The 144,179-nt window shown below is 39.5% G+C and overlaps 1 protein-coding gene across 12 annotated transcripts; it reads right to left on the bottom strand.

The window, feature by feature from the left end:
* Positions 1 to 30,381: 30,381 nt before the first annotated feature.
* Csnk1g3 (casein kinase 1 gamma 3) lies at positions 30,382 to 112,296 on the bottom strand. 12 transcript variants are annotated; one of them, XM_021150495.3, is made up of 14 exons: positions 111,761 to 112,296; positions 87,538 to 87,961; positions 80,660 to 80,700; positions 76,771 to 76,840; positions 67,527 to 67,675; positions 65,609 to 65,843; positions 54,519 to 54,604; positions 54,330 to 54,414; positions 52,310 to 52,458; positions 50,487 to 50,582; positions 47,068 to 47,163; positions 35,774 to 35,880; positions 35,252 to 35,275; positions 30,382 to 30,767 (listed from the first exon to the last, which is right to left on the bottom strand). In XM_021150495.3, the coding sequence occupies exons 2-14, from the start codon at positions 87,713 to 87,715 to the stop codon at positions 30,713 to 30,715; spliced, it is 1,371 nt and encodes a 456-aa protein (XP_021006154.1). In that variant the 5' UTR covers positions 87,716 to 87,961; positions 111,761 to 112,296; the 3' UTR covers positions 30,382 to 30,712. The 12 variants fall into 12 exon arrangements, with proteins under 12 accessions (XP_021006154.1, XP_029327665.1, XP_021006155.1 ...); XM_029471805.2 differs by having other exon boundaries at positions 47,074 to 47,163; XM_021150496.3 differs by having other exon boundaries at positions 52,310 to 52,455.
* Positions 112,297 to 144,179: the final 31,883 nt, after the last annotated feature.

Here is a 144,179-nt window from a genome sequence, read left to right as displayed (position 1 = left end):
GCCCGTCACGCATCCAGCCATGCAGCCTGGGTCAGATCAAAGTGAACATTGTCATGGAAAAGTGTCAGAACAGAGTGGAAGTGAATGTGGTTCTAAAACTCTGCTAAAGAAAGTCCCTGTATGACACCTCTTTGAGAAGTCAAACAGGAAAAACCAAAGAACTCATAAGTTTTAAAATAAATGACTCCAGCCTGGGCTGGGGATGTGGTCCAGTCAATAGAGTGCTTACCTAGCATGTATGAGCCCTGAGTTTGCTACCCAACATGAAGCCAGGCATGGCCGTGCACACCTGTCACCCTAGTGTGGAGGAAGTGAAGGCAGGGAGACCACAAGTTCAGGGTCATCCTTGCTTGCATAGCTCAGTTTGAGGCCTGCCTGGAATATAAAGGCTACAGTCTCAAAGTTAGATGAAAATTAAACAAAGTGGCTAAAGGTGAGAAGCAATTGAAATATGTTTTTAAAGAGAAATAACTATGAAAACCAAATAGAAATGGGTATGTCCTATAGTAGACAGAAACACACACACTCCAACAGAAAAAATACAGAAGACTGTGACACAAACAAAGAGGGAAGAGCACACTAGCCTGGCGCCCACAAAATCATATTTCTTAAGTAAAATGGACTTTCAAACGTATAACTCTGCTGAAACAAAAGTTTCAGTGAGATAAAATGAGACTCAGGAAAGACCAGAAAATGCAGGTAAACAAAGCGCTCTCTGATTCACACTGTAACTTATACACAGCAAAGTTAGAGTCCAGGCAGTCCAAGGAAACAAAGCCATGTCTGAAAACACACACACACACACACACACACACACAAACACAATTAAAATATTAGAAAAAAAATTCTGTTTTGCTGTCAAAGGAAATGCAACCTGTGTGTCACCAACATTCCCAATTAAGAAACAGAAACAATATGTACCAGTGAGTAGTACTCAGAGGGTTAAATGAGTTCCGCTGATTTATAAAAATGATAGTTTAAAATTAAATAAAGTGAATAAAATTTGGTGAACCTATTCATGAGCTCCTGAAACTACTTGTAATTAAGCTTTAATACATAAATGTAGTCACTATAACATATCCACTAAAGTGAGCCTCTCAGGCTTGGGGCAAGGGCTTAAGACAAGTTTTAAAATGATAGACAACTAAGAAGAGCTGCTCTCTTGGCTTCTTCTAGTAAAAGCACTGCACAATCATTGACAGTGCTGCGAATCATGTCTCAGACATACTGTAAGATAAGGCAGGTATTCATTCTACAGGGTATATGAAGAAAAGCCCACTTTTAAATGGTTCACATGGGCTCGAACACTGAGCCTTGTCCGGGCATCCATGCTCAGTAAAGATCCAAGCCCTTTCCAGGTTTCCAGCTTGGTTTATTTTCCAAGGATTTGTTAACTCCAAGCCTGAGAAGGTCTTCCAATTCGTGGCCGATACTGGATATCTTGCTAACATGTAAGAACATGGACTCAGAACTAAGTTGACTGTTATAAACAAAGCAATGTGACACCTAGGTCTCATCTCTAAATTGTCTCTTCTCCTTCGTGATCCTACTCTGTTGAAATGTCCCCTTAGCACAAACGCCCTGTGCTCATTATTACCGTAGACCAACTCACAAGTAGCTGTGGTTATCTGTGCAAGACCTGCACAAGATCAAACTACTCAAAATTCCCACACAGTCGAAGGAGGGGCTTTCTCCTCCTTCATGGCCTCACACCTACTGGAGAATCTACTGGAGATGGACAGATGTTAAGGGAAAGAGAGCTAGGGATGTGGCCACTGGTAGGTGCTCATGTCTCAGAGAATACACACACACACACACACACACATGCACACACAAACATTTGCATATAGGTTTTATTAACTTGACCCAAAGTTTTATTAATAACAAAAATAAAACACAATAAAAAGAGCACATGAAGCTTGGAGGGAGACTGGGTGGGGACCACTTGGTGGGGAGACAGTAGATGGATGTGATCAATACATAATGCATAAGTGTTCTGGAGAATAAAAAAAAATATTCTTTAAAAAAATAAAAAACAATCTTCCCAAGGATTTTAGTGTGTCATTATTCTGCTCAGGTTTTGCCACAACAGGCCTGCTGCGCACATTTAAGTGAAGCTGGGAGACATTAATTGCAGTTAATAAATAAATCCTATGCAAGAATATGACAGAATTCTACATTCAAAACCAACTACTAAGACTTGCTCTTGACTTACTAAGAGGAATAGCAATACAATTCTGTTGTGTATCATTGTCCTCAATGAGACAGCAAAGGGAATGTAAGGCTCTGGAAGTAAATGAAACTTAGGAGTCCGTGGAAGCTTTCTGAAGCTTACAAGATGTGTAAGCAGAAGGGCATAGGCAGTAGCAACAGCGGGGAGAAGAGTCTCTGACCAGCCAAGCTCCCTACAGCTCTGCAAGAAGCTCCAAGGATGCAGCCGCCTCCACCCGTGCTCTATGGTGATGCTTGCCTTTGAATTAGCAGTGTTCCTTTAAACAACTCCTCACACACACTGTAAGATCACTCAACTCATTGCCTGCCAAGTTGCACCTTTGTGGAACCATTACTTTGGTCTGTTGATGGTATCCCATCTGGAGTGAGATGCATTTGTTCATGTCCCCAAGAAGTCACATAAGTGCCAACAGCTCGACATTCCCATTAGATCTCTCTCTCTCTCTCTTTTATCCAGCAGCCTCATTTATGTCCAATGGCACAAACATGTTAGGGGCAATTAGAAGTCAAAGACAAAACATAGCAGTACCACAAATAACGCTGCCCTCCTGACTTTATATCTGGTACTTAACTGGATCATGGTTCAAACAGGGTCACATAGTGAGCTCTGCAAGCTATCAATTTTCATTTATATGAAAGTGTGATTAAATTTAAAGAACATGATCTAGAATTAATTGGGATTTTATCCAGGTGGGACCCATTGCACTAGCTAGTTTTTCTTTTTTGGTAACTTCATGCAAGCCAATAAATAAACAATTGCACCATGGCAATTAGCTTCACTTCCTGCCTCTAGGTTCCTGCTGTAGGTTCTTGTCCTGACTTCCCTCAGTGATGGAGTGAGATTTAAGAGTTGTAAAATGAAATAAGCACTTTTCTCCTCTAGTTGCTTCTGGCCATGGAGTTTTATCCTGGCAGGAAAAAACAAAAAACTAACCAAGACTCCTGTGGTCCTAAGTACCTTTTAAAAGAACGAGTTAAGAATCCAGAGGGAGGAAAGGCTAACGTGATCAGAGGCATGCTAGCCATAATGGAGTGACACACTCCAAAAAGTCACGGTCTTCCAGATGCTGAAGAAAGGAAGGGACACATTTGCCCCCAAACCTCCTACAATAGAAACCAGCCCCCAACCTCAAGGACGGTAGACATGAAACTCACTTCAGACTTCTGACCCATAGTAATCAGGAACAATAAATCCATGACATTAGCTACAAGTCTTATAACTGTTAGAGCAGCAACATGCAACAATTACTGAAAATCTACTACATATCTCTCCTTATCCAGAATGCTTGCTAATATCATTAGACTTTTTTTGTTTGGTTGGTTGGTTGGTTGGTTTTGGTTTGTTTTTACAGCAGCCAGAGAATTAAACTTGTCTAACACTGGCTGACCTTTACCTTCCTTCTCAGATTTTTAGAATCTAAGCCTTCTAGGCCAGAAAAAGAATAAACTGTTAGGGTCCAAGAATTATTGAAGGAAGACCCCAAAGCAAAGGGCAAAGTGTGTTTGTTCTGCAGAAATTACCAACAAGCCAGGGTCAACCATTCATTGACATGGTGACCCCAGACAAAGATACACAGGCCTTTTTTATAGGGAACTAGGAAATTTTAGCTAGGGTTAGATAATCTCCAACTTCATTGGTGGGTGCTGGGGATGTTACATGGGTCATCTCTGATTGGCTCATGCTCAGGTGGTCAGTGGGCTGCATTCCTGTGTCACAGGAAGTTTAGCCACAGGATGAGATACTCAGACCATAGAAGGCTATTCTTTGGATGGAGGATTTTATGGTCTTGTTAACTCCTCTGGCTAGGTATCCCAGGAGTAGTCAACTCCAGACTTACGTCAGGGTTGTCACTGACTAAAGCCCCATTGTCAGTGACTCTCTCTGAGGAGCCCAGTAAGTTTCCTGATGAGTGGGAAATTTTTATTCCTAAAATTTCTAGACCTTCAAAACAACAAATAAAAACAACGCTGTGAATAACCTTAGTAAAAGCATGGTGCACATATCATGTTCCAAGAACTTACACACACGACGAAGTCAAATTCTCTTTATGGGCCTAAAGAACAGGTAATAGTTTCCTAATCTTTTGCAAAATTATACACAGGCCTGGAGTTGGGCAAGTTTCCCTCCTCAGACTGTAGGTCCTCCTAAAAGCTTCTTCCACATTCTGCTACAAGAAAAATGCCTCCTGTGAAGTCAGTTCCAAGTATCCGGTGATGTATTTATAAAGTAATAAGCTTTTGTTTGTTTTCTATTTTAAGTTAACCTAAGCATCGCATAATATCCTTGGAGTTTAAGGAAAAACATACCATTGCTAAGAAATACATTATATATGTGTATATATATATATACACATATATATATATATATATATATATAGAGAGAGAGAGAGAGAGAGAGAGACAACCTATCTTGTTGGTGATGGTTTAGTCATTCATTTCAGCTTCAGGAAAGAGGAATTCAGCCACTTATCACAGTCCTACAGAAGTCCTCCACATTTCTGCTGAATCAAGCATGAAATAACACTGCATGTTGCACCAAAGCCTGCCACCTCAGCTACCGTGCGTCCCTAACGATTAAGACGAGACGAGAACTGGCCTACCTGAAAGTCAACCTTTACCTTAAGGATTCCATTTTACCCTAAGCGCTTACATTGGCGTTACTGCTTAGCACATACTCTTCCTGGGGATCCTCCCCTAACAATTTCTAACTGTATTTAAGCATGCAGAGCACTGGGTTAACTGCGAGTCAAAAAGATGCAGTAGTGTTAGCCAGGCAAGAACATGTCCTGTTATGTCAGAACTGCGAAGGCCAGAGCAGTTTCATGCAGAGAAATGAGATGTTGTGTATCTTGAGCCCACCCACGTCATGTAAACGTGCTCCCAGCGGCTGGTGTTGGCACCTCCCTCCGAGTGTCATTTTGCTGTTTTCAGCCTGCCCTTCCTACCCTCTCACCCGTGCCTTTTTAACTAAGTAGCATTATTTCCCCTGTTCTACAACCTACAGAATTTTGTAACATGTACAGCCACTTAAATTTTAACTCAAAAGCAGTCTCTCTAAAACCAGTAAGAAGGTCACATTCATAAAGTGGTTATGCCAGGCTGTGGTGGTGCATGCCTTTAAATCCCAGCACACAAGAGGCAGAGGCAGGTGATTCTCTGTGAGTTCGAGGCCAACCTGGTCTACAGAGTGAGTTCCAGGACAGCCAGGGCGCTAAATGCACAACCCCTGTCTTGAAACAACAACAACAGCAACAACAACAACAGCAACAATAACAACAGAGGTTATGCATGCTTCTTTAACCAGGAAATTAATCTCTTATGAAATAACTTGTTTTGAGACATCAGATGAGGGTTGTTCATTGAACTTCTTTTCAGCTTTTTTGAGAATTCCAAGTCCAGTTAGTCCTGCCCCTCTGTGTATACGTGTGGGCCAGCGACTGGAGCACACTAGATTTACTATTAGGAACATTGACAAAAACAAAACAAAACAAACAAAATATCACAATAATTCTCTTTCCCCAAGCAGCTATCAAGTGCCAAAGAGTCCTCACTGAGAGGTGGGGCCCTGAGAGCACCACTTACATCAACGCTGGGAATTTGGAAGCTTGATCTTGGGGTCCACAGAGAGGAAAACCCTGCAGCAGGGCAAGCTGCAGCAAAGTTGCCCATCTCAAAGGCAGCTGGGAAACAGAGAGAAAGGCTCTGGGGCAAAGAGACTTTCCAGGCACATCCCAAATGATCTAATCCCCAGCTAGCCCTTACCTCCTAGTCCCCATCACCTCCCGACAACGCCATCACATTATTTAAAAACATTAAAAGATTGGTCTATTCATTATGTCCAGTTCCCTCAATATACTCTTGCTACCCACAAGTCTCATAACCAAGGCCCCAAAACATGAACTGTCAGTATCTATCTCAAACTTTAACAATAAAAGCACAACAACACAAGCACGTAAGTTAAAATTATGAGACTATATGATTATAATGATATTAATTTCCACATAACTCATTCCATCCAACGTGATCACAGGAAAATCATGTTGGTTAAACTCAAAGCAAAATTGACTTGTAAGAATTGCGTCAAAAAGAGATGTGATTCATACTTGTAATCCCAGCACTCAGGAGGCAACAAACAAACAAGCAAAACAAACAAATGAACGACGAAGAATATTCAAATTCCAGGCCAGCCAGGGTTACAGAGCAAGACCCTGTCTCAAAAAGCGAAACCAAGGAAACAACCTCACAAACCTGAGTGGACTAAGTGGATATCAAAACATATTCTAAAGCTAATTAAATATGCTGACTAAGTAAATTTTATAAACACAATGAAATCCAGTATGCATGTGTGTATATATATATATATATATATATATATATATATAATAACAATGAAGTTTCAGTTAAACACACACACATATTATACATAGACACACACACACATATATATATATACACACATATATATATATATTTTTTTTTTTTGAGACAGAGTCTTAACCATGTAGTTCTGTTCACCTGGAACTCATGATGTAGACCAGGCTGTCCTCAAACTTGGAGATCTGCCTCATTATGTCACCTGAGTGCTGGAATGGTCAGGCTACCATTCCTGGACCAATCAAATATTTTATAACTTGTACCAAGACTGGTTATAATTTCTGTGGTAAGTCATATATATATACACATATGTACATACATATGTGTGTGTGTGAGAGAGAGAGAGAGAGATGTGATAAAAACATGTTTTGAAGCAGTGCACAGAGCTTCTTTACTCAAGATGAACTTCTGAGGAAACGAGGTGCCATCTGGATGGGAAGGGATCAGCTTGGATCCTGACCTCAGGCTTAGCAAAATTAATCCTAAACAGAGCGATAGTTTTAGAAAGCTGTAAATACGTATTGTCTTTAATCCAGCTGTTCTAATTTTAAAAACTTTTCTCAATTGATATGCTTGCTAGTGATATATGTTAGTACAGAACAATATAGAGACTGTTTTAATTAGAAGGCAAAGTAGCTAACAGAATATCCAATATATTTGCACTTGTGTGGGGACACAAGGCTATAAGATGCGTGTATACGAATACAGTTTTCACACCATAGTACATTTCTAGGGAGAAGCCAGTTAACGGTTACCTCCAGCGAGGAAGAACTATTAGATAACTGCATATCCGACATCACAAACCCCATCTCATTGCACAGTTGTGTATACTACTTAGATTTCTCTTGTTGGCATTTATTGCTCTTTTAACTAATACAGAGACACCTGGAAGACCCGGTCATAATGGCTGAAGGAAATAGGCACTGAATTGTACTTTCTGGGTCCTTGGGATTACAGTAGGTTTTTTTATTTTTTTGGTGGGGGTGGGGGGCTCAAGACAGGGTTTCTCCGTGTAGATTTGGCTGTCCTGCCACTCGATTTGTAAACCAAGCTGGTCTTAAACTTACAGAGCTTTGTCTCCCGAGTGCTGGAGTTAAAGCTATGAGCCACTACTGCTTGGCTATTACAAGCAATCTTGATGTAAGTTATAGAATATTTGATTGGTCCAGAAATGGTGGCACACACCTTTAATCCCAGCACTCAGGAGGCAAAGTCAGGCAGATCTCTGAGGTCTGAGGCCAGCAGGTCCATGCCATCAAGTCCAGGCCAGCAGAGCTACATGACTAAGACACTCTATCTGAAAACAACACATAAACTGTTTGGTTAAGTCAAACCTCAGTCGTGAAAGCGCATGATCTGAGTGTTAGTCACTGCAGCCATATAGCATCTATTCATAGGTCGCTTGTAATTACTGACCTAACAATGTGCATATTGGGTTGTGAGTATAGAAGCATTATCTTTCTTATTTACATTTAAAAATAGATATGTCTTAGGAAAACTATAGAGCATTAGCAATTTTGGTCCCCATTAGTTGAGAGCACAATTAAAACAATGGAGAATAGTGTTGTCTGAGACCCTAAATATAGGAGTTCATAATCAAGATAATTCTTTGGTGGTCAAGTTTTTAAATATAAAAGAAATTTCCCATCCACTATGTTCATATTATATTGAAATAGGTGTCCAACTTATAAAAAAAAAACTTTCTTTGTATATACCTTGTTAAGCCTTTAAGTTTCAGCGTTACAAAAATGAACCCTAAATTATAATTTCATATGTTTAATTTAAGCCAAAAAACAGTATAGTTCACAGTATAGCCCACATGAGAACGACATGGTCATTCAGTCATGTGTGAGTGAGCCAGATATTATGGAGTCTGGAGGCATTTTATAACAAAAGACAACAGAACATTTTTAGGGCAGATGAAGATGGTTTGTTGCATGAAGCAAAATATAAAGAAAGAAGTTCTGGGTATCTTTGCAATTCAGATATGATATATATATATAAAATCTCAAAGGTTAAGAACCTATCACTTTCTTATGATCTTCTGAAAACAGCAGCTGCAGCCTTCAGGCGTGATTCCAGTCATAGACGGGAAATCAATAGAAAATCTGCACGGGCTTCAATAAGTGGTGCCAGATTTGCTATGTATTCTAGTCTAACAACACCCACCTCCTTCTGAGCTCTCTCCCTCAGTAGTGATGCAAAATCATGTCTCCAGCTTAACGGGTTTCTAGCAATCAATCTTTTCCTTTGCATCACAAAGTCAAATTCTATCTGATCCCAATATATACTAAAAATCATTCTTTTTCTTTAGCCTTCTACAATAAAACAAGTCAACAAATACTAGTTTATTGAGCTCAGCAGCCCTATACTCAGCTCTGAGTTACAAGTGTATTTTTGGGGACTTGTTTTACTGTTAAATTTTGGTAGCACACATAAAAATGCCTTTAATTATGACATTTGTCTTTTCTCTCCCTTCCTTATACCTTTCATCATTCCATCCTCTCTTAAAAACTCTTTCCTATTTCCTCTCTGGGGGGTGGGGGGAGAAGAGCACTTCACATATACAAAAAACAGTTTACGTTTGTCTTTATGAATCTGGCTTGTTTTATTTAATTAACTCAAGCCTCATCCATTTTCCTACAAACGTAATTTCATTTTTCTTTACAACTGAATAAAACTCCATTGTGTATACATTTTGCATTTATTTCACATTTTTTATCCATTCATCTGCTGATGGTTCTTTTCCTTAGCTTTAGTGAACAATGAAGCAGAACGTATGGATGTGCAAGTGACTCCCTGCCATAGGGACTTAGAGCTTCTTGGGTGTGTATCCAGGATTGGTTTGATAGCACGTGGTAACTGTATTTTCTATTGTGTGTGTGGTCTTTGTTTTGTTTTTGTGTTTTGATGAACTTCTACACTGATTTCCATAGGAGATGCAAGAGTTTACATTCCAATGGTAATACCTATGGATTCCTCTTCCCGCATATCCTAACCAGCATGTTTTCATCTTTATGACTTATTTTTAATTATGTGCATCCGTGTGGGTATCTGCATGTGAGGGCAGGTGCCTGTGGAGGCCAAAAGCATCAGGTCTCCCTGAAACTAGAGTCATGGGTAGTTGGAGAGACTTTGGATATGGGGGCTAGGAAGTGAACTCAGGTCATTTGCAAGAACAGCAGGTACTCTTAACTACTGAGCCGGCTCTCCAGATTTGTCATTGGTTTTCTTGATGCCATCTGTTCTGAATGAGATGATATCTCAAATCAATTAATTGGTCTAAGGTATTTTAAATATTGTATGTATGGCTGTTTTGCCTGAATGTATGCTTGTGTACCACACCTGGTACACATCAGATCTTTTAGACTAGAGTAACCATTGTGTGCCAATATGTGGGTGCCAGAAGTGGAACCTGGGCTGTCAGGGAGAGCATCCAGTTCTCTTAAGGCTGAGCCATCTCCCAAGTTTCTCAAAGCGCTTTTAATCTACATTTTTCTGATAGTTAAGGATGTTGACTACTTTTGTGAGCAATCATTGGGTACATTTGTTTTCCTCTGAGAACTATCTACTCAGTTTATTAGCCTATTTTCAAACAAATAATTAGGGAGTAAATGTGATCCACCTATATTATATATGAAGAGTGTGTGTGTGTGTGTGTGTGTGTGTGTGTGTGTGTGTGTATGTATGTGTGAAAGTTTCAAAGAATAAAAAATAGTTACTGATTGTTTGGGTTCCCTCCCATCATGAAGCACTTATTTGCATATGCACAATTGCTAACGAAGCTTATGAGAGGTGTGGTCTTGTCCTGTGGGTAGGGCTCCAATCTCTTGTCACCATGGCAACCTGCCTTTCCATTTGTTTGAGGCTTCTGTCCTTATTTACCTACTTTTGTTCTGTTTGCTTGCTTGCTTGCTTGTTGTTGTTGGGTTGTTTGCTTGTTTGTTTGTTGGCTTGTCTTTCTGCTTCTCTGTACTTATCAGTTGTCTTATCTCTCCCTTTTGGGATTTCTCAAGTTCTTCCTATGATTGTTTTCTTACTTTTCTTCTGACGCTTCCTCACCAGGTCACAGGGAGACGGTTGCTGGCCCTACAGCTTATGAAGCTGTGGCCCCAGACAGTCTGAATCTCTCAAAGGCCTATGATGGGAAAACACTAGAGAAACTCCCTCTCTGCCTGTTCATTGAGTCTTTCTAAGCATTTCAGACTCTTGCTGGAAAATTCTTGCTGCAACAGCCATCAGAAAAAAAAAAAAAAAAAAAAAAGCACTGACATTTTACTGAAAATTTTTCAGTAAATTTTGATCCAAAATGTGGCAAACTTGTAATGTCTCAGTGTCTGTCTACACTTCACTGCTAGGGTTTATTCGGCCATATCAAAAGCAGAACTCAGGGATCCCACTTTCAAATAGAACAACTTAAATTAGGTGGCAGTTACAATGACTTCCTTTCATAACTTCACAAAGCTTATTTGCCTTATGACCATCCCCTAACAACCAAAGTAAAAAGTGTCACATCTTGCTGCCATGTAATTTTGTTAGAAACATTATTTAAATACATTTTTAAGAATAAAATGAATGTTACATTTTTGTTACATTTCAAAGAGCCTATCAAACTTTAAAAGCCTCCCTCTCTGTTTCTGTTTCTGCCCCCCCCCCCCGTGTGTGTGTGTGGGGGTGTATTAGTGTTTGTATGTGTAGGGGAGTTTACATGCTCACGTGTACATACAGAGACCAGGGGTTGGCTGACATTGGGTGTCTTCCTCAATGGCTCTCTACCTTATATTTTGAGTCAGGGTCTCTCCATTGGACCCAGAGTTTCCATTTTACCTGCCGTAGCTAACAAGCACACCTCAGAGATGCTCTGTCTCCTCCTCTGAGTACCAGAATTATAGACAGATGACAGGCCTGGCATTTACTTTGGTGCTGGGGAGTTGAACTTAAGTGTTCACACTTCATTAACAAGTGCATTACCCACTGAGATATCTTTCCAGACCCTCTATAAAGACTTTTAAAAGTCACTATTTATGCAAATGAAAAGAGTTACTGTGCTCTCAGGTCTACCTGCTGTATCCAAGCTTCACCTCTATGAAGGCCAATGGAAATTATTCAGAACCACAGTATTTCAGATTTCTGGCATTTTCTGTATACAAGTGTAGATAGTGAGAGAGAGTAAGAATTCATGAACTAGCCAGCTCTAGTAGAGTTTTGGCATTACAAAATACTTGTCCTGGTTTCTTGGTGGTGTTAAGATAAGGTATTGTTTATATGATGAAGTGGAGATGCCACAACAAAACAAAATTTAAACAATTTATGTCCACCAATTCAACTCTATAGAGGACACTACAATATAATGAAAACAAGCAATTAAAAAACTCCCAACTTAAAAAAAATTAAAATTAAAGAGCCTAGGATTCAGCATAGAATTCTACCAGACCTTCAAAAAAGAGCTAATGTCAAGACTCTTCATATTATACTTTAAAATAGAAAGTAAAAGAACATTTCAAATTCTTTTTACAAAATCCCAATTACTCTGATACAAAAGCTACACAAAGACTAACCAAATAAATAAACGCATAGATCAATATCCTTTATGAATACACACACACACACTCACTCACACACACACTCACACACACACACACATTCTCAATAAAATACTTGTAAACTAAATTCAAGAGCATATCAAGACCATCCACCATTTATCAAGTTTGAATCCAGAGGTGCAGAAATGGTTCTACATATATAAATCAATAAACATAATCAACTACATCCACAGATGAAAGAACACACACGTGACCATCTCATTAGATGCATAAAAAAAACCTTTGACAAAATACAACATCCCTTTATTATAAAGCCTTTCCTGGAAAGGCTAGAGATATAAGGAACATATCTCAAGATAAAAACAGGCTATCTGCAGCAGACATGCAGACAACATTATTTTAAGTGGAAAGAAATCCAAGGCATTTCTACTAAAATCAGAAACAAAGCAAGGATGTCTGCTCTCTCTATCCCTGTTCAATATAGTGTTTAAAGTCTTACCTAGAGCAATAACACAACTGAAGGAGATCAAGAGGATAAGAATAGAAAACAAAAGTCAAAGTATCTTCACTTGCTGATGATATGACTTTGATATATAAGAGACCTTTAAGGGTCTACCAGGCAACTTGTACAACTGATACTTTCAGTAAAGTAGCAGGATATAAAATTAATATACACACAAAAAAAATCATTAGCTTTCTTATATACAAATGACAAACATACTCTAAGAAATCAGGAAAAAATACTTTTCACAATATCATTCAAAAATATCTTAGGATAACTCTAGCCATATAAGCATTAAGAGTTTGAAGAAATTGAGGAAGACATCAGCAGATAGAAAGGATCACTCATGCTCACAGATCAGTAGTATTAATATTGTGAAAATGGCCATCCTGTCAAAAGTAATCTATAGATTACTATCTTCTATCAAAATTGCAACAAAAACTCCTCATAGAAATTGAAAAAATGGTCTGGCGAGATGGCTCAGTGGGTAAGAGCACTGACTGCTCTTCCAAAGGTCCTGAGTTCAAATCCCAGAAACCACATGGTGGCTCACAACCATCTGTAATGGGATCTGATGCCCTCTTTTGGTGTCTGAAGACAGCTACAGTGTACTTATGTATAATGATAAATAAATCTTTGGGCCGGAGGAAGCAGGGCTGACCAGAGCGAGCAGGTGCTAAAATTCAATTCCCAACAACCACATGTGCTACATCCACTCCAGTAGTGACATGTGTGGCAGGACTAGAAAACTGGATGCAGTCCTGAGGCGAAAAGTTCACGGAAACTTAGTCTCCTGGAACCATGGCATCCTGTATAACGAATGCTTCAATCTTGTCCTTGCAAATGGATCTGTGTGCTTCCTTTCAGTATTGTTTTATCATAGGTGCCTCCAAGCAATGACTTGCCAAATACCAAAGCAAAATTGAACTTTGCTTCCCAGTCTTCACCAATGCCCTAGGTAGTCCTTGAGCAGACCATGGGCTTGGTATTCAGTAAGAATGTTGCCTATTCAGTGACATTCAGAATTGCCTCTAGTATTGTAAGAGAGATAGTGAAAGAAATCAGACATTACTATCTACTACATAGAGTTAGAAATCTCGGGCTGGTGAGATGGCTCAGTGGGTAAGAGCACCCGACTGCTCTACCAAAGGTCCAGAGTTCAAATCCCAGCAACCACATGGTGGCTAACAACCATCCGTAATGAGATCTGGCGCCCTCTTCTGGAGTGTCTGAAGACAGCTACAGTGTACTTACATATAATAAATAAATAAACCTTTAAAAAAAAAATCTCAGGGCAAGCTTAGCAACGTAAGTTTAGAATTCTTATTATAGTTATGTATGGCAGACTACATTACTCATTAGTAGAAAAGTCCCCCACACTCTCACTCAGAATAAAAGCAAATTCACTCCCATATACAGGAATTTACAATGGCTTAGGAAGTAGATCAGGCGGTGGTTTGAGGGGGAACTAGAATATTGCATTATTCATGAGAAGGTTAGCTACAGTGGAACTCCCTAATTAGAACCATGACTTGGGTGTGAAAACCCTTGCCCCGGGAGTGTAAAGACCTCACACCTGGATTCTAAGACTATAGCTGACCTTAGATAGAGCTGACTTTGTCTCAGTTGTTTTATTGCCCAGTTCCTGCCAGTCTTTATGTTTGCATTCCTCTGTTCTGTGTAAGAGTCATTAGCATCCGGTAACCTCATTGTACCTTGCCGATGTGTCACCTAACTTCCCTATTTTCTTCTGCATAAAAAGTTTGATGCTCAATTTGACAAATTACATTCAGATACAGCACACTCCCTTGTGTCCGTGTCTGTCTGTCACCCCTTTCTCGCCAACTCTTTGCCCACCTGTCAGGGACCCTGAGTTCTCCCGCGGATTGAGGGGGGCCCGACTGAGGCCAGTCCGCAGCACACATGAAGGCTCACAACCACCTGTACAGTTACAGTGCACTCACATACATTAAATAAATAAATAAATCTAAAAAAGAAAAGAAAAGAAAAAAAGAAATCAGAGTGAAGATTCCTCAAAAAGGTGAAAGTAGACCTATTACAAGACTCATCTTAGCCAAAACTTATAAATAGTCCAGGCGTCCATCAACTGTTGAATGGATAACGAAAATGTGGTACATTTATATGATGGGGTTATTATTCAGCTGCTAGGAAAAGTGAAATTATGAAATTTGGAAGTAAATGTATAGGAAGTAACCAACCACTTTTTAAAAATTGGATTTAAGGCAGCATCCATGAGGTGGATCTCAAACCTGACACATAAATGAGGGCAAGAACCTGAGATTAGATAAGTCATGGACCCTGGGGGAAAACCTATTACTATTATTTGGCTAAATTAGCATAGCAAAAAGAATTACTCCCAATGCCGTGTTGTTATATCCTAGATTAGTACACCCTTCAACCTTCACCAGGAAAGCTGCTTACAGTAGATGGCAATGAACAGAGACCCACAACAGAACAGTATGCTAAGCACGAGACTTTGGAGCTCGAATTCCTAAATGGGATGTCTATTACACTCCTCCCCTCAGGGCTCACGCAAAAGAGGAAGTAGAAACATTCTAAGAGCCAGAAGTGATGGACGGCTTCAAGGGAATAGTGTTCTCAAGACACATGGCTAAGTACATAAGAACTACAGCGATTGTGACAGCATGCACAAGGCCTTCACAAGGTCAAACCAGAGAGAAGTGGGTGGAAATTCCTGCCCTAGGCAACAATCTATTTTTAATTGATAGCTTCTGAGATGGGGAAACAAAATTATCTTTCTTCAATGGAGTGACAAACCTATAAGTAAAATGGGGGACATCATTAACGAACAGAAAACACATACCTTACACAGACCCCAGCAAAACAAAACAACCCCCCCCCAAACCAAAAAGCCCTGGACCACACAGCTTCATGGCCAGATTCTATAAGTGTCTCAAAAAGATTTAATACCAACTTTCTCAAATTATTTCAAAACAAATCATGCTTACTAACTCATTTTGAGGTCAGTGTTATTCTGATAACAAAGCCAGATGAAAAGGCCACAAATAAAACAGAAATTAATATCTTTTATGAATACAAGTATACCAACAAAACACTTTCAATCTAACCCCCAACAACAGATTTAAAAGATTCTGCGTCAAAATGGGTACAATACGAAATCAATAGAATAGACTATTTTAACAGATAAAGAAAAACTATGTAATGATCTCAAAATGAGGCATTTAACAAAACTAGCACTCATAATTAAAATAAAACGCACGCATAACCAACTACAAACACAAGGACACTTTCACAACCGACATACTTTTTGCAAAGAAACTGAGCTGAGCTCTTCCCACTGAGATATAAAACAAGACTAAGTCGTAGGCTCTCAGTATTATTCTGCATTATCCTGGGCATTCTCATGAAGACAGATTGGCAAAAACAAACAACAGCAGCAAAAAAATTAAAGAGAAATGAAATTCAATTGTAAAGAAGCAAAACTATTCCTTCTTCACCCTAATAATAGAGAGAGAGAACAATCCTAGAGAATGCACACACTGTTAGAGCAATTGAAATGCTCAGCAAAGCTTCAGGATACTCAGTTCCCAGCACCTGTCGTAGGTAGCTCAGAGCTACGTGGTAACTCCAGCACCAGGAGATTCAACGCCCTCTTCTGGCCTCTGTGGGCGCCTGCACCCTGGTGCACATATACATATAAATAATTTAAAATAAAATAAAACTATAAACAAGGAAAGAAAACCCCCTATGAGAAAAAGACTGACAAATCATATGATGGAGAAGGGTCTAAAATCACAAATTAAAAACTCAATACAATTTAATAACAGAGACCAACAACTCAGTTTTAAAGCATTCAAGAACTCAAGTAGATATTTCTATAAAAATATAGACAAATCACCAATGAACAGATGAAAAGATATTCAACCTCACCAGTCATTATACAAATACAAACTAAGGCTAACGTGAGATGCCACTTCATATACATAAAGGTGTCAATATAATAATAATAATAATAATCATAATCATAATGATCATAATAAAAGTACAGTCTTTAAACCAAGCAGGTAGCTCCTAATTCCAGCACTTAGAAGGCTAAGTAAGACAGAAAGGTTTCCATTAGTTCAAGGCTAGCCTGAGTTATAAAATAAGTATCACGCCAGCCTGGGCTATAGGTTGTAACCACGTCTGAAAACACTTTTAAATTGATATGTAAATTAAATTAAAGAAAAACACAGGCAAATTGGAACTTTGTTCTTGGGAATAAAATAGTTGTTACTGCTATGTAAAATGTTGAAAGTTCCAATAACTGTCCAAAATAAGAATCAAATATCTCAGTAAGTCACCTCTCTGAGAATTAAAAATATATGCTGAGTAAAAATGGTTCACAAATATTAGCAGCATTACCATGGAGAAAAGCCAAGAGAAGGAACCAAAGCATGTCCACTCCAATCTATATATCGGATAAGCAAAATGTGGTATATTTATAAATAAGAATGGGTTTTGGGGCATAAAAGGGGATCACATTTCCCATGAATGAACCTTGAATACATTCTAATTGTAACAGGGGAGGCCTATCAGTCATATGTTATATAGGCATGTATATAAGAAATGTCCAGAAGAAGCAAATAATTGAGACTGAAATATGGCTGCCAGGAGTGGGGGTCAAGGGGTTAAATATGGGGAGCACTGTTTAATGCATAGTTTATTTGGGGGTGTGGATTGATTAAAATGTTCTAGAATTAAACGGTAGTGTTAATAGTACAACACCTTAAATGCATTTAATGCCATTGAGATGTACAATTTAAAATAGTTTAAAAGACAAATATCTGAGCCAAGGCAGTGGTGGTGCATGGCTTTAATTCCAGCACTCAGGAGACAGAGGCAGGCAGATCTCTGAGTTCAAGGCCAGCTTGGTCTATATAGCAAGTTCTAAGACAGCCAGGGCTACACAGAAAAATCCCGTCTGGAAAAAACAAAAATAAAATAAATAAATAGATATCTGTTAGATGATTGTGATCTCAAGAGCCTTAGTGACTTTTCTCATTGCTGTGATAAAAACAAAACAAACAAACACCTGACAAAATCTCTGACCAAAACAACTTAAAGATAGAAGGCTTATTTGACTCACATTCTGAAGCTGTAGTCCATCGTAGCAAGGAAATCAAGACCAAAGCAGCTGGCCATGTTGCTTCACAACCAGGAATCGAAGGGCAGTGAATGGCAGTGCTTAGTCATGTCCACATTTTTATTCAGCCCAGGATCCTCACCAAGGATATAGCACTACCCACAGTTAAGTAGTCAACCTCAGCTAACACAATCAAGGTAACCCCTCAAAGGCATGCCCTGAGCTGTGCCCAGATATCTGTCTTCTGGGAGACTATAGATCACTTTGAGTTGGTAATCACTATTAACCTTAACTGTCACAAAGAGCTCTAAATAATAATAAGGCACTCAGCAATGTATTTGTTCAAAGGTAGAGGAAACCTGCATGTTCTTATTCTAATTGTTCTTAATATCTGAAGGGAAACAGTCTGTCTTCAGACAGAGATCAGCAACAGATGTTACTGATCTGCCCTCATTTTCTTTTTGGCCTTAAACTATAATTTCTATTTAATATCAAGTATTTAATTCACTAGAAACATACTCTGGTAACAGAAAGAAAACAATACATAAAAGTGAACTCCCTCTGAGAGAAGTTTCCCTGTGGGTATTACCATAGAGAAACACACACACATTAACTTTTCATCTGTGTCTAAACAAGCAAATACGATCGGCCACTAGCGGGCTAGACTTAAATTTTAATTTGCTATGACATCAAATTTTAAATTCATATATTTAAGCCATGACAGATCCACAAGAATTTGAATCATTTTCTTATTCTGTTTGTTTGTTATTAATTTTTCCATTAAAAAAAAAAAAAAACCTACAACAGTTGGGCCAGTGAGACGGCATGGTGGATGAAGGCACTTACATCATGTCTTGAAATCTGACTTCAGTCCCTAGAATCCACATGATAGGTAGAAAGAACCCACAACTTGTCCTCTGACCTCCACATGCATATGGCAGCACAAGCACACACACACACACACACACACACACACACACACACACAAGGGTAGGGGAAAGAGGGAGAGAGGAAGATAGATCTGCAGTCTGCTTGTTTGGAAGTGACATACAGAGTTGCATTAGCACTGAACTTGGGCTGATTACATCGCCACTCTGGTTCTGGAAAGAACACAGGATGACTAATATGGAACATCACGGACTACCAGCTAGATGCATAATGCATCTTGTAATGCTGAGGGCCCTTCAAAAAATAATTGGCTTATGAAACATTTCTCATATAAAAAGATATTTTATAAGTAGATTCTCAGAACAGAAGGAGAAAGATTTCTTTCCTTTACACACAAGTTTATAATCCAATCATCTTTCTGTTGGTAACTTTACATATTGCCTAAGGGGGATATAAAGGCTAAAATGGCAAATATTAAAACAAAACCATCTGAAGTAATTATATGTGTGCCTTGATATTTTAAAGCCCAAACCCCATGTTGCTGATGGTTCCCTTTGTCCCAGGTAACATTGTGGCAGCCTTCCCTAGGGTTTGCTTACATTCCAATCCTCAGACACAATAGGCAGACACTAAAACAGGATACACACACACACACACACACACACACACACACACACACACACACCACATGCCACCCCCACTCCACTCCCCTCCCCCTTCACACACAAGAGCCAAGCAACTTTCCTCCTCTGCGCTTTCCCCTGCCGCCTACCCTGACCCCTGGCCTCCTTTCTTCCACATCACTTGCTTATGCTCACAGGTCCTCCCATCAATAACACACAGCTCACACACAGCTGGCTCCACTGATCCTAAAAACAAAGAATCTACCTTGACCCATGGCCCATGGGTCTTCTCTGCGCCAAGGTTTTACAAAGGAATAAAAGCTCAAGCTGCTAGGCTCCCTTTTCATTCACTTAGGGTTTATTTATTTATTTATTTAATGTGAAAGATGCTAAAAAACATGAGAACAAATTCCAGCATATCACATTTCCTTTAAAAAACATGACGCATGGAGGACTTGCTAGATGTCCAAACCATGGCAGTGGGACTGATAAGTCAAGGGCTTCTGCTCTTGACCCAGAGGCATTCCCAGCTCTGGCCTAACTGGATGCCATGATACAACACTGGTTTTGTTGTGGCCCCTCCTTTTTAAAGCATTTGCACGCCTAAGGGTCCCAAAACATTCACACCTAAAGACTTAATCCTATCTGTTTTGAAAAAGAACTTAACTTCTCTAGCTACACAGAAATAACAAATATGTTAGGAACAGGAATGTTTTCATAATTTTCAGAAATTATGCATTCATGAATCCTTTTGTACGGCTGCTTGGAAACGCATATTTCCAAACTTGAAATATAGGTGTGAACACTAGTGGTAGGGGTAGGGGGAGGAAATATTATGTATTAATATGAAAGTGTCTCCACAAAAAGCAGAGCCTAGACAGGCCAGCATGTGGCTCTAAGGTCAGATAGCTAGAATGCATCGAGTCTCATGATATGTCTCGGCAAGAGTATGCCGGACATTTAAAGTGATTTACAGCAAATGCGAATGGAAGTGAGAACATTAGTTAACAGTACCACAAGAGTTGCTACGACACTGCTGTGCTTTCGAGGACCAAGGGTTTCAGCCAAGTAAACTAAGCAAGAAAGTGTGACAGACAAGTCCTCACAGCAGTGCAAACACAGAGATGAGGTGGCTCAGGACATATGGGGTCAGAGTTGGTGACACCGGGCAGACTGAAGAAGCTTTTGATTGAAAGGCACACTGAAGAGGAGGCGCCAGCAAGGAGCATAGATTCCCCAAAAGGTGTGCAGGACATTCAAGGCAGAACACACTCCGCATCTCAGCAAAGGATTGGAAACTGAGATGGGATTATGAAAATATATCCTAAAATCCCAGAACCAGCCCAGCAAATCACAGTTAAGTGTACAAGCCATTGTCTCAAGCAAAGCAAAAAATAACAAAACAAACAAAACACCAAAAAAATCCCCAGAAATTACCAAATGTGTTAGTGAAAGAAAACCATAATGATCCAGAAATCTCCAACCTTAAATTTCCCAGAATCTTGTCTCTGTCTCTGTCTCTCTCTCTCACCATGTACACAGTAAGAAGAACTGCCTAATAGGAGTGTTAGTCCGGAACAGTGTAAGCCCTCTATCTTAACATCTGTGATTCTGAGTGAAAAGCACAAGTGAGGCCGATCCTACCATTAGAGGATGATCCCACAAGGGAAACGGAAGAGTATGTGTGCAAAAAGAGACATGCTCCTTCCCTCCAAGTTCAGATGCTAAGATATAAACAAAAATTAAAAAAAATGAAAAATAGGTCTATATGGCAAATTAATGGGAAGGTGATATTTTTTTCAGTTTCTCAGTTAGCTGGGGATTTACTACAAGGATTTTATAAACTATGCATAGAACCAGATGTAAAGAAAAGGCTGAGGTTAAAACTTGGCTTTTTGTTTGCTTCTGATGACTTGTATTTAAATCATGAACAATATTCCACCAAAGGGGTGAAGGGGAGAGGGGGCGTGAGATAAGAAGAAAAGACTTTTCATAGGTGTCAAACTTCAGAAAACAATGAATTCTCCAGGCCCACCTCAACAAATTCACTGCGAGACTGAGGAGCGGGTGTGCCAGCAGTCCCAACATGATGCCCAGAACTGCAGCCAAGTCTTATGACTTGCACCTGACTTCCTCATACACCTGAAAATAAGCCACATCCATCATGAGAACTGCGCAGGTGCACCATGATGCAAGATCGGACCATATGACAAGTGATGATTCTGGCCAATGGACTGCTGTTACGTGGACTGGGCTGATGGGGCGTGGTTGAGAGGATATATAAGGGATTGCGATTGCGGGCGGGTTGTTTGTTGTTGTTTTTTCCTGGAGAGATTGATTTCTGGAGAGAGATTCATGCATGATGTTGAAAGGTTCCTGAATAAACTGCTTTGAGAAGAATGTAGTATTGTCGCTCTTTTCTGCTGGTCGGAACAGAAAGGGACAGCGAGAGACCTTCAGATGGCAACCAGAACACAAGAAAAAGCTGAGAGACAGGAAATATAACTCTCTCTTTAGGACGGAAAGAAACTTGTAGAGCCAGGCTGACAAATCAGTCTGTGGGGGAATCAGACAGTTTATCCATGTCAGAAACAGACACGGTAATCTTTAGGAATAAAGGTGGAACAAGAATTGTCCTATTTTTTTTACCTGATGTAATAAAGAGAATAGTAAGACCAAGAAGCCACTCGATAGCCGGGATTGCAGCACATACTGGTGATCAAGGTGTGAAGGGTCACCACCATTTCAAAAGAACACATGGTGTTAGTGGTTTAGTGGATAAATAGTGTCCTTATCGTAAGATTCCTGCTACCTGACCAGGGCTTTGTCCTGAGCTTTTCTGTTTGCCATTTAAGCAAGACATAAAATTAATAATTTTAAGGGTCACTAAATGAGAAGTGTTATGTGCCAATGAGCAATAGACTAAGCAGATAGGCACGATAACTTTAATCCAAGATAGCACTGAACAAGTACCAAAGCTTATTCTTGCCTCCAAAGAGCAACAGCGCTGCATGCTCACAGTAAGCGTGGACGAGCCTCCGAACCGAGCTAGAGAGCTGTCATCTCCATCCTCAGCTGAGAAAGCCAACGCCAAGGGGAGGGGGGGAAATTAACTGTCAGTTTTCAAAAACTGAAAAAAGAAATTTGAATCCAAATTACACTTATCATTTATCTGCGGCTGGGAATGAGGCTCAGAGGCATTCACCTAACAAAGGAGAGGCCATCTGTTTCATTTCTAATGTCATGAACTGCAGTTGTCTAGTGCAACTCACAATTTACTCTTGCAAAGTTTTGACACAAACAGGTTCCTTTTCTTTGGCTGTTGCCCTCAAATGCAGTGAACTCCATCCCATAGCTAGTGAGTGGTAGCTTTAATCTCTCTCTCTCTCTCTCTCTCTCTCTCTCTCTCTCTCTCTCTCTCATGTGTGTGTGTGTGTGTGTCTAAATGAATTCACTTTCTTTTAAAAATCACATACTGCCTCTTCATCTAAATTGATTCTGGAGTCTGGCTTGTCTACTTTGTTCCTAGCTCCTCCATGAACTGTTCTTCATATTGGTAATTCTTAGTACCACATCAAAATGTCCTTTACTTTTGGGTAAGTAATGTCTTTCAATTAGATAAAATACAATTTTCTTCAAACATCCAAATCCTTTCAAAGTGGTCTGCCAGGCCAGTTAGCCCACTTCGTGCGTTCGGCTAGCTCATGAGCTAAGAATGATATTTACATTTTTAAATGGCTGAAAACATCACACAAATGTCTCACAACACATAAAAATCATATGAAATTCAAATTGCAGTGTCCATAAATAAAATTTTATTGGAACACAGCCATGCCCATTCATTTACATATCGTATACGGCTGCTTTCCTGCCACAAAAGCAGAACTGAAGAGTTGTGACAGAGACCATATGTGGCGCTCTCATTGCTTCTCACTGCTGTTGAAAACATCATAAATCTCAGTAATGGCTATAATTCAAAGCACTTCAAGTGTCACACATATTGTCAGGCAGACAGTTTTTATTACCAGTGCATATTCATCAGATGATTTAAAAAAAAAAGTGATCTCTAAGTATTGCACGTTTAAGGCACAGTGGAATGTAGCATTGTCCTACAGTTACATGGCAAAGCATTGTGTTCATTATGAAATGATCCTTTAGCTATACTAAAAGAATGTATTTCCATATTACCAGAGTAAGTTCTCATTACAATATTTTCAGGGAAAGACATGATCAGGACAATTAGAAAGCAGAGTATTTCATCACAGGAGAACTGATTCACCCAGGCAAGTTGGCACCAAGCACTTCTGCGTGCGACAGACGACAGACAGACAGACAGACAGACAGACACACACACACACACACACACACACACACACACACAGAGATTAAAGCGACCACTCAGTAGCTATGGGATAGAGTTCGCTGCATTTGACTGCAACAGCCAAAGGGAAGGAACCTGTGTGTGCCCACTTCGCTTTGCAAGAGTAAATTGTGAAGACAACTATGGCCACCAATAATTGATTTAAAAACAAGGTAAACTGATAGTGAGTAGTTTTCCTTGGCTTCCTGTAAGACAAGAGATGTTACCAATATTGCCCACTTTTTTAGACCTAAGAAACGGATTCTGAGATTGAAGAGGCTCAACATTCTACTTTTGTGAATGCGATGAACTACAGGACAGAGTATTTCCACTCAAGTTGAGAAAACACCAATTCAGTACAACATGAAGTACACTGAGGTGTTCCAATGGACAATGCAGAAATATGTGAGGGGTAGAAAAACTACTGGACAACTTGGCAAAGCTCAAGAATGTTGGCTGTTTAAAGTAGTCTACAATGACTTTATACTCAGCAGGTATTGCATGGAAGCACTTGTTTTTAACTAGTAAAGACTTAATTATTACTAGTTCTGTATGTTCTGCCAAGAAGTAAAACTGAGTACGGTGACTTTCCCACCTACTCCACCATTTGATGGCCGTATTTGCAGTTCCAAAACTCAACCAGAAGCAGCTGTCTGAATTTCAACATAAGTACAGAGAGGCACACTCCATAAATCCAAACCAACGTGGCCGTACAATCAAGAGAGACACATCTAACAGGCTGTTAGGAAGTGGTCCATCTACAGATAGTGAGTATTTAAAAGCAAATATCAAGAGAAAATCTGCTAGAGTTCTACAAGCTCTTTCCATGGCCACAAAGATTGATGGGAGTATTTGATAGCATGTGTTTGTGAAGACACCTTTAGACCATCAATGAATAGGTAAGTATTTATGATCAACTTTAAACTCCAACTAAGGGAAGCAGCATCTCCTCAACCAAATTCTTAACATTTGCACACCTGCATTACACACAAAACTGTACCTAAGTATTAATACATTTTAAATGTCATCAACAAAATATGTGTCTTTAACAATTGCACAAGTATATAAAGGCCACAAATCTCCCTCTCAGCCCATAAAGCCTTTACTTGATCTTCCACCCAGAAGATTGCTAATCCCTAGTCCAGAAAAAAATCGAATGATTTCCAATTAAGAAAAACTCCAGCCTAACAACTACCCTCTCAGCAATTGTTCTAACAAAAGTATTTCATGCCTGACATGATCACATAGTCCTACAATTCCAGTACTCAGGGGGCAGAGGGAAGATCGTGAGTTCAAGGCCAGCTTAGGCCATACCCTGAGAACATGGCTCAAAACAAAAAGGAAATGTTTTCACATCCTAATGGTATTTTAAGTCCTTTTCTTTGGTTATGATCTATATATTCTTATAAAGAAGATAATTTATTAACTTGTGGATCTGATGAAAAGCTAGGCAGAGACAAAGTGGCATCTCTTTTCAACACTAACGGAACTCGATAATCACGCTCACTTGTACTTAGGAAAGTCAGCTTTTAACTCCTCTAACTCATCGCCGAAGTCCTGAAAGGTGGAACAAGAACGCACTAGATAAGGGACTGAAGACTTCCTTTTTACCTGAAAGCAAACAGTTTTTTCAAATACAATCATGCACTATGTTAGCAACAGATGAAGTTGCATATGTAAAATTCTGAAAATAATGCTGTTGAAAAACTGTTTGTGCTTTTATGCTGTATTTTTTTCCTCAGGTTGCAGGTGGACATCATTTCATTTGCCATTTCATTTCACCATTTGCTAGTTACTAACTTTCCTAATGGCTACAGTATCTTTCCTCTCCATGTTTAACCCATGAGTTTTTTTCACATCTAATGAGAGCAGGCTAGGAAATGCGCCATGCCCCTGGTATATAGGCACTACAGTTTCATCACTGAGGTACAAAATTTCTAACAAAATACTAAAGAATTCAATGATATGTTTCAAAGTAATGTGTTACTAAGTAAAATAAATATTACAAGTTCAAAGGTCAGTGTTTTTGACAAAACTGACACACCATAACCAAAACTAAAAGTAAAAATTAACAAACCCCAGCCAAAACAACATAAAGCAAATGCTGGGTCCTGGAGGCTGACTGGAAGGTTAAACACGAACAAGTCCGCAGCTTTTCAATGTGAAGCTTATCATTCTCTTCCCCAAACTACACTGTTCTCCAGTTACTCCCTCTCAAAACCTAACAGACATTTTCCAATTCCAAATGTCTTGTCTAAACATGACAAGAGATACATTTGCAAGCCACCTGAGTCCTGCCCAAAATGTCACCTGAAGACTAAGAATGCTTAAAGTGTTGAATGTTACATTATTTACTGGGCTATAAATGTTTTACAGGAGACCCTAACCTTGCTTGCTTTTTTTTTCTTAATCAGGTGCTCTCATTATATCATGCCTTCAATAACCATCTCCATGCAGATAACTTTTACATTATATCTGAGTTTTAGACTCACATCCTGTACTTTTTAATATGCATTTCAGTGAATATATTAAATAAACCTCCAATTTACCATATCCTGTACCAAACTTGAGGACTTTCTCATCTTTTCCCCTCTGATGTTCATGTCTAAACAAAATATGTCACTACCTTTCAAATTGTCCAAGTGAGATACTTGAGGCTAATTACATGTGATTTTTACACTTTCACTTCTGTGTGCTGCAATTTAAATAAGGAAACTATTTGTTAAGTATCTTTCTTTTCAATGTCCTAGTAGTGGGTGGCCATTTCTGAATTCTGCTTTTTGAAGTTTAACAAATAAAATCCTGATCAGAAAAAAAAAAAAAAAAATATATATATATATATATATATATATATATATATATTTATATATCTTTTTTTCTGCTGGTAAGCACCCTCACCCAAATCATCAGTATTTCCCTTTGAACCTATTTGTAAGCACTCACACACATGGTGGTAGTATGTTTTGTTGCTGTTGGTTTTGGATTGGTTTTTTTAAACAAGCATTAGAACCACTGTTAAATATCTTAATGTCCTTTTATGTGCCATTTCTCCAGTGTTCTTTAAACATGGGCCCATGACTCAGACCCAACCATGAGCACAGCAGCTTTTTGGACAGTTTTTTGCTCCATTCCACAAAAGACGGAAACTTGCTGGACCTGCTGAGAGATTGCTTACTTGGTTACCAAGAACGCACCATCAAAGTCCCATGCTGCTGAACAGCCACTTGACCCTCACACTGAACGTAAAATGGGGAAGAGCAAAGTATAACCATGAGATGACACCAGAGAAAGGCAGACCCTGGCTTTACCACCAAGGCTGCTGACCAGAAGCTGGTTTACCACTGGGCATTATGATTAGGTGAAATACTGCTTCTTATTGCTTCATTTGGGCTATCGTTTGCTGTTGAGAAGTTTCTGATTAATGCAAATACAGTCGAGACTAGATCTCACTCTAAAATCACACTGCTTTCTCTAGATAAAACCTGCTGATTACCTGTCATCATCAGATCATTCTCCTGGCCCTGTGTGTTATGTGTTGTGTGTCATCATACACACACTGTGCTGGAGAGTCTCATGTTAACTTGGCACAAGTCTTCTGACCGGGGGCGAGAGGGGGGGCAATTAAGAAAATGTCACCATAAGATCTGGTTGTAGACAAGCCTGTAAGGCATCTTCTTAGTGAGTGATGGACGAAGGCCCTGCCCACTGTGGTCCTGGGCCCTATAGGTAGAACATCCCTGGGATGGTGATCCTCGGTTTTGTAAGAAAGCAGGCTGAACAAACCACGGGGAGCCAATAAGCAACACTTCTCCATGGCCTCTGCCTCAGCTCCTACCTCTAGGTTGATACCCTGTTTGAGTTTCTATCTGTGACTTTCTTCTATGAAGAACAATGTTGTGGAAGTCTTAAGCCAAATAAACTGTATTGTTTATCTTCCACAAGTTGCTGAGTTTCGTTGCAGCAATAGAAACCTTAAGATCTACACAGAACCCAGAGGAGGACATTTATCACTTTCCACACCCATCTGAGGCAAGATCTCCACTGAACCTGGATGCTGACTGGCAGCCAGCATGCCCCGAGTGATCCTCCAGCTACCGCAGGGCAATGCTGGAGTAAAAGGTGCATGCATAATTACACTGGCCTTTTACAGAGGTTCCTGGGATTTGAACTTACGCCCTCACACTTATATAGAAAACACTCTTACCTGCTTAGTCTCCTCCCTAGTCCATTCTTCCATGCCGTTTCGAAGTCTCTGGTGCTCAATGCACATACTAGTCACAGACTAAATGGTTCTGCTTGCCTTATCTTGCCTACAGTATCCTTCAGTAAACAAGGCTCCATTAACACTGTTTGGTAAAATGCTTAAAGGACCTATCATAATGAGAAGTCAAATTATTGGTGCAAATATATTTATGTTCCTCATCTGAAATGACTTTATTCACTTAAAATTAATTAACTGAACTTTCAAAAATAGCATGACTTCGTGTGTTTCAAAACAGAAATAAAATCACTGTTAATTAAGTTGTTAGAGGACAGCTTTAACCAATTGCTCTATTAAGTAACTCCAAAAATTTAAAAATGAAAACAAAGCAAGCTTAGATCCTTCCTGTGATCTGCTCCTTACAACTGCACTCCCATCGAACAGAGACAGACACAAAATGACAAAAGCAGCTTCCTTCTGCTCTGCCTCTTAGAGTAAGTAGTAAACCAACAGAAGTTAATTTTTAAAGCTCTGTGCAGCACTGAAAAACATTAGTTCACTCGTGGTTAGAGGAAAGGGGAAAGAGCGAGTTTAAAAAAACTACCTTTATTTATTTCTTTTTTTTTTTCAGTTACATACTTTTAAACAGGGCTGTGTTTCAGTATTCAGACATTCAGGCAATGTTGATTTCATTAGTGTTGACAGAAAAGAAGCATAGAAATGCAAAACATTGTTGGCTTAACCTGGACATACCTGCATCACCTATTCCTGACCAGTCTGTGTGCCAAAGACGACTTCTCCAGCACGAAAACGGAGCACTTAAAAATATTGCAAAAAAGCAAATGTCTACACACTGGCCTTTGCAGCAAATAAGGGTATTCATACTTTTAAAATATTTAAGTCCATAATTGGATTAATATACACACCTTCTTATGTATAAGGAGTTCAGATCATATAAACACTGTACAGTCCAAAAACCCTACTGAGAATAAAACTAAATAGGTTTATGATAAGAAATACAGATATCGCATGTATTTACAAATATCATAGACACACAAATTTGGTCAAATACTGTAAAGAAGTGGTTTCACATTATAAATGGCCAAAATATCCATCTACCTTGCTCAGAGCAAACAAAATAAAAAAACTCAGTATTTAACTCCTGCAGTTTAGATATCATGACAGTATACAAAGAGAATGGAAACTGTTGATCAAATTATACAGCAAATATTTTCTCAGTTGAGTGTAGGTCTTTAAAATCAAGAAAAAAGATAAACAATGTCCTGACCTGGGATGTTCATGTGGGCGCCCAATTTATCAAAAACAACACATTGAACTTTTGGCTAATAAGAAAAATAAATTACAAAATACAATTAAATACCTGTAAATTCAATAAGGAAGTAAAAAAATGTGGATTCATTTCCTTTAATACATATTTTAAATGTTACCTTGAGACAAAAAACAATAAATAAGCATACCTGAAGGCTCCCACTTAAGACAGAGGGGAGAGCGCAGGGAGGAGGAGCCACGGTTTTCTAAGTAGGAGACAATGTGTGATATGATCAACAGCATCTGTCTGGCCAGCCTTTTTAACTCTCGACCACCCGGCTGACAGGATGAGACACAAAGTATGCCTGTGTCCTCATGGCGTAAAACAGAGCACACTTGCAAAGTGGGATGGACTTGGCGAAAAACAGAACTGTTATGCTGTGCATATGCAGGCACTGTGAAAGCTACGGAGGCAAAGCACCCAGCCCACCCTCTCCAGAACATTCTCCACTCAGCCACATTATTATGCTCAAGACAGGAAATGTCAGAGAACTAGCAAAGCTGAACACACGAGACTAGTGTGCACAGAGGGCAACAGGGTGACCCGGTGCTTATTGCTGGGAGTAGGACTCTTTTCTGCATCTGAAGAGCGGCATCACAGGCAGCCACCACTCTATGGCACGTCTTCGGGTTTCTGCTTCTGAGAGAAATGTGGCCACGGGGCAGTAGGCTCTTAAGGGGCTCCAGCCTTACACACTGAAACAAGTTTCACATTGTTATCCTTTCCTTAGTGTGTTTTTTAAACTCTCCCATACATTACTTCTCCAGGACTCATTTCTTGCCATCTAGTATATATTATCATCTGGAAGCAGAGTGACATTAAACAAACGTTCCTGGCGCTCCTGCTTCTTCTGCAGCTGCACTTCACACAGTGGCGCCACAGAAGCCGAGCTCGCATTGCCAACAACTGCTGATTTATTTACCGCCACCGTTTGCCAATCCCATAGTACATTTTCCTCAGTACCTCTGGGCAGTGACTGTACCATGATTTCACAGAGAGAATGTCAATATGATTCACGAATAACAGTACCATCGGTCATACTGAAATCAATGCAGATGCCACAAAACAGGAACTGTTCAAGAAAGTTGTTTTTAATATTTGGGCAACTGTTTTCTCTGCTGCACTATCCAGTGGGAAGAAAATTCCTGTTTGATTATGCTTTTATAGAAAACATAAAGAAATCAAATTAGGTACAATTAGTTGATATTTGGACACCTGTATTGTTTTCTAGAATAGAAGAGCCTCTGAAAAATGTCCTATGGAACTGTGTTCATCAATACCACTTCATTGGTCCATTCAATTCAATGATGGGCAAAGCACTCGCGTTTTGACAAAATTTTAAAGCTTCCATAAAGTTAAATTAAGGGTGGGGGAATGAATGTAAGACAATCACAAAATGAAATATGAAAGTATGACATTTTTGTTTCAAGAGTGAGTCCTTGAAAATATATGTGGTCACTATAGAGATGATTTTAATCACGAAACAGCATATGAACATGTAAGTAACTCCCCAGGATCTGTCTGTGTCCAGTCATTTGTGACGTTGTATGGTTTTCCTTTTCCTTCGTTTGAAAAAGCAGCAGCACCTGTAGATAAAGACAACACCCCATTATTATAGAAACACTAAAGCTACTCCAGGTTGAACTTATCACAGTAATTGAGAAGGGCAGAGAAAGCAACAGGCTCGTGCAGGACAGATGAGAGAAAACATGTCAGCCAAGCATGGTATTAGTGAGCCTACGGCAGTTATGGCTGTGTCCTATTGGCATGCCTTCTGTGTACAGCAGGACATTCAAAGACTTCTCTAAAAACTGAAACACTACAGTGCTCTGACTCGTTTGACTCGGGACATTGGAGAGTCGGGGGGGGGGGGGGGCGGGGATGCTTTTATAAAGCTCATCTGTACAGTTGCTCCCTTTCTTTCTGAGAGTTTTGATTCCTGAAACCACTGTTACAGAAGCAATAATGACCTTATTACTAGGGATCTTGTTTTAGTACAAATCAGTTTAGATTCTAAAACAAAACAAAAAACCAGCATCAATCAACCTCAACCAGTATCAATCAAATATTCTACCATATTTACGAAACAGAAAGAGAAAGTAGATTAAGTACAGGACAAAGACTGGAATTTTCTTTCCGTTTTTTGGGGGACAGACTCTAATGGTGCAGGCGGCCTCAGGCTCACTATGTAGCTGAGGATCATATGAACTCTTGACCCATTTGCCTTCGCGTTTATTTTTTTCTTTATCATTTTAAGAGTCAAAGGCTACTGTAAGTTATTTAATTTTGATCAAACTAATTTTATACTTAACATTTAAAATCACAGAGCCAAGATGTCCATGTTATAACTCAAAAACTATGTTTTCAAGGCTTATTTTTAAATATATAGTTTAAAAAAAAAACAATTCAAACACTATATATTTAGTCCTTGTCTTTTATCTATATACAACTTTATCTTTGTGAGGCAACTGCAATGGGTGGGAGAGTATATGTATCTGTGTGTATGATGAAATAGTCACAGGCCTAAAGCAGAGCTACTGCCATCCAACAAGGACTAAGAATAATACATTGTTTCAGGAGTTAAAAACAAAACAAAACAGCCGCATTTACTTTAAATTACATGAACCTAATCCTTTCTCAAATTTCAGATATATAAGATTTCAAAACGAGAAAGGCAAATGGAATCTTGCTTGGTGGGCAGAACCGAGCCCGACTCAGTCTTCAGGGCCACTGCAGTTGGTCAGCAGACAGACAGTCAAGGCCACCCTCCAATGTAGAGTTTAGGTTCAGCCTCGAATACATGACACCCTGTCTCAACTGGAGGGGGAAAAAAAATTATTCAAGTAAATCTTGCAGTTACTAGACAACACCCACAGGGTAAAAGCTAAAATGAAAAAAAAAGTTATTTAAAAGAAATAGACCAAAATTTTATAATATTGTTTAAAAATCTAGTGATATTACAGGGAAAGTTCAGTGTTGTTTAATATAAAGCTCCTGCTCATGGTATTAAATGTTCCTATCTATGATCATTTGTCACTTCAAGCCCTAAAGTACATTCCTTCAAAAACCTCTCTACTAAAGAGCCATTTTAACTACATAGGCCTTTCCAGTGGCAAGTGCAATCGGCACGGTCTTGACACAAGCCTGCCTATGCTGCTCTTGTATTCACACTGCATTCTTTGGTTTTGCTTTGTTTATGAAATTGAAGTTCTTCACATTGGCTAAATAACATTTCGTGAATAAGGGAACTATGGCCAAGCATTTATTTGAAACCAAAAAGAGATTTAAGATGAATTCTAAGAGGACAAGTCCTGTAAGTTAAAAACAATGTAAACCCTGTAACTTCTAGAATGCATGGCATACTATTAAGGCGACCACCACCAGAGGGCAGCATTGATGCATCTTTATAAACGCGCCTACCAGCAAAGAGTAAACTGAAATGCTCCTTTTAAAGATCAAAGTCACTTCAAAACCAGCTGATTCATGGTCTTGATGACTAAGAAATTGTCACCTTCTTAACTTGTCTCTCAGTACCCAATCTGGTAGTGCCTCTCTCATGACACCGTCTTTTTTGTGCACTTCCTATTATTTTTAAATGATTTTGCTTGCCTTAGTGCCTTCCTCATTCTAGAACTAAGCTGTGCAGTGGCTAGCACATAGAACTGGCTCATCAAAAGGCACAACTCGGCCACTTGTTTAGTATACACTGAAGGATTTACATCATTGACACAACTAAATGCTACAGTAGGTTCTAGCTAAAAGTATATGTGTATGCTAAATCTGGAGTCCTTACCACAAGGCACAAACTCTACCAGAGGCTACAAAGTGAATATTTCAGTACTACTACGAGGCCTTTCTGGAGAAAACTGAGCTGGAAGGCATTCGTTAAGTGTTGAGTCTAAATATCAAGATTAAGACAGTCGGTATAGTTTTTGTATCCAACAATACTTAAGTTAGAAAAGAGCTATTTAATAAATGGGAAGAATTTAGCTTTCAGAACTAAAAGTGAGACACTGAGAACCAGAGTGAGGTGGTGTGAATACTGCACCAGTGTGAACAAACGGAAATGAACAGCCTGTGCCATGGGAATTCATCTTACGATCACAGTGAACTCGGCTCTGCTGTTCACATCACACCTCCGATACACCTTGCCCACTGCTTTGTCATGGAGAAAGCACTTTCGCTTTGTTTTCCTGGACCTGTATTAAACCCTGACTTCTCTCAATCAAACTGAAGCATGTTCTCCTGACTGGATCTGAGGCTCTTCCCTACCCTTCTACACTGACCTCCAGCACCACCCTTGCTAAAGACTCTTCTGCACCCAGCCTGCGCCACCCACGCACGACTTCAGAAGCTGCTTTCTCAGTCTCTTCAGCCTTGGCGTCATGAGCACGTAGAAAAATGCCTATCATGACAACTAATACTTTATCTTGACAAATAAGCATCTTACCTTAAAATTAATACCTCATGTGAAATTTCTTATCTTTCGATATCTCAGCTAGGCAAGAGTTGTGTAAAGAAACTGATAGGCAGATTAACAAGACAGCAGTAAAATATAGTGTCAGGTTTAAATGGGGGTGGGAAGAAAAAGGAGGCGACACAATCCTCCATTGCATTCTTCATTCTTGTCCTCCAAGGCTCTGGAGAGAAGGGCCAGGCTATCTGAGCGCACACCCAGAGACATCACAGCTAAGTCATCCTTGAAAGCCACTCTGTGAAACATTCTCTCTCTGATTACTCAGTCAGGAAGTGACCCTTTTCTTTACCGGGTGAAAGCTGCACCATGTACTAAAATCTACTAATGCAACTGCAGTCTCTCCTGCTAGTTTGTGAAATCCACTATTCTGAAATCTCTGCAGTGTTAACTACTGGACATATAAAGAGCGGATAGACCGGATCAAAAGTCTGTGTCTAGGAGGATGTGAACCCAGTCCCAGGTTTAACAATGCCGTGGAACAGTGCAGGAAGAAGCCTTCTCCTGTGAAGAGCACGAATGGCAGCCAGTGATGAAGCACAAAGAGGCGTGGTAATAGCTAGAGTCCGTGCATGTGACAAACCTGAGCCTTACCAGTCACTCCCTCTCTCACCGCCCTATGACATGGGCATTATTCGCAGCATTTTAGGAAAAGAAACAAGCCTAACAAAGTAGCCCACAGAGGAGCGGAAGGGCACAGCGAACACTCACCGCAACGGCATGTGCATCAGACTTGCCGTGCTGCCACCCGAGATAATAACTGTCTTAGCACTCACAATCATAAGCCACTGTAGTTCAATTTTTTATTTAATAACAAGTAAATAGCTGACTATGTCTTGAAATATACTAAATTCGGTCACACCACCATTCAATTCTGAAATGAAACTGAAATGGGTCACTGCTTGGTAAGAGAAATATGCACAGCAGTTTCCTCGTTTTCAGCTGGTGGATGAGTGTTTAAGGATGTAATCAGATGACTGGCGGGCTTTAAAACTGACTCCTCTAAGGCTTCAGTTCACTGCAGAACTCACTCAAAATCTGTCTGGAAATTGAGAGAGAAATCTAAACACAGAATTCCACCTGAAGGCAAAGACCAGAAAATAAATAAAATTTAGTATCCTTTCTCCTAGGAAGAATATTACTAAGAACTATTAGAGGGCTTTTAATGTACTGGTTAGTAAATGAGATAAGACTGTAGTGATGCTGTAGGAGGAAAGAATACGTATCCAAAGGTTGAAAACAGAAAAATATAAAGTTTAACTCAAAAACTCAGCTTTCTATTTAAGAAATAATAAATAAAAACTCCCATGCTCCAGAACAAATGCGCAGGCAAAAGCAGGTTGGCATACCATCTATGCAGTTAAGGAGTGCCCCAAAACTATGTCACTTAGAGCAAAAAAAGCCGCAGCAGGCAAAACAGCTCCTCAACAATTATTTCTTGCTTTTCAAGGGCTAATGTTATTGTTATCAAATAATATTATTTTACCAATTGTAATTTCTAAGTAAAGATTTTTTGTTTGTTTATATTAAATGGTGTTAAATCTTGAAATTATAGTCAATGGAGCTATTTCTGCCTGCCGACACTTGGGAACTCACCACATATTCAATACTTTCTGGCAGCTATACACAGAAAAACAAAAAGAAAAGGACAAGGGAGAGAGGGAGAGAGAAATCATCACAAACAGCCCACAGTTAGATGATCACACTCTTGTTCATGCACTGCTTTTCCAGCAGCGCTGCTATAGTCCACATCCTTAACAGTAATCTTACAGTAACGTTAAACATGCAGCATCCTACAATACCAAGCACTTACACTCACAGAAAAGTAATAATACAGCAGTGGTAGCCATGAATGTGCCTAAATATCAAAAGCTGAAAGTATCCTATTAATGTTAAATGAAAATTTGAGCACAGTTTCTAAATAACTATTTTTATATTAAGAATGCATTTACTAAATACTTTAAAAGTACTTCTTTAAATAGTCATTAAGATAATTATATCACTTCTTTTGTGTGCTCTATTCCCTACAGGGGGAAAAATTGTATGGAACTATAAAGCTGAAACGTGCAAAGTTATGAACCAAAAAAAATTACCAGAATAAGCAAACTGACAACATACTTTGTTTCATCCATCACTTCCACTTCTGTAGGAGCTGTAATGGGTGCATTCGACCGTCCTGCCGTGGGGTCATCCGTGTTTAGCTCTCCGTTTGTAGAACTTACAACCTGGTTAATAAAGGGAAAGAATATTTATATATTCACATATATACATACATAATCACATATACTTAGTAAAGATTAAGGCATTTAAATTATAAAGTTAATATGAGGAACATAAAACAATTAGTAGATCAAAGCCATTCGACATGTGCTTATCTTCCTTTCCATCTTATAACTTCTATTTTCTGCTGCTTTCTAAAAGTAACTCCTACCTCAAGGTTTCCATCAGTTTCTCTTTACGCATGACTTATTCCCTCCTCCAATCTATAAGCGCTGAAACTTCTACCTCACACCGTCCAGTTTGAGGAACAACAGTACCATCCATTCAGCTAGCTGCTTAGACTCCACATTCAATCTGTGAGGAAGTCCGATGAGATATTCCCCCAAATGCATCCCCTATCTAATCGATTCTTACTATCTATTACTACTCCGACACCAGTACAAAACAGCATGACCTCTCTTAAGAGCAAAAACCTGTCAACTAATATTAGCTTTGACTTGCATTGCAAGTAAATATATTATCCACACAGCAACCAGAGTGCTCCTTTCCAGGTATAAACCTGGCTGTGATAATTCTGAAAAGTCCAACTCCTGGCTTCTCACCTAACTTAGAATAAAAATCAATATTCCTCATACCACGCTAACTTCCCACATAACTTACAGCCTGCCTGGCTCACTGATCTCTTATTATCATCCCCTTAGCTCACCAGCTTCTAAGAGACCAAGCTTCAGGCCTGGCATTATCCACTGCCACTGGCTAGGACTGCTTTTTTACTTATGGGCTGTCTTCTTAGATTCCTAGAGAGCATCTCTGACAGGCTTTTTCTACCATTCATCTAAAACTTCCATGCAGAAAAAGTCTTTATGTTGTACTTTATTTTTGATTCTCTGTATAAGTTATATGTGTTGACTTTTATTTATTTGTTTGTTTTTATTTTTGAGACACGGTAGCCCTGTGTGGTCCTGGCTTTCCTGGAACTTGACCTCACAGATATCTGCCCGCCTCTTTCCTAAGTGCTGGACTAAAGGCATACAATGACTACTTATTCCTTGGTGCATTTTTAGTTTTGTCTTGATGTTTTTACTTCCTGATTTATCTACTATGTTTTTAATATTCTGCCTCCAATAAAACTGTTTCATAAGAGCAGGAATCTCATCTCTTGCTCTTTGATATACCTAACACAGAACAGCTACTTTGTCAGAGTAAATAAATACTGCCATTAACGAATGAAAATTTAAGACACTTAAGATAAAAAAAAATAACAAAATTCCTAAATTATCGAAGGTCCTATAAATTCATTTAATCACCTTTATTTCTTCTTTCCTTGTAATTCTAAACTTGAAAAGATACATCCCACCCTCTCCTTAGCCCTAAGCTTCTCCCATTCATTTAATCCATATAAAAATTCCATCTTCTCTGTGTTTATTTAAATCTGAGAATTTCCTTGATAAATCTGGGAAAAAAAAAAAAAACCCTATATTCTGTAGGCTTACCTCATTCCCGATTTTCCTACATAACTTCTGTTTCTGTTGGCACCAGCTGATCACTCTATACTAAGATGGGTCCATACCAAAAGCTCTAGCTACAGCACTGAGAACTGTGCGAGCATTCGAGAGACACCTGATCGTGCTAAATCTCGGTGTTCTGGCCTATGAAATGGAAAAGGGTATTGTCTATTCAACCACCAGGCCGAAATGGAGCTCAGTGCACAGAGCCACAGATGAAGACATGGGGGCCATCACCACTCTCAGCCAGCCTCTTGCAGAGGTGCTTTACAGGGCACAAATGAAGGCAATCAACTAAGCAAATGCATTTGTTTTTTAATTTCACAAGTCAAATTCTAAAGATTGGGTCTATTCAGCTGGCATTTCTAGAATTATAACTGAACTGGAAGACTGAAATATCAGGGTTCTTCAGACTGACTTCTTTTCAGCAAAGTTTATAAAAATGACAGATAATCTGAGGTTTGGCATTTCAGAATATTATCAGATGTCTTATAGTTTACTGTTATTATGTTTAAAGACATTTGCTTTGACATTCTAACTTTGGGACAAAAATCAAAACCCTATCATAGTATTTTAAGGAATTAAACTGACTATATTTTTCTACAAAGTTTAAAATGGACAGCAGGAGGAGAGAGCCCACAAGCAACTTCCACAACAAGCCGCCCACAGTCAGATAAGACAGATGGGGTCCCAAAGCAGCAGCGCCTTGGTCAGAAGTGTCTGTGGGCAAGGTAGGAAAAAGAGGCTGCCACACAGTCCAGGCTCTCTCTGCCTCCCGAGAGCTGGCATCTCTATGCCCAGCTCATAGGCAATGGTTTTCAAAAACAAATTCATACTTTCCAAATATAAAAAAAAATTATAAAGCTACTTACAACATCACAGGTTCACAGTATCAGATAGACATCTAACCGATAAATACAGAAATACTAAAACATGCTCACAAACATATGTAAAATCTTTCTCTAAGACACTCATTAAAAACTACACTGATACATGAGATACAGCTAAAATAATATTTTTTACAGTTTATAGAACTTGAGCCAGTAAATGATGAATTACTACATACTTTAAAAACTATAACTACAGCATAATTCATAGTTTTTATGCTAAAAGATAACCCACAGTAACATGGCAGTCTGTGGACCACAGGTATAGTTTGCCATAATTAGTTTTCATTGTCTTTCAACCAAGATAAGGAAGATTTTCAACTTAACTTTCACTAATAGAGTCAGTAATTGTATCATATTTTCTCAGCATTCAAATCTTTCGAGAGGTTATTAAAAATTTGTTATTAAAACAGGCGATTACAATAAATGAATCACACTGATTCATATCAGTGAGACTCACCAGGAAACTTCCTAAACTAGTGTAGGATTATTTACATAATAGAAACAATTACTACATCCTCCTACAAATGCTCTTTTGAAGATGTCAGCACCCCAGAAAACTATGTGGAGAAGATGAAGTTATAATAGGCACTCAATTTTGTTCTTCATTATTAACTGTACATTATTAAAGATTTGATACAGAAAACTGAGATTTGTTTTAATGTTTTTAGTAAAGTACTATAAACAATTAGCACAATGGAAAACTCTCAGCAAAGTGAAAATTACTCTTCTCACACTGAACCATGTATATTCGCTGACACTGAAAGATACTTCTGTTTATATCATTTTTTAGTGTCAGTATTATCTATATTTGAATATGATACTATACATGCGAATAAATCAAACAACTTATTATGGCAGTTTATATTATTCTTTTCATTTTCCTTAATAGTACCTGGCTGCACTTGTCTTTTGCATGATTTATGATTTTATGATTGTCTTGGCTCAGGTTCTCAAAACATCATTCCTAAGGTTCAAATTAAAAACTTTCCAACTATAAAGCGGTCATTCGGCACACTGGTTTAACATTTTTCTTCTTCCTTTTGCTTACAGTTGCCAACTATCATAGAATCTATTTTTAATGGTGGTGAACTGAATGAAGCCGTAGCAATGAAAGTACAGCTACAATGGGATTGTGTCACTACTCCCTGTTAAGGCGGGTACATTTCAAGTTTCAGAGAGCTGATCCACCAAGGACAAGCACAGCAGACGCGGGTAGCAACAGCGCTCTTCCCCTTTCGGCCCCCAGATCCGGTCACTCTCTTTCCTCTCATCTCTAGTACTCATCAATGCAACTCAGTTGTAACCCAGACTATGAGCTTAAAGTTGGGAGCAATCCTCCCGGTGCCTCCTATGTGTTGTGATTACAGGCATAAGCTAACACACCCAGCTTCAGGCATAGACTTTTTATAGACTCTGACTCATACTCCTCTCCCCTTAATGAAGCCTTTATCAAAGTAATCTTTAAGCTTCCAGGGTAAAATGACAGACTGAAACTGCTTCTTTATAACACCCTGAAGGAGAGTCAAGAAAACAAAGTGTAGATTCCATTCCAAAGAGACACAGTAGAAAAACATGAATTTAAAAATGAAAAATAAAATAATAATTATTATTATTAATAAAGCTCCTGCATAGTCAGGGGAAGGACAACACAGCTTCTGCATGCACAGAAGCGCCATCTAAAGTTAAGCAAGGAGTCCTTGGTGAAAAGAAATCAGCAATCCTACCCAAAGAACCAGCACACAGTTTAGACAAACTCTGAAAACAGTTCATAGTTGTAGTTAGATAGTGACTCCTCTGCTGTAACAAGTCATCAGTGTAGAAGAGGTCCACTTCTCATGCCTCCAAGTGCTGTGGCAAGGTAGCAACTTAAGACGGAACCTTGTGTTTAAGACTAAATTACCCTGAGAGCCTGATAATGAGGAGCAATCACAGGTCCAGGAGCCTGGAACCAACCCCACGAAGGAAGCGTTAAGTAAGAGATAATTATAGCAGACAGTCATAAAGAGAGAGAGTCAGCAGCCTCAGCCTGAGCAGCACAGGGTACGGTAGTTAGTGACCCACCTTAATCACTAAGAGTTTGACCTGTCACTTAAGAATCATTGTGAATTCCAAAAAGCCCAAACCAGTCATCAGCTACAAGCCAGCCTCTGAAACCAGGTATCTGCCACAAGGTTCACTGCCACAGGACTGAGAACTCTCAAGTGCCACTGGGCTGATTGACATCTGCAGCCTCCAGCATATTCAAGGTTGCGCAGGTTTTAAAGGTGTAAAAACTGGCAGGTGTGGTGGTGCATGCTTTTTATCGCAGCACACAGGGGCAGTGGCAGGCTGATTCTCTGTAGGTTGGAGGACAGACGAGTTAATATAGCAGGTCCAGGAAGCTAGGGGCACATAAAGAGACCATGTCTCGAAAAGAAAACAAACCACAGAAGACTGGTCTGGCTGTACAGGTCTGAATGCAGGGCTTGCTTCTCCAACTTGGAATACACTACAGAGACATCTCTGGTTAGAACATTAGACATCCCAGAGTGTATAAACATAACCTTTGGGGTTCACTTTCTCTTCTACATTGCTGATTTTTGTTTCTGTATCCTGAATGAATTTTCTCACTGTGGACGTGGCCATCCAGGAATCACTGGTCGTCTTCAGGAACAGACCTCTGGACTCTCTGCCTGACATTTCAACTGTTGCACTAGCTTATGGTCTCCTGGATATACCATGCCTTTTCATGTTTCTGTCTTGTGAGTTTTGTGACTGCTGGTTAGCTCTTACATAAGAGCATTTCAGCTTGTTTTTAATGAACAGCCTATTTTGAACTCAACCCCAGAACCATTTGGGAAGAACAAAACACGCTGCTGATGTAACAGAGGAAATTAAAAAACATACATGATATAGAAATGCACTTAAGGTCAGTTAAGAGCCCACAAATGCACTACCTGTGACTGTAGACTAGGGGGAAAAGGCCAAAATAATATAACCTTCTGTAAAATTAAGAGAAGGGAACGGGTAAAGAAGAAAAACAACTGAAACTCAAGGTCCCATGTACTCGAGTTACCACCCCATGCAAAAAGACATGGGAACAACAGGAAGAGCAACGCGTCAGCCAACGGTCCCTGATGGACATGGATGCAAAAGATTCTCAAGCTGAATTGAAAACCACTAAAAAGAATCATACTCCATGATTAAACATGCTTTGTTACAGAGAACTGCACAAGAAATTTACTATATACATATAAATAAATGTAATGCTATATGTAAATATTCTTAGGGGAAATCATGAGTATCTCATTAGATGTATAAAGTACTTTTAACAAAGTTCTGCATCTCTTCATAACAAAAGCTCTGGGCAAAAAAAGGAATAGAAGGAGCATGCCTCAACATCATAAAAGCTCTAAACAACGTTGTACTGAGTTGGAATCACAAACGACATAAAGATATACAGATGCCTGTCCACTCCTCTTCTATTCAGTGCAGTACTTAAAAAGTTTTGGCTAGATCAATACAGCATTAGAAAGAAATAAAAGGAATACAAACAGGAAAGGAAGAAATTATCCCCATTTGCTGACAAGATAGTTCTGTGCTTCAAAAGACCTGAAGAATTCCAGTAGAAAGCTTTTCCGTCTATGAAACAACCTCAGCAAAGTAGCTGGGTATATAACCCCCACTCAGAGTGTGGTCGCTCTTATACCAATACCACACTTGCTGAAAAAGAGATCAGAGGAAAACCTCATTCACAACAGCTTCAAAGCACAAGCACTTCACAATAAAACTAAACAAAGAAATGAAAGACAATAAAAACTAGAAATTTAAGAAGATACAGATAATAGAAAGAATTCCCATACTCATAAATTCACAGAAACAATATTATGAAACTAGCTATCTGACCAAATATATTACAAGTTCAATATAATCCATACCAAAATTTAAATGACATTCTCCATAGAACTAGAAAACAACCTTAAAAGTCACTTAGAAGCACAAAGGCCTCAAATGGCCACAGTAATCACAAGCATTAAGAGCAATGGTGGACGTACAGATGCCAAACTGTACTATAAAACCTTAATAATAAAACCAGCAGTGTATTGGCACAAAAACGGACACACAAACCAATGGAATAGAAAAGTCCAGACACAAACTTGGTGTAGTTATAACCACCACATACACTGGAGTAAAGACAGCCTGTTCAACAAATGGTGCTTAGAGACTGGGTATCTACATGTAGAAGAATAAGACAAGAATAAGCCCGCCTGCAAAACACTGGATTAAAATGGACTAAAGCTCTAACGTAAAATCTGAAGCCCTAAAGCTGCACAAGGAAAGAAAGGGACAAAATTTCAAGACGACTTGAATCTGACCAGCTAGCATCAAATAAATAAGCAAGACCACAAGCCCTGGCTTAGGGGCACGCACACTCCTTTCATCCCCACTCGGGGAAGCAAAAGCAGGCAGATGTCTAGGAGTTTGAGGCTGACAGCCTGTATCCACACAGTAAGACCCTGTCTTAAAGAAAAAGAAAACAAAAACTCAACAGCAATTGCTAGTAAGGATGGGGGTGGGAAGGAGGAGCCCTATGCCCTTCTAGTGGGCCAGTAAAGTAGTATAATCACTGTGGAAATCAAGATGAACTTCAAAAATAAAAAGCAGAATTACCATATCATCCAACTGTACTACTCCTAAGTGTCTTCCCAAAACACCTAGGCCAGGATACTGCACACAACCGAGCATCCATGCTTAGCAAAGCACTCAGAGCAGCCAACATATGGAACTATCACAAATGCACATCAACATGAACAGACAAGGAAAAGGAGAAAGACATAAACAATGGACGTGTGTGTACCCATGTGTGTGTGTGTGGGGGGGGGGAGGTGTGTGTGTGTGTGTGCGTGTGTGTGTGTGTGTGTGAGTGTGTGTGCGCGAGTGTGTGTGCGCGCGCGCGTGGGTAGAGTGCTTAACTGTGTATGAGGTTTTGCATATGTATGAAGGCCAGAAGTTAACATCAGGTATCGATTTTTTATTGCTCTCCAATTTCTTTGTTGAAAAAGGGTTCTCTCGATGAATCCAGAGTTCACTGATTCAAGCTAGTCTAGCTGGTCAGCTTTCCTAGGGATCCCATTTCTGCCTCTGGGTGCTGGGATTACAAGCATGCACCACCATGACTAGTCCTCTAATCCATAATCCTCTTTCTGTTTCCCCAGTATCTTCAAAATAAAATTCAAACTTAACAACAAGGACAGTTTACAACCCACCTACTTCTTGGTTTCATTTCTCACACACCCAGATGGACTGAATTCAATTCCTCAGGGCATCTCTCTCTTCAACAGCTTTATGCACAGGGCACTTCTGTTTCCCCTACTGCCTTCCTTGACTAATAACTGCCACTGATTCTTTGGTATTCATAGCACTTTTGACATGCAAATTTGAGCCATTAGTCCAGCCATTTTTAGGTACATTTTCCTACATGTTCTCCTAGCACTGGTCTAGTTTATTCTGTCTCTCCATTTTCTTTTTCTTTTAAGAGCTCAGAACAAGGCCTAGCTCCTAAGAACAACTTAGATATTTCTGAATAATGAATAGACAAAACTATGAATGGGTAGGTCTCTTTCCCATTCATATTCATTAAAATGATTCTATGGACTAACAGAGATGTGTAGACTAAATTCATGAGGGGCTCTCCGAAACATACACAGGTAAGAAAAGACTCAAAATAACATCTTTGGATATACTAATCTGATCTTCAATTTTCTAGCAGAGTTTATCAAATGTATAGCTACATATTTCTATTATTTCACTAAAGAAATATAAAAAGGGGAAAGATCAAATTTGACAATGTTTTCTCTTGGTTATGTCTTCATATTTCACTTTCAGGAAATGAAAATACAGCTGCTCACTGATTTACAAAAGTACTTGATTCTACTTAGCTAGTCCTTCAAAAACCTCAGTCTTTATGCAAAATATTTTCAAAGCAAAACCAAGAGGTAAAAATATCATTAATATCCTCCTTTTACTGATAAGTAATCCAGGACACACAATATGAACCTAATCTACTGTTCTCTTAACCATAACACCAGTTCGGTAGCATGCATATCTGGTCCGTTAGGTTGTCAGTATGCAGAAGAGGCAGAGTTCAAGTTTCAACCTTCAAGCTTCTATTAAAAGCGTATCAGGGGGTTGAAGAGATGGCTCAGCAATTAAGAGTATTGGACTGCTCTTCCAGAGGATCCACGTTCAATTCTCAGCATCTACACGGCAGCTCACAACTATCAGTAACTCCAATATCTGACACCTTTACACAGACATACATGTAAGCAAAATAGCAATGCACATAAATTAAAAATTTAAAAAAAAAGCTCATCAGAGGGGTAAGGACATGGCTGACTCAGTAAAATAGCTACAATGAATGCACGCATGAGGATCCGTGAATGGACTTCCTAACACTCATGGACAGACAGTAAACATCGTGACTGCAGCATCAGTGACGTACAGCCAAGAGGACCCCTAGAACTCCTTGGCCAGCCATCCTAGCCAATCATTAAGCCACAGGTTTTGGGAAGAGACCATGTTTCAAAAAACAGTGAGAAGCAAGAGAAGAAGATATCTGTCATAGGCCTCCTGCTTCCACATATATGTACATGCGCACACACTCTTGAACATGTACACTGACTACATGCACAGCATACCAGAAATAAGAGCTATCTTACGATGTGTCTTTAAGTCAAAAACTCCGAGAAATTCCACCAACTCTAAATGGCCTAGAATGTTTAACAGCATTTTACTGTTCCACAGAAAAAACACAGTGATTGGGAGTCAGGGAGGTGGGAGTGTACAAGTGACTAGGGAAAGCCTATAGAAGATAAGTGTTAAAGCTGGGAGTGCAGCTTCACATTAGAGCTTACACACACACACACACACACACACACACACACACACACAAATTTAAACCCTAAGACAGGACAAAACAAAAATAAACTTTCAAAAATTCTATACAACTTCCCTTTATAAAACCATGAAAAAACATAACACATTACTTCCCTTTCTACCTTTATTTAGGATCAACATAATAATCACAGGAGTTAGCTTTTAGGTACTTGTTTTCATTATTATTAGTTTTAACTTACCCTCTCCTTAGTCTAAGTAAAATCATAACAATCAAGTAATTTGGAGTGTGCATGAGAGGATTTTCAAATGCGGTAAATAAAGTCAGTCTTTATTTTGCAATGGGGTAAGATTCTGACACGGCCACTCTTGAAGTATTAGTAAGTTACCCATTACACTTTTAAAAATGTTCACTGTATTAAGTTGGTTTAAGGCTGAAAACGCTTTCATGAAATCAGCAGAATGAGCATAACTTCTTATTTTACCTATGTATGCATCCTATTACTACAATTCTACTGGGTAAGTGGATCATATTATACTGAATATCAGATGAAGCTGGGTGGAGTCTCGACAGAAAAGTTTTGGAGATAGAAAAAGAGGGCAAGTACTCTCTGTGGGAAAAATAAATAAAGCAAGCACAGATTACCAAAGTGATTAAAAACCATCAAATTAATTAATTAATCCTGGGAAACACATGAGATGACTAAGAGGACAGGAAAACAGATTGGAAATGGCGCTAAGAGAACAGATTCTATCAGCGCCTTGGCTGCTGCAGGTTGCCCTGGGCACTAGCAAAGCACGTAACACAACCCTACCCCGAGAACTCAGAAACAAGTAAAACCAGACACGAGCATTTATGCAAATTCAATATACTTTCCTCTCTTAGCTTTCCCAATAACAGGAATTCCGGCGCTCTTGCCCCTAAGTCTGCCACTCCAGAATTTATAACTATTCAAACATTTCTACTACATATTCCTAAAAATCCATAGCCTTTTATATGTAAAAATGGTAGTTATGGAATTTATCTCTAAAATGAAATGGTAAGAAAAACAAGAGAGCTGATAAGACTTAAGTTTGAACTTATTTTTAGAAGTAAAATACAGATTCAGTTGATTAATAATATATTTAAAAAGAATGAAAAATTGATTAAAAAAAACAGAAAATTATTCAAGTGGAAATACACTGAGCAACAACAAAATCAAAACCAACGGATGTCAAACTGAGACAGGCTGAGGTAACGTTTGTCGGTTACTTTACACTAGCGTTTAGATGACTGCCTTAGAGATACCTGCAAGGCTGCAGCCTTCCCTGTCTCTACAATCACACCTACACAGTTACCCAGAGAGGCTGGGACAGTGCAGAGTAGCCACCAGCTGTTCAGAGAGGAAGTGACAGAAAGAAGTAAAAACAAACCCGTGGCAAGAGCACAGCTTACTACTCAGTATTTACAAAAGGACAGCATAGCAGCTATTACTGTAAGTCCAGACACAGGCATGTTCCCAAGTAGTACAGATGAAAAAGCTTAGATAGCTAGGAATGAAGCTCAAAGGAAGCAGAGTCAGGAAGGAGAAAGGAAAAGGTTTGTAAACGGTCTAGTATTTAGAGAATGAATAAAGACATTAGCTTATTATTGGACAATCAAGCTCCGCTCATACTACAGTCCACTTGTGCTAACTTGCCACAAGTATGACTTTAATACCATTGCATGTACTTGCAAAAATAAACCAAGGCAAAAGTGTAGTATCCCTGGTAGTCTTTATGGATCATGTTAACTTTGGTTTTTGGTTAAATAACGAAGGGAGAGAGTTATGGATAGAATTCGGCCACAAGCTTTCATAAGGATAGAGTATCATGCCATGAGCTCAAAAAAAGGTTAGTTGTATAAATCTGGGGAATAATCACTCATGCAAAAATCAGAAAATACCTGTACCGAGCCACCATGTCTGTCTGCTGCAAGGTGAGCTCTCAAATGATGGGGATTTGCCTGCTGGGAGTCCCAAGCTGCCCTGTGGTCTGCCGACTGCCATTTATTTAATGCATATGGCATGCATGGAAGGAGAAAAACCCAATACGTTAAACATCTCATCCTTATAATTTACAAAACATATGTATAAAAGGAAAATTAAAATAACCTTACTATTCGGAATAGTTAGAATACATACAGTTATTTCTCTCTGAAGATGAAGTTTCTATTGTTGAACTGAGTCTTGATCAGCCATAAAAGCAAGTAAGAGGCATAATGTTTTACAAATAAAAGGATTTGGGAAGTCATAGACTCCATCCCAGATTCCACAAATGCTAAAACAGCCTAAACTCTCTGGTGCTCCTTGTAATTTGGTGGAATCTTTCCCACTGTTCATAAATGAAATCCACCAAGAACCAGGGAAAGAAAGCTGATGAGAGTGCACCAAAGGCTGCCACTGGGTTTTCTTACACAAGTCCTCAGTAGTTCTTCCATGAGGAGCTATTTTTAGCAATGTGAAAAAAAGATAATCCTTAAAATGTTGAGATCCTAAGAACTGTGTCTCATTGTATTCTGTTTCTACTGTAAGTGTAACAGAAAAAAAAAAAACGGCAAGGGTCTCTGAAAAGTGAGAGCACTATGCCCGATACTGTGAGAATTACAAACAGTTTTAAAAGTGACAATCCCACAATTATGAATCTCTGCTGCTTTAGTTTTTTTCAATTTGGTTCTAATTAAAAGAACCTTCTTTTATGAAGCCAAATGAAAATTGTGGATGTTTTTAGATCCCTTGGAAAATCTGTATGGTAATAAGCACAGGCTACTAGCATTCTACTAGAAATTAGAACAGCCAATTTCTCTATTTTAGGAACATGCAGAAAGCACTACCAGAAGGAAGATCTCTTAAAGCACGGTTCTGAATGAGTAACTTTATTTAGACAGACTCATCCTCATTTCATGGGTAAAGACACTGACACTCAGCACTCTCTCCTGGGACCACAGACCTAGTGAGGAGCATAAGGAGGATTCCAACCAGAGCCAGCTTCCTTCAATAAGGCTATCAAGCTTCTGAAACTAACTGCAAATATGCTAAAGTCTCTGGTGCTCTTTTTTCTTTTTCAACAAAATTCCACAAAATCTTGCCACAAGTGCCAACCATGCTGGGCTAGAGGGAGCCTAAGTAAACCAGAAGCCAGAGTAACCTTTGTGAAAGAGATGTTAAATGTAAGCAGAAGGACATGGGGGAAAACACTCTGGGAGTGAGCTTCCTAAATTAAGCTGGACGGTAAAAAAAAATTACATAGCTCATGGCATGAAGTTTGCCATCAAAACCACCATGAGAGTTCTGTCTTTCCATCACTCTCTAACTGCATAGCCAGATTAGTGGATTTGTAACTGACAGTGAAATAAATTATAAAGTTAAGACAGACATCTGTGGCAACTGATGACAGAGCTCTGTAAGAAAGTAATAAAAGCTATATGCTCTCCTTCTATATAAACACTAATATGGATTTAACGTTTTACATGTAACTGTAGCTACCTGAACTTCAACCACTGACTGTCCTGTCTGCAGTTACTACAGTGTTCAGAGCTTTTAAAAAATTCCTGTTTCCTCTTTTAGACTGCTAACCATAGGATCTGTCATAAAACACTGTTCACTGATGCACAGATATTTAAGAAATTTTTCTATGCACACAACTTTTCTTTAATGAGAAGACTGTGCATTCAGGTCCTATACATAGCCCTATTCCAAGGATTCACTGAAACATTATACACACATACATAATCTTCCCTGCTTTAACACAAAAAGAACTATAAATAAAACACAGAACTCACCCTTAGGAAGCTTAGATGACCAACTATGTCTGAAATAAGAAGTTAGAAGTCTAAAAGTCTTTAAGTTATGAGAGGGCTTCCATTACTACAACATGCAATAGCTTCAACAGAGAAATTTAGAGAGAGCCAATCTTCAGGAACACCAAAGAAATAAACTCTAGTTTAGAAGACAAAAATACCAAATCTCAAGTTCTAAGCCCTCTACTTACACAGTTATCTTGTCAGATCATTCAAGCTATTAAACTTTAAAAACAAATCTTTCTAAATTGGTTATAGTAATACTATTAAATAAGTGTAGTAATATTTAATGTAGAAGTATTATTAATAAATGGTACTGTTCTTCAGTTTTTATTTTGTTTAAACCATCACTTGAACTTTAACAGGCAAAAAGAAGACAGAATAAAAAGCAGGACAGAATCTAAGCAGGGCTAAACCAAGGGATTTCTAGACACTCTCAGATTCTAGAAGACGGTAAAATTCTTAAGCAAACTGAAAATCCTCTTGCAAAATAGGACAGGAGAACATTGCTGAAGGACTGGCGAGCTACCCATCCCCTCCCCAAGAGCTCCCCCTCTCCCTCAGTATTACTGCTTATCTTTTTACATGCTGTACCAAGCACACTATTTGACTGGCAGTCCTCAAACAAATGTCTTATGATTTTTAGCTTCGGTTTTTCTGTTGCTTGTCCCTGTCCAACTTTTATGCTCTTCGCTCTTCTGCCTTTCCTCTGTCTCCTGCTCACTACTCTTAAAATGTCTTTATTCCATTTTTTTTTTTTTTTTTTTTTTTTTGTCTAAAAGAAGTGCATTTACTCTGCAAGGTCACTTCAAAAATAAACAAACAAACAAACAGCTTTTTCTGTATTAAATATGCAAATGTGTATGGCATTTAATTAATTAATATATGTCAAGTGGTTCAGTTTACTTCAAAATGTAGTTATTTGTGCATTTACTGTAAAAATTATGAGACAGCAACAGCATCCATGAGTTTAGGGTTACTGAGAACATATTATATTCTAAAAGGTTGACATGCATCATCACTATTTTATAGGTGAGAAAACCGGCCTTGAGAAATTAATTTAAACAAGGTGAAACGAAACTACATCCATATATGTCTGCTTCCAGGGATAAGTGAGTTTTGAACACTCCACCTAGTCAACTCAGTTTAAATCACTTCTTATACTGTATCCTTTGCTTCTGCATTTCTAGACACACATATAAAAAATCATTTTAAACAACAGAAATGTAATAAATAACGTACTAAATTAACTAGAGAGAGCAAACAGTGTTATAATTCTAACACTTCATTTTTAAAAACCAAATATGGCTCGGTTTTGACTATTCTTACCATGAATTAACAACTGAGGATTATCTGAAACTAATGGTGAGAACTGAAGTTTTCCTGAAAACACGAGTCTTTTCAATGCTTGTGTGTGTGTGTGTGTGTGTGTGTGTGTGTGTGTGTGTGTGTTACCCACTGAACAGAAATGCACATGTCAATAAGGAAAGTAACTGCAATATTTCATATCCATAAAGGCACCAAACCTGGTTTTTAGACTGCTGTATCTTATCTCTGTGTTGGTGTGCTTCTCTGTTTGATGACAGAGCAGGGTCTTGCTGAACTGCACCTACTGGAGTAGGCTAAACAAAAACAACAATTAGTGCTGGAACACCTGCTTCAGAATTCCCATCTAAAAGTTTCGGTAACTGTTTAAAGGAGTCAATGAATCAATAAGTGATACTGCTAAGTTATTAAGTCTTCAGGAAGCACCATGATCCTCAAGCACACTGATAAAACTACCTGAGTAACACAAAAGGAACAGTGCTACATTTTCAAGTATTTCTAAGACATTTAAATACTTTTTAGCGTATTGACTTTCATGTGAATAAAGTTGTGGCTCTCAACCTTCCTAATGCTATGACCCTTGTTAGTACAATTCCTCAGATTGTAATGACCCTAACCATAAAATTATTTTTGCTGTTACTTCAGTTTTTTAGATGTATATACTTTATATATCTCTATGCATTTCTAACATCAGTACTAATATATTTCACCCTTTTCCTTCCTTAAATTTTTTTTCCATAAAACACATAAATTTTAATACAGATCTTTATATGCTGATATAATTAGTGATGTGGAAGACACACAACGACTGAAATACCTGAATACTGAAAAGCATGCTTAGCTGATGCCCTTAAAACTGCATTATTAAACTGTGGTCAAAACTTAAAGCACTGAAATTACACAGGTGATTTTAAATACTTAACTCTCTGCTTACCAATAGTGACTTTGTTTTCTTATCTTTTTTTTTTTAATACTTTTTATTAGGTATTTTCCTCATTTACATTTCCAATGCTATCCAAAAAGTCCCCCATACCCTCCCCCCCCCCTCCCCTACCCACCCACTCCCACTTTTTGGCCCTGGCGTTCCCCTGTACTGGAGCATATAAAGTTTGCAAGTCCAATGGGCCTCTCTTTCCAGTGATGGCCAACTAGGCCATCTTTTGATACATATGCAGCTAGAGTCAAGAGCTCCAGGTACTGGTTAGTTCATAATGTTGTTCCACCTATAGGGTTGCAGATCCCTTTAGCTCCTTGGGAACTTTCTCTAGCTCCTCCATTGGGGGCCCTGTGTTCCATCCAATAGCTGACTGTGAGCATCCACTTCTGTGTTTGCTAGGCCCCGGCCTTCCTTAAATTTTTATCTATGTACAAGTCTCACTGTTACTTCCTAACTGTAATGTTGCTACTGTTATGAATCCTAATGTAAATATCTGATATGCAGCCCCTGTGATGGGGTCATTTGACCCTGTGAAAGGGTTGTTCAACCCCACAGTGACGCACAGGATGAGCACCACTAGTTTAAAGGGTCTCATAATGTTATTAATTTTAAGTTATTTTCTCATATTAAAAATAAAAATATATTTATAAATCTTATATCCAAAATTAATAAATAAAATACATGTGTACAAAACCAAAGAAATATTTATTAAATAACAAAATTATAGACTTAATATCTTGACTCAGAGAAACTGTTAAAATTCTTAACTTTGATCAAAGCAGAATATAGTAAGTTACTGTAGAGAAATATAAACAGTATATCATAAGAACACTATATAAAAATATATTTGATACCAAGAGGCAAATTAAGACAAAAAATCTCAAATAACTCAACAACCTTTTATAAAAAGCAGGAAATCCAGTAATAGAACTTATATAAAATCCCAAGCATGGTGCCCCTGAAGAAATGTCCCCAAACAGGAAGTAAAAGGGACTCCTTTCAAACTGCCATCAATCTGCAATGAGCATTCTGTACTATTGAAAATCCTGTAAATAATCTTCTATGATAAGAGCATAAAGTACTCACCAACTGTTTACCAATCCAGTCATATTCATAATCAAACATATACCCTTTTCGATCAAACAAGTCAGTAAAAAGCTTTCTTAGGTAATCATAGTCTGGCTTTTCAAAAAAATCTAGCCTTCGTACGTAACGAAGATACGTTGCCATTTCTTCTAGAAAGGAAATAAAAATTATTCTGACTATATATCTCTATAATACTAAATAAAAAATTAACCAAATTCTATTTCAATTAAAAAATTTCAATTATAGCAAAACTGAAAAACAAGAAGGAAGAAAGAGGGAATGGAAACAAGAAGAAAAGAAGTAAAATATTTAGTTTAACCATCATGTTTGCAACACTTATTACCAAAGGCTAAACCTTTTTTTATGGTATTTGAATAGATTCCTTGAATTTTACTAGAGGTTGAATTAGTGGCTCATGATACATGACTCTTAATCACAAGGCATACTTCCTGCATATTTTACAATATATTTCAAACCCTGCTGGAGCCGGTTCGTGTGAGAACATTTGCACTAGTTTACTGTTTCCTTTAGCATCAGCAACATACACTAAATTCCCAACGTGGAACAACATTTCCAATCTTCACCATAAGCAGTATTTTAATTAACTGGGCTGGCAAAATAATAGAAATCAACTCAAAAATCTGACACAGAAATACAAAAGAAGCCTTCTTTTAATTTCTAGTCAAATAATTTCTCAGTAATATACAAATTTCTACATATCACTTTTTTTTTAAGTTTATACTTTCTAAAAGAAGGGGGAAAAATCGAATTGGTAAAGTCATCAACCTGTTAAAAGAGGAAAGATTCCACCATCAGGATGCAGGGTGTGTGGAAAGAAAGATTCCATCATCAGAGTGCAGGGTGTGTGGAAAGAAATGGTAGGTTACCAATGCTGGGATCTCAGACGTGGGGAACTTCTGCCCCTGTGCTCCCATTCATTCACAATGCAAAGTAGTACCCTGTAGCATTCCTCACAGAGAGACTGACTTTCTCTCTGTTTTACTTCCTGTCTAATTACAGGACTAATTGCCTTGGCACCTCCATTTTCCTTGGAGAGTTGTGTATGACCTTACTAATGCAGCCACACATCCTGCCTAACCTAAACTTCTAGGACTGAAACCAATATTGCTTAATCTTCCATTTATAGAAATTATAGCAAGAAAGAAAATAAAGTTTACTAGCAGTGAATAAGGAAATGCATGCCATTTCTAAGCACTGATTCTACTGTTGCTGTAATTCTATTACAGAGACAAATCAGCGACTGCAAAGTGACAGAAGACCTCAATCTTGAAGGATGTCAGTCTTCTTTGCACTTTATGTGACTGTACAAGCCACAAATGATGTTTAGTAAGTATCAACAGCTATGACTGGTGACACAGGCCACACAAGAGGTTGAAGCAGGAAGACAGCAATTCCCAGGCCAATCTGGGTACAGAGCAAGGCCCAGACAGGCTGGGCAACTTAATAAGCTTCTACCTCAACCACACATTTTTAATTAACAATTCATTACCATTTCTTAATTTAGGATTAGGAACCTTATTTAAGTAAATTTTTACTTGTGAGTTGCCATAAGTGCTTATTAAGGAGAATAATTTTCAAAATTTATACAGTTCTTTAACATAATATTTCCCTAAAGTAAGTAAATAAGGTTTTACAGTACTCTAAAAATAAAATTAATATTTTAATAACTTCTGTTAAACCTGATTGAGACTCTAAAAACAGTAAACTAAATGGTATTTCAACTTAATAAAAAATGAATTGTTAAAGGAAACATGACAAATTGGTCTTAACGTAATTAAAAGATGGAATTTTCTTCATATAATGCCATCTTGTAGAACAAATATACAAACTGTTCCTGTAGTCTAAACAGTAATTATTGACAACTTTTTAATTATTTTTATCAGATTCATGTTCTTCAAAGCACACAAAAAAGTCTTTATAAACTTAAGCAATGAAAATTAACCTTTTTTCTCTGCATAAGCACATGTTTTAATTTATGAACGTAATCACTGTCCATTACCTGGAAAGTTTTCACACAACACTTCTATTGGTGTGGCTCGTTTTGTGTCTCCAATTTTCTGATACCTCTCTTTTAATGTGTCAGCCTGAAGGAGGAAAGAAGAGTACAACAATGTGGTGTTTTAACAGGGCCTAAATACACATTAAGATGTTGTGAACTCCAATAAAGAAATACAAAAAACCCAATTACCTTTAAGCCTTGCCAAGGAAGACTGCCTCTCAGGAAGTACATGAACATGTGGCCCAAGGCTTCTAAATCATCTCTCCTACTCTGTTCTGAAACACAAGAGGAGGAATGTGACATTTCACTCTCATCTACCATAAGATACACACACAAATGGAGAATAACTATTTCTAAGTTTACCATGTAAGTGTAAAATATGTGTTTACTATAGATAAACAATGAAATCATATGTAAACTCCTTTTACAGACTGTCATCTTTAAAGTATGCCATATAATACCTATTCACGGAAATAGAGGCCAATAGAAAAGAGGTTTAATGGTCAAACTGAGTCTCTCTGTATCTTATAACCCCATCTTGAGAGTAATAATACAACATGCTAATGGTTCTGAGAAACAATAGAGTTTGAAGTGCGTAATGCTCTGTAAGCCTGAATTTCCTAAACACAAATAAACACAAAATACGTAACATATAAATGACTGACACTAACAAACTAAGAACCTGGAAGCACATAAGTATTTTAATATGCTGTCACTCATATTAAATTGAGATTTCTTGATTTTTAAAATAATACAAAGATGCTAACAAACAAGAAATGCTTTTAAAAAGTGCAGCACACACGCTATGTTTCCCAAATTAGCCACGTTACTTTCTGTTATTCTAAATAATGCTCAATGGTTTTAGAAAGGCAAACTTTCTGAGTTCTTTCTGAGTAAGATGAAAGGGATGAATTTCTACCCTATGTTCCCACAGCATTTGCTTCAGTTTACAAATATCGCATACTTACACTGTCCTCAGTAGCTGTCTGTCACCTAGACTGCATGTTAGAGGAGCTAGCTCACTGGCCTCACAAGCCAGGAAAGGCCAGCAGAGAGCACACTCTGGATGCTCAGGTTCTGGGAGTCTTAAAAGGGACAGTAATATAACGAAAACATTATTTACAAACTCCACATGGGAACTAAAAGCATTTTGGAAACTTTTAAAAGCTCAAAGAAGCCAGCCTCCTGCTGATAGCTGACTCCTCTTACACAGTGGAGCAGAAGTTATGTTCACTTTAAACGCTTACTAGGTGACACTGAAGTATAGTCAGATTTGATAATTCCTACAAGGAAAAGCTCTGCTTGCCGTAATAAAATATACCCTTGATACCATACCTGCATAACTGTCACCACAATCAAGAAGTTTCCCAGAGACTCCAAATAGCTCAGCTATCAATGTCCCTTTCCTCTGCCAACCTCTAGCCTCAGGACCCCACTTAACTGCTTGTCATTATAGATTAGATTTCATTTTCATACAGTATAGATTATACAGTACAGATTCATATCTGGATTCTTTCCCAGCTCACTATTTTTCATGAGAACAACCACATAAAAGTCCAGCTAATTCACCTAAGTAGGCTGCAGTCTGAGGCCTCCCTGCCGAGGGAAGGAGAGGATGATGAACATCCTGAATCTCTGGGTGACCACTGATTTTCAGTCGCCCTGAGGAAATCCTAAGGAGTCTATCACAACATCATATGGCGTGTGGACTCAGCTTTGTAAGACACTTCTGAAGTATACTGAGAAAGGTTGTATGTAATTTCGGATCTCCACCAGCAATATTAGATGGCCGGTTATTTCAGAATGTAATACTGTCACTCTTTGATGTCTTACCCAGGTCAGTATCTATGACATGTAAGCTTACAGTGGAGGGACAGTATCTTACTGAAGACTGATGGTCTTGGACTTCTTCATTCATGAACTGCACACGTGTGTGCTGTATTTTCATCAAGTCTAATTTGTTACCAATTTTTTCTGTTACTATTCACACTGACTTATTTGTAATTCAAAAAAATCTCCGACTACACTTGAGACCACAGATTTTTCTCCTATTTTTCTAACTATAGATTTTATAGTTTATATAGGTTCTTATATTCAAATCTATTATACACTTGAAGTAAATTATTTTTGCTTTAGGTATGGAATAAAATAATAGTTCCATTTTTTTGTTTGTTTGTTTGTTAATAATGGCATCTGGCTATACTACTCTTTGACAAGACTTTCCCTGTCGCCAAAACTGTTTCTGCATTATTCTCAAAACTCAGCTGGCCATCTATGTTCAAATTCTGGACTTTATATTCCAACCCTTTATCCTTCTTCATATCAATACTACACAAAATAAGTAGGGCATCGGTGGAGGGGAGGGGGGGTGAGGTTGATATTTAAAGAGGCCAATGACCAGAAAACAGAAATTCAACAGGAAAAACTAACAAAAGAAAAAGTTGATCACTTAAAAGCTTCAATAAAATAATTAATTTAAAAAAATAAAAAGCACAAATTAATAGTAATGGAAGCAACAGAGGGGCATCAGACTAGATCTTACAGATCTTGAATAAACTGATTTTTAAAAAAAAATCTGAACTTAGCTGGGTGATGGGAGCACACACCTTTAATTGCAACACTTGGAATGCAGAGACAGGAAGATCCACATGAGTTCCAGGGGACAGCCAGAGCTATACAGAGAAACTCCTTCTCAAAAATCATAAAAAGAAAACATCATGCCAACTCAACTGAGATGAAAGAGACAAATACTTTGCAAGATTTACTGAACTGCCTCAAGACAAAATAAGAGTCCTAGGCCAATAAAAGAAACTTAAACTTTAAAACCATGAACTGAAAGGATGGTTCAGTGGATAAAGTACTTGCCATGCAAGTTTAAGGACCAGAGTTCAGATTCCCAGGAGCCACATAAAGCTGGATGCTGTACCATGCATCTGTAATCCCAGCTTGCCAATGGTGAGATGGAATGACCTGAGAAGAATCCTTGAAGTTTCCAGGTCAACTAAGTTGACCTATGCAACAATGGATAACTAGAAACCCTGTCTCAAGCATGAAAGTTTGTCTATGCTCTGACCTTCACATACATGTGGGGCCACCATGTACTGTTGGGTAGCAGTTTCCTCTGACACCTTCCTTCCATGAGAAAAGAAGGGACTTCACGACACTTGGGAGTTAAAAAAACTTTGTCATTTGTCTAGGAAAGCTGACATTTGCAAGAGTCTCCAGAGTTCCACCAGAGTGATAGAATCAGTAAACAACCGCTGGAGAAGACGCTGGTCAGCTAAGTCATCGAGGTCTCGCAGACCTGTTTCTCAGCCTTGAAGCTATGCAGAAAGCTCCAGGGATACTGCTTCATGAGTCATCACCTGTGCTGGAGTGGGCTTTTTGATCATGCAGGTGCTTTTGAGTCATCCTGCTTCTGACACTAATTTCTCACACATACTCCTGTTAGTAGCACCAATAACAACTCACTGGTTCACCACAGTGGACTTCAGTGCAACTGTTAACTTTAATCTGTTGTACGTTTGCTTTCTGGGATGAGCATACATGTATAAGTGTTTAAATAATCTGTGCCCTGGTATATCTTGTATATACATACATGTATATACATACATGCTCACACACATACAAAACACACACACACATGTGCACACACACACAAACGCACACACACACACTATACACACACAAAAGTTTTTTAAACTAATTAAACCATTTTAATACATCTTAAACCTTACCTAAATACGAGGCATGCCTAGTAAATTCTACTAAAGGCAAGAGGTATCAGATCAACAAAACTTAAAAAAAAGTTCTCAACTCATATCAACCTGTTGTCAGGATGTGACTGCATAAAGTCACTGCACAAGTAACAAAAACTCATAAGGCATCCCTCATAAACAAGCATAAAATCCTTAAGAAGCTATGTTCCTTGACAAAGTAATCATTACCCTTAGAAAATAAGGTTGATTTAACTTTCTGGATCTATGGGAACTGGGGAGACAGCTCAGTGGGTAAGAGGGCTTGCTCTGTAAGCAAGAGGCAGAGTACATAAGAAGCTAGAAATGGAGGCCACTGCCTGTAACCCCAGGACTTGGAGGCAGAAACTAGCAGTTCCCAAGACCTTGTGTGCTAAAAAGTAAAAAGGCAAGTGGCCAATTCCATGAGAACTTTCTTTTGAGGCAATAAAGCAAGCCCTGATGTCATGCTCTGGCCTCCACGTTTCCTGAATACTTGCACTCATATACAATTCACACTGACTGGCACACACACACACACCCCTAACTAAAATTTATAAGATATAAATTGTTCAATTATCAGAAATATTAAAAGTATTTGAAAAATCTAGTATACATTCATCATAAAAATTCTCAGCAAGCGCTGGGGGATGTCTTAGTGACTGAGCATTTCCTAGGTTGCACAAAGCTTCACCCTCAGCACCACACAATATTATCTTAAATAAAAACTCAACATAATGAGTTACAGGAATTCCTTTATCCTAAGGAAAAAATACTATGAAAATCTGAACATTCTTTTGTCTTTGTTTTTTTCATTCACTTTCGCTTCTGTGGTTCTTAGGATTGTCCCCAGGCCTGGGGGCACCTGATGGGCATTCCAGACCTGGGCTAAGCTCCCAGGCAGGGCACTGTCTCCAGTGTTTCCCTTCTTGTTTGTTTCTCACTTGAGACCAGTTCTCATGAACTCTGCCAAAATGGCCTTGAAGACAGGCCTTGACTTTGTGACCTCACTGTCTCAGACCCACTGTGCCTTGGATCCTACTCCTGGAGCCACGAGGCCTGGCCTACGTAAATTTAAAGAGCTGTTTCTTTTATTCTTTCCAAAACCCAGAAAAAAAAATATATAAGGTCAAATTTACCAACATATAAGAGAGTATATGAGTGTGTCTGTGTGTGTGTGCATGTGTGCATGCATGCACACACACATTTAAGTAAAATAGCATACAATTACAAAGACTCAAAAGAACCGATTCCCTTGAGTTGTACTCTGGCCTTCCAAATGCAGGCAGTAACATGAGCACCCCAACAGCCTCCCACACACATATGCAAAATAAATGGGTGGGACACACACACACACATACTAATACATACAATCTTAGCCTCAGAATAGGGTTCTTTGTTAAAGAAACACCACAAAAAGCCATTTCGTTTCCATCGGAGTACTTCAGTTACCATAGTGTCAACAAAAATGATCGTAAAGTTATCGCGCCTGCATCACTCCATCAAGGGACAGTATTGGATTCATAATCTACAAAGCATTATAAATTTGAGCCATAAGCAGAGGCTAGTAAAGTAAGCCCACTACTAAAATTCAATCCAAAACCTCTCCTACCTTCATAACTGCTTTCTTTGTGTTCTCTCCCAACTGACACCTGGAAGTAGATGTCACCGAGTGGGAGGTAACACAACTTACAAGAAAGCATTCTCTTTGAAACAGAGTGACTAAGGCGCACACTCAAGTCTGTAAGAGGTCTATTACATGAGAAAGACCCCGCACAGGTTATCAGCTGCTTATTAAATCCTGGTCACATTTCTCTAAAGCATTTAACTGAATAGGCCTGCTTAAAAATGGGCACTTCCCTCAAAGTCATGATTATGTAATTTTTAAAGGATTAAAAGCAGAGATTTAAGTACAGTTAAATTTCTTTTAAATGGATTCAAAGAAATTTAAGCTATATAATTAAACTCTTACCCACTAGAAATATTATGTGTTACATATGCATAACCTATTTTCAGAGCCTCATATACATCCATTTGCCATATATCAGATGTTTCAAAGTTGTAACTTCACTGACAGCAGAAACTATTACCACCTATCTGGAGGGTACGCTCAGAAAGGTTAAATAACTACCAGAACTTAACAGGACAGGATTCTACATACATTCATGAATTTGTTCACTTGTAAAAACCTAACAATGAAATCAAGCTGGCTGCAACCCTTCTGCAATGCTTTTTTATTAAAAATTCAATATTACTTTGCTCCATTTTAGATATGATAGTACTATTCAATTATCTGTAACTGCCCATGTCAATTAAAATTTAATTTTAACTAAAAAGACTTTTTTCATGAACTCAAATTTATCTATTTCAACACAGAATATGCTAAAGACCACATTTAAAAGTAGGAATCTATTATATATGTATATATTATCAAAAATAGAATTACTGCATTTCTTACTAAAAAACAACAAAGGCATACTGATAAGAGAACTCAGAGAATAAAAATACCTCAAGAGAATATATTCTTTGTAAATAAAATATATATATAAGTAGAGGTTGTATATAGGGGCTGGAAAGCTGGATCAATGGTTAAGAGAGCTTGTTGTTCTCCTAAAGGACCTGAGTTCGATTCCTAGCACCAGACTGGGAAACTTACAACCTTCGGCTCCAGGAACCCTCTTCTGGCCCCACAAACAACTTCCTTGTATGTAGGAACTCCTATGCAAACACACATGCATACACATATTTTAAAAAGAGAAGAAAATGTGTTTAGATGGCTTTCTTTAATATTTCCTTATAAAATGTTTTAGTAGTTTTCTCAAGCCCACAACACCCAGAAATACATTTGCCACAACATTCACTGAGCTCACACTTTTTCAAATTACAAAATAAAAATGAGATTTGGTATTTTTGCAATGACAGTACAAGGGCAGGGCACGAGATTCCATGCCTGTAACCCCAGCATTCAGAAGGCTAAGGCAGGAGAGTGCTTAATTCACGCCCAGCCTGATAAACACAACTGAGTTCCAAGTCACCCTGGGCTCCCGGGAAGGTGGGTTCCACGCCACACTGGGAGACAGAGAGACCCACCCCAACGAAAAAGAAACAAAACAATCATGAGCACAGTGTGCAGTTCCACTTCCCTCAGCCCTCATCTCTCATCCAGACACACACCCCAACACCATCACAAACATCTACAACATGGAGATTTCTTTCTGAGAAAGAATCCAGTGCAGAGTCACTTAATTCAAGTTCTTTCTGGAATTTCTCTCAATTTAGATGTAATTCAGTAAGCCTGGCTTCTAAGTTAATAGAAAAAAAAAAAAATCAAAATAAGGGAAAAGCCAGGTGCTATAGCTAGGAACTACATACATGTAAGATGGAAAGTGAGACTAAACTGATAGACAAAAATAAAAACCTCCAAAAACTAGAATTAAATGCATTCTCTCTAAGCTTATTGGGGGGGGGGGGGGGGAATGAATACTTCAGTAAGATTTTTAAAAAGGCAGAAAAGTGATCCAAGAAATAAAAAATGAGCCTCAACCTTGGACCTGAGGGGGTTCAAAGCCCCAGTGTAGGGGAATGCCAGGGCAGGAAGACAGGAGTGGGTAGATGGTGGGAGAGAACCCTCATAGAGGTAGGGGAAGGGGGGTTGGATAGGGGGTTTCCGAAGGGGAGACCTGGAAAGGGGAAAACATTTGAAATATAAATAAAGAAAAATATCCAATAAAGAAAAGAAAAAAATGAGCCTCAAAGTCACTGACAACAATTTTTAAAAACTATTCAAAAGTAGACATCTGACCAGAGCTAACAACTCATCTTCACAATACAATGAAGCAGCAGCAGCAGGCAGTGGCTTCATTTAGTGGGCAAGGAATCCCTACCTGTCACACAGCTTTCTGAAGATGTCACTTTGGACAGTGACGTGAGCAAAGATATAAGCAAACCACTGCATTTGTCGTCTGAGCATAAATGACCTCATGTCATGTTAAGATCAACAGATATTAAGAAACTAAAAGTGAAAGACTATATGCACTGTGATTTTTACACTATTCATCTATAATATACTGGAAACATCTCTCTCTGACTGAATCCTGACTAAATCTGACTCCTCAAAAGTAATCACCAAAGCTCTAGGTATATAGTTCAAGGCTTGCCTAGCAGATTCACGGCCCTGAGTCTGACCCTCTCTAACATTTGGGAGGGGAGGGGAGGGGAGGGGAGGGGAGGGGAGGGGAGGGGAGGGGACGGGAGGGGAGGGGAGGGGAGGGGAGGGGAGGGGAGGGGAGGGGAGGGGAGGGGAGGGGAGGGGAGGGGAGGATAGGGGAGGACAGGGGAGGGGAGGAGGGGAGGGGAGGGGAGGGGAGGAGGGGAGGGGGGGGAGGAGGGGAGGAAGGAAGGGAGGAAGGAAGGAAGGAAGGAAGGAAGAAAGGAAGGAAGGAAGGAAGAAAGGAAGGAAGGAAGGAAGGAAGGAAGGAACAGGATGGAAAGGAAAGAAAGGAGACAGGATAAAGAAGGAAGGGGGATTGTTAAAAACTAGGTAAAACTGTGAAGGCTTCAGTCAGACACAAAAATTAAAATTACGTTTTCTCTGTTCACCCTTCCTTCCTTCTTTCCTTTTTCTTTCTTTCTTGGTTCCTTCCTCTTCGCCAAATCCCATATTTCAAATTCAACAAATATGAGATACCCATGTCACAAACGTCACCAACTCATAGAATATACAGAAGGCACTCAAACATCACTAAACTCTTATTCGTTCATATTAGGAACTGATGTGATCTGGCAAACAAACACTTCCTCTATCAATATTACCCATCTACATTAGACTAAGTAGATCTTTGTAAAATAAGTCTTGATAGTTTGTGTTGTTTATAGATTCCTACAACAGTTAAATGCCACTTCGCCAACCTCTGAAGGCCTTACCCAACAATGATTAATAACTCACTTTGCCCGTTGTTCTACAAATAGAAACCTGTTACATATACCATTGTTCAAAGAAAAAACATTAGCCTATAGGGAAGTTGTGACCTCATGTCTTACAATAAAATAGTTGTGAGGCGTTGCTAGTTATTTTGAAATAGTCTGTAACAACTCCCGTGAAAGGAAAATTTCTCATAGACAATGCACATGCAAATATGGGTGTGACTGGTTTTTAAGAGGCTACCCAATTGTGTTTTAAATCTGTCAGGATAGTTTGCTATTGTAAAGATTTACCAAAAATATTACCTGAATAAAAGTTGTCTTTTATCATCTTATGCCTGAAACTGTACTTAAGGCATTTCACATTTTTTCACACATTTCAGATGTGCACCATGAGCCTAGCATCAGGCAGGCTGTCAGCAACAATGCCCAAGACTAATGAACTCAGAACTGAGTAGCAGAGCAGAGACACCAGTCTGTAATAAGGAAGTCTGAGGAGAGCTGGAAGTTGGATTAGACAGCTTTTGTGGTCCTGCCCACATCTTATTGTGTACTTTAAGCAATGATGACCTACAAAACATTGTTGCACATTCCTGGCTAGTCCTTCTGATTAGGACAGTAGGAACAGAATCTAAAAGCAGAAAACCAAGTCTGCGCTTCCGCTGATATAAGCACACAGAATGATTTCAGAAAAACTTACTGCAAACACAATGTAAAAATGATTTTAAGAGAAATACAAACACAACGCAGTGTGAACAAATGTACCATGAATAAAACCTCAACCAAGATCTCACCTTATACCAAAAAAAAAAAAAACCAAAAGCACAAGGCTACTAGGAGAAACACAAAACAGATGAGCTGCAGGTTATGCAGTGTAGATATTTGCTGATACATTATATGCCTAAATATTTTTGCCTTATCTAACATAAATTTTGTTTCTGTTTTGTAAAGAACTCTGAAAATTAATTAAATACTCTACGTAGTAGGCTTGCTTCACCAAAGTGTCATTTAGCGACTCTGCAGCTATTTTCTGAGTGGCCTGGCTTCAAGCACTGCATAAGAAAGTAGTGATGAGCAGACTCCTCAATGTCAGCCAGAGAAACCAAGAAGGGAGACAAATGCCGGCAGGTAGGGTACACTGCTTTGTAGTAAGCAGACCCAAAACTCACAAGTACCACAACAATCTTGAACCTTGGCCGGAAATGTAATTAGTGTGTGCATTTGTATGCTTATAGGCTATTTTTCCTCTGTGTACAGATACATATACATTTCCCAGACCCTAGAGGTAATACCAAAACATAGCAAGAAGACACCCATTGGCCTGGTCTTTAAATACTATCATCATAAAAGACCCAGGACATCTTATTGGCATGACGGCTATAGACCTGGAATAGAGAAACTACAAAACCAGCAAGTGCTCCAAGAATGCTCTGAACATTGTTAGGAGGAGCCTGCTTTGAATGAGCAACCACTGGCCAATGGGAGAGCCTCTGAGCAGCAAAGTAAACAATGGCGGCCATGGATTTACTAAATAATTCAAACTAAGAGCCAGAGTCTGCACAGATACAAGTCAGGAGCTAGGTAAAAGTCAAATTTGTGATGTCAGCTTATCAGCTACTAAATGTGTAAGGAACAACAGACAGAGAAAAATCAATACGTGATAAATCTACTAGGTAAAAATTTATTAAAAAGCCTTTCCTGGTGGCACATGCCTGCAATCCTGGAATGTGAGAGGCCAAACAAAGGCGACTTCAAGCTGAAGGGTAGTCTAAGCTACGAAGCTAACCCCTACCTCAAAGAGAAAACAACAACAACAACTTAAATAACATGTTTGCATAATTTCAATTATCTACCTACAACATACTTTTTAGTTACCAAGGGAACATCCACTTTCCTGGAGAAACTCAACAGACATCACCTAATTAAGTGAATAGATCCAACTGGAACACAAGCTTTTCCATAGATGTGCGTTAAACATGCATACCAATATCTAATCGTAAAAAATAGGTGACCCAAACTGAGAATATTTGTAAAAATTACTTTTGCTCCTAAAAATTATTAAGATTAAGACCTAAAGGAGAAGAAGTATTCCTGGTTTTAAAGAGAGACTAAACCTATGTAATGAATTGTCCCAATTAGATCCTGAATCAAAAAAAAAAAAAGACATAAAACATACTCTAGAGTTGATATTTTACTGTTTATATACATAGAAAATATATTTTTAAAGTTAATAACTTGTCCAAAGTCATACTGCTAGGAAAAAATACTCTATCTAGAAGCCACCTCTGCCTGCCTTTACAATCTCAATAAAAATATTCACATGCACTGAATTCAGTTAAAATTGGCATTGCCTCATATTATTTAATAGGAATACTTAAATGGATCCCTCAGTTCTATAAAAGGTTGGACATTCCAAGTTACCACAGAAAACATTTCTCCTGGACCAGACCTTACTCTCATAGTATTATCTAACTATAAGTGAAAGAAAACCATAGGTATATGGTGAGTGAAAATTTCAATACATGCTATTTTAATTTGCAAACACTGACTCATGGTAGCAAACCAACTCACACTGCTGCCACAGCCATGGACCCAAACTCCCACACTAAGGGCATGTTCACATACCTTTTCCTAGATGTGTGTTTATGCTCATGTATCTGGCGGTTCCGGTAAGGCTTTTGTGTTCTCTGTATGGTATATGTTTCTTTGTCTCTGGATCAATATATTCCTTTGCCAAACCGAAATCTATGATATGAATGACTTGCTGGGCTTTGTTTCCCGGCCGTCCTATTAAGAAGTTCTCAGGCTTCACATCTCTGTATATCAAGTTCTTTGAGTGGACATACTCCATACGAGAAATCTTAGTGGGAAAAGAGAAAAGCATTTTTATTTTAGATGTTCACTAACATACAAAATCATGATAAAACCAAATCAGAACTTTCACAATAAAAATAATAATAAAGAAAACAATTAAAAATTGTTTTAAGCCTTTAAAGTTAACATGGTGTGAGTCTTTAGTTCCTCAACGAACACACACCCATTTATGACTTTAGTCTTTGCTGTTACAGACACAGATAAATGAAAGTGTCTGAATTTTAGGAATGCATTTCCTATCAGTAAGTCAAACTTAATCACCATTTTCAGAGGATGCTAGATTACAAAGATGAAAAACTTTAAGGCCAAAAAATAAAGATCTCAAATTTGAAACTAAAGACACACTCATAAACTTAAGTTTATTCTTCCTCAATTCAACAATCGGGCAATTTTTATAATAAAAACTCAAGAATGTAATTTTATCTTTAAAAAAAATTAGCACGAAAAAATTAACATCATTTAGTATTTTTTTTCAAAATGGATTCTGCCCCCTCCCCGCCGCCCACAATATTAAACACTTTAAAATCTTGAAAATGGAAATTTTTGAATTCCAACTATAGTAACAAAATACAATTATATCAACCATTTGTCAGATTCTCAAATGTTTACCATACAAAATAGCTAAACAGAACATTAGATATAAGGTAACTCTTCCATTGGTGACAATTCTGATTAACAATGCCATATCAGCATACAGTACATTGGTCATTCTAGTCTGTTTATTAACAAACTGTGGCTCACAGTCCTAAGACTTATGCCTTAATTAAAACTCTTATTAGCATTTTTAAGGTCACAAAAAATTTTAATGCAGTTTTTAATAGCTGTGTGTTACTTTATAACTATTCATAATTTATCCCATTCATACTGTTAGTTCTACACCATAGGGTATTTCTCATTATTTTACAATTTTATCTATTAGTGTATATAAGATTATAAGTAAGTTATTTTCAATATAAATCTGTAGAAGTGGAATTAATAATGAAGTGAATGAAAACATTTTCAAACATCTGCAGTATACTTATATTAGCATTTACATCAAACTGTTTAAAAATTATCTCAACTGTTTTCTCATAGGTTCCCTGAAATTTAAATACTTAAGTATATCTCTCATCTGCTTGTTTCTTCTTTTATTAGGTCATTAATGTCAACTTCCAAGATTAAGAACTAAGTTTTCATGTTATGCAAGAAAAAAGTATTAGAAAAACCTTAACCTTGAAATGAGCATTCTGTCCTTAAAGCAATTAAAATATTAATTTTTACATTCTATGCAGACTAGAAAGACACTGTAAAAAGAAAAAAATAATTTCTATCATATGGTCTACATGAAAAAGTCAAAAAATCTTTAATGGAACTTTTAATGTATGAACACTTTTACAAAGGTTACAGGTGACAACATCTTTAATACCAGGAGGCAGAGGCAGGAGGATCAGTAGTTTAAAACCAGGTTATACTACATAGGGAGTTAAGAGACCAACCCTGGTTACATGGGGAGGGAGGAAGGGAGGAAGGGAGGAAGGGAGGGAGGGAGGCAGGCAGGCAGGGAGGCAGGCAGGCAGGGAGGCAGGCAGGCAGGCAGACTGAGGACTGGAGCAAGAGAGTGAAGGAGTGGGAGGAGACTGTAACCAAAGAACTAAGCAGTTGTCCAAGCAACTCCCCCTGCTCCACTTACCAGCTGTATAGCTATCATGAGAACTGTTTTAAGAGAAAATGTTCTATCACAGAGGTCAAACAAATCCTCCAAACTCGGTCCCAGCAGTTCCAGCACCATCGCGTTGTATTTACCACAAGGGCCAAAATAGTAAACTTGAGGTATACCATCTAGGAAAAAAGAAAAAGCTATTTAATAATTTCATCATTTTAAGGACTAAGCCTTTTCCCCAGAAAACCAGTAAACAATGATTTAAATTTTTCTACTTTTAAGCACCTTAACAGTAAATTAAATTTCCCAGAAATACACTAAGCATTTCTGAGGAAAGCCCCTTCTCTAAACCCAGTCCTTGATGGTCACACGGTGGCCAGCTGCACCTGTGCTGAAGCCGTGTCACTGAGCATCATAGAAAGACGAGTTTACTCTCTCGACAACCTCGGCCACTGAGCTTTAGCCTTACATTTCTATAGACTACAGAAAAGATCCAATTTTTCTGAACAAGGCAGTCACTGTGTCTTTATGAACTCCATGATTGGCATTCTGCAAAATCAACACAAAGATCTTCCTTAGGTGTGGGAAAATTCATAAGATTTCATTCACCCTCATAGTTAGAGGAATGTGTGTGGGTCATGTAATGCATGCATGCATACATACATACACACACACACACACACACACACCCGCACACACATGTATAATGTATGTATAGTCTCTATCAGCAGATCTTAGATTAATCAAAAGGCAGACTGTGTGTCTACATGAGTCTAACCTTACCTCATCACCTTTAAAAAGCAGCTCAAGAGAACAAGTCAGAGCTTGTCCAGGTAGCCTTAAAGAAACAAGCCCCATGTTATGAAGAGATCCACAGGCCAGGTGGAAAGCCTCTAAGAGCTGAAGGCCTCAATTCTATACTTATTAGAAATCGACCTGGGGGGGGGGGGGGAGGAGGCAGGGCAGGAGGAGACGAGGATGTAATGCTTCGGTGTATACTACATTCACAGCCCAGACGCACACCCTGATTTTAGCACTGCTACTCTCAACAGCAGCTGAGTTCTCTGAGCTGAACTATGAAATAATGATGCTTCATGTTTTAACACACTAACAATTCATTATAAAGTTATATAAAATAACAAAAACTGAAAGTCTGACATTCTTATTTTTAAAAAGTAACAAATTTCCAATCGATGCCTATGTACTAAATGACCTATTTACCTTAATGCCATATGTATAAATGTTTAATGTGGAGAAATGAAGCTTTTTTTCTTTAACCACAAATCCTTGTTTTCCTTTTTTTATTATTTTTTTTTTTTTTTGTCTTTTGTCTTTTCATACATGGTTTAAAACAAAATCCTTTCCATTCTCTTTAATGAAGACTTTGGGAAGTGGTTAATTCTTGCTAACCCTATAAACCTGAGCAGCAATTACTGTCGGGGCAGAAAAGAGAACGCTGAAGTAGAAGGAAGCACACAGCCCCTTCTCCTCTGCCCTGAAGTTCATCAGTGCTGCTGGGTGCCCGGGTGCCCCGGTACCTGCCACTCGGCCTCCTGTGGCTCTCAAGAGCAGCATTTTTCAAGTGTCAAGATGAATGGCACTGCATGCCAGGAGGAATGGAATGAGACAACTGCGGCAGGCACAGGGACAGAAACACGTACGCGTGCACATGCTCTCCAGCGCCAGCCCATGCCCGCCATGCCTGTCAGCACTGCACACGCTGCCTAGTGTCAGCAACTCTACCACAGTCACCATCATGTGTGTTAAGACTTACTAAAGCTCACTGCAACTAAAGTTCTGTTTTGACTAAAATCAATCATTTACAGTAAGAGTTTAGAGGTACAGTCAAGACCCAGAACTGCTACTGGGGCTTTTCAATAGCTCTCAGCTACACAGTTTTGAAAGTTCTTCCTACGATAGTATTTTCTCCTCCACAGCACTGAAAGTTGCTAATCTCTATGTTCCCAATTTAACAATCTCTAGGAAAACATTTCACTCTAGTTTGTTCCTTTAGAGCATCAGAATTTGTCAGATCTAGGACATAAAAATGAAGCGACTGCGAAGTTCCTTAATGTCAGACTACATACAAGTGGGCTTCTCTACTTCCCCGGAATCGAAACCACATTCTCATACTTAATGCTGTAGAGAACTGGTCTCTGAACAAGTATCAAAAATTCTGTGTCACTGCATGACAGTATTTTGCTGTCAATTTTTCAATGTTTTCAAATGCTACCCAAAATGGGAAACCGCTTATGGAACATCACTCCTTATTCATTAAATAATTGTTGGGCATTGATGAGATCTTAATAGGACTGACTTAGGTATTATGCATATAAAAGCAAATAAGACACCATAACTGAAGAGTTTGGCCATAAATGCAAAGTTGGGGGTTAACATTAAAATATCCACCAATGTAACTCACTACAATAACAGGATGGGGTGGGGGGAGTCATTTTATAATGAAAAAAAACCTCTAACACAACTCAGCATAATTTGAAACATAAGCTGTTTAAGTTCAATAAAGCAAAGCTATGATCAGCTGTAAGCCAGCACCATACTTAAAGGTGAAAGACTAATGTCCACTCTAAACTCTTCAATTCAACCATGCTTTAGCAGAACAAAGAATAAAACTGAACTCCCCCACACTAAAGTTCCATGTTACCAAATAATAGACTTCTTTATCTGACCTGTCAAGATACCAGGAAAATTTTCTAAACTTGGCTAGTTTCAATCAGCATGATATTTAAGTGCCTTCTGCTTTAATCCTTACTCAAAATGATGTACCATAATTTGGCATTATGAATCAGCCATGCGTCTACTGTTTGACTCCCCTCTATTACCTTATGAGGGAAGTAACTAGGAAATGCCTGTCTGTTTCATGTTCCTTGTTACTGGCGGGAGGGGATCGTTTGTTTATATGTCTGTTTATCTGTTTCTTTTGGCTTTTCTCTGTGTATAAAACCACTCTCTTCTGCTTAGTTCACCAAAATACTTAATTCTATTTTATGGAAATGAGTGTTTCAGATCTGTAATACTGGCATTCTACAAAGCTGGGGCAGCAAAACCACAAGTCTTATCTTACTGCTTACAGTAAGACACCAATGTAATCTTTTGTTTCGGTTTGGTTTTCAAGACAGGTTCTCAATATATATATATATATATATATATATATATATATATATAGAGAGAGAGAGAGAGAGAGAGAGAGAGAGAGAGAGAGAGAGAGAGAGCCCTGGCTGTCCTGGAACTCATTACGCAGGCTGGCCTCCAACTCAAAGATCCACCTGTCTCTGCCTCCTCAGTGCTGGAATCCAAGGCACGCTCACGTGCCACCATACCTGAGGAGAAAACTGGGCTTAGATGGAATTTTGCTAAGTATCCATAAGGTCCTGGTTTTAATCTCTAACGTGGGTTAAAACACGGTCTGTTCTAAGCTGGACGGTGACTTGCATGCCACCTGTAACCCCAGCACTGAGGAAGAACAAGAAAGACCTGTCTTATAGTTCATGTTGGCCTCAAAACCCTGTGTATTGGAGGATTACCTTGAATGCCAGATCCTCCTGCTTGTTCCTGAGATGCTAAAAAAAAAATCTTAAAGCCATAAATGACCCTCAGCAGGAAATGTCTGAGATGTGTCACCTAAAGAGACTTGGTACTGTAAGTCCTCTCATCCCAGCAACACAGTGTGTAGAGGGGAGAGACAAGAGGCTTTCTTAAATTTCTTCTTCTTTTTGTTTTGGGAGCAGGTCTCATATGTTATCCAGGATGAGTTCAAACTCGTGATTCTCCTGCCTCACACTTCTGAGTGGCAGGATCATAGGCATGGTTAATATGCCTGAGTAATTTGTTTGTTAAACATGATTATGAAAAGCATGATCAGGAAACCATGAAAATATGAATTTTAGATATCAATGGCATTTACAGGACTTACAACATAACCAAAATTCTTCTCAAAAAGTATAATTAAAATCCCATACATTACAGAATCCTCCCATTCACTTCACAGCAAACAGAGCTAAATAATGTAAGACAGTGTAAGCAGACATGTGGCTAACCAGATGGCAACAGGGAAAGGATAAAGGCCCTGGCTTTTTCACAGGATAGGATCAAGAAGGCAGAGGGGCAGCAGGAAGAAGGAGGGGAGGGTTTTCTAATTTCTTAGAAGACAATACTATGAAGTTTTAATTTTAGTAACAGCCACTGTTGCTATCACCAAAGTATTGTTTAGATCTACGTAATTCAAAGAACCTCAAAAAGCCAAGTTATTCACATATAGGAAACAATGTTTCCCATATGAATATTGAAAATATTGAAAGTTATAGATTAATAACGTGGTAGACTATAGAAGTCTCTCTTTAAAGAGGAGCTAACTGGTGGCAGGAAATTCCCTGCAAAGCAGGGACATTAAACTGGAGTGCCACTAGGTACTCACTGGGAAAGAGAACATTCCATTACAAGAATACAGATGTGAATTTCATAAAGTCATTGTTTTTAATAGTTGAGTAGTACTCCATTGTGTAGATGTACAACATTTTCTGTCTCCATTCTTCTGCTGAGGGACATCTAGGTTGTTTACAGCTTCTGGCTATTATAAATAAGGCTGCTATGAATATAGTGGAGCATGTGTCCTTATTACGTGGTAGACCATCTTCTGGGTTTATGCCCAGGAGTGGTATAGCTGAGTTTTCAGGTAGAACTATTTCCAATTTTCTGAGAAACTGCCATACTGATTTCCAGAGTAGCTGTACCAGCTTGCAATTCCACAAGCAATGAAGGTGTGTTCCTCTTTCTCCACATCCTCGTCAGCATCTGCTGTCACCTGAGTGAGTGAGTTTTTGATCTTAGCCATTTTGATTGGTGTGAGGTGAAATCTCAGGGTCGCTTTGATTTGCATTTCCCTGATGACTAAGGATGTTGAACAATTCTTTAGGTGCTTCTGGGCCATTCAAGATCCCTCAGTTGAGAATTCTGTTTAGCTCTGTACCCCATTTTGAATAGGGTTATTTGGTTCTCTGGAGTCTAACTTCTTGAGTTCTTTGTATATTTTGGAAATCAGCCCTCTATTGGATGCAGGGTTGGTAAAGATCTTTTCCCAATCATGAAATCTTCAGGCAAATGGATGGAACTAGAAAATATCATCCTCAGTGAGGTAATCCAGACACAAAACGACATACATGGTATGTACAAACTGATAAGTGAATATTAGCCCAAAAGTGCAGAACACCCACGATATAACTCACAGACCATATGAAGCTTAACAAGAAGGAAAACCAAAGTGTGGATGTTTCAGTCCTTTTTAAAAGGGGGTACAAGGTGGCTGGAGAGATGGCTCAGCAGGTAAGAACACTGACTGCTCTTCCAAAGGTCCTGAGTTCAATTCCCAGCAACCACATGGTGGCTCATAACCATCCATAATGAGATCTGACACCCTCTTCTGGTGTATCTGAAGACAACTACAGTGTACTTATGTATAATAATAAATAAATCTTAAAAACAAAAAAAGGGGGGGGGAGGATGGTACAAAATAATCACAGGAGGTAGGAGGGAGGGACCTGGGATCAAGAGGGGAGGAAGAGGGAAAAAATGGGGAGGTACAGTATCAGGTATGAAAAGATATAAAAGAGAAATCCAGAGGGTCGGAAAAATTAATAGATATATGTAGCATTATGGTGGGCAATAGCGGGGGTTGAGGGGGAATGGAACTGGGGGTAACCACAAGAAAGTCCCAGACACCAAGGAAGTGAGAGGTTCCCAGGACCCAACAGGGATGACATTGATCTAAATACCCAACAACAAAGGGGATGCAGAATCTGTAGAGACCACCACCAGTAAATAGGCACAGTCCCAGTTGAGGGATGAGGCCACCCAACCATCTCAAAATGTTTAACCAATTTTTAATTTTCCTGTCTAAAGGAAATACAGGGACAAAAAATGGAACAGACACTGAAGGAAAGGCCATCCAGAGGCCACCCCACCTAGGCATCGATCCCATGTACAGACACCAAACCTAGACACTATTGCTAATGCCAAGAAGCACTTGCTGAATGAAGCCTGGTATAGCTGTCCCCTGAGAAGCTCTGCCAGCACCTGACCAATACAGATGCAGATACTCACAACCAACCATCAGACTGAGCATGGGGATCCCAATGGAAGAGCTAGGAGAAGAACTGAAGGAGCTGAAGGGGATTGCAAGAACAATATCAACTAACCAGACCCCCCCCAGCCGCACCCCCCAGTGTTCCCAGGGACTAAACCATCAACCGAAGTATACACAGAGGGATCCATGGCTCCAGCTGCAGAGGATGGCCTTATCTGACATCAGTGGGCGGGGAGGCCCTTGGTCCAGTGGAGGCTTGAAGCCTCAGTGAATCGGTGAGGCAGGAGTGGGTGGGTGGGTGGAGAAGCACTCTCATAGAGACAAAAGGATAGAGGGATAGGATGGGGGTTTGCAGAGGGGAGACAGGGAAGGGGGGACAACATATGAAATGTAAATAAATAAAATAACCAATAAAAAAAGAATACAGATGTAAAAATAATAGCCTTCTTAAGTAACAGCAATGGTAAGCTTAAAACAACTAGAAAGCGGCCAGTAGAAAGAGAAAGACTATGTTCAGTAACATTAAACAGAATATGAATAAATGCCGCAATGACAAGCATAGCATACATGGAATAATGGAATAATGAAAACAATTCAAGACAGAGCAGTAGAACTGACCAGAGAATCAAATCACTAAAGAACTGGAAATGAAAAACTCAGGAAGTTTAAAAAAAAAAAAAAAAACAGAAGAAAGCCTCAACAGAGCGACATTTCAGATCCTGAAGACAGATAGAAAAAATGGATAGCTCGGCCAGAGGAAATAAGAAAGTGGTAAATCTAAAAAAGAGACCCAGGCACAGAACAGCCAGGAAATTTGTGACACAATGAAAAAACAAAACCTATGAATACTAGATATAGAGGCAGAGGAAACAAAACCAGGTCAAAGGCACAGAAAATATCTTTAATAAAATTGTAGAAAAAAATTCCCCCAACCTAAAGAAAGGGATACTTATCAAGAGCTCAAGAAATATACAGAATACCAAATAAACCTGACCAGAAGCAAAACTCCCTACAAACCTAATAATCCAAACAATAATGTACAGAATAAATCAAGCAATTAAAGATTTCAAGAGAAAGAGGTCAAGTCATAGGCAGGCTCATGAAAATGACAACTAGCTTTTCAATACAGACTTTGAAAGCCAAATGAGCCTGAACTGATGTTCTATAAGCTCTGAAAGACCCCAACACCAGCCCAGACTACTATACTCAGCAAAGCTATCACAATCAATAGAAAAAGGAAAACATTTCACAATTAAAATAAATTTAAACAATTCTGCCCTGTACCAAGCTACCTTTACAGAAGGCACTTCAGTCTAAAAAGGTTAACACCACCTAAGAGGGTACAAGAATTATTTATTCTTGTACCCTCTTAATCAAGAGGGGTAGAAATCAAGAGGGGTAGAAAAGCCCATACTACCACAACAAAATAACAAGAATAAATGCTACAAATTAATAATTAACTCTGAAATCTCCAAGGAAAATGTAGTCTAACTAACTTCTGCTGCCTCCAAGAAACACATCTTAACATCAAGGGCAGACATTATCTCAGGGTAAAAGGATAGAAAAAGAGAATATTCTAAACAAAAGGATCAAAGAAACAAACAGATACAGCTACCGTAATATCTGATAAATAGACTTAAAAGCAAAACTACTCAGAAAAAAATGGGGAAGGATAATATATAAAAATATGTAATATTTACTAACATTGCAAAGAATACTCATTTGTGTTTGTTCTCAATGGAAAAAATGCAAACTGCATTATAAGAAATGAACAGCCCTACCAACTTGAATGTAAATACCTATAAAGTACACATCAAGAAATTCTATTCTGGGGGCTGGAGAGGTGGCTCAGTGGCTAAGAGCACTGACTGCTCTTCCAGAGGTCCTGAGTCCAATTCCCAGCAACCACATCATGGCTCACAACTATCTGTAATGGGATCCGATGCCCTCTTCTGGTGTGTCTGAAGACAGCTACAGTGCATTCAATAAATAAATAAATAAATTCTATTTTATTAAATCTGGGGAACAATATATCCTACTACAGAAAAGTGGTTCAAGTAAAATCATTATAATTAGAAGAAATGCAACACATAAAAGCAGCACCCTGAAAACCGTCAGCATGAAGACAAGGCAACACATGAGCACAAAGTTTTACCATCAATATTTGCCAATAGCAAAAATCTCTATTCCCGCTGAAATTTAAGAACTTCATATAAAAATATGAGTATTTTACTTGTATTACCTGCTCTTAAGAAGTTACTACAAATCTGATGGCTTAAAACTGATTGCATTGCACTTTAGAGGCCAGTGTTCCAAAACAGTTTCATGAGGCTACATAAAGGTAGGGCTAGACTTGTGCTTTACAGACGCTCGGGAGAGTGCAGGGGCCTCCCTCCGGATCTCAGAGCTGCAGGCATTCCTGGGCTCATTCACATCGCTCCCTGAGCACACTCTTTCCTGTGTGTGGCAAATGTCTCTGCCGTTCTAACAAGGACACTTGCATTTTGCATTTAGAGCTTACGCAGATAACATCCAGGACAATCCTGCGATTCATACATCTGCCATATGTGAATTTGGGTTCCAGGAATTACCATGTGGATATATTTATAGATCCATTTTATACCCATCATAACACCAGTAAATATTGCTGAAAAGGCTAACACTATGGATACTATTTGCAAGATTAATTTTGTCACAGTGTTCTCTATGACCATCACATTCATTCATTCATTCATTTTTTTAAGGACTATTAAGTAAAATAGCATTCTTTGGCACAGTTATAACAATGACTCCTCCTGGGCTAAGGAGGTAGTTCAGCAGTAAAGGCATTTTCCACCATGCCTACCAACCTGAGTTTAGATCCCAGGACACACAGGTGGAGAGAGAGAACTGACTGCAACAAGACCCCATCCTCTCTCTCCATGTGCATCACCATGCACATCACCTGGAGCTGCAGTTGCAGGCGGACTCGCCTCCCTCCTGACACGTGTGCCAGGAACTGCTGTCTTCTGAAAGAGCAGGAAGCACTCAACTGCTGAAGCATACCTTCAGCCCCAATTTTAAAACATAAAGAAATGATTCTGTAATCAAATTTAAAATAGTATATCTTGAAACTAAATAATTATTATAATAATGATTTGTGTTATTACAAATTTTAAAATTTGTAATATAACCTACCTCCAGATCCTAACTGCTTATAGAATCTGTATTCCAAATGCAGCTGTGGTGCTCTGGATTTCATGGGCTCCTAGGCAAACAATTGAATAAACAAAACGCACTTCAGTTAAAAGAAAACTACTAGGTTATAATTCCAAATGTTTAAACATATATACACTCTCATATTTTACTAGTTATCTCTATATCTTAAGATCCATATAAAATTAACATTGTGATGCTCAATGTTCAATAAATTTATACCATCTACAAACATATGTAGAATAGATATTTTGCCAGAATACTATCAAAAGAACCAACAGAATTTTTTAAAAAGTAATTAAATTAGAAACATAGTTTTCTGCAACAAAAGATAAACACAACAACAACAAAACAAGAGACTAAGGGAAGTAAAAGGTTAGCAGGAAAACTGAAGATGCATTGTGAGGGGAAAGTAGGAATGATACGTTATTAGATATCTGACAGCATAGTGAGAAGGCACTGGATGGGAAGAGGGCAGTGGTGATCACAAGCAACACCCAGACTCAAGAATGAGAAGCCCAAGAGTGAATGAATATGTGTATGTGTGTGTATACACACCCACACACCCACACACTATATATATATATACACACACATACACACATTAGATACATACATATATGAATGAAACTCACTGGAAACAGTATAAAAGGATTACTTCTAGAAAGCAGTAAGCTTACATCTTGAGGGGCAATACAGAGCAATAGTTAAAAGCACAGAGATTGAAACCAAATTATACTTTGTTTGAACCCTCGATTTCCCACTTCACTAGCTATGTGACATTTGGACAGTTAGCTAAGCTTTCTGTATACTGCAGTTCCTCATCTGTAATTTAGGGTTAAAATTCTTTATGGCTCCTCCTTCTCTATATACAGAACTGAACTAGTCACTAAGACCTGCTTTCAAACTATCAAAGAGTGCCTTTACCTCACCAAAATACAGAAATGAGGTATGTCTAAAATATATAAACATAACATTTTCAAGTGACTATCTTTATAGTTGGTTGTAAACAAAATTACACCTTACCTATTGCACTGAGATATAATAAAACATCAAACCACACACATGGAAATCAGTAAACCAAGGACCAAAATGTAAAACATTTTCTGACCTTCCAATAAATATAGAGAGAATATGGCTGTAAGTCCTACCTCAAAATAGAAAAGTAAAAAAGTTGCCAATTACCCTAAATTATGAGAAAACTGTGTGTATGTAATGCTGATCACAGCACGTAAAAAGGAAAGGCTGGTATGGAGGTGCACACCTGTAATCCTAGCACTTGCAAAGTGGCAGCAAAAAGATCCAGAGTTCATGATCATTTTCAAGCTGCATAGCAAAGTCAAGGCCAGCCTGGGCTATAAGAACCCTGCCTAAAAAGGCAGTCAGAATAAAGGAAGGATGTCCTATCCCACATCACCCAGAAAAGGGCAGAAAAGAGAAATACACAAATAAAACGGGGAAAAGTCCTGTCTGTAGTATAGAGAGAGGCTGGAAGATGGCATGATTTGTTTTTACTAAATCACCAGTGGTAGGCACAGGACAAACAAGTTCTAAATCTGAAAATAACAGGACTTAAGGGTTCTACCCGGTGAATTAACTAGACAGAGCAATTAACCTAGCAGTAGCTGCTGTCTCACACAGGATATACTGTCTACACATCAATCTGCTCATTAAGGCCACTTCATCACTAGTACAGAACACCACACATTTCTATCCTGGCATCCAACTCCAACTCCAATGCCATTCAAGGGGCTAGAACATGGAAAATAAGAACAATTCCAAACAAAATCAAAATGCCTATTCAAATATTGTACGATTCCTATATGCTGAGTCTCTCTTCTATGAGTCCTATATACTAACTTGCCTCGTCTGCTTAACTTGGCTTCCATGTAGCCTTTAAAAATTATTTAATACAGTGATTCATAACTGGTCAAAGTCTTGAGAATAAATATGATTGAGTGTTCAGCCGTAAATAGGACATAGACATCAATCTCCCATACCCCCTTCACTCCTGCAACCTCAAGGAATATACCCTTCCTGAAGAAGGGACAGAAAGAACTGCAGTCAGAGGAGGGAAGGGGTACTGGAAAATGTTGTCTTCTGGACATGATATGGTCACTGCCCTCATGAACTCAGGACAGCTAAGGCTGCTTGCATAAGCCCTAGCCCATCAACATTTCAGCAAGGAGGAAGGGGAGGGATGCAGAAAGCACTCTCCCTAGCTGATGAGCTGCTGGCAGTTGATGGCAGCTGGAGAAGGGGAAGTGAACTGGGGGAGGGGGTGTGTATATGACAAGTTGACCATGCTCCAGTGGAGAGCCAACACCACTACACAAGAGCAAAAGCAACACTAACTGGACTCGGTGAGCTTTGCTTTGTTGTTTTTAAATAGACATGAGGTAGAAGGGGAACTTATTGGAGGAAGGGACAGAGGGGAGGGAGAAAATGGGTAACATCAAGATACACTGTCTACATTTATAACACTGATAAATAACTAATATTTTTAAAAATAAAACAATATTTCTACTAATTTGGGCATGTGGAACCTTAATATTAAAAAATGTTATCAAAAAGTAAAAACTATTTTCTCAATTTTAAGAGCTTTGTTATATTAACTGACTCTCATGACTGATTACCACAAATCTAATTTAAAACAACAGTGGTTATCTTGTCATAACCCAGACAGACTTTGTATTATAAAGTCAGAGACTAGACCTTGAAACCAGTAAGAATTCACTTGCATAAGCCCAGCGTCAGTCCCATGTGTCTCAGTGATGCCACAAACTGCCTGCCTATCTTCATTTTGATGAAAAGACGGGAAACAGCACACATCGAGCAGCAGGGACTTTCCACTGCAGTTCAAAAGTTTTCTTTCTTTCTTTCTTTCTTTTTTTTTAATTTCCTCCCACTGCCTCTTCCTCTAGCAGTCTGACTCATACCACCCTAATAACACAGGTCACGGACAAGGGAGACAGGGTGAGGAGAATGAGAACACCAACTCAATCTGGATCCGAGGGGAACTGGACCAACAACCAGAATAAGAAAATATGTCTTATAAAAATGGCTCCTAGCACCACGGAGGGGCAGATGCCTTTAATCCCAGCACTTGAGAGAAGCGGGTGGATCACTGTGAGTTCCAGCAGCCTGGTCTACAAAGTGAATTCTAGAACACTCAGATCTAAATAGGTTCTGTCTCAGTGAATGAATGAATGGGCAAATGAATAAAAATAGTTCCAGGGTACAAATACTTCCAAAGAGATCTGATTTGTGCCTGTTGCTCTGAGCACATAAACTTGGGAATACTCCCGAGACAGTCAGCTCCTCTTGCTACTACCCACACTCACAGATTTTTGAATCCCTGAAAGTCTAGCAGCAACCAGCTTTACCGGATTTATAAAACACCTGTAGAAAAAACTTCAGAGGATAATTGGCACCCAAGTGTGTGTTCAAATATGATCCTGAATGCTAAAGGCATGTTTATCTTGTCTAATCAGAAAGAAAAATTTTGCTTTTATCCACTTGAAAAAAACTTCCTAAATTAAAAATACTGCCCAACTACAATATTTCATTCCATGATGCTGCCGAAGTAAAGACAGAGTTTTCATCATAGAGAAAGCACTGACACTCTACACATCTCAAGTTTCAGCAGTGATGTCAGGGCCGTGGTTACAAAAGCCCACTTGTGCAAACATTTTTCCTTGTGAATGAACATGCAAATTATAAATCTAAAGATGAAAAATTAATAAGCCAATAATTAGAAGAAATAATTGTAGAATAACAATCAGTATGAACTTACCAGTTTAATCGCCACATATTAATAAGCCAATAATTAGAAGAAATAATTGTAGAATAACAATCAGTATGAACTTACCAGTTTAATCGCCACATATTCATTTGTGTATAAATTTTTCCCTTGAAAAAGGAAGAAATATGTCAGATTCTGATAATACTTTTAAATTTAACTTACATAACTTTTACGATCAGTACTCTGTTTAAAATCAAAAAGTATATAAGACATTAAATAAAGCAAAACCCTTTACTTCCACCTCTTATGACAAGAAAATTGCTAAATTTGCTATCAACTCAATAATTGCATTCAATTTAGACTCCAAGTAGAAAGTGGTACTAATAAACATGTTATCCAATTATAAGAAAAATATTCTGACTTTGTTATAATACCACATTCAACTTAGAAATCAATATTCAAGTTAAGTTGTGAATACATTTGAAGCCAAAACACCTATATAAAGTAAGAATATAAAACTCATCCATCCATTTCCTTTTAAACCATTATAGAATATTATCTTATCAGGCCACATATTTAATCTGATATATATCAGATATATAAAAACTCAAATAGTTAAATAAGAAAACTGCTGAAGCTGGGCAGTGGTGGTGCACACCTTTAATCCCAGCACATGGGAGGCAGAGCTAGGAGGATCTCTGCTTTTGAGGCCAGCCTAGCCTATAGAACTACTTCTAGGATAGCCAAGGCTACACGAGGAAACCTTTCTCAAAAAATAAATAAGTAAACTAAAGTAAAAGCAATTCATTAACTGTTTTGAGAAAACTTACAATCAAACTAATTCCAACTATTTAGAGTTAAATATAAGAAATAAAACCAAAAAATTACTGATCATCTCAATACATAGAGACTTTTCTGGGGATAAGAAAACAAGGTTTTATATATATTTGGTTACATGAACTACTTTAAACTTCTAAAGACTGAAAATTATGTTAGATACAAAAGCATGTAAATGACAAATCAGAACACAGGTTAACATCACTAACATGAAAAGAATTTAAATAAACTAATTATATCTTTGTGTTGGCCTTAAGCCAAGAAAATTCCAGTGGTCAGAACCTGCAGCCCCAGGAGAATGCTATGGAGAACAAGAGCTAATAAGGACGGAAGGACAATGTGAAATATGAATCAGCATCTATCGCTATAAATAAATCAGAAAGGGTATCTTTATAAATACATCAAAAAGAATGAAATAAAAGTAGCACATCTTGTTTCTCAATTTCCAATATTTTTTAATTAGCAAAAAATGACTACTGTACTCAAAACAGAATGACTTTGTTTGTTTGTTTGTTTTTAAAACAAAAAAGTGGCTCTGGTTACAAAATCTACTAAAAATAAACCAGGCAGTTTACCAGTTTTCATGCATGGCATTTTCCTGCACAGCACCCTTTAGCCTTTCATACAGTCCCTAACTTCAGCCTCAGATGTATCGCCATCTTTATAGAGCAGAATATTCATATCAATCTTCTAAATATTGCCCTTATTGCATACAAGTACGTAAAAGTGGGAATCATTCACATTAATGACGAGTAGCATAGATCTATGAACCTGGCCTATTTGAAGGATTTTACAAACCAGAAACACTAAGTGTTATAAGTCAAGTTCTATTCTGATACTCATTAAACAAACGTTCATAGTTTTCAAACTTTAGAGAATATTTTATATTTTTAAGCAATTGATTTAGAATCTAGAAATGTTTTCGTGCACATTTTTAAACTCATCATCTATGAGACTGCAGGTGTCTTCCAGGAAATCTAAGGGAAGCCTTAAGGGACTGGTATCTAATTTACAGCTGAGTTTAAAGACAGAAAATATGTATTTCCTCAAAGCATTATAATCCCTTCACAACAATCTTTATATAATTTTTATTCTGAACTATGTGCAGGAAAAATTCAAAAAACAAGTAGCTAAATACATATCCTACAGAGCCCAAACACAGCAACATTTTTGTTGGCTTTCATACTCGAATCTTTTATGTAACAGCAAAAAAAAGAAAAAGAAAAGAAACAAAAAGAAGTTGAATTCTAAAAAGCATCATCTTCATTAATATTAAATGTCAGGTTGAACTGTGAGGATTACAGTCATAAACATGAACAAAATAATATAGTCTTGTCCCTGTGTAACTCTAGCCACAGTCCTATGGCTAGAGTTTAATCAACATGTGTTAAACACAAAAGTGAATGGTGTACAGTCTGTCTGTCTGTCTGTCTGTCTGATAGGAGGGAGATGGAGGGGATACACAGATCCGTTAAGGCTCCAAACGGACTGGGGTTACTTTGCTGATATCTTTATCTCAAGCGGATTTCTAATCCAGTTTTCTGTGTATTGAACCTGAAGGGTTTTTAACAACATTGTGGAACAGGAGTATTAGAGAAAACTATGACCTTCCGATGTCACATTATGTGTCAAGCAGGAACTAGTCGCTGTCCATCAATATTAACGCTGCATTTAAAAAAAGTTGTCCAGCTATAAACTATATTTTCCAGGCATTTTCAGCTTAAGGTAGCCGTGTGACTAACTTCACACCAATGACCATGAAGCATGACACTTCCAATTTCCAGGAATAGACTATGTCCTTGATTCTTCTTCCTTTTATTTGGCTAACTGGAAAGGAGTAACAGCTAGTGAGATCACCCTGCAGACACCAGAGCCCACACAATGAAGATACAGACAGATCTTGAGCTTTCTCCCTCTGGTCTGTGTTATGTGGAAGAAAATGAAATTGATTAAAATTACTGTACTTGGGGATACAATTTCTAAATTCCTTACATTCATTCATTCATTTATTTATTCACTTATTTATTGGGGAAGGGGGGTTGGCATGGCATAGATGTTCTGTGGAGTACATGTACAGACAGAGGATAGCTTGTAGAATCATCTCACTTGTCATCATGAGGTAGCAAGGATTAAACTTGTCATACTTAGCAACAACTGTCCTTGTGCACTAAGCCATCTCACCACCCCCACTATCTACTCTTTAGGTTTACATGTTCAACCATTTTTTTACATTTTCAAATGTTTTTGAAGAAAAAAAAAATCAATAAACATAAAAATGATAAATTTACTCAAACCTTTATGTCATGGAGCTATAAAGCATATGGAATTTCAACATTGTAATTTTCACTCACAGGCATCCAAATAAAGAATTGTGAGGAACAAGAACAGTGGAGAAAACGAGTAAGGAAAGCTATAGAGGGGCTGGAGAGATGGCTCAGAGGCTAAGAGCACTGGCTGCTCTTCCAGAGGTCCTGAGTTCAATTCCTAGCACCCACACGATGGCTCACAACCATCTATCATGGAGTGGGATGCTCTCTCCTGGTGCTCAGGGTGTACATGCAGATAGAAGACTCATAAAGAAAAGCTATAGAAACTCCTATGGTAAACTCAATTATGTCAAAAGGCACAGCTTCTTATTTTAAATATACTAATTCATAAAGTAATATGTATAATACCCTTGTTCTGCGTTTGAGGGTTTGTTTTGTTTTAATGTAATCAGGTACAGCTGCAAGAAAACAGAAGTGAAACTCCGAGAAGTAGAGTTTGCTGTTTTCACAAGTGGCTCCCTACCTGAGTCATGAGCACTTTGTGTGCAGAGCCACCCTTTCACAGGGATCACTTAATGTTTGCATTGTGATTTTCCTTATTTACAGTATGATGCAGAACAGTAACAAAATTAAGAGTTATGGAGTTGCAATGAAAATAATTTTATGGTTGGAGTCACACAACATGAAGAACTGTATTAAAAGGTCTCAGCATTAGGAAGGTTGAGAACCTCTGCCATAGAGGGTTGTAAAGAACCCTGTTTGGGTTAGGAGGCAGAAGACAAGAGCACAAGGAAAGAGGGACAGCGCAAAATAAACACATTAGGACTATTGTGGCTCCACAGTTCCACTGACCTTTGGGTAGAGGGTTAGACTCTGATAGCACTGCACAGAATATTATTCCTGGGTACATAGGAGGATAAAGACAAAGTTGGGTGTACTGGCTAATTTTGTGTCAACTTGACACAAGCTGAAATTATCACAGAGAAAGGAGCTTCAGTTGAGGAAATGCCTCCATGAGATCCAGCTGTAAGGCATTTTTTCAATTACTGATCAAGGGGGAAAGGCCCCTTGTGGGTGGTGCCATCTCTGGGCTGGTAGTCTTGGTTCTATAAGAGAGCAGGCTGAGCAAGCCAGGGGAGGCAAGCAAATAAAAAACATCCCTCCATGGCCTCTGCATCAGCTACTGCTTCCTGACCTGCTTGAGTTCCAGTCCTGACTTCCTTTGGTGATGAACAGCAATGTGGAAGTGTAAGCTGAATAAACCCTTTCCTCCCCAAATGCTTCTTGGTCATGATGTTTGTGCAGGAATAGAGACCCTGACGAAGGCACGGGGGACTGGATAATTCACACCCAAGGCATGCTCCTACCTAAGTCTCTAGTAATTGCTCTTTTTCTAAGAACTGGCTCTCCCCAAACAAAATGGTTTTTCAAAAAAAAAAAGATCCAAAGAAGACTTCAGGGTATTCCAGAGGACCCGAGTTCAATTTCCAGGAACCAAATGGCAGCTCACAACCATGGGTAACTCCAGTCCAGAGGATCTAACACCTTCTTCTGGCCTCCAGGGCGATGCACGGACATCCACACAGGCAAAACAATCACACAAAATAAGGGGGGAGGGGGGGAGGAAGAAGCCTCATCACTAAACCTTGGTGAGATAAAAGTCGAGATAAAAGTCAAGATAATGAACAATGAGCTCTTTCCTGCAAGAGAGAAGACCCTAACCAGACACTGAGACTGTAGACAACCGTGGACAATTTAGAGACATCTGACTCTCATCTAACCCTCCCCTATATGGATGGCAACAACTATATTGCTAGAGCCAACCAAAAAAAAAAAAGGCTTATAATAGCTTTTCTCTAAACAAAGAAACCATGGAGGACTTTGAAAAGACAGTAATAAATTGCCCTCTTAGTGGTCTATGAATAAGAAAACTTAACTTAAAATGACTAATTTAGCTCTATATGTTTATGGATATGAATATATATATATATATACACACATATATATACATATATGTGTGAAATACTTAAATATCCATAAACCAATGACATTTGTAGTAGAGAGGATACATGTATTTGCTGTCTATGAAAACACTCCCTCCTGGAGAGGGGAATGAAGCCTGAAGCTCAGGAAGCAGATGCTCGACTAGACCCGAGAGGGCTGAAACTTCCAAATTCCCAGGGCCTCTCCCACGGTTACGTCTATGGAAGCAATAAACAGCTACTTAGGGAAGAGACTCTCCCATCCACAGGGGAATGAGGAGGACACTACCCTGACCACTCAGGCTGCCTATAAGTCGGGCAGAGATCTCCAGAAATGCAGCTCTTCCTGGTATGGTGGGTTCGTCAGTAATACAGAGCTGCCTTTGAGTAGCCTCACACCTAGACTGCTGAAATTAACTACAGTCAACTCAAGCTCAATTTTGGTACAACCAATTCCGTACAAATCTTTGCAGGAAACGTCTCACATGTTATTACAGTATATTAACTTGACTCTTCAATGTACACATATATAGATTATATATTTAAATAAATATGTAAGTATCAAGCACATATATACAACACAATTAGATTCTACACATAATCATTTCATCGGATAAAATTAGAGACACTAAGCAGGCACATTGGTTTTATTTTTGTTCACTCACAAACAAAGAAAGGAATGCTCCATAACACATAGTGTAATTTTAGTATATAGCTCATGAGACATTATGTCTCATATTGTTCTGGTAAAGTTGGCCCACTAGAATTGTTCTGTGTAAACACACACACACAGACTGTATATTATAAAAATAGTTATTTCTAAATTATGTAGAGAACTATAATAAAAATAACCAAAACCTATACATATATTGTTAATCTTTTTATATTACACTCATAAATTTGTTATTTACAATAACCTAGAAAAATAATTCATAAGCATGTTTCGGTATATGGCCAATGTTAAGAACTGGATGGATGATCTCAAAGTTTAACAAAAAGTAAATAATCTAATTTCTCTAACTCCCAAGTAAAAAACAACTTAGAAAATTCAAATTAATTCACAATCTTTCAAAAATAACCCATAAAATATGTGCCCTTTCAAATATTTTAGTCGTTACTAAATGCAAAAGAATCTGCCAACTACATCATATTTATAGCTATGTACAAAGAATGTCACTAGCTTTTATTAGTTTGCTTCTTCATTCATTCATATTTAATGCACATTAGCAACACAAAGCAAATGAAATAGAAGAGACACTACAAATTAATGTGTTTTACAAGCTAATAAGAGATAGCTCAGTAGAAACATACGAACTGTTTTATTTTCAACAGCAAGTGAGACTCAATGAAAACTGTAAAGCCATTTTTTTTTCACCTCAAGTTCAGTCTTGATGGTGCAATGAGGAGAGCCCTTAATGTATTTAATTACCTAAGTACTGATTCCCGTGTTAGCATGCCACGTTCCTTGTTTCTTTTCAATGGAGACAGCTGTTCTACTGCACTGGGAATAAGATTGACATCTCACATCTAAATATGTCACTGAGCTGCTCTGTGGCATCTGGCAAGTCTTCCTTTAGGTTCCTGAAGCGGACAGTTAGAGCTGCAGTAAGCCCAGCTCTTCCCAAACTCATAGTATGAGTAGATGCTCTGAGATGCCAGTTAAAGAAACGATCCTGGTTGAAAATGGTTACTCTCAAACAGACAGACATTCGGACACTTGGGAGTTCCTTCCAAATGAAAGCGCAAATAAGAAAGTTTCAATTCCTATATTCAATACCTGCATTTTGGGAAATAGTGATCAACTAAAGCCCCTAACTATATACTTAAAGAACTTATAACTAAAGCAAGAATACACTTTTACAAGTGTATTCATTTTTAAACTGTTCTTCACACAATGGAATAAACAAAACAATCTTACCTAATCGTAATTCTCCAAAATTGCCACATCCGATTTTTTTCCCAACTCTAAAGTTAGGTCCAACCATTAAAACTCCAGATGAAGAAGACCCAGTTCCTCGAGTGCTGTGCCCTGACCGACCACTGGGCCGTGCCATTCTATCATCTGATTTGTCCTTGTCTTTCTTTTTATTATCCATATCAAGTTTGCGGTACTCCACCTTGAATTCTTTAATCAAGACAAGCACGATGAAATGGGGTACTGTGAGAGCAGGTGCATCACTAGGTAGCAGTACCCTATGAGCAACGCTAGCACTCAAACGTCAGCAGATAGTCAGTCAAGTGACGCCTGTTCATCCCATCCGTACAGCTTCTCAGTTGTCTTCTCAGCAAAGTATGTCTTCAAAATTATCTTCTCGGTGATGTAAGCTGGTGTTGATAGAGAGCTGTAACATCAAGAAGAGAAAATTGTCAACAAAGGTAACATACCTACTTAGGAAATTAAATGACAAAAGCTTAAGTTATTTGTTGAGGTCAGTGAAATTAAAGCACAGTAGACTCTTACATCAACCATTACTTCTTATGTCTGTACTTTAATACCAAACATTACAAAAGCAAAATTTAACTTTAAAAAAACATATTTGTGTATACATGCGTGGTACATATGTGTAGATATTTATATGACTATGAAAATGTGGGTGCACAAATGTGCATGCATATATATAATATATATTACATATATACATATATTACATATATATATGGCCAGAGGTAGAAATCAGGTGTTTGATCAGTTTTTGTTGCTGTGATGCAACACCATAATCAAAATCAGCTTATGGAAGAGTTTCTTTTGGCCACTGGAATGAGGATGGAGTCCTGAGCAGGAGGTTGAGAAATTATATCTTTTTTTTAATTGGTTATTTTATTTATTTACATTTCAAATGTTATTCATCCCCCTATCCCATTCCTCCTGCCCCTTGTTTTTATGAGGGTGCTCCCCCACCTACTCACCCCCAACTCACCACCCTAGCATTCCCCTATGCTGGGTCATCAAGCCACCAGAGAGATTGTATTTTAACCACAAACACTTCTCTGTAATGCAAAGCGTAAGCGGGGTAAAACTATAAACTCTACTCCCCTACCAAGACTCCACCTCCAAAAGCTTCTGTAACCTCCCCAAACAGTACCGCCATTTGGGGATTTGGGAACCAAGAGTTCAAATATATGTGCCTATGGGGTATGTTCTTATTTAAACCACCACAGAGGTTTCTTCCTCGGTGTCTCTCAATGACCCAGTACTCACAGATTAGCTAGACTGGCAGGCCGACAAGCTCCAAGGAACCCCTTGCCAGTGCCCCTACAGAGGCACACGTCATGCCCAGCTTTTGACATGCTGGGGATCCACACACAGGTCCTCCTGCCTGTGCAGGAGGGGCTTTGTCACCTGAGGCATCTCCCTATCCACCACAAACACAAAATCTCAAAATCAGGAATTTTGTTTTAAAATAACAAAGGAGAATAGTTTAAAGTATTCATAAAACAATACACACTAACTTTTCAAACGAATGTTCTCCTTTTGTCTTCATTTACTCAAATATTTATTATTCTTTATAGGAAAGAGTCACAGAACTGGTAATATAAGAACACAGCATTCCTATGTCTCAAGGAAAAAAATGTTTTATGTAACACTCATAATGTCTTTATAAATAATAAATTCACAAAGCTAAGAAATGTTGGAGAAGATAGGTATTAAAGTTTCTTTTAGAGATAGGGTCTTATTATGTATCATGGCCTAGTCTCAAACTTGGAATCTTCCTGACTCAGACTCCCAAGTTGTAAGATTACAGTTATATACCACCATGCTACATGAATATACATGTGTTGAATATATTGTAATATACAGATGAAAACTAAAAGCACTAAAAAAAAGTAGACTTTGAAAAGAGTAATGACACATTTCCTTTAGAAATCTCAGCTATCGAATATGTGTGTTCTGGGGCTCGTCTGTCAGCTGTTACGACATGAACACCTACTTTCATCTAAACAATCCACTCTTCTCAGCAACAGTGTCAAGCTAGGTTGTGGTGACACGTGTGTCAATGCCCTGACTGGGCTACACAGAAACATGGAAGATCGGAACACCTCAAAATGTGCCTTTTGTAAAGATCTGTAGAACCAACATGATGCCAAGTGGCAGGTCAGTGAGTTTGTTTTCTAGACAAACTGGCCTAGGGCCGGTATGAAAATGCACAATTTACAATAAACAATCTCAAACCACAAAAACAAAATTAAATAAACAGCACCTAATTTCAAGGCTTACTGGAGAGCTACAGTAATCAAGACAATAAGAAACTACTACAGAACAGGTAAATGAAACAACAGAGTCTAAAACAGGACCACACCAATGGACCGCTGATTTTCTAAGACACCAAGTCAATTCAACAGTGACATGACTAACAACTGTACACCAATGTGAGAAAGAAAGTGAACCCTACTTCAACCCATGAAAGAATGCTATGTAATAAACCATAAGTCTAAACACAAATATTAGAATCATAAAAAAAATTTTAAAGGTTTGTAAGCTTAAAATAAGTTTATGAATAGTTTCTTGAATGTTCTGAACTGAATGAGGTAAAATAGGATGTGCCTTAGTTTCTTAGTGATCGTTGTTGTCATAGGCACTTTGACTTGTCTCCCTTGCCTGCCATGAATGATCTGCTAGTCAGTTTCCATTGCTTCCTTTGTATCTATCAGAAAGTCCAGTGTTAAGAATGGACTCATTTTCAGCTGTTAAAAAAGCCTGCTCATTTTCTAGGCTCTATTTTAAGCTAAGTCACTGCTTCCTACTTGTCTACTGATTCTTACTTTTAAGAATTCTTACTTCTAAAACTGTTTTTTTAGAAGGTGAAATAGTTTAAAACTAAGATTCTCAGGTATAAGAACAGGAAAGACAGCTCAGTGAATAAAAGCACTTGTCCACAGCTTTATATCCTGACGTTTGGAACCAATGTAAAAGGCAGACCCTGTGCTGTCTGTTAGCCTGGCACAGAGCCTTACAGACAAGAGGGAGGCCTGGACAGGCAGCTCCAGAAGCTCCAGAACTAACCTCGTTTACGCCAAGGTAAGGAGACCCTGTCTTGAACAAAGTGGAATGGCAAGGGGTCAGCACAGGAAGGTGGACCTCTACAGACACCACAGCCACAGGCTGAAAACATCATACACATACACACAAACACACAAACACACAAACACACAAAATCTCCAGTACAACTCTGGAGATCTGCATGAGATGGCACAGGCCTGTAATCCTAACACTCAGGAGACTAAGAAAGATTGCAACGTTCTAGGCCAGACCTATACAGTGGCAGAACTTTCTCTCTGAGAGCACCCATGAAACTTACGAGCTTCCTTTGTATCTATCAGAAAGTCCAGTGTTAAGAATGGACTCATTTTCAGCTGTTAAAAAGCCTGCTCATTTTCTAGGCTCTATTTTAAGCTAATTCACTGCTTCCTACTGTCTACTGATTCCCAGTTTCAGGCGTGGGCCTTATTCTGGGTCCTCCATCCTGTTCCATCTTCCCTGTTCTAGGCTTCTTCTGGTATTTGATAACACGGTTTCTTCTGTGTAACTTTTTATGATCTCTGAACTTTCAACATCATGCTCAGAGATAGGTCAGTTATGATTGATTGATAGATAGATAGATAGATAGATAGATAGATGAAGCTTTTATAATACTTCTAGTTGATAAGTTTTATTTGTATACAGAACTCTTTAAGAGCTTTATAAGGAAAACCTAAATATATCCTCTCTTTCACAAATATAAACTGACCATCAAGGATCACCAGATATCTAAGGAAATCTAATATGAAAAAATGTTCTCCCTACCAAAGGAGGCGGGCAAACTCCTGGTTAGTAAGTTATTTATCAACAAAAAAGAACTTTAAAATCAACAAAATTAAAAACAATTTTCTCCTTGGAGCCTCTAGAAGATATAGTAATACATAGAGAATCAAAGTGATACTAGAATAAATAAAATTTTAAAAAACAAAGGAGGGAACATTCCTACTATATAAAGCAAACCTACATTTTTTTTTCAAAAGAATAAAAAGCAAATACAAAAGCAACAGTAACAAAGTCCAATGTCTCCAGCCTCCAGCTAACAATGACTACAAATAGGAAGGGCAGAGAGAACAAAGAAAAAGAAATAAACACTGGATGGGATGGCTCACAACTATAACCTCAGTACTCAGGAAACTGAGACAGAGGAGTTACCCTTGAGTTTAACCTGAGTTTAAGCCCAGCCTGTTCTCAGCCTTCCTAATGCTATGACCCTTTACTACAGTCCCTTATGGTGTGGTGACCCCCAAACATAAAATTATTTTCATTGATACTTTAGAACTGTAATTTTGCTACTATTATGGATTTTAGTGTAAATATTTTTTGGATAGAAGTTTACCAAAAGAGGTCAAGACCCATAGGTTGAGAAACAATCTGATTACAAACTGCAAGGAGCGAGCAAACAAACGAAAGAAAGGAGGGGAGAGAGAGAGAGAGAGAGAGAGGAAGGGGGAGGGGGAGGAGGAGAACAACAACAACAACAACAAAGGGAGGGAGGGAAGAAAGCTGCAGGGAAAGAGGGCAGAGAGGGAATGAGGAGGGAGGGGACAGGGGAGGGGAAGGAAGGGGAGAGGAAGGGAGAGGAAGGGAGGGGAGGGGAGGGAAGCATCAAAGAAATGCTTACTAGGGGAAAGAAAGGTAAGCCTAGTAAACTACATAGGTCCAAAGTTAATCTTAAAGAATACAAGCCAAGCCCCTTCTTAGAATTGGGAACAAAACACCCATGGAAGGAGTTACAGAGACAAAGTTTGGAGCTGTGATGAAAGGATGGACCATCTACTGATTGCCATATCCGGGGATCCATCCAATAATCAGCTTCCAAATGCTGACACCATTGCATACACTAGCAAGATTTTGCTGAAAGGACCCAGATATAGCTGTCTCTTGTTTGACTATGCAAACACAGAAGTGGATGCTCACAGTCAGCTATTGGATGGATCACAGGGCCCCCAATGGAGGAGCTAGAGAAAGTAACCAAGGGATTTGCAACCCTATAGGTGGAACAACAATATGAACTAACCAGTAACACCCTTCCCCCCCCCCCCCCCAGAGCTCATGTCTCTAGCTGCATATGTATCAGAAGATGGCCTAGTCGGCTATCAGTGGAAAGAGAGGCCCATTGGTCGTGCAAACTTTATATGCCTCAGTACAGGGGAACGCCAGGGCCAAGAAGTGGGAGTGGGTGGGTGGGGGAGTGGGTGGGGGAGCGTGTGGGGGACTTTTGGGATAGCATTGGAAATGTAAATGAAATAAATACCTAATTACAAAAAAAGAGAAGGGAAAATTTGGGGAAAAAAAAAGAGAGTCAAAGTACAGACTAAGGCTAGAGAGGTGGCTCAGCGGGTAAGAGCACTGACTGATCTTCCAAAGGTCCTGAGTTCAATTCCCAGCAACCGCATGGTGGCTCACAACCACCCGTGATGAGATCTGATGCCCTCTCCTGGTGTATCTGAAGACAGCTAAAGTGTACTTACATATAATAATAAATAAATAAATCTTAAAAAAAAAAAAGAATACAAGCCAAGGTCACAGACTCTCAACCTTCAGAATTAATTTCACAATAAAATACAGTAAAATAATGTATGGACCCTAACAGTGTTAAAGCTATGACAAAATTACTAGAAGTTTGGTTATTAATGAGACACAAATAAAAGAAAGCACGAGCTGGGCAGTGGTGGCGCACGCCTTTAATCCCAGCACTTGGAAAGCAGAGGCAGGTGGATTTCTGAGTTGGAGGCCAGCCTGGTCTACAGAGTGAGTTCCAGGACAGCCAGGGCTACACAGAGAAACCCTGTCTGGAAAAACCAAAAACAAAGAAAAAAAAGGGGGGGGGAGCATATGGATAAGAATTAGAATTTCTGTTTCTTGAATAGTCTTAAGTGAAAGGGTAAGGTAAATTTTTACCAGGAGAAGAAACAGAGATAAAGTTACTATCTAAAGGGAAAAAATCAGGGAACAAAATGGATGAGGATGAAGTCAAGTCTACAGAGTAGAAGGAAGCCAGAGTGGACTGCCGAAACCTCATACACTTCTTCGTGGATAACTCAAAGACAGCATAAGAGCTGAAGACTTCTTAATCTGAAATGCACAACCCCTCCTTCCAGCATTTTTCTGACAAAAGACTCCATGGCTTTCAAAAGCTGATACGCTCTTTAACAAGTAAAGAACAACTAACAAGGTATACTTTCAATGGGAGTGCAGCTCGTTCACACAGTCCTTGCTGAGCACAAGCCAAGGCCCTGGGCCCCAGCCTTAGCACCTGAAAATAAATAAACAAACAAACCTCAGAAACAATCTATGTTGAAAACTAACAGCTGTGGCATCTGTGGTTTAAAAATCCAACTGTTTTTAAAAGGTCTAGAACATCTCAACAGACGCACAATAAAGGTCCTAAAAATATTTAATTTAAGAAAATGACAAAGAAGCCGGGTGTGGTGGCGCACGACTTTAATCCCAGCACTCGGGAGGCAGAGGCAGGTGGATTTCTGAGTTCAAGGCCAGCCTGGTCTACAAAGTGAGTGCCAGGATAGCCAGGGCTATACAGAGAAACCCTGTCTCGGAAAAAAAAAAAAAAAAAGAAAATGACAAAGAATATTACATACTATTCAGTCCAGTGCCCACACAAAATGAATTGATTTCTGTACTTTCTGGTAGTCAAACAAAAAGCACAAGTATAACTAGATGTGATTCAGTGTGTCTAATTACATTCCAGTTGCTTAAAAAGAAAAGAAAACAGCTAAGAAAAGAACTGTAGTACTGTAGCACGGTGCATGCAGACGCAATCAAGAGTGAAACAATATGTTCAGAGGAACAGTCAAGTCAAAGGACACAAGAAAGCAAGTAACAAGGAGATCTTAAAGAGTAGGCATGGTAACTACTAGGGGTGTCACAGAAATATACCCTCTTCACAATTTTTCATAACACAAAATATTTATAATGCTTGAGGATGTTGCAATTTTTATAGCAGATGCTTTCTCTTTAATTTTAATCATCCTACTATGTAGAAATAATAAACATAGATATCTATAAGTATATAAGAGGCTAAAAGATATATGTTAAAAGACAGGGAATAGGCCAAGAGGATGCTTTTTAAAATTGTCTCTAAGGAGAAGCAAATATGAATAATCAATTGCCTTATTCTCATAAACACCTTCAGTTCTGGTACAGTGATTGGCATAGTTTGACAGACAGACAGACAGACAGATAGGGACTAGTATACTCTAATCTGACTATCATTGATAAATCCTCAAAACAATCATCATGGTTTAATAATTTAAGACCTTCCACGAGGGCTGCTCTCTTTAGGGACACACTAGATAAAACAGAGATGTCTGAGAACATCTAAGAACGTTGTCTGTGCAGTTATGTTCTGCTTCATATGCCAACCACAACACCAATCAACTTTAGATTTTAAATATAATTTATTATACTAACTCTCAAAATACTATTGTAGCGAGAAAAGGAATTATTTCACACATCTCTATAAATACAATTCTTTATAAGTACAAAATTATAGCATATAAAGTTAATATCAAATTGTATGTATAATCAAATCTTATTTGTGGCAGAAGTATTTCCCAACAGGTTTGTTACAGGAAATAAAAATATATTTGCACCCACCGGGCGTGGTGGCGCACACCTTTAATCCCAGCACTCGGGAGGCAGAGGCAGGCGGATTTCTGAGTTCGAGGCCAGCCTGGTCTACAAAGTGAGTTCCAGGACAGCCAGGGCTATACAGAGAAACCCTGTCTCGAAAAACCAAAAAAAAAAAAAAAAAAAAAAAAAATATATATATATATATATATATATATTTGCTTATTATTTGTTTTATTGCAACAGTAGGTTTTGTGTGTGTTCATGTGTGAATGTACGTGTGTGTATGTGTGTGTTTATGTTTGTATGACTATAACAATAATAAATAAGAGCCCTTGAATTTGAAAGGGAATAAAGAGGACATGTAAGAGAAGAGTGGAACTGATACAAAGTATTCATGTATGAAAGTCTCAAAAAATAGAAAATTAAAACTATGTATTTTCTACAAAAAGGCTCATTTGAGGTATTAAATGTTTTATTCAACCTCTACCAAAAAAATGTATTAGAATGTGTCTTCAAGCCTGTCTGAAATTGAAATGAGTGGAAACATTTGCGATGTGATGGCTAGCCACTACATCACATGCTTTTGTTAGCACCAAGTGTCCCAGTTACTGGTTGCTGGCATTACTCCAACAACAGTTGTCTAAGGAAAAAACAAACACTTATTTTTAAAGCTAAATCATTAACTATAATGTCAAAAATATGGACATCAATTTATTTAATTACATACCACAAAAAAAACCATAAAAACCATTTTGTCTCAAAAGATTTAGAACCCATCATCTAAAATTACTTAATATGTCTGAAACTTGATTTCAATGATGTCCCTGTACGTTCCTGTGAAGAAAACCCAGGAACTTCTACCCTTCCAAACTTATCACCTAAAAGAAGGGAAAACAAACAAAACAAACAAAAGGAGAAGGAGGGAAGAGGGGAGGGGAGGAGGGCAGGAAGAAGAAGAGGAGAAACAGAAGGAAGAAATGTAAAAGAAAAAGAGATTACTAATTTTTATAGTCTCTAAACTGGATCAAGCCCCTCTAGTCCCTCGTGAAACTAACTTAATGGTTCCTGTTAAACAGCAGCTATGTAAGATAACACTGTCCAACAGAGAAGACGACCGAGTGCACATATGAAATAGGGAAAAATCATACTGTTCTTTGTTGTTTGTTTTGTTTGATTTTGTCTACATAGGCCTGACTATCCTGGAACTCACTGTGTAGACCATGCTAGCCTCAAACTCCCCTACTAGTCTCTTCATCCCCAAATCTGGGATTAACGGCTTTTGTCACCATGCCTGGCCAAAACAAAACAAAAAACTGCTTAATGAGACCTTCAGTTCCATAAATGAATAGGGTGTGTGTGTGTGTGTGTAAAATACTGATACTAAGAATAAAATATATTAAAATATATTTTTATAGGTTATGGTCAAAATATTTCTAGAGTTAAAGCTACTACATAATAACAGGAATACCAAATCATAGTATGTTATAATCAGGTACAATTAAGACAATTTTTAAATGAGAAACTTTATTAAATTCCTGAACAGAAGAAAATTTCTAATTAAATGAATTTTCTAGTCAACCAGGTCTGACGATTCTCAAGTAAATAGATGCCATGATGCATGTGGTTCAAATATGTCCCCAAAGGATCACATGTTGAAAATTGGGTGCCCAGTGTGATATTAAAAAATAATCTGATTTTTAAGAAGTCCTAGAAGAAAATCATTAGGCCACTGGGAAGAACCCTTGAAGTGATTTAGTTCTCAAAATTGTAGAAGAGTTTCCTCCTGCCCTCTGGTTTCCTGTCTCACCATGTGACTTCTCCATCTACAACCATAAGGACACTCAAAATGAATTTCTCGCCAGAACCAAGCCAATGTCATAAGCATGCCCTTGAATCTCTAGAACTATGACCTAAATCAACTTCTTTTATTGGGGGTAGGAATAAAGTATAAATGTGTGCACGAAGTGTTGGGACGAGCATATTTATGCATCTGTTGTGTGTGGGAGGCAGAGGTTGTAGCTGTCTTCCTCAATTGCTTTCCACCTTATCTTTTTGAGATAGGTTCTCTCTTTGAAACTAGTGTGACTGACTAGACCAGCTGGCCAGCAAGTTCCAGAAATGCAGCAGCCTCTGCAGTTCCAGGACTAGTTAGGGATGCATGCAACAAGCACAGTCGGCTCTTTTCCAAGGATTTGAGGACTATGAACTCATGTTCTTATGGTTGCACAACGGGCACTTTGCCAATTTTACCGTTTAATTAGTACCGACTTTTCTCTATAAAAGCACCCAACTTCGGGTTTTCAGAACACTAAGAGGAAGCAGAACAATACACTAGGATGTGTGTGTGTCACAGTGTCATGGGTGAATTTGTTTTTTATATTTATTCACGTGGATGTTTATATGTGTGTGTCGCATATGTGCAGATGTCTGCAGAAGGCCTGAAGAGGGTGTTAGATTTCCTGGAACTGGAGTTACAGGCAGCGTGTGAACTGCCTAACATAGGTCCTGGGAAGCAAATGTGGATTCTCTGAAAAAGCAACAAGTGCTCCTAACTTAATGACTGAGCCATCTCTCTATAAAGGAATATGTGACTATGAACACTCCTTATTAACACACCTTACTCAAGTCCACATTTCTGAACAGTTAAAAGAACTGTAAAATATCCAGTCTCCTAATCATTTATTATATGTACATACAGAAAACTGCAGGTCAGACTCAGACCTAAGAATGACCTTTCTAGGCCAGCCAATGAGCAAGAAGCTGTCAGAATCACTGGCTGATTATAGTTTGGAAATGGAGCAGGAATATTTTGTCACTTCATCAGTTAATTCTCCAGTTCTAGAATTGACATGACAAACACTCCAACTGACATGACAACCACAGAACCCTCTGAATTACAACTAGTCTGGCAAGATATGTCCAGGGATGCAACAGCAGCAACAATGTTATGAGAGTAACCAGTTGCTTTCTGATTAGTCTTAAGGCCTGCTCCAGAAGAGAGAACGTATGCCCGCTACCATAAATCTGGCTATGAACCCATGGCTGCAGTGCTTACAGGTTCCTGTGGTGAATTTATTGCTATTATCCTGCTAACAGACACATATCAAACTGCCCCCTGAAGTCATCTTTCTGCCATATGTCAAACCTCGGAGAGGCTTCTTTGTACAGGCGACACAAAGCTCACAACTGATCACAGTATAAAAAATAAGTGTCAGTAGAGTACTGAGCCACAAATGAGAAATGTGTCTCACACTCCTGCTCAAGCCCAGAGGCCATCGGGACCATCATGGAAGAAAGATTGGGGAGCATGATTGTAAGCAGAGGTTGAGGAGGTTAGAGTGAACGTGTCTTTGGAACATGACTGAGACCACTGCCCTATGCACTTACAGCAGCTGTGGTTGTCTGAGTGACACCGTAAGATCAAGGCAGTCAGCATACTAGCATAGCTCCACTTCTAACTGAGGAGCTACTATGGCTGCTAGGGTAAGGAGAGTCTGTTTTCTTAGGGGTGTGGCAGCTGGTAGGTGGACCACACTCCAGCAGATAGCCCCACACCCATAAAAATATATATGGGCAGCACAAATTGAGTTTTTTGGACATGAAAAGGGTGGGGGTGAATACGCTCTCTACTTGCATGGCCTACCTTTTAGTCATTAAAAACTATCAGGAAAGTCAAAAACATCTAATCCATGATAGTTACATTTTATAAAGTCAGTACAAATACAGAATAATAGAACAGTAAACCACCTCTCCAAGGAAAAATACACTTAAGGTCCTGCCCAGACTTTCTTTTGTCACAAAAGCTTAATCAGCCAATCAATATGCAGGCTTATTTTAAAACACTTCACAGTATTATACATGAACCTCAAACAAACTTACCTAGATGTACTTTCTCCACAACCCCAGTTCTCTTACCCTTAGGAGCATCACTGAGCACGGTAGCAGTAGGTCTGGGTCATTTTAAACAAAATCATGAAAGGAAAAAGCAAAGGCAAGAGACTGAGTCACTTTATGGAACCTCACCTGGGAAGACACACTCACTAAAGCTAACTTTTCTCTATTGTTTTGTATGCTCCTGTCTGTGGCTCTCTGGAACAGCACAGGAGTATTAATTTTGAGGTTACAAATAAATGTTAGCAAAAGCAGGAAATTTTGCAAATATTTAATCCACAAATAGTAAAAATCTCCTCTAATTGATGAAAATTTTCTCACTGAAAGTATTACAGCTCATGCTGGGGAGATGGGTGAGTCACACAAGCAGGAAGGATTGAGTTCATACCTCCAGCACACAAATAAAAAGCTAAACACTGCAGCGGGCATCTGTAACCCCAGACTAAGGCAGGAGGATTTTAGATTGGAGACCAGCCTGGGCAACACAGTGAGAGAAATGTTGGCCTTAAACAAAGAAAAAAAAAATGTATTCCAGGGCTTTATTAGAATTATTTAAAAGAAAGTAACATTTAAAACCTTTTATTGTTTAAATAAGCCAGTAGGAAAACAAGGCACAGTCTTTGTCATGATATGTTTAAACAGATAGTAATATAAAGTATACCATGTACTATAACCAAAGGACAGTGCTTCCTGGACTCAGGCCAAGTGCACAGAACTGCACCCTAAGTTCTAGCTCTTGTCATTTAAGAAAAGGAGTTGGCTATCTATAAGGTTCAACATGGCTTAATCTAGAATGTGTACCTTCAAGTGTATGGTATCGTGGCACAGCTAAGAGAGCACGTGATAGCAATGTTCACTGATCCATACCCTTTGGGATGACAAGCGAGCAAGAACATAGACACAAGACACTGTACTTCACCAATCAGACCAGTGTCACTCCCCTACAGCAAGTCCCTACTTGGTTATTAAATGCAGATTTGTTTCTGCTACCTTTATACCAGGCCAAAAAAAAAAAAAAAATCTGATACAGAATGCCATAATTTTAAGTTTCGTGGGAACCTTTTATGGGAGAACAAGGAGAATACAAAGAAAAGAAGAGAAGGGAAAGGCAAGCCAACAGAGAGGATAAGGACTAAGGAAGGGGGAAAGAGGCCAAAGTAGATATAAAGGTATTTACACTGAAGTATTAAAAACAAATTAAGGAAGTTCAAGGAAACTAAACCAGAACACTGCAACCACACCCTTGACTCTGTCCTTAAGGGGGCTGGGACAGAATCAAAAGTACAAAAAGAGGGCAGCCTGGAGGTGCTCTGACACCAAATTACCATGTAAAATAGCCTTGATGTCATCCTTGATTCAGAAGAGAGCACCTGAATACTCACCCAAGCCACATGAGCACCCTAACTACACTACACTCCTGGACCTCAGTCAGGCCCAAGACCCAGGGTGAGCTACTCAGAGAAAAAACCATAGAATGCAGGAGTAAAGTAGACATGTAATGAAGACAAGCACTTTACTTTCAGTAACTGCTTAAAAAAAAAAACAAAACACTACTGCAGATTAAAACACAGTCCTCTTGATGTGCATAAACTTACAAGAAGGAAAGCAAAAACTATTAACTAGCATCTACTCAAACTCTCCAGGGAATATCCAAATGTCCCTGGTAAGCAATCTCTGCAAACCCATCCAGCTCCACACAACTTCCACAGAGTCCCTGCAGTCCCCTTTTTAGTTTTCAGAAACTCTCAAGACTTTTGACAGGTGGTATGGAGTCTGCATACAGCCTAGCAAGGAGTAGGATGACACACAGAAGCCTGAGACAGCATTTGCCCAATCTATAACGAAGCCTACAAAGACATTAAAGAAGGTAAGAGTTTAGGAACTAGGGATATACCTCAGCGGGCAGATTGCTTGCTGAGCATACACAAGAAAGACCCTGTGTTGATGCCCCAACACCAGGAAAAAAAAAAAAAAAAAAAGACCAGCTAAAGGGCTCAGCATATAACGGACCTTGTCACATAGGAATGGCAACTGAAATTGAATCTCCAGATCCCACACAGAATCTGAAAGGAGAGAAGTCCAGAGTGTCCTCTGACCTCCACACACATGCCTTAGCACATGCACACATACCATGAATACACACATGCACATATACATTCCACACACACACACATACACACACACACACACACACACCAAAGTGCATGCAAGCACACACAACATATACAAACACAGTTAAAAATTACATCTCAGAAAAGATTTTGTATTTTTAAAAGTCAATCCAAGCCAAAAGTAAAAAATTGGTATTTTAGAACATTTTATAAGGTGAGAGAGTATTAGTAACAAAGTACAGTGCTGTGAAACAGTGCTCATTACTCTACTGCCTGTTGACTTTACTATGGTACTGTGGTATTCTGCTGAACTAAATATAGTCCCTGAAAGTCATTTGTAACGTTCACAAATAACATGTTCTCCAAAGCCTACATATGCAATGTTAAAGCTCTCTACCACAAATTCTCAAATATCAGGGTAGTTTTTAGAAATCTAAACCTTACAGTCTACAGAATAATGCCAAAATCTTACCACTATGCACTGTGTGTGTGTGTGTGTGTTGGAATTGAATTGAGCTCATTATAAAATGGCTTGCTCCCATTCTGTCAGACCAAAAGTGCTGTAGGCAGTGAGGCTACTCCTGAGTCAAAAATTAGCAAATGAGATACAAAAAAAGGACCTCAAGTAGTAATCAGTTACAAAAGAAAAAGAAAAATCCTATTCACACCTATTATTATCATAGTGTATTAATGCATATACATTTCCTAACTCCATAGAGACAATATACTATGACTATACCATTACTGAGATAAAACTATTTCTACTGAGAAAAAAAGCTGAGGTACTTGTCAGAAGTGCAGTCTACTACATGACTGCTAAAGTCTCCTTTCTGTCCCAGAGGACACTCCTGTCATTTTTGCACTTAGCAAATAAAAGAGAAAATTCAAACTTTTTAGGTCAGTCTGGATTATGCACTAATACCCTATCTCAAAAACCAAAAGAAAAAAACAACGCAATGATGATTTTGTAAATATGAACAATGTAACAGAATGAGTAGCTTTTAATTAGCAAGCCTTCTTTAAAGGTAACTTCAGAGATGTCTTTGTTTTTGTTATTCCCCAGTTGATACTGTAATTTCTTCTTGATAAGTTTCCCTGTAACAAGCTTTACAAGATATCTTAAATGCTCTGGTTTTGACGCTATGCTTACCAAAAGTTAAGAATGTGAAATGAGAGCCAGGTGTGGTGGTGCACGCCTTTAAACTCAGCACTCGGGAGGCAGAGGCAGGCGGATTTCTGAGTTCGAGGCCAGAGTTCCAGGACAGCCAGGGCTATAAAGAGAAACCCTGTCTCGAAAAATCAAAATCAAAAAAAAAAAAAAAAAAAAGAATGTGAAATGAAAATGGCCTCCTCACCAAAGAAGCTCAGCCCAACACTATGAGAAGTCACTTTTTTAAACCTGGTTCCCTAGAGTATAGCTGGCTATATGTGTGTGTTTGTTTATTTTGGTCCTATTCTGTGGACCACTCTGGCCACAAACCTGTCTCAGCCTCCTGAGTACTGGGACTGTAGATAGATTCATGAACCACCATGCCTTTCCCATGCATTTCTCCCATCATTTTCATACCTCATCCCCAATTAAAATGACAGCATGAAGGCACTGTATTTTAATGGTAAATGGTGTATACCAAGAAAGGAGGAGATTAGACTTTCTACCTTGAAGCCAACTGGAATAGCCTTTAGAAATCTAAAACATACCAGTGGCCTAGACCAATCACCACTTCAATATAAATTAGTTGGTTAACATCCGAAGAAAATGTGACCATGGATTTGAACTAAGAGTCAATGGTAGGCAATGTTATCTAGGATCCCGTCTCTCTTCTTATCTATTTACAAAGTCTACAAGAACAATCTTATACACACTTCTATCTTCTACCACAGGGGAGAGTATTAGAATAATTTTTGCTCAAAGTTTGTTAATAAGTATATAGAATAAAGTTTACTTTCATGTATTTGATTTCTCTCATCCCAAATAGTCATAAATTATTTTCCAGTCTTCAAAAATTTAACTTTCATAAGTACAGTGTGAAGATAATTAGCAGAGCATACAATACAATTATATTTGATCAACTAACTTTCAACAGATCATAAACAAAAGAATGACTTTTTAAATTGGTGTCATTTTAATATCTTATTAACGAAAAGCATTTACAGAATCTTAATTATATAAAGATATTTTAGCCACAATATACCTTGACATTCACATGTTAGAAAAGAACTCAGAAAAAGATCTACAATCTGCTTGGATGAAAATTAGTAACACAAGATTCCATGTCTTAAAGATTTATAAAGTATTCCAGGAATATTGCTTTCAGATCCCAAAAATCAATATAAAATAATGCTTTATAAAACTTTGCACCAACAAGTGTCACCTACCCAACAACTAATTCCTAGCAGTTACACCTGAAAATCAGTGCTAGGTGATCCTGATTACAATTTCGTTATAAGGACTCATGGTCCTGTTTGCAAGGCATAAGACATACGTGTGATACATGGGACTAGTGGGTCAGAGTGAATAGCCTCTCTTCCACAGTACATTACCAAACATACTTGCCTGCCATATGAAAATACAGTATTCACTGCTAGAGTAAGGACTTCACAGAAATAAAGACTGGGTGTAAAGGAAAAAAAGCATCTTCACTTCCCTTTTCACAAAGGAAATTCTGAACATAATTTTAACTCTAAATATATCACATTCTAATACACTGTCTAGTACTCTTGCAAAAACAAAGCTAAAAAAAAAAAAAATACAACACAATCATTTCAAAATACTGAAAAGCCTATTACTTCTACAAAATACATCTGTACCAAAAGGCAAATTAACTCAAAACTTGAGAGGTCTGAGAGGGCTCATTGAGTAAAGTCCTTATTGTGTAATGTTGAAGACCTGAGCTCAGACACGCAGCAGTCATGAAACTGCTGGGCACGGGTGCAGCACATGCCTATAACCCCAGCACAGGGTGAGGCTGATGGAAACATGACATAGCTAGGCAGATCCCAGGGGCTTCTTGCCAGTCAGGCTAGCTAAAATAGCAAGCTCCAGGTCACCTCAAAAAATATGGTGAAGAGAGAGGAAGATACCTGAAGTTGAACTCACACACACAGACACAACTGAAAACATACATACAAATACTCTCTCTCTCTCTCTCTCTCTCTCTCTCTCTCTCTCTCACACACACACACACACACACACAAGATCAACTCAAAACTCTTAGATAATCTCAATATATTCAATTTTAAAAATTAAAATATATATATATATATATGTGTGTGTGTGTGTGTGTGTGTAGGAATACATTTAACATTTATATCAAGGTATTACACCATGAAAACAACAAAGTGTAAGAAAACCTATATTGGCAGAAAACATTCCTCATTAGAAATCTATTCTTTTTACTCAGAAATAAATAAAAAATAGATAGAGAGATAGATAAAATAAAATTAAAAAAAAAACATTTGTTCTCATGAGGTGATACACAGATATAATTGAAAATTCAAATACAGAAAAATACTAAAAGTAGAAAAGTAAAAATAATTCTAAATAATGTCACTTACAAACAACTCAGTAACATATTTTCTTGGGAGATGAATAACACAAACGTATTTATATACATTGTACATTTCTATGTCTTTCCTTTACATATAATGAAGGTAGGAAACATCTATTCTAACTTTCTTCAAAATGAAAACATGTAAGTGCCTATATACTTTTCTGCTTTGCATTTTCCCTGAAGCAAGTGAAGCCTGAGATTATTCAGTGAGTTTATGACACACCCGTGTGCACTTCAGGGTTTTCTTGTTGCTACTATTTACAGGAAAATGAAAAATATGTTACAATAAAAAAAAAAAAAAAAAAAAAACAACCATGCCTCCAAAGACTAAGAACACAGTACCTGGCCTAGAAAAGCTTGGCTAATTGATCTACAGTCCAGTCACACAGCCCAAATCTGCAATGTAGACGAGGCCACTTTTATGGCCTCCCACCTGTCGGTCAGAGGGTGTGATACTAGTAATTTGGTTATGAGAGTTCTACTAACCAAGTACATGACATCAGCATTGACTCAGCCTTCCCACGCCTCCCCAGCACATCACCGGTTCTCCTGTTCTCAAGTGAGAAACCATCCTTTCCTCCTGTTACTGAGACTCTACAATTCCGAGTTTGTCTGGCAAATGTTTTACTTCCTCAGAGCGCTTACTCTCCTAGTTGGTGTGAGGAACAAAGCAGTCTACTGAGATCAAAGGTGTAGGTGGTATCTTGAACAAGAACCAGAGGGCAATAATTTGGTAAATAATTAAATGAAGTTATTCATGCATTTTTCTTTAAAATTTGAATAGCTTCAAGAGTGTCATGTAAAAACATAATCTTACTACCTAGATAACCTATTCAGTGACTCAAAGCTAGTCAATTTAAAAGCTAGCAATATTTTTAGTGTTGAGAATCTTCCGACGAGCATATTTAAGACAGCAGCGTGGAAGGAGGCTTTCCAACCTTTCATCCACTGTACCTCTAGAGCGCTGTGGGGTCCAAAATGCATGTACACACGCACTTCTTATTTCATTCTCAAACAAGTAGACAGAATGGTCACTACTGATTACATCTCTCATTTTCACCTCACCCATTCCTCCTCCTCATACGATTTTCAAAATATCCTCTCTCCACTATGTATTCTCAGGACAACGGACATACCCTGACTAGACACCAAACCTAACTCTATGTAGTTCCCTTCTCCTAACTGGACACAATAGGTATACCACCTAAGTCTAATTAAGAAAATATGAAGAAAAACATAAGCTGTCAGGCCAATGCTAAGATTTGGTTTGGAAGGGAAGGCAGACAAGCAAGCGCCACTCCTTCCTCACCAGTCCATGTCCACCCTGTGATCTGATAGCAGTCTGAGGATGAGCTGAAAGCACAGCCAGCAAACACACAGAAAAACAAACAGCTGCCCCAGACGCAGCCTCAAGTGTGGGTCCCACATAAGTAGCATAGCATCCCTGCAGCTTTACCGACCTGGACCTTGTTATGTTTTCAATGCAAGGTCTCCTTTCCAGCTGGAGCTAAGTTAGGCAGGTCAGCACAGCAATCGTTAGCTATCAGACCAGCATACTTTGCGCCATGTTCAAGTGTTCCTGATACACATCAAGGGAGTGGTATTTTTACTTTCTAAGAACAGCCTCACCTACCAATTCACCCCAGCAGTCCCTACTTAACCTGAGGAGCTACTGAAATAAGGCTCTACTCCAATGCTAATGCTGTATAAGAGCTGGGAAATAGCGCAGAAAGCCTGCTCAAGGGCTGTAGTGCAAACTATGAGGCTAACAATCACTTGGCTAGATATTTAAACAACTTACTCTGGAAAAAGACCTTCTGGTAGGGTCAGGAATACAGAATTTTCCTATTGTTTTTAAAAGAAGATGCAGCCTGGCAGAGTGGCTCAAGCCTATAATCCTAGCACTTGGAAAGATGACAGGGAGATTTAATGTTCAAGAGCAGCCTGAGCTACATGGTAAATTCCAGGCTAACCTTTACTACAGAGTGAAATCAACTCCAACCAAATCAATCAGTCATTAAGAGATAATATTAAGTAAGTCTCAAGGGAGGCACAACTGGGAGATTAGATTTAGTAGATCCCTCTTAAGTTTATTTATCAACAGTTGTAAGTTCACTTTAAAGAGTTTTTGGTTTTCTGGTTTTTTGTTTTTTGTTTTTTTTATTCTACAGAACAACAACAAGACGCCACAGACCCTAAATAATTTAGTGCAGCTAAAATACAAGGTCCATTTACAGGGCAATCTTGCACTGCAGAGCTAAGCTCCTTTCTTCATACAGGAGCTCACTGGCGAGCGTTCCACATTATTTTTCTTGCAAAAGCCACACCCATGGTACATCACCTGTCATTGCCAGCTTCTGTTTCTTCCATGTGAGAAGGCACCCCGCAACACTTAAGCAGCCTTACTCTGGGGTCTTAATATTATTGTCTGGGATTAAAATCATTTCATTGTTCCCGTATTTCAACTGTAATTGGTTTTGCTACACTCTTCTTTCCAAAGCAGCAAAATGGCTCTCATACAAACATGTTTCTGACCTCAGAATTTGCTGAACAAGGTTTTACTGCAATATATGATTACAAAATCAAGTGTAACTGTCACTGATGGTTTGTGGAGCATAAACACAAATGACTCTTGGTAGGGACAACTGGAGGAGAGGAAAGTAGAGAGTAGCTTTCTACCACCCCGTGCAGCACGGGCTCTGTAAATTCTACAGGGAAAAGAAAGAGTACCATTGCAGCTCATGAGTGGGTTTAAGCAGAGGTCACTTAAGAGGCATTCTGCTATAATGAGTCTTCCCAAGAGTCTCTGGTTATTCTACACACCAATCAGCCCTAACAGCTGATACGTATCAGTACTTTGTGGAATGAGGACGTCTCTGGCATCAAACCTCCTCACTTATACATCCATTTGCTGAATCTTGACAAGGAGCATAATGGCAGAGCAGCCTCAACCCCCCCACCCCCCACCCCCCGTCTCCTCTCCTCTCCTCTTCCCCATGACACACGCCGGCACACACATGCATGCACACCAAATGTAGCTATAAGCTAGTGAAATACTTCCAGGCAATGCAGAATTGGCTAAATGCATCTAAAAAGCTTCAAGTCTAACCGTTATTACTCTACCAGAGGAAAGAAAATAATTGACATAACTCACGTGGATTTTTGCCTTAAACCACAGAAAGTTATAAAAATAAAAGGAGACAAGATTTTAAACATAATTATAACTAGGTTATATATCATTAGTAAAGAAAATAGACAAAAGTATTTCTTTCTACTAAAAATACATTAATATTTCATTAAGAATGCAAAAGTGATAAACAGGAAATGGATGGAAAAATATAATAACTTACAATCTAAGAACATAATCAGTGCGCGCTAACCCCAGGCCCCATAATATAAAGGAACTTCAGACACCGTTTCTAAATTTCAACTTTGAGAAGGGCATAGGAAAACCCATCTAACAGTGAGTATCTAAAAATAGTCTCCACACACACCTCTCTCCTTCACTAGAAAACTAGGCAAGAACTCTACCACTGAGCTACCACCCTGGGCCTTATTACATGTTTTCGAAGAAATCCTCAGGCCATTCAAAGTCCTATCACATTAACAAATAGTTCACAGTTAATTCCAAAACCAGGATCCCAGGGAATATTCTGTCTGTGGTTCAACACAAAGGGAACACTTGTCACTGGAGCTCTGTTTTCTGAGCCTACAGATTCCTTGCAACTGGAAAAAGACACACATCCGCAAACTGCCATGTCCAAAGAACGTGCCAACGTGCTTCTTAAAGAGCCAACACTGGAACACACTACCAGTATCAAATAATACTGCTAAGTGCCAAGTGCTTGAGTGAAGACAAAAGGAATATGAAAGTTGAAGGAAAAAAAAAAAACAATACTGGTGACTTCATTGTCAGGAAAAAGGCTCAAATATACATTGTTCTTCCCAAGATATATTTCAACAGCTTGCTTAAAAATCACTTAATACTGCTTGGCTCTCAAAATGGAAGTCCCTTCATTTAACTGGAACCCCCCCAGAAGAGTTCAGAGTGGTTTTACACAAACTAAACATAAAGGTAAATTGTAGCGAGCTTTGTTTTTAGGGGGAGGTTTCAAGATAACACAAATTTGGTTACAATCTTGGTCTTTTAATATTAAGAGGGAAATTCTAAGGAGAGAAAAAACCTTCCCTGTAACACCATTGTGATCTCCCGAGCGCTCACTGGTATGAGGGTGCTATTTTTCTAAGCACAACTTTGAAAGTGATTTATTGACGGTTAAATTATTTTACAGTCGACTGATACTCAAGATAACTAAAAAGCCCATATGTGCTTACCTATAACTAGGTACTCTTGTTTTACCATCTTCCTATTAGAGTTATTTTCTTCCTGTGTAGATTTTTTCACATTATACTCTATCCATAGCAAATCTCACCTTCAAATGTATTCACAGTAACAGATTATGCAATAGCCTGCATTTTGTCGTGTTGTTTAATATTTCCTCACTCCCTTTATTTATCTGTCTATACTGTTTTGAGATGCTCTTTGTAACTAAACCAAAGAATGTTCTATTTGTTGGGGGGGGGGGGTTGGGGGGAGGAACTGAACCAAAAACTATACCATAGTAAAGATCTGTTCTGTTCCCAGCAGAAAAAAAAAAAGGTTACAGGAAGGATCAGAGGGAAGAGAACGAACTGGAGAGCTTCCCATTTCTCCCTGAGTCATTTTTACAATCCTGATTTATTTCATGTAAAACCAATTACCAGATTGCCAGGCACACCCATAATCAAATGTAAGTAAAGAAAAATTATAAAGCCATGTACAAACTGTTTTCCATTGTATCCATGCCCCCCCCAGTAGCAATAAATGATAGCCAGTTAAACTATTGAGTTATGTTTCCTTTAACATGCTATTTTTATTTGCCCACCTCTTGTCACCACAGAAGAGATATATTTGAACCCTCACACTCAAACTGACTCATTAAATACAAAGCATTGGGAACCTTCATGGCCGGCTCTCCACCTACTCTCACAGCTTCCTCTTCCTCCCCAGCTTTGCACCCAGCTCAACAGGTGCTCTCTCTATGGCCCAGCCCACACCCTTCATTTAGAACACTACTGTCCCCAGCCCCCTGTGCCTATGAAAATATTTAAGGCCCAAACAGTGCCACAGCTCCACGCTCATTCATAACTCCCTCCAAATTAGTATCTTTCCCCTACACCCCATACTTCCACCCACCTCTAATAAAACCTCCAGGAAGCTTGTGTTGTAATTGTTTGTGTGCATGCCTGCTTCTCCCTTGAAGGTAGCTACATAGTCTCATTCCTCCCTCTTCAGAATTCTGCCTCTTTTTCTAGTAACATCAAGAGGTAGAGCAATGAGTTCATTAAGCCCTTGATTCTAGTCCCAGTCCTTTATTTTGAAAACGGTAACAAATGACTCTCCTGTTCAGAAGATTTGTGTTACACATTATTAACATTTGCAAATCCAACGATGAAGGTGTCAACAATTATAATTCATTAATTTTTAAGCTGGCAGATAGGGAGAGGTGGTCATAGATTACAATAAATTATCAATAGTCATTTCCCAAGATCCTCCAAAACCTTAAAAAGTCTCATCTATGTCAATATTAAAAGCGAGGTGGAACACTAGTCAACTATCCTAACTAACTCAAGTGACCGCAGAGGGAGGATAAAGGATTCAAGTCCAACCCAGGCTATGTAGTCAGACCTTGTCTCAAAATTCCAAAACGAGTAAGTTAATAAACAAGTAACAGAAAAAAAACAACTTTCTGTCCTCAAGCCCTATATGAATTCCTTCTACCTGAGGCATATATAACCAGAAATGCAAGCTTACTTAAAGTAAAGCTATCTATATATTCTATTAAGAATGTATGTGAAAGGCACACAGTGTACTTGATAACACCTTTCTCCCAGGACTCATAAATATAATAATAATCTTTGTGCAGCTAAAAAGGCTAAAATACAAAATATTAACAGTTTATGTTGTCAGAATCGCAGTGGAAGCAAAGTTAGGCAACCATTATAAAACACCATAAGTACATCTCGAAAATAAATAAGAATGTTTTTGATTTTTGCCATAGAATATATTTTCTAAAACCAGTCTCACGTCTAATTTTAATGATCCTTATACAACTTTGTATTTTTTTTCTTCCACGTTGTGTTTACAGAGAAAGTCAATATTCTTCAAAAGAAACGTACTTTTTATTTTTCTTTAATTTTATTCCGCTTTTATAGTTCGGTATCTCTACCTGTGACCAAATGTCAAGCATAATCACAAGAAGTAATTGCAAGAACAAACAATAGTTTCTTTTCGTAGATGTATTTTGTAAAGGCATTCGGTCTTCTAGTAGTAAGTGCATGGTGAACACAATGCTCAAAAGGGGCTCAGACCTAAGCCTGGGTACTCATCACAACAGAGTAAAAACTCATCCCCAGCCTGTAGCAACAGTAGCTGGCTGCCACTCAGACTTCTCCCTCACCCTTTAACTTTCCGCCCTGAAACAAGAGGTGGGCGAGCAGCAGTGATCGTGGACAGCACAGGCCCAACTCCCCCGACCCCAGAAGCACACAGGATCTCCATCACCAGCCTGCACGCAAGCAACGTGCTGCCACCTCCCCCGCGAGCGGGTAAACACAGCAGCCAGCCCGACCCCAGAGCCCCACGGCCGGCACGCCGCCGCCGCCGCCGCCGCCGCCGCCTTCCCCGCACGGCTCGGCCAAGTTCGCAGTCGGCGGAAGGCTCGGCACACACACCGGCACATCGCCGCCACCCCGGCTCGGGGAAGTTGCTTCCCCCGCCGCCCCGGAGCTCCGGGCAGCCGCGCGGCCGCCGGGCCCCTCCCCGGCCCGACCCGGGCCGCAGCCCCCGCGCCCCTGGGCCGCCCTGCTGGCCTCGCCCGCCGCCCGCGCCCCACGGCCCGCCCGCCAGCCCGCGGGCCTCCGCCGACCGGAATTTACCTCAAAGGCGCGGCCGCGGGCAGCGGGCTCGGCCCGGCGCGCGCGTCCGCCCGTCAGCGCCGGCACATCCCCGCCGCCGGCGGCCGCGGAAGAAGAACGAGACCCGGGAAGGAAGGCGCGAGCGAGGGAAGGACGGGCCCCCGCGTCTACTGGCTCCGCGCGCCGCCGGCGCCTCCTACTGCCGCCGCTGAGCACCGAGTCGCCGTCTGGGCCGCGGCTGTGGCCACCGAGGCAACCGGGAATGAATGCACGGCGGCGCCTCGCTTATCCGGAGGTCAAACATCCTTCGGCCTCGAGCATCCGGAGCGGCACCGGACCCGGAAGTGAACACATGAGAGGAGGGGAAAAAAAAAAAGAAAGAAAGAAAGAAAAGAGGGGGTGGAGAGAAAAAAAATAATAAAAAGAAAGGAAAGCGTCTAGTCTCTCCGGCGGCGGAGGCTCCCAAGCAGCCCGCATCAGCGAAAAGAGCCGAGCGGAGCCGAAGATGACACCGGCCGATTCGGATTGGTCGGCTCGCCGGCCGGAAAGCAGGCCACGCGCTCATTGGCTGCGAGGAGCCAGAAAGTCGAAGTCTCGCCCCATCCCGCCTTCGCTCGAGCAGCCCGCGAGAGGGGAGCGGTTGTAAGGTCCCCGGTGGCTCCTGGCTGCGGCCGTGGGAGGCAGGCTGAGAGCGAGTCCCTGCAGAGGACTGAGAGGGCTATAGAAACGCTGCAGAGAATCGAGATGACGGAGCGCCCCGGCCACCGTTGTTCAACCAGGGTGCCAAGGGGTTCTTGATGAGCGTCTGGACGGCCCTTCAGGTGCCAGCAAATCAGGACCTGGTTGACATGATCTTCGCCTCATTCTGACACCCCCTACCTTATCCCCTTCCCCGAGTGCTATACCACGGATCCAGGATACTTGGAAACACCCCCTTCCCGAATGCTCAAAAACATCCCCTATCCCCCACCTCCCCCAGTGCTATACCACAGATCCAGGATGCTTAGAAAAAAATGGCTTGTGGTTCACATGTGTAAGCTCAGATCCTCATCAGCTGAGCTCATACTGTGTCATAGATAGTATTGCAATTTTTCAAGTGAAGTTCTAGGAGTTCGGGACACTAAACATGACTCAAGTCATTAAGTTGTGAAGCTCAAACTGGAACCAGTGGTTTAGGCATCCACTTCCCAGGCCTCTTCGAATGAGTAGAAGACTATATTCTTCATAAGCACGGCTTTATGAGTAACATCATCGTTGTGTAAACCGGGTCAAGCCAGGCGCCGCAGCACAGGCCTTGTAAATCCAGCTATCCATCGTGGAGGCTGAGACAGTAGATGGCTGAGACAGTAGGTGGCAGGTCGGACTTAAGTGAGCAAAGGCTTGTGTGAAATTTAATAATAGAATACTAGCCTAGCATTCAAGATTTTTGTTTGGTTGTTTGGTTTTTCGAGACAGGGTTTCTCTTTATAGCCCTGGCTGTCCTGGAACTCACTTTGTAGACCAGGCTGGCCTCGAACTCAGAAATCCGCCTGCCTCTGCCTCCCGAGTGCTAGGTTTAAAGGCGTGCGCCACCACGCCCAACACATTCAAGATTCTTAAATTCAGTCCACAGTTCAGGGCCTCTTGTGGTGTGAGACAGGTAAGATTTATACATGCTCAGGCTTAGGTAATAACATACCTCCTCAAACAACATATCCCAAGTCTCTGGTCTAAAAAGCTCATCTTCCAAGGACACAGCGCAAGAAAGGAAATAAGTTAAACTTAATAAAAGGAAGAGACATTTTCCTTAACAGCTCTCTCTCTCTCTCTCTTTTTTCTTTTTTAGACAGTGTCACTAAATTGCCAGGCTAGCACTGAACTCACTCTGTAGCCAAGGCAGACATTGAATTTGTAATCCTCCTGCCTGAACATCCTATGTGGTTGGAATTATAGGCAAACACCTTCAGGCCACACCCAAGTTTCAATAACTAATGCCAACTCTTTTAAGCCACAAATATAAATATCTGGATTAAATATATTTTAATTAGATGTGGGTAAGAATGTTTATATTTCTAGCCCTTGAGTAAATATTTTTCATTGATATTTGACTGGAAACTCGTGAATTGAAACTAGCAAAAAATCAAACTATCAGCCTTTTCTAATAAGTTGAAGAAAATCAATATGAGAATAGTTTATATCAACTGAGGAAAAGCCAAACCAAAGACATCCCAGCAAAGCTCTTCAGAGTGTAATGCGTCATCGCGACAGACAGTCCATGATGCTTTCCAGTCTGCTGCCGGATTGCAAACAAATGCAGTTTGCTTTCGCTACTCACGCTGACCTTGCCATTCTTTGGGCACGTGTTCTCCACTCATGTCTTTTGTTACTCCTGCACTGCATCTCTGTGCTCAAGTACTCACAGGGTTTTTATAACACACACACACACACACAAAAAAAAAAAAAAAAAAAAACAAAACTTGTATTTGTCAAAGTTCTCTTTTGTGAAAAACTCCCATTTCCTTCCAAGTCTTTGTTTGGTGGGAAAGAGAATGGTATACGCTGAAGAGTAAAGCTGGCCATTTTCCCTCCTCTCTCAGGAATGAAGTTTCAAGCAAGAGAAAGAAGGAACTCGGTCAGTTATAAGCAGGAAAATATAAAGTTAAGATGTTTATTAAAACCTCTCAAAGCAAAACCAGACAACACATTCATTGTCTTCATTTATGTATTTTTACCTGTAATTGTAAGCCTGCTTATGGTGATTTGCTAATTGGCCTAGGGCAAAGCCTGAGGTATTGCCAAACTAAAGTCAAATGTTTCTTTTTCAGTGTTATCCTTAAGGTCCTGTACTTTGTGGCAGAGATGAAATTTTAAAAAGGCAAATTAGTCAAATAGAGAAAAGAGACATTGTAACAAGGGGGGGGGGGTAATTAGGGTTCTCTAGAGTCACAGAACTTATGGAATGTCTTTTCTATATTGAGGGAATTTGTTGTAATAACTTACAGTCTGTAATCCAACTCCCCAACAATGGTCAGCTGTGAATGGAAAAGTTGCTCAGGCCCATGAGGCTAGCAAATCTTCTTTCTTCCCATGTCCTTAGGTAGGTCTCCAGCACGAGGTGTGGGCCAGATTAAAGGTGTGTGTCACCAGGCCTGGATCTGGGATTTGTTTTGTCCCAGGCTGACCTTGAACCCCGAGATCTCCTTGCCTCAGTCTCCTGGGATTAAAGGTGTGCATTACCTTGTCTGGGCCTAGGCTTTTCATGGCCACTAAGCCTCAAGATCTCCATGCCAAGATCCAGGTCAGAAACTTGTGTCTTCCAGCCTCAAGATCTGGATCACAGGAGAATGCTCTGATTCTGGATTGTAGCTCATTCCAGATAATAGTCATGTTGATTGCCAGGAATAGCCATTACGGGGAGTTAGTGCTGGAAGCAGAGCAGCCCATTTTAGTGGCTTCAACTGGAGAGAAACCTGCAATCAACAAGAGGTCCAAACGGAAGGGTTCCGTGAGAATCCCAGTCACATACAGCAGCTACCTCCAGTTGTAGGCAGGTAGCAAACTTTGCAATTGCAGAATGGTATCCCCTCCACAAGAGACTTCAGTTATCTTCATCAAAGCAGCTGTAATTATGTGCAAGCAATCCACAAGACTGAGCCAGTTTCCCTGCTTCCTCTCTGTGGGTGTTAATCTGGGACGTTCCAGAAACCCCCTACAAACCAACACAGCCTATTTTCATTGCTTCCGCTTGCCCACCAGAACTGTAAAGATGACATTGCTGAGGATACCACATACTTTGGATGCAGGACATAGAGAAGCATTGATATTGACCAGAAAGCTCCCTGCCTTCTGGGTTACCTTTCACAGAGCTGGGCAGGGCTAGGCAGGCTGCTGGAAGAGAAAATCAGCAGCAGGCATCCTCAGTGAGAGACCCTGCACACTCCGATACTGACCTTCCAGGCAATCCGTGCCTACTGATGCAATAGGGACCTGACTGTAAAGGTAATAAGTACTGGCTTTAGTTTGAAGGCCTTTTCTGCAGGAGGGAATCCATGCAGGATAGTATAAACCCGCTCCAAAGCCCATTGGCTGATGACCTCACAGGCTCTAAGGAGGAAGCTACCTACCACTGTTATTTTGCTAAATGGAAACAGTGTCAAACTGCCCTCTAAATATTTATGTTTATACCCACAGATGTGCTACTTTCAGTCTTAGTCACAAAAGCTTCTTTTTCAGTAAGCACAGGGTAATATAGACTCATAACTGGAGAAAGTGCTGAGGATTAGTGATCGTTAACTCTTTGAACCTAAATACACCTATATCACGCACACACCCACCCACCCACACACACACACACACACACACCTCCCCATACCATGTCCAAGGCTTAGGAAATATCACAGAAGGAGCATACATAATTTAAGACCTGGCAGATGAAGCACTGTGTTCTGGACACAGCATAGTTATTATACAAATAAACCCAGAACAGCTGGGTTATTTGTACAGGACCTGCCCATAAGCAGGCCTATAGTCATTCCATTACAGATGGAGGAAGGGCTCGTGAGGCCACAGAGGAGTTATCTGGAGTGAATGGCTACTGAGGGGCGTAAATTGCCCGTGTTCCAGTAAGTGCCCTCCCAGCCACACTCATTGCAAAAGCCCTGATTAAATTCAGTGGGTCATGTGGAGAACAGGAAGTAGAAAATGGACTTTTGAGAAGAAGGAATAGGGGTGGGATAAGAGAGGGTAGGTAACAGTGAGGAAGATGATCAAAGTACACATACCGAATTCTCAAAGAATAGCATTTTAAAGCAACTAGCCCTGATGTTCCCTCATATGAGAAAGGAGTTGGGAAGGTCATTAGACATTCAACTAAGATGCCAGTCACTCCTTCCAACTGTATGTAATTCTGTCCAAGCAACGCACGCTCTCATGTTATCAGAAGGCGTCAGAATGTATAGAGGGTGGTGAATTAAATGCAGGGGGGAGAAGGGGTGTGGAGAAATTATCATCTGTGCTGGGGTGAGACTCTTTTGGAAGTGCAGCTGTTTGAAGAGCAGTTACCCACACACCTGTAAGGAATCTGTCACCCATACTCTAAAAGTTAAGCCCAATAAGCTAATCGGTTCACCACGTTAGAACATTCCGTCTGTCCTAGTGCCTGTCCAGGGTGAGTAAACATTGCTTCAACTGTCCCCAAGGTTCACAAAACACCAGCTGTTACATGACTGTTGCTAGAAAGAGACAACATGCTGGTTTATACCCCTCTTAGTAAAATCTTTAAAATATTTGGTAGGTGGAAAATGTATATACAATAATCACCAAACTTACATGAGCCTCTACTATAGCTTATAACAATGATCTTCAGAAATGTTTTAAAAAAATCCCAGTTTTAGGGCTTCACAATTGGAGCCATGATTTAGATGGCTCTCTCAAAAGGCCAAGGGTTGGAACTTATAATTCCTTTCTGTAGTAGCGTTGGAAGTGAAGCCTGGTGGGAGACATCTAAGTTCTCTCAAGGGTAGTTTAATGCCTCTGTGTATGAGCGAATCCTCTCACAGGACTGCATGAGTTACTTTGAAAGCAAGTCTATTCCTTGGGCTGTCTTTTCCGTACCCCTTGGCCCCCTCCACCCTCTGCCATTCAGACACTTGATCTTGGACTTCCCAGCCTCCAGAACTGTGACCCCAAATGTACTGGCTAGTTTTATGTCAACTTGACACAAGTTAGAGTCATCAGAGAGAAGGGAGCCTCAATTAAAAAAATGCCTCCATAGGATCCAGCTGTAAGGCATTTTATTGATTAGTGATCCGTGGGAAAAGGCTCAGCCCATTGTGGCTGGAACTGCCCCTGGCTGGTTGTCCTGGGTTCTATGAGAAAGCAGGCAGAGCAAGTCATGGGGAGCAAGCAAGTAAGCAGCACCCCTGCCATGAGCTCCCCATCAGCTCCTGCCTCCAGCTTCCTGCCCTGCTGAGTTCCTGCCCCTCCGCCACTGTTGATGCTGAACTGTTAGAGAAAACTGTGAGTGAAAAATATCCTTTCCTCCCAATGTTGTCTTTGGTTATGGTGTTTAATCACAGCAATAGTAACCCTGACTAAGACACCATATGAATCTCTTTTCTTTATAAACTACTCAAACTTTGTGCTGTTAGTCAATGAGAAATGGACTAAGGCAGGCTGTCACAACAAAATATAACAGGTTGAATGTTTAAAAAGTATGAATTTATTTCCTCACATTTTTGGAAGCAGGAAATTCAACAACAAACTGTCAGGAAGATAAAGTTCTGGAGAAAGCTTTTTGTCTAGGCTTTGGGGTTATTTTCATGTTCTGTGTCTTCAAATATGCTCACCGCCATGGGTAGACAGGGACAGAGAGCCCCTCTCATCCTCATCTTAATCCCATCTTGAAGCCCTCCCACCCCCACCCCCACCCCGTGCCCTAACTTGGACTGAACTTGAAAACCTCCCAAACGCTCCACCTTCAAATACCATCATGTTAGGATTCAAAGTTGGAGCACGTAAATTTTGGAAAGACAAAAGTCAGTCCCAAGCACTCCTCAAAATAATGCATTTCATGTTGGAAGGTAGTTCATCTATCAATGTAAGAGAAGCTAAAGGACAGACACATTGTAAATAAGAAACAGTAACATTAGACAACCATGTCAAAACCTCAAGGAAAAGAGTATTAGAGAACTTCAATATAGAAAATCTGGAACACGGCAAAAGTGTAAACGAAAAAGTCTTGACAAAAGAGTGGCTAAGTCTCCTACTGGGCAATTTAATATTTTTGTTTCCATTAGGAGACCTGAATTTTGGCAGCTTTTAAGGCAGAGTGTCTCTTCAGAGAATGTTGCTTTGTGATAAATGGAAGAGTTAGCTAAAGCTGTTTGTTTGTTTGTTTGTTTTCCTTAATGGTTTCCAGGATAGGTTGCATTTTGGGTAATACATGAGTCCTAACTTCTCTAGATGTTCTTAATAATTTATTTTTGTTCCACCCCCTGTCTCCCAAATCTTCTATGATTCCGGAATCACATCTCCCTACATTCATCTCCGAAATCCGGAACAGCTCCTGAGCCAAAATCTGAGCGAGACTGGGGTGTCTCATTAGTCAGTAAGAATCAGGCTGTGCTCTGTCTGATGCCTCTGGACTGAGCCGTGAGAACAGTAGACTTTGAGCTCTGCCACTTATCCATCTGCCCGATGCCTGCTGTGTGTGTGTGACAGTGGACTGCTGCAGCTTCCTTTCCTAAACAAAACGGTGACCTCTCCTAAACTCCCAACCAGCACACAGTAGGAATGGTTCCTTTTTATGGAATTTTTTTTTCTCTAGCTCCAGGTTGGACATGAGCATACTTCACTGGCTAAGGCTGCTTCAGGCTACTGAGTGAATCACCATGCACTGCTGCTAAACCACTCTGCCGGGGCAGACTACGCTGGTGCCAAAGGCAGGGTGAACTACGTGTGCCCTTTGGACAGTAAACAAGGAAGTCAGCCTCTTTGTCTAATGCTGTTTCACTCATCTCTGTCATACTTGAATATTTTCCATGTTAGCTTCTTCATCCTTGCCCCGCGCCAACACTTTTCTACTTCATTCTTCTTTTTCCTCTCACCTACTTCTCTCAGGGTATGGTTTTCATATCTGACAACAAAAATATAAGTTCAACAAAAGTTAAAATTGATGCAAGAAGATACTTAGAACCCTTACTTCCATCTACTTTCTGTGACTATAATTAGAGCTATATACTTCTACACTCCTTCTTGGCACAACCTACTTAAGTAGATTTGCCCTAAGTTAATATGTGAAGTGGGCCAGTAGTACTAGTAATACACCAGAAAAATTAAATGCAGCGATAAATCTGTAATATATTTACCATATTACCTAGCATACAGTAAGCACTAAATAAGTGGCTGTTATTAGATACCATAAGACCCCAAGGAATCTCTGTATTCCGATCCAACATAAATAGTAATTAGAAGTTGAAAATATTAAGTCCAAAGATATTCCCTATTGTAAAATTCTAAGACTTGGATGTATCATCTTAAATCATTGGAAACAATGGTAGAACATCATTTAAACTTGCTTTAGGCTCTACTCTTAGTTTTCACAAACACACACACACACACTTGAACATTTATGATATTTTCTGAGCCGCATCTGTATATCATTTATTTAAAGCACTCTGATTTCCATTGGACAATTTTTTTTTCTCCATTTCTCTTTGCTTAACGGTGAGGGCCCTGCCTCCTGTAGGATTGTCATAAGGTAGGGGAGGGGTTAGGAAAGAGGAACATACATTGGCTTCCCTTTGTCTACTGATTCTTTGCCCTCTGAACTTTTGAATTCAGCCTTGCTTTAATCGCCAACCACCCCCGGGATGCTCTCTGGACTCTGGCCTGTGTTCGATGGATTGGCAGAGCTGATCACACCCTGCCAAAGCTTTGTGCTTCAGTACAGCTGCATTCTGTCACTAGGCAGATCTACCCCAGCTTCTTACTGAAACCTTGCCAGTTATGAGCCTAACCCTTTGGACTGTGACTTAAAAAACCTGTGTGTTCTGCCAGCTTGAGTAACTTGATCTAACAGACAATACATTTCAACCCAACTGCCAACACTTGCTGCTTTCTAGAACAGTTACTTTCAAATATATATTAGTGTATTGTCTTAGTCAGGGTATTACTGCTGGGAACAGATACCATGACCAAGACAAGTCTTATTAAGGACAACATTTAATTAGGGCTGACTTACAATTTCAGAGGTTCTGTCCATTATCAAAGTTGGAACATAGCAGCATCTAGGCAGGCATGGTACAGGCGGAGCTGAGAGTTCTACATCTTCATCTGAAGACTGCTAGTGGAAGCCTGACTTCCAGGCAGCTAGGATGAGCGTCAGAAAGCTCACACCCACAGTGACACACCTATTCCAACAAGGTCACACCTCCAAATAGTGCCAAGCATATTCAAACCATGACACGTATATTTGTTCAGTTGTTTATAATAATGAAAGTCAGTAAAGTCCAACATCCCATTCCCTGTGTTACTGATGGTCTTCTGTTCTAGCTTATGATCTAGCTGATCAAGAAATATCAGCTGGGGCTGAAGAGTAAACCTCATCAGTTAAGAGCATATACTGCTCTTGCACAAACCCCGAGTTGGGATCCCAGCACCTTATCAAGTGTTTCATGGGCTCCTACAACTCCAGCTTCAAGGGATCAAACACCCTCTTCTGGGCTCCTCAAGCATCTACATGCATACACACATCACACACACACAAACGTAATAGAAAACAAATCTTTAAAAAAAATCAACTTGGTCTCTTTGCAGTGGACTGAGTGCTGTGTTGTAAATTTCTTTTTGCTATCTGAGCACATAGTGATGGGGTAGCAAATTGGTGCTTTGTTTGGGTTTCGTTTTTGCCAGTTCCCTTATAAGACCAGTTCTTGTTAGGGAATATTTAAGAGAATCCGGCTGTAGAGTATTTGTGCTACAAACAGAAGATTCAGTCCGGGACTTCCCTCTGTGTGTCTTTTGATTGCACGTTAGTTTTTCACAGGAAGTCTTATCAGTGGTGTGAGTAGGGTGCTCTACAAATCATGGTCAAGGTTATAATAAAAATATGGCTTTAGAATAACCGCCAATACCTTCAGTCCCCCATAATCCCCTTGTTCCCCTAGGCAATTTCACTTCTACTTTCATGTCACACATACATTGTATCTATCCACATGACATAAAGAGGACATAAATGTCTACCTGAGACTAGTTTAACTTACTTTATAATTGTCTCCCTTTGCATCTATTTTCCTGCTAACAACATGAAACTTCTTTCTCCTTTATAGCTGAAAATAATTCCATTATGAATATACCACATTACCCTTATCCATTCATGGATGTGTAGGTTGGTTGCAGAGTTGAGCTATTCTGAATAGTGCTGTAAAAACATTGATGTGCAAATCTGGACTATGTTCACTTATATTCCTTTAGGAGACTAGCCAGGCTTGGTATAGCTGGGTCATATAGTAGTTCTGTATTTTGGATTTTAGAGAGACAGATTCACAGATTTCCATAGTGGCTGCATTTTGTGAATAGTCCCACCAGCCATATATTCTCCTTTGTCGTTTGCATGAAGCATTCGTTACTATTTGTTTTCTGAATGGCTGGCACTCTGACTCGGGTTAGATGCAATCTCAGTCTTGTTTTGTTTTTCATTTCTCTATTGGCTTGTGAGACTGAACATTTTCTGTGTGTTTATTGGTCATTTGAACTGTATCTATTGAGAATTTCTGTTCATTTAATTGGGCCACTTATTGTCTGGGTCGTATGACATTTTTGATGTTTGGGTTTTTTTTTTCCAGTTCTTTACATACACTGGGTATTAATGCTCTGTCAGAGGTATAGCAGCAAAGATTTTTCTTCAGTTCTATAGGTTGTCTCTTTATTGGTTTTTTCCTTTCTGTGCATAAGCCTTTTAATTTTACATCATCATATCTGTCAATTGTTGGCATCGTGCAACTAAACTCTTATTAAGAAAGTCTTTGTATATGCAAATATTTAAAGATGTTTTCATACTTTTTTTTTCTCCAACATTTTCCAAATTTCAGGTCTTACTTTAAAGTTTTGCTCCATCTGAAGTTGATTTCCTGTACAAGATAAGAGCTAAGGATGTAGTTTCATTCTCTATATCTGGACACTCACTGTTCCCTGCACTATTTGTTAAAGAGGAGGATGTCTTTCCTCCAATCTGCATTTTTGGCATCTTTGAAAAAATTAGGCGGCTATACCTGTGGGGTATATACCAGGTTCCATTCCATTGTTCTACGAGTTTGTTTTTGTGTCAGGAACATGGTAGTTTTGTTCCCGTGACTCTATATTACAGCTTGAAATCAGACATGGTGATAACTGCAATTGTTCTTTTTGGTTAGATCACTTTGGCTGCCTGGGGTCTTCTGTGCTTTTTTGAAGATACTCTTTCTCTGTGAATAATGACATTGGCAATTTGATGGGGATTGCATTGAATCTATAGGTTTTTTTGTTTGTTGTACAGACATTTTTGTAATGGTACTTTTCCAGTTCATGAGCTTGGACGATCTTTCCACCTTCTACTGCTTTTTTCACTGTTTTAAAGTTTTCATCATAGTAGTCTTTCACAAAATTGGTTACATTAATTCTGAAGTACTTTGGTTTTTGTTTTGTTGGGAGTTATGAATGTGATTGTTTTTAATTCTTCTTTTCTCTTTGTACTTGTTTTCTCATTGTACTTGATACTAATATATAGGAAGGCTGCTAATCTTTACATTCAAAATTTATATTCTATTTTGTTGAAATTGATCATTAAATCTGTTTCTGGTAAAGTCTTTATGGTATCGTGTATAAAATCATATCATTTTTGAATGAGGATACTTTGACTTCTTCCTTTCCTGTTTGTATCTGTTTCCTTCTTTTGTCTTATTGATACAGCTAAGACCTCCAGCACCATATTGAATAAGAATATAGTAAGTGGACACCTTTGCCTTGTTCCTAATTTCAGAAGAAATGCTTTGAGGTGTCCTCCCCAGGTATTAACTATAGGCTTGTCACAGATTGCCTTTTTTTTTTTTACACTGAGATATATTCTTTGTGTTCTTAGTATCTTCAAAGCTGCTACACAAAAGGATGGTGGATTTTATCGAAAAACTTGACTACATATACTGAGGTGATCATATGATATCATCCATGAATCCATTTGTGTGATTTATAACATTTACTGAGTTGCATATGTGGAACCATCCCAGTATCTCTGGAATAAAACTAATTTCATTGTGGTGAATAATCTTTTTGGAGTGTTCTTAAATTCAGTTTGCAAGTATCAGAGAGACAATATTTGCCTCTATTGTCATCAGGGAGATGGGCTTATAATTTTCTTTTTATTGTTCTCTCATTATCAGGTTGTTATGTCAGGGTGACACCGGTTCCATAAAAAGCATTTAGTAGCACCCCTTCCCTTTTTATTTTAGGGACTAGTTCAAGAAACATTGGTGTTGGTTCTTTAAAGGTCTGATATAATTCATCAGTTGATTCATCTGGGCCTGGAAATTCTTAGCTTGAAAAAAAATTTATTATTTTTTCTATTTCCTTCCTTGTTCTAGCTTTATTTAAGTCAGCAGTTCTCAACCTTCCTGAGGCCGAGACCTCTTAATACAGTTTCTCATGTTGTGGTGACCATCATCCATAAAATTATTTTCACTGGTACTTCATAATTGTAGTTTTGCTACTGTTATGAAGCATAATGTAAATATCTGTGTTTTTCAAAGGTCTTAGGCAGACCCTATGAAAGGGTCATTCACCCCTAAAGGAGTCAAGACCCAAGACCCACAGGTGGAGAACCACTTAAGTATTTATCACGTCTTGATTTAATTTTAGTAGATCATTTGCCTCAAGAAATTCAGGCTGACACCTTGAATTCTTGATCTCCTGAGCCTCTCAGCCTTCCAAATGCTTGGATTGCCAACACCTAAGCCTGGCTTTCTCTGATTTTTTTTTTTTTTTTTTTTTTTTTTTTTTTTTTTTTTTTAGTGAGCACTTGTAATTGAACTTATCTCTTAATTCTACTTCACTGTACTGAACAGGCTTTGGTATGTTGTATTTTCATCTTTGGTCCTAGAAAAACTAATTTCCTTCCCTATTTCTTCAGTATCCACTTACTTTTCAGAGCTGTGCTACTCAATTTCCATGAACTTGTGTCTGCTCTGTACTTTCTCGTGCTATTGATTTCTACCTTCATTCCAGTGCAGTGAAACAGGATACAAGAAATTATTTCAATTTTTCACTATTTGTTAAGATTCATTCTGCATCCGGTTATGTGATGTGTTTTGGAGGAATGTGTACAGACTGCTGAGAAGGGGGGGTGTTTTGTAGTATTTGGATACAGTGACCTGTCAGGTTCATTTGATCTATGATGTCATTTAACCCGAATGTTGCTCTGATTATTTCTTGTCAAGATTATCTGTTGGTAAGAAGGCCGTATTGGAAGTCACCCATTATTAGTTAGTTCATTGGGTTAATCTGAGCCTTTACATGCAGTAATGCTTCTTTTATAAAACTGGCTCCACAAATGTCCAACGTGTGTACACTCTCAGTATCCTCAGGGTGTAGTGCCCTTCACCTCTTCAGCCTAATTTTGGTTTGAAGTCTATTCTCTCAGGCATTCCAACCTCTACATGTTTTCTAGTTCCATTTCCTTGGAATGCCTTTTCTGATCCCTTCACCCAGAGCTTACATTTGTCTTTGATGGTGAGGGACATGTTTAGAGGCAACCAATAGATGGGTCCTGATTTCTACTCTAATCTGCTAATCTTTTGATTGGGGAAGGTAGTCCATCAATATTTAAAGTTATCTTTGAATGATGTGTGCTAATTCCTGTCATTTTGCTGATGTCATCATGTTTGATGCCTTCCTATTCTTCGTTTGCTTCCTACTCCTTGAGATTACTCTAGTCTTTCCCATAGCCTTCTGGATGTGTTTATTTCTCTCTTCCATCTTAAGGGTTCCCATCCAATATCTTCTGTAGTATACTGATCATGAATTCCTTTAGTTTTTCTTATGTTGTGGAAAGTTCTCCTTTCTTCAGGAATGACAGACCATGTTGCTGAATGTAGTAATATACGCTAGCAATCATTGTATTTTTATGCTTGGGCTACATTGCATCATACACTCCTAGGTTTTAGGGTTTCTGTTGAGAAATGTGCTGTTGGTTGGGAAGGCTTTGTCTCTCTGTGACTGAGTGCTTCTCTCTCATAGCTTTCAATCTCTTTTTTCCCTCTAGGTTTAAAATGTAATGTTTTTAGTGTTATAATATGATCTAGGGAGGTTTCTTTCTAGCCTTCTCTGATGATCAAAAAGCATCATGAGTCTGGACTATAATCTTGCTAAATTTGGGACTTCTGCTATAATTTCACTGAATGTTTCTGTGTTTGGCCTTAAATTCCTCTCCTCCTTCTATCCCCATGATTTATAGACTCATTCTTTTAATGCTATATTATAGATTTCATATGGCCATACTTTCTTTTTATCTAACTTTTTGTCAGTGTTGAATATCCTAATTCATCTCTTTTTCTCTCCCTTTCCTGACCTTCTAACCTCCACTTGATCCATCATGGTGGTGAGTCCTTGACTGAGTTTACTTGATTATTTTATTTCCAAACTTCAATTTGATTTTTTTTTCAGTAGAGATTTCTCTTTGTTGAATTCCTGTTTCAAGTTCTTGTGTTGACTTCTGTTTTTACTCAGTTGCTTCTTTGTATTCTCTGATAATTCATTTTCAAGATTATTTATATCCTTCTTAATTATACTAAGTACTTTTAGGAATATTCTTTTGAATTATTTGGGATTTCATTTAATTCACCTATAGCCATCTATCACCTTCGAGTTCATACTTGTGGGGACAGATAATACCGCCTTCATTTTTCATGGAAAGTTCTAGTCAGACTACATAATAGTGGAGAAGCATTCATAACATTCTAAAACTTACCAAGGCATGTGCAAAGGCAAGCAAGACATTACAGATGATGCTAATTTAGGTCAAGTTGACAAAAATTAGCTAGCACAGAGATGTTCACTTTAAACTAGTGCATCAGTCAGTATTTCTTCCTTGAATATACAGGGTTTTATATCTTTCCTTCCCTGTGATGTTTCATGTAGCAAACTGTACTGATAGGGGAGACATGATTCCCAATTCTAGTTCAAACGTATAAAGCCAGATTTGCTGTATACATTTGTCTATGTTACCTTTTGCATAGAAATGAAGACTAAATTTGACAACTAAATGTGAATTGGAAGTGGAACTATCATGATCTCACATGTGTTTTGTAGTTGATTCACTGAAAATACTGAGAGGCAAGCCACATACTGCAGATTCCAAATATACTATTGCATTGTATTACTTTTCTATAGCTGCAAGGTACTCCAAACCTAGTGGCATCGAAGGATGCAAATTTAGTACTTCATAGGTTTTGAGGTTAGACGTGCCCAAATGGTACTCATTCGTCTAAAATTCTGGCATTAACAGGGTTATGTTTCTTCATGGAGGCTGTAGGGAAGAATTTATTTGCTTGCAGTTTCCAGCTTCGAGAGGCTTCCAGCATCCCTTGCTTCTGTGTTGAAAGCTGGTACCACAGCACTCCAAATTCTGCATCAATTATCACTTCTGACTCTCTTATCTGTAGAGATAATTGTCATCATGCTGAGCTCACCAGAATAATCCTTTTTATAAATAACCTTTATTTTTCTTTTTATTTATGTGTATGTATGTGTGTCTATATGATAGGTGCATGTAAACGCAGTTGCTTGTGGGACAAAGAAGGGTATTAGATCCCCTGGAGCTGGTATTACAGGTGGTTGAAAGCTGCCCAGTCTAAGTCCTGGGAACTGAACTTGGGTCCTCTGTAAGAGAAGTGTGTGTTCTTAACCACAGAGCCATCTCTCAAGAGCTTTTGGGTTCATTTTAATACAAAGTTTCATTTACTTTGTGAGACATAGTCACAGTTTCTAGGGACTAAGGTGTGGACTTTGGGGTGTGGCATTATTCTACCTAACATAAACCTCAAGTCAGATGAAAGAGCTTACGTGTTTTAAAGGGGACAGAGTCTAACCATAGTTGCTAATAAAGCTCTACTGCCCCAACAGGTTCTTAGAATAATTTATTGATAATTATCTAGAGACTTTGTACAGTCATAAACAGTATGGGATAAAACTAAAAGCTACTAAATAATACCCACCATTTTCCCAATAATATCTGTTCTGGTTAATGGGTATCTTTTTCCCTTCTTAGAGAAGAGAAGATTCACAGGTAGATGTGAAGAAACAGCTCAGTGGTGAAGAATGCTTTCAAAATGGACTTGAGTTCAGTTGCCAGAGCCCACGTTGGGTAGCCCACAACCACCTGTAATTCCAGCTCTAAGGTATCTGATCTATCTGATGTCCTCTGCTGGCCTCCATGGGAACCTGTGATCCAGCAGTCAACAGGGTCTCAAGGGAGGGAGGGAGGACTGAAAACAAAGAAAAACAACTAGACGAAATGATCCCATGACTCCAGCCAGTGCTGAGGCTGAAGCCGCCTTACGTCTGTCCGGCCTGCTTTTCTATCATTCCAGGTCCATCCAAAAAGCATGGTCAGTTCTTAGATCAAAGACAAAGTCATCAAGCGAAGTAGTCAATGAGGAGATCACACAAGATAATAATTAAGTCAAGTAGTAAGCGAAGAGATCACAGGAGGTGGTAACTCAGAAAAGTAGACAACAAAGCCTCGTGGTCACTGTTTCTGATCTTCTCCTCTGAGCCTACTTCCTTGTCTGAGCCCAGTGATAAATGCCAAATTCCTAGAAGCAGCACCAAAAGCTCTCAACACACCTACACTCATTTGCACACACACACACACACACACACACACACACACAGACAAATATATACATGTAAAAATAGAATAAATCTCATGGCAGAGCTAGGATTTGCATGCAGATGTGACTGACTCTAATGCTGACATACTGACACAATTTTTCTTAATGGGTAGGAAAGATACATGAGGAAACTCTGGGGTGCACTGTCAGACTCTGGGGTGCACTGTCAGACTACAGTGAAGTCTACAGGCTGAACTTGCCTATGCAAAGCAGGAAAGGAAAAAAAGGAAGGAAAACAAGCAATCTTCTCATGTGTGATGTTTTGTTCGGAAACAGTGTCTTGTATAATCTAGATTTGCCTCAAGGTCTCCATGTGGCAGAGGTTGACCTTGAACCCCTGCTCCTCCTGCATTCAACTCCAATGCAATAGTGTATCACAGGCGGGTGCCACCTTCCCACTCCCAGCCCCACTCCTGCCCTAGCCCAGCTCAATTAGTGATTTATATGAAGCTAAATTTGAGTAGCTAGAAGATTGCACATGGAAGAACCAGGACAAAGGACAGGGTGAAGACAGAAGTGCAAGACTTAAAAGAGAACATTCAGCAAGTGTCTATCCCTCCCCCACAAGAAAGAACTCCAGAGACTTACTATGATCTATAGTTAGGAAAGTTTTAATTCCTACTCTGAGTGTAAAGTCTTCCAGGGCTTGATGTCATAAGCCTTTAATCCTAGCACTAAAGAAACAGAAGCAGGCAGATCTCTGTTGCGTCAGGATTAGCCTGATTTACATAAGGAGTTCCGGGCCAGCAGGGCTACACAGCAATACTCTGTCTCAAATCCAAAACCAACGAATCTGAAAGAATTACAAGTTCTCTCAGCCAAAGAACTATTCTTTGTAGAATAATGATCTAATTATATATTCAAACTTTTCAACCACATTTGGATTCGATCATTAATAATTATTTTGGTTTTTTTCTAGTTTTCTTTTTCACATGTATATGTGTGCATGCACACACATACACATACTCACATCTATGTGGGTGCATGTATGTATGCAGGTGTGTGTGGTCTGAGGCTGATGTCTGGAGTCCTCCATACTATTATTTTTTTTTTTTACATTGTTCTTTGAAACAGTATCACTCAACTGAACCCAAAGCTAGCCAACAGAATAACTACTAGCCAGTTTATTTCTCTCCCTCTCCCTCTCCCCCTCCCCCTCCTTCCCCTCCCCCTCCCTCTCTTTCTCTGTGAATCAGAGGACAATTTGCACCACTCATTTCTCTCCTTCCACCATGTAGGTCCCAGGGATTGAACTCAGATCTTCAGGGTTGATGGCAAACACCTTTACCCACTAAGCCATCGGGCCAGCCCAATAATTACTTTTAGCAAATAGTCTTCAACTTTAAATTGCTTGCGGCCCTAAGTGTCCTTTTCAACTACTTTGTGCTTGATGATTTAGTAGGAAGTTGGATTGTTGAAATTAGATAGTAGCCATCCTAACATGTCTTAATTAAGCTAAACTCTGATTTAAAAAAAAATAGTGCCTATCAAATTAATGGGTATGCCATTAGGTATCAAGAGAAGTGTCTGAGCCTATTACTACAAACTGCTTTGTCACGTTAAACATACCAAAGGGGGGGGGGGAGAAATATCACTGTGGAGGATTTTCTTTAAGAGAAAAACGGCTGCCCTTCTGTTTCCAGTGTCATTGAGTCTGACATTATCTCCTGTGTCGCCTGTGTGGCTTGTGTCTCTGTTGCCCAGTGAGCACTCCTTGACTAGATGTGCTGTATCACTCTGTGCCCCTGGGTGGTAGCTGCCAGAGAATCAGAGGAAACAGTCTAGGAAACTAACTAGGGCTGGGACGGATGGTGGGAAGCTTCTGTTTGGTTTGTTTTGAGACAGGAGCTTGTGTGTAGTCCAGGCTGGTCTCCACCCCATCAGCTAGGAATGCAGGGGTCATTCCGTCCCATGACGTCAGCCGTAGGCATGTTTGTGTTGGTGACATTGACTGCATGGTGTCACATCCTCATCCTAAGAACCTGAAGAACAAACCTTTCAAGTGATGATACCTAAAACAACCACGTTTCTTCTGGCTAGCTGGTTTGTTTTAATCCCTTGACTGCTACATCTACTTAGGAGCCCATGCTGGTAGCCAAGGCATCTTGCAGCCAACTCTGCAGCCTACTCTCAGGTGGTCATGGACCCTATGACATGCACTTTAGTCATCCACTCTGGTAGAGCCCTGATTCTTACACTTTTATTCCTCCTCTATTTTTAGTTTAGCTTAGTTTAGTTTTAGTTTAGTTTTTTCAAGACAGGGTTTCTCTGTAGAGCCTTGGCTATCCTGGAACTCACTCTGTAGACTAGGTTGGCCTCAAACTCAGAAATCTGCCTACCTCTGCCTCCCAAGTGCTGGGATTAAAGGGGTGTGCCACCACTGCCTGGCTCCTCCTTTATTTTTGCTATACAGATGCAGATGCAGGTATATGTATATGCAGTATGCATGTACATATGCAATGTATATATGTGCATGTACATATACCATACAGATATACATACACATACTATACATACACATATACATTCATGAGTGCACATGTACACAGAGTCTCAATTGTATGCCTAGATTTATACAGGTTTCTGTTGTGCAATGATTTAGCATATTTTGTAACAATTATTAGTTATATTTCAAAATTTGGAGAGTGCTTAGGCAACCATGGCAACCTAGGATTCCACAGTAGGACTTCCTGAGGAACACATTACAGAGAGATCCACTTCTTTACTAAAGCAGCCACATTGTATCCAAGGAGGGTGACTCCAAATGGGGAGAAATGTGCTGTCACTCTGAGGTGTTCCAGTGAGAGAAAACAAAAACATATCAGCTTAAACTATAAAGAAAAGAGCACGGGCAACCATTTGCAGATGAGGTTGCTCTTCACAAGGGAACCTGCTACATTGCTCAGAAACATACAGTGGTCACATCTCTGTTGGGGAACGGCAGTGACTCTCCCTAACAATACAGGTAATACCACCATGAGCAATTAAAGAGAGAGACAAGTATAAAGCAACTCTTAACCTATCATCTGCCAAAGAAATAATAGCAATGCTAAGCCTACACATTAATTAGTCGCCAACTGTATGCAGACACCTATGAAACACTTGATGCGTATTCCTTAATTCTTTTATAAATTCCCAATGAGTACGTACTTTTCTCAGTCCATCTCACAAATGGGGCAAGTAAAGGGAAGGGAAGTGGGGTGGGGGTGGGGGACTTGATATTATCTGAGTAGCTTTATACTGACTTGCATTGAAAACTATTCACCGACTGCTGCAATGAGATTAGACAACGAAGGGCAGCCAGTAAGAGGACTCTTGGGAAGTGGATGGACAATACTAGGCGGGAAGCACAACCAGAAAGGTCCTGCGAAGGGGCTGACCCAGAACATATTTTAACTCATATGAATGTATTCTATGTATATAAGCGAGAGAATGATCTAGCCATTTTTCTTCCTCAAAACCAATAGCCTCTTAGTAGACTAAATGAAGGTCACCAAATGTCAAAAGCAGGTCCTTCACATCCTGCAGTCTGTGTGGAAGATGAGGTTAGGGAACTTTGCTCTTTGTCCCCCTGAGAACTCAGAGCCACCCATCAAAGCCAACTTCTTAAAGAAAGGTTGTGATTTTGTGTGGAGAAGGCCGCTTCCCACCTCCCTTGTTCTGTTCTGAGAGCTTTGGCGTGCCACATCAGCTCCCTGTGAGGAGACTCAGTCACACCCAGTGCATGGGGAACAAAGGAGCAGAGGACAGGAAGCTATGGGCTGGGAAGTGTGTTAAGTTTCCCGAGCTTCTTAGTTATTTCTTAACAAGCCCCTTTAGGCGCGGTCCCTGATTTGATATAGAAATGCCATATGTAAATGAGAGCAATGGGGATTCTAACAGCTGGGAAATGAAACTATGAGAACCAATTTCAATCTTTGCCAGATCTCCTGCTTCAAGAATCCGATTAAAATGAATTCACTGTGGGTTACTGAACCCATGCTTCGAAACATAAAAATAGTGCGGCATGCTATAGACATTCGGTCTAGGCAAAGCGCTCATTTTCGCTCTCTTCTTGCCTCAAGCACGTTTGTCTCCCTTATGATTGCCTCATTGTGGTCTTGGTAGTGCTGTTCCCATGTGTGTCTCTACTGTCTCCAAGTAGATTATATGTTGCAAGGATTCTTTAATGTGGTGAAAGGCTACCACCATACTGTAAAGCTAGCATGAACCACGACTCATTAGGACTGAGGTAGTCGCATAGGCAATCACTGTAAGTTTGTAGCTATATTATATCTACATTCTAAATGCATATGTCTAGAAAGCACATTGATATGATATACAGTTTATAGAATGTACTGTATATAACTATTGCATATATAGTCTATACACATAAAGTAATATGTATTGTGTATTACATAAATAAATAGTTCTTGAGTATTGCATTGGTTTGGTACACTCACCATCCACCACCATCACTCAGCACACACCCCACATGCCCACGAACCCACATATATAATATCATATACTCCCTGTCGCCCATATGCAAGCAATTCAACCACATTAACCTTCAAAGCTCTCCTAGACCCACATCATTTCCAGAGTAAAATTTTGTTGATCTCATGAAATACATAATTTTTTTTAGCCTTTAATTTCAAGGCTTTTTACAAATTATAGATTCCTAGGCCACTTTGGAGCCCATCCTGAAGAGCTTTGTGTCTGGGCTTCTGCTTCCCTTCCTCCAGTGCCTCGTCCCTTTATATCTCAGCCATTTCAGCCACCTACTCTCTTGGTTCTTCTTGGCTCCTTGGCTGGCTTATTCTTGAGCCCCTTTCCCCCTCTCTTCTCTCTGTCCTCTTTTTTTGTTTGTTTGTTTTGTTTTGTTTTTTTGAGACAGGGTTTCTCTGTATAGCCCTGGCTGTCCTGGAACTCACTTTGTAGACCAGGTTGGCCTCAAACTCAGAAATCTCCCTGCCTCTGCCTCCCGAGTGCTAGGATTTAAGGCATGTGCCACCACCTCCCGGCTTTTTCTCTCCTCTTCCTTTCTTGCTCATGGCTTCCCGAAAGATCATGGATTCAGTCTGGATTCTTCCAGATGCCTCTGGCTGTTTTCCCCCTCACATCCACAGTAAAACCTCCCCCAACAGTAGGTAGGAGCAGTTGTGTCTTCCTTCTCATTCAAGTTTACGTTGGTAAACTTCCAAGTTACAATTATCACACAAACTTCCTCACAGCCAACTGCATAAGAAATTGTTTTCAGGTAGGCAAGGCTTCTTCACTGTCTCATCTCAAAAATACAAACAAGCAAGCATCCAGGGTTGAGGGCTTGAGTATGAAGCTCATTGTTGAAGGCCTGAAACCCAGTGCAATCTGGGGAATTGCGGCCAGGGGAAGAGGCCAAGTCATCAGAGCTCTGATCCAGTCAATGAATCAATCCACTGATGGAGTCACAGTCGAATGGATATTGATAAGAGGATGCAACTGTGGGAAGTAGAACATGATTGGAGGAAGGGAGCCACCGGGACTGTCCTTATATCTTGTCAGCAGCCTCTGTTTGGCTCTCTGTCCACTTCCTGGCTGCTTTGAAGTGAACAGCTTCCACAAGGCATGTTCCTGCCGCCAGATTATTTAGCCTAGCTGAGGCCCAAAGGAAACGGGTCCAGCCTCTTAGACTAAACTCCATGAACTCAGGGGTTCACATAAATCTTCTTCCCTTTCCCTCTGTGCAGGTATTGTATCATAACAATGAAAAGCTGACCAACACACAGGGAGATGGTGGGAAATGCTAACAACGTATTCTAGGACAGGAGGGACCACAGAGATGTGGTCTGTAGAGTAGGCTTAACTTTATGGCTATATCCCTACTAGGGCTGATATGAAGTTACTAAGGTGACATTTGTCATCTTTCAGAATTCGTTTTTGAAGACTAGCTCCATAGCACACCACTTGTTTAATCTGCCTTAGAACCACACACAACATTTTTTCTGGGTGCTAACAAAAGCTCTAAGAATTTTTTTTCTCTCAAAATTGGTATTCATCAAGATGAACTTTCTTCTTTCTACTTTTTTCAGGGATAAGAAAGTGTCCCTCGCTATAATGTCCTTTTTCAGAGCAGAAATCCTGAAAAGAGGGTCCCTTTGTTTTTCTTATTAGCCAAATTGTTCTCTGATAATGGAGTAACTATTTCTTTCTAATCTAATTAGCTCAAGAGCTCAAAAGCTGTGGAGTGTGCTTTGAAAGGACCCATAAAAGAGTGCTAAAGGTCAAATAGAGATGGAATTTACAGTGGTACTAACGCAAAACCGCCACTATTCAGTTATGCTTTCCAAGTGTAAATTAAGGTCTCCCCTTGTGGGATGCCGAGTGGCCCCTTGCCTTTGCTTTGTCTTCTGTGGGCTGACTGACTTTGAGTCTTTCACTTTTGGTGTTCTGGTTTGATGCTGTCTGTCCCAGGATCATCTTGGTGCCACGCCCACTGCTCACTGTGCTCACTGAGCAGCAGTCCTTTGTGAGCACTCTCAAGGTAAGAAATGCAGAAGAGCACTGGCTGACTCAGCAAGTTTCAAATGATAGGTCATGAGGTGTGGCATTTCTGGTCTCCATGGCACTCTCAAAGATTACTTAGTTGTTGCTGATTTAGGATCTTTTTAATGCTCCAAACCTCTCAGATGGCAGACTTAAATTCTCAAATAAGTTTCTGTAGACCAGAAATGAGCAAAATCTGAACCCCAGAACTAAATACCAAAGAAAATTGCATTGCATCATGGCAAAAACTCATATGAATCTATCATTTCACACACTACTGGGGCAAATTTTTTCTATCAGTGCTACTTTTAATCTCCTGGAGCTGGGTGGGGGTGAAGAATGCTAACTGAGTTGATATTTTACACTGTTCTTTCTTAGCTATCTTCAAATTCGTGCTGATGGGAAATAGAAAAGATGTCTGTCATAGATATGTGTCTGCTGCTGTGACAAAATAGTGCCACAGATGCAATTTAAGAAGGGTGGGTTAATCTGAAGGACAGAGGGGATGGGTGGGTGGGGGAGGATGTGAGGGGAGAGAAGGGAAAGGAGAAATATTGTAATCAATTTACAATCCCATAAGAAAAAGATACATGGGAAGAAAGAGGTGGGTCCATGAGAAGGCTCAGCTCTTTGCTACCCAATGAAGCGAGCCTGATGACACACATGCGCTCCATCCCAGAACATGTTAGAGGCAGAAGAGCAACAAACTCCACAGACTTGCCTTCTGACCGCACATGCATGCTGTGGCATGTGTGTAAGTGCATGTGCGTACGCGCTCGAGCACACACACACACACACATACACACACGCACAGAGGGAAGGGGGAGAGGGGGACAAGGAAAGGGACACAGAGAGATACTCACATACTAAGAGTTATACTAGCAAGACCCTGTCTTTTAAAGAAAGAAAGAGAAAGGGGGTGGGGGCATTGTTTTGTTGTAGTATTTCCAGGCTCCTGTCTATCGGGGTAGGGAAATCATGGTGTCAGGAGCTTGAAGAGGCAGCCAGTCGCATTGCTTCAACTCTCAAGAAGCTGGGGGGGAGGGGGTATGGCAGTCTCTAGATGGTCCATCCTTTCGTCTCAGCTCCAAACTTTGTCTCTGTAACTCCTTCCATGGGTGTTTGGGTGGGTAGGGGAGTGGGGGGGTAGGGTATGGGGGACTTTTGGGAGAGCATTGGAAATGTAAATAAAGAAAATACCTAATTAAAATGAAAAAAGAAAAAAAAAGAAGCTGGGGGGGTGATGAATGATTGTACTTGGCAATTATTCCTCTTTTTATACAAGCCATGACCCTAGCCCCGGGATTGGTGACACCCACAGTGGGGAGATGCTCTTGCCTCAATTTAATCACGATAATCCCTTGTACTCATGCCCAGAGACTTGTCTCCTAGGTGATTCTAGACCTCATCAAGTTGACAACTGAGATTAACAATCACAGTATCTTACAAAGCGTCCTATCAAAAAGTCATGTTTAAGTGCTGGGTTTGGTGACATTCCCACCACTTGGGATGCAAAAGCAGTCAGATCTCTGTGAGTTCAAGGCCAGCCTGGTCCACATAATGAATTCTAGGACAGCCAGGGCTGTCCCTATCTCAAAACAAAACAAACAAGTCATATTTGAGACTTGTTGATAGTGACGCTCTTGAAGAAACTTTGGACAGGTGACTGCAACTCTAATATTTTTCAATCCTTATTTTTAATGAAGTCTCTTATACACTTTAACCTCCCTTTTAGTCCACCACCCATCAGAGGTAGTGGAAGAGAAAGGAAGTCGGGGGAGTGGACTTGTTTATAAAAGTTCTTGGGAGGAACCTATGTGTGTTGCTGTGTCTGGAAATCAGCAGTTCAGTTCACAGGTCAGCCAAGGCAGCTCAATCCACTCAAAACCACTTCATGGATACACAAGCATCTACTTCTCGAGAGTCTGGATGGCAAACACAAATCAGCAGCAGTGGCACTACCTGGCAGAGACAGCCATGCCTCAGCCTCAGCATGGCGTGAGTTAGCAGGAGGGACCAGGAGGAGTTCTCAGCTGTGCCTCTCTTAGGGAATCGAAGATCAGCGAAGATGTGAAACCAACCAGTGTTGCACAGCTAGCTCTATAAGCAAGCCAAGCTCAGTCTCCATCACTGTCTCTGATTCCTCTTTATTCACACTCCAAATATCATGTGTCCTCCATGGATCTTGCCTCAGCACAGTTTTTGCCTCAGTTATGTGCACCTGTCTCAGCTTACATCACTCTGCCAATTAGCCTGAGTCTATGGAGGCAGCAAGAAACTGCAGCACACCACCAGAAGTTTCTCTCTATGGAGTCCCGACAAACATGGCTCAACTATGCAAAGTAATTATGCATCAATATATTTGTGTCATTAGCAAAGACTCTTTCATCACATGTCCTTTCATGTGCTTACTTAGCAGAATCTCCTGTGTTTCACCTGGGTCTGCTTCAGTGAAACGTTCCTTTATGAGTCTGCTTTAGCCATTCACCTGTGTTCACTTCAGCTAAATGTTCCTTTACGTGTTTGCCCCAGCAAAACACCATCCAACACAACTGACATTGCAAAGAGCCCTTAAGTTTCCACTTCAGGTGACTGTTTTACACACCTTGGACTATTCCTTACAGTAACTACCTTAATTATTATCTGAGAGGGGAAAGGTGGCCTTGAGGACTTTGTGCGCCAATTATTTACATCACAAGGTGGATCAATACAAAAGTACAAACGCTGTAGCATTTGGCTGAACTTTTCTTATGATTTATACTTTCATAAATGATCCCTTTTCCTTGAATATTACAAGTCTTCATTATAAGTTTAAATTATTTGGATTATCTTGAATTCATACACAAATTCCCTCTCCTAAAAAAAAAAAAAAAAAAAAAAAAAAAAACAAACCTAAAGATGCTACTCACATATACTAGAACTATGTTGTCTTAGTCAGGGTTTCTATTCCTGCACAAACATGACCAAGAAGCAAGATGGGGAGGAAATGGTTTATTCAGCTTACATTTCCACATGGCTGTTCACCACTAAAGGAAGTCAGGACTGGAACTCAAGCAGGTCAGGAAGCAGGAGCTGATGCAGAGGCCATGGAGGGATGTTACTTACTGGCTTGCTTCCCCTAGCTTGCTCAGCTTGCTTTCTTATAGAAACCAAGACTACCAGCCCAGGGAAGGCGCCACCCACAGTGGGCCCTCCCACCCTTGATCACTAATTGAGTAAGTGTCTTACAGCTGGATCTCATGGAGGCATTTCCTCAAAGGAGGCTCCTTTCTCTGTGATAACTCCAGCTTGTGTCAAGTTGACACACAAAACCAGCCAGTACATATGCCATTCAGTTTCTAAGTGCTGTGTTAAATCACTTTAAAATTTATTTAAATTGGATCTTATCATGATTAATTATATATTTACAAGCAACTATAGCAAACAGCACAGAAGGATCCCTTGTATGTTATTCCTCTCTAAAATTATCTCTATTTGGCTCTGTCCCTGCTCTCCACTTACAAAATACGAATATAAATGAAATCCACAATATTTAGCCATAAGGAAATGTCAATTTGTTTCTCAGCATAATTTCTTGGCAATTCATCCAAGTTGTTGCACGCATCAGTAGCCCATTCCTCTTCATAGCTGAGTATTACAAGTCATGTATGTATTCACCTTGACAATCATTTACTTACTGAAAAACACCTGAGCCAACTTCAAGTCTTAGCTATCCTGACTAAGGCTGCTGTGAACATCTCTGCATCGGTTTTTATGTGAATTTGAGTTTTCTTTTTCCTTTTCATAATATTTTTATTGATTATTTGAGAAATTCACATCATCAAAGTAATCAAATTTACTTTCCAGTCCTCCCAGGTCTGTCCCTCTCACCATTATGACTGCCCCCACCCTCACCCCTTACCAGAAAAAAAAAAAGGAAAGAAAAAAAAGAAAAATCCAATTTGTGTTGCCCGTATACTCATGGTCAAACTCTCAGTGGCCAGGCCCTTAAAGAAAATTGAGTCCTTCCCTACCTGCACGCCCACCAGAAGTTATCAGTGGTGGAGAGCTATATTTAAGTAGCATCCTTATCATGCTTTTAAGAGTTCTCTATGGTGGTTTCTGTCTAGGCTGCTAATTTAGGAGGGCCAAGGGGTTAAGGGTAGTCACATAGGCCTTCTCTATCTTTCTTTAACAACTGTGAATATGGAGTTATCAATATCACAGCAAAAGTAGCTTTCTTGCCCTTTATAGTCACTGGGAGCAGGGATCATGGATTTCCCACATGTTCTCCAGCATCAGCACATGCCATTGACCTCGTACAATCTCTGGGGGCAGTACAGACCACAGCCATCAGCACAGCACTGCCATAGCACAGGCCACAAACGGTATCATAGCTCTTGATGGCAGAAGGGGCCAAAGACATCAACACTGCCTCCTCAGGTGGCAGTATAGATCATGGACCTTTGCACTGGCCTTTGGTGGTAACAGAGGCCACGAACATCAATACAGACCCTGGCTGCTGTAGGACCACAGGTTCAGATATGGCCCTTGGTGTCAGCACAGACTATAGACATCAACACGGACTCAGGTGGCAGCACAGGCCCCTCACATCAATATGGCCCCCAGTGGAAGCATGGCCCTAGGGAAATGTACCTGGCCTAAGGTGACAAGCACAGACCACAGACATCCTCGTGGCCTTCAGTGGTGACTCAGGCCAGAAACATCAAAACACAGGCTATAGCCCCTGGCTGCTGTAGGATCACAGACATCTACATGATCCTTAGGCTTTAACAAGGCTTGGAACAGTAGACCACAGATAACAAAGTGGACCCCAGGGACACCACAGACTATAGAGATTTTTTGAGGAGGCCCAATTGAGAAAATGAACGGCCCCACATCTCAGAAATCCCATCATTGCTCAGAACCAGGGCCAGCCTGAGGCAGCATTCAGGAGCCGAGGCTGCATAAGCTCTACACTGCTACACACCACCTGTTGGCCCCACCCCGCAACCACATGTTCCCCCATCCACTGCAGCCTTCTCTCACATCCGCATAGGTCAACTCCATCAAGCCTCTAGTTCCACCTCTCACTCCATGTTCACGTATTGTTTGGTTCCCCTGTCTTTCCCACCTCTCCATCCCACATTCATTGGTCACAGTGGCACTGAAACCTGCAGTGTGTGTCACATAGTATAATTTTTGGCCCAAACGGCTTTATATGCGAATATTCATTGTAACGACTCATGGGTCTGGTTCAAGGTTTCTAGTTTCTGAAGGACCATAAATACTCATCTCAGATAATCTGCTGTCGCTCCGAGTGAGAGTGATGTTGCAGCTAGTCAGGGCATTGTGGGGTAAGTTCTGTGTGAGCTCGTGCCCTCCGTGTCTGCCGCTTTAAGGTTCACCAGGATGGACCTCTGTTTGTAGGCTGCTGGCAGCACCTCTGCCCTGCCCTCTCTGTCAGTCTCCCATCAGAGCAACTACCACAGGCTACAGAGGCAGTGGCCCCATCCCGGGAGCTAGCAAACAGGCTAGGACAAGCCCTAATTCAGTATTGACCTGTTTCCACAGAAGCTTGAAGCCACCAAACAGGGCGCCCAAAAGCTTCCTGTTGTCAGTGCAGAGCACCTGGGCTCATCTGCTCCACCTTTGTGCTTGCAGCTTGCTGCCTGTGACATTAAAAGCATAGATGCATCATTTCCTACCCCTCGCGGCTCTGTTCCGCCATCTTTCTTTCCAATTTAGTGAGTCCACTTTTTATCTTTATTTTTTAAGATTTACTTATTTATTATTTACATGAGTACACTGCAGCTGTCTTCAGACACACACTAGAAGAGTGCCTTGGATCCCATTACAGATGTTGCATTACAGATGGTTGTGAGCCACTATGTGGTGGCTGGGAATTGAACTCAGGTCCTCTGGAAGAGCAGTCAGTGCTCTTAACCACTGAGCCATCTCTCCAGCCCCTGAGTCCACTTTTAAAAAGCATCTTCTCACAAGACTGGCCTTCCTTTTTCTTTCTTTTCAGTTATTCTGGAGCTATTGCAGGCTCTGCAGACTCCTTTCCCACCAACGTGTCACCCTTGAGAGTCTCAGTGGGTCTCTGACTCCTTGTAGGAGGTGCCAATGGCCACTGCCATCTTCATTTTTGCTCAAGTGTTCTTCTTCTTCTTTTTTTTTTTTTTTTTTGACACAAATGCCTAGAAGTGTAATTATGACTCCTATGGTAGGTAGATATCTCACTTCTCAAAAGACATTTTCCAACGTGGATGGACTATTTATATTCAGCAATATATGAGTGACTCAGTTTCTCCACATCTTCACAAGTATTTAATGTTATCACTGTCTGTGTACATTTTTGGACTGCTCTAGTGGGTTCTTATATCTACGACCCTTCTAACCCTTGTTCCACCCTAATCCTTTTCAAGTCCCCAACATTAGGTAGGAGAGAAAGAAGGTTAGAGGGGAAAGGAGACATAGACTTCTTTAGGCTACTTCCTGCTGACAAGGAAGCTTTAAGTTCACTGCGGGGCAATGCCAGCAAAGCAGCCAAGCAGCAACAGCAGGGACCAGCAGACTCTCTAGAGTCCCCTGAATTAAATTATCTGCATCAGGCAACAATTTCTTCCCTCCTAGAGCACAGGAGATGATTCATAGCAGCTATGGACAATCTGAAGCAGCCCCATATCCCACACCTGAGATTAAAACAAAAACATAGTCACATAATGTAACTGAGTTTTTTAAAGAAACCAAATTTCTCACTACACATCACTATTTTTTAATTTAGCTGTTTGGATAGAGGTGTAATGATAGCTTGCATTTTGATTTGCATTTCTCTGAAAGTTAATTAATTGGAACATCTGCACATATTTGTATTGCTTTCTCTGTATCCTTTTAAAGGAAGCACTTCATTATTTTTTGGTGCTGTCTAATTACATTATTGGCATCTAGCTATTGAGATTTTTATTTTGGAAACATGGTCCCACTTTTTGCTACATACGTTCATTCCGATGACTAGATAGCCCTGTCTGGTTTTGAACTTGTGGTACTCTACCTGCTTTGGCCTCCCAGGTGCTGGTATTACAGGTATGTGTCATCACTCAGCAACTATTGAAATTTAAGTGTTCTTTTTATAGTTTTGTTTGGATCAGAGACATTGAGTACCATTGACCCATATGACCAGGGCTGGACATCAGTCTGTATTATTATCCCAAGTCTTGTGTCAGATATATGTTTGCAATGTTTTCCCCCAATCTCGAAATTACCTTCCCACTTTTATGACAGGGTCTTTCTCAGAGGAAAACTTTATAAAATTTTAATGGAGTACAACTGGTCAACTTTTTCTTCTTTAGATCAAGTTTTTGTGTCAACAAAGGAATTCTTTGCCTAGTTCAAGATCCCAAAGAGTTTTCTCCTGTCATGGACTGGACTCAGTCAGTCCCTCAACCAGCGGGGAACCAGGGTCCTGGTATTCAGATGAGCAAGGAGTCAGTGAAAAGTGACAAACAGACACTGACACAGAGAGAGTGCTGTATCTGAATGTAATTTCTCAAAGTGAGCAGCAGACTTATATTACAAAAGAAAACAAAGAAGTTAGATGACACATCAGCCAAGGTACATTGAAGTTATCTGACACAAAACAGAGAAATGCATACATAAAGACTGGCAGGAACCAGGCAGTGGCTACAACTGAGATAAAAAGTAGTCCTTTATAAAGTCAGCCATTCTAGGAGCCAGGTGAGGATTTCACACCCTAGTCACAATTTATGCTATTCCTCTGAGCCTTGTGAAAGCTTGCACCAGAGGGTTCTGCTCTTGCTGACCTTTTCATGAATAATGCAATACTGTAGTTCTACCTTAAACCACAACCCTCCTTCTTCCTAGGCCATTGTAAATTCTTACATATGGAAGTAACTTGGCTGCTCTTTTAAGTGTCTGTAGGGAATCTCCATTTCTCAGAAGAACTCACCAACTTTCTTCTAATATGTAATGTAGTCTGCCATACCTGTAATGAGGATTCTAAGTTTACAATTTTGAATTAGCTCTGAGATTACTAGCTCCTATCCAGCAAACTATGAGATGCTTGATTACTAACTGTCAACACTGGGGCATTTTGTCTGAATGAGTAACATTCTTACAAAATTCCAAGCCCAGGGTCAGCTCCAGGACTGCCTAGGACATTGGTGAAGGCCAGGAAGCAAAGTTCAATCTAGCTTAGGTGTTTGACAAATCATTTCTTGGAGGCACCTATAATAAAACAATACTGAAAGAAAGCACACAGATCCACTCATCGACTAACACAAGGACAAGTTTGGAGCATTCCTTTTCCAGGATGCCAAGGCTCCAAAAGACTAAGTTTCCATGAAACTTTTTGCCTCAGGACTGCATCCAAGCTTTTGGGCCTGCCACACAGTTTTTACTGGAGTGGGTATGACATTCTCCTGTTTCTTTTTCTAAAAGTTTCATAATTTTGCATTTACGTGATGATGAATTTCAAGTTAATAGTGAACACACATACAAAAAACAATAGCCTTTCTATATACAAACTGCAAACAGACAAAGAAAAAAAATCAGGGAAGCAATACCATTCACAATAGTCTCTCTCTCTCTCTCTCCATATATGATATATATATATATATATATATATATATATATATATATATATATATATCATCCTATCTACAGATTCAATGTAATCCAAATCAAAATTCCAAAACAATTCTTTAAACAACTTGAAAAAACAATTTTACACTTCACAGAGAAACACAGAAAATCCCAGGATATTAAAACAATCCTGAATAATAAAATAACTGCTGGAATATCACTATCCCAGACTTCAAGGTGTGTTACGGAGCTGTAGTAAAAGAAAAGCAAACAAACAAACAAACAAACAAACAAAAAACAGCATGGTATCAACATAGAAGCAGACATCTTAATGATTGGAATAGAATTGATGACCCAAACATAACTCCATACACATATAGACACCCAAGTTTTTACTGACAATCTAAAAATAACACACCGGAGAAGTGACAGCATCTTCAATAAATGGTGTTAGTCCAATGGGACAAGCAGAATGTAGAAGAACATATATAGATCCATGACTATTACCCTGAATGAAATTCAACTCCAGATAGACCAAAGACCTTAACATAAGGCCCAAACCCCTGAATCTGATTGAAGAGAAACTGAATAACTGGCTTGAGCTCATCAGAATATCAGTAATATGGGCATTAAGACCAATAACTAATAGATGGAACTTCATGAAACTTTGGAAAGCTTCTATACAACAAGGGACACCATCATTCAAGCAAAGAAATTTTTCTTTCATTAGCTTGTGGATGAGGTAGATAAGACTGACATCTTAAAGATTTGTTTACTTTTACTTCTGTATGTATAAGTGTTTTACCTGCATGTATGTCTGTGTACCACATGCATGCATAATGCCTTTGAAGGTCAGAAGAGGGCATGAGGTACCCTGGAACAAGAGTTATAGATGGTTGTGAGCCACTCTGTGGATGTTGGGAATTGAACTCATGATCTTTGCAAGAGCA

This window comes from Mus caroli, unplaced genomic scaffold (assembly GCF_978045245.1).
Source record: "Mus caroli unplaced genomic scaffold, Mus_caroli_1 scaffold_19, whole genome shotgun sequence".
NCBI classification, from domain to species: Eukaryota; Metazoa; Chordata; class Mammalia; order Rodentia; family Muridae; genus Mus; species Mus caroli.
This window is presented reverse-complemented; position numbering and strand designations above follow the sequence as displayed.

Excerpts from the sequence above, each read along its gene's own strand:
- Csnk1g3 (XM_021150495.3), bottom strand. The coding sequence starts at position 87,715 with ATGGATAATAAAAAGAAAGACAAGGACAAATCAGATGATAGAATGGCA. Across the intron at positions 52,459-54,329 it reads GTTGTGTGAAAACTTTCCAG|AAGAAATGGCAACGTATCTT; the intron begins GTAATGGACAGT and ends TTTCCTTTCTAG. Across the intron at positions 35,881-47,067 it reads GACATGGTGGCTCGGTACAG|GTTGTAAGTTCTACAAACGG; the intron begins GTATTTTCTGAT and ends TTTATTAACCAG.